We start from the raw sequence: 144,179 nt of genomic DNA, 5'->3' as shown, positions 1-144,179 counted from the left end.
GTGATTGGCTTGCAATCATGTACTTGACAACTAGAGTATCAAGCGCGACCTCGCACCGTAAACCAATCTCTTCCTTTGCATACCATCCTTTGTCAAGAAGTTTGTCACAGGATGACTGCTGAAATGACTTGCACATGAACATAGTTTTTGTAACTCTGATGTTGTAGCTATGAAACAGCTCTATGAAGAGTGCAACAGGACAAAAGTTTGCAATTCGAACCAGTTTGGTAGGAACAGAGCTACGCAGAGACCTTTGTATATCCTTGTAGAGCTTACTTCGCATTGCCTCCACCATTGTTTCCTCGGGAACTGGCCAGTCCACAGTGTTCCAATCGGCCGGTAGAGGTAGTTTCACCAACATGCCATTCTTATTGCCTGAGCTGAGTTGGTAAAAGTGGTCATAAAAAAAGATTCCCTCATCAGCCAATCTTTTGCTGCTCCTCTCTGAATACTGTAGAGAACCAATATGGGCATGTACAACATGGAAGAGGCCTATTATGCACTCCACAGGCTCCCATTGCTCATAAGAAGAGGGATAAACATCTGCAATATATAAAAGAAGAGTTAAACTAAGAGTATCAATAAGTACAAATGACAAATCTAATGTAATTGAGTTGTGAAGAGTAGAGACATTACTCATAACAAGCGGGAGAAACATTGCAAAATATATAAGAAAAGTTATAATGAGAGTATCAGTAAGTTCACATGTCAAGAGTACTTACAATTGCAACGTGGTTGATGTATATTTGATACATTTCCACCGTTTGCTATCACCTTTGGATGGGTAAACACATGCTGAACAAGAACTTCCTTTACAGATCTTTTGCCGATCTCAACTTTGAAATCCAACACCCTGGCTTTCCATGCTGAGCGGTAAACGTTGATACCACTAAACCTCTTGGGTCTTCTTGGTTGCATGAGGACCCATGAACCTTTGTTTATCCTTTGTCCAACCCATTGGTTGTCTGCACTTATTGAAGCTGGTATTGTAATTGAGGATATGCTACTACTTGGCCTTCTAGGCAAAGTGCCGTTGTTGTTTGTTGGTGTGAGAGACAGTAAACACCTTGAGGCTCTTGGGCGAGAAGACGTGGATGCCATAACTCTCAGAGAAAAGCTTTAGTGGAGGGAGATTCACTTTGAAAGCATTCTAATGGAGGGAAAGTGTTTCAAAATTCCAATATCTTGTGCGGGCTTAATGGTCACCCTCCAGTACGTTAATGACCATGAGAGAATATCAGAAGTGGGACCACACGCAAGCACCTAAAAGCTCGGTAAAAGTAAGGAAATTACTATGCTACAATCCTAGTTTCGTGAAAGTTTTATGCTATTTTCCTATTTTTTGAGTTTTTCCAGGTACTTTTCTACGTAACGTAGCCTTCATGCTCATTGGACGCGCTCTATTTTTCTCTCTCTTCATATGGCCCTCCAAATGACCTCCAAAATTTCCTAATGCATCTCGTTTGGTTCTCTTCACTGTGTGTACACATTTACATGAAGGAAACATTGTTACCCAGTCATTCACACGAAAAGACATGGATTTCCAAAGACCGTCCTCTCTAATGTTATAAGAAGTTATGTTATGTGAAGGGTGACGTGTAGAAGACGCTATGGAATCTCAGAGATTAGAGAAGAAGAAAGAAAATAGAGAGACGGGAAGACCTAAACCTCTCACAAAGTAAAGGGAAAGTGAAAAAGGTGTACGTTTGAAAAAACTAGGTGATTTGTCATTAATGGCCTTGTTTCTAAAGCCTTCTCACATAGATTTTGTATCTTTTGACAACAATTTTGTGAAATATAACATAGAATAAAAGATGAGACTTTATTGCTTTGTGCCGCAAATTTTGAGCTTACTCGTCGAAAGCACCTAGATATAGCAGTTTCGGCCTTATGATCAAGACATTTAGCTGCTCTCCGCCAAAATAGGACCATCAAAAACCAAGATAGAGGAGAAAGAGTGCCATACTTTTGTATACGTTTCAAATTACTATTGGACAATTGCTTAATCCTTAAATTAACAAACAGCCCTTTTCTAGCCGTTTTTGGCCCTAATGGTAAGTGACTGATTTATGTGGCAACCATGCCAGCGTTATGCTTTGAGATATTTTTCATGAACGTGAAATGTTTGAGTGTGAGACTCAATGATCATGCTAGCGTCATGCTCAAAAACATCAGCATTACATGGTAGTCTTACTTGGTGGCTACAGTGTGCCACGCAAATAAGGTGTGACCCACCTTGGTGGCATACATGTAACTTGGAAATCTACATGTAAATCTCACGTGGCAAGACAAATGGCACATTGCAACAACTACAGTCAGACCACCACGTAACTCGCTGAGTTTTCTGGATGGTCCACGCTGGTGGAGACGTGGAATATGATACCTACCGTCGTGGATTGGCCACATAACTTGACAAGATACATGGCTATTCCATTGGATAACTTCACAAGTTTTTAACAATGGCACATGGAAAATGTTGCTCCATTGATATCTCGTTGAGTTAGCTGCATGGCGGATATCACGCTAGGGTGGGGACTATGAGAAGTGGGTACAATTGATCATGCATACATCCAACAATGTATTGTGTGCACTACAGTGTTTTGTATAAATCATGCAAGTTCCTTGCCACATGCAAAGTTCTTTAAACTCCGACACACAGACTCAAATATCGATTAAGTGAAATCTGACACATTTATCCAAACTAAGTATTAGGAGATCCCTTTTCCCCTCTCTACCAGGCGTATCATTGTGCCATGGCATGTAAACAATGTGACATTACGATTTTCACCTCCATTTTTTGTGCTTTTTGAAATGTGGAAACAAATACTTTACTACCCTTTGGTGATTCAAAGAGGAGGAGATGGCATTTAGAGTTGATTTTTGCAATTTGTCATCATCAATTAGCTTTGCATTTAGTGTGGTCTTTGTATAATTACCGTCTTCAATTAATCTTTCCATTATCATGTTTTCCTAGCACCAATTGTGAGTGGAAGAAGGCATTGAAAGGAGCATTCCATTAAGTCTCTAACTTCTACATTTCAAAGTCAACACCCTTCTCAAAACCATAGCGAACTCTTTGTGCTATTTATAGGTGTGTGTGTGTGAGAGAGAGAGAGAAATCGTGTGTGTCTTCTCAACCCCTTGTCGTACCTGATTCCAAAATTATATTCTTCAAGGCCCCAAAAATATATTTCCTATTGAGACCTCTTAAGCTTAGCTCCTAGCTCTTTTGAGGTTTTCTTGGCCCTTGGATCATTGCTTCACAAAGGTCAATAAATGCAGAGGCTACATCTCTGACAAGGGACAGGAGTTGGTGGCGTGGTATATGATAAGACCCTAATGTTGGTGTACCTTGAGGTTCTTGGTTCCGTCAACCTAGTTTTAGATAAAGAATTGTGGGTGGATCAAAAATCGTTTCCTATTGCAATTTGAAGATCAAGTGGGCCCCTAGTAGACGGCGACTATCGAGTGCACATGCATTCTAATTTTTTGAGGCAATGCCAAATACCATCCACACCCCTTAAATAGGGTCTTTCAATTGCCATCGGTCTGCAAGAGGTCCATCTCATGTCGAGGCCCTTACCCAAAAGACCCAAGAGCCTCTTGCCATTAGCTCCCCTTCTTAGGGGCTGCCTCAATACCAAGCACCATTTGCATTTACAAAGAGATTTTGTTCCCATGCTGTAACCTCTTCCCTAGGCCTTACTTCCCTAGGCCTTAAGCCTCTTCCAATCCATAAGCATACCCCAATGGACTTGAATGCCATGTAGAAATACATGAGATCTATGTGTATGAAGGAACAACACACACACACACACACACACACACACACACACACACAGGATGTGCATCACTATTGAAATGTATCGCGACACATTTATCCATGAGGATATGATGGTGCTAATTTATGTAAGACAAATATATATAGCCATTATAAATGGTAATACCTTCTTCAAGAAGAGGCAAACACTCAAATAAGATTATACTACATGACATGTACTAGTGCTTTTCATCTAAGCACAAACACACACATGAGCACACAAATTGATATGTATGTGTACTTTACAACATTGGCCATGAAGACCGCACCCTTGACAAATGAGACCAACGATACCAATGAAGATCAAGCAACTCAACATCTAATGAAGACAAAGATAACAACCATCAATGAAGATGACAACATCAACAATGAAAAAGACATGAACAAAATTTTAAAGAGGACACACATGACAACCTCTTCACACATGAATGAATGGAATTTCTACTACCTAGGACTACTATTGAACCTATTTGCCTTATCAACATCTTGCATAATTCTACATGCTAAATCATGTAAGCACATGCGATCACTTTTTGAGACAGCCGACACTTTGAAATAATTACTTTCCACCAATAGCCCTAGACTATTACTCTCACATGAATTTATTTGCACATGCGAACGTCTTGTACTATGCCACATGCATTAAACCCTAGCTGTAGATTCTGTAAAAATAAGTAATACCTTTAGATGTCTTGTTATGCTAGACATACCCACAATAAGTGCACTTCAAGTGACATCCTAGATGTCAGGAAGCGTGTCAAGAACTTGTTATACTTTTAAAATTACACCACACATGGCATGCATGTCAACCAATTTCCAGCACAACACTTATACCTAAGTAGCCCACGACAAACAATCCTCATGTTTATTTACTTTTCCATATCAATATCTTCCAAATGCCACACACATTCAAGATCTAACCACATGTGATTGCATTCAGAGAGTGTCCCCCACTTTGCATGCATGGCCACCAAAGCTTTGCCAAACATGACATGTTGTTCTCCAATAACCATTAACTATTAATTGCATGTCCAATAATGGAATTATACCACATTCCCTTTTTGATGATGTTTGCAAGTCTTAAGCAATTCCTTTTTGTCCTGCTCTGCTTGCACAACCAACATCATTTCTCATGGAAGCAATGAAGGGTATGAAATTGTATAGGCCCGAGATAACTTCAAGAGTGGTGTGTGCTCACACCTCCCTTCTTTGTGTAGCTTTTGTCGGCGCATAAAAATAGAAAATTCTTGAAACATTTGCAGTGTACCTTTTATTAAAGCATATCCCCCGTTTTTTTCTTGGTGATCCATACCTTTCAAGATTTTTACTAAAACCTTGAACAAGATTTGGACCCTCACCCCAGCTATTTTATGTCGTCTACTTGGGAAGGTGTGAAACCTCTAGTTGTGAGAGTTTATGATGAAAGTCACAAACACTTTGTGAGAAAGTTTTTATGTGCATCACCAACCCTCTTGCTAATGATGTTTCAAAGTCTTAGTGTCGTTGTGGCATGGAAAATAGAAACCTTTTTTCTATGTCTGTGTGGAATTGGCTTGTAATTGTGAGGGATTTCATGATGAAAAGATCGCAAACTCACAACTAAATTTAGTTGAAAAAAGCAATTAAAAACTCTTAAAGCTCATCCATCAAATTTCAACTCACGTGAAATGATGAATTCTTGTAGCCTCACCTCCAATCACACAATTATCCTACCAAATTGTTGATACGAAAACTCGAGCTTCCTCCTTGAAATTGCTCACAGTATTATTTTATAGATATTTGAGAGCTCTTGTATTGAATCCCACAAACTATCTAAATGATGAAGACCCTAGATTTACATCCTGACAAGGTGAGATACAAGATAGTAGAGAGATGAGATTGCAATACACATCTGCAAGGAAACCATTAATTGATTACATGACAAACGAGAAAGGAAAAAATCAGAGGTTTTTCAAGTATAGGCAAACACCCCCATTGCTTCTCCATAGGCAAAGAAATCACTAACGGGTACTTAACAGGTATAGGCAAACACCCCCATTGCTTCTCCATAGGGAAAAAAGGCAAAGAAATCACTAACAGGTACTTAAGGCAACCTAGTATAAAGTCATGCTAGTTAAGTGACTTGAACTGCATATACATGTGCTCACTAAACCATGCTAAAAATCCCACAAAACAAAATCTCATGCACCCTCTTAATACACATCATCGTGCCCATTTGTAAAAAATCATGAAAAATAAGGTTTCGAAAATGTGTGCAACAATGTCTTTGACTTACCCTCTAACATATACACCAAATTATACATTTTTTAGTATTAGTAATCTTCTCTAGCTAGCTCACGTAATATGATATATGCTTTGAAATTTAGAGGTATGAAACCTTGGAGTAATGCACAAAAGAAGTATGTGGCCAATTATAGTGTTTATGGTAGACACTACAACTATGGTAAACAACGAGAAGTTGTAGTGAATGGATACTATAGCTATATCCAATAATATCATACAAAGGATAGAATGAATGATAGATTGCAAGAACATATAAACCCCCTAAAGTGAGCATGTGTTGCTCCGGCACCTTCACGCAGTGCCCTGTGCGAATTGAGAGAGAGAGAGAGAGAGTCACTGAACCCCGGACTTGACTGTTGCAATGAAGTTTAGAGAGAGAGAGAGAGAGAGAGAGAGAGAGAGAGAGAGAAGCGATCAAATCAGAACATCGGGAACGGGGGGATCACTTGACTGTAGAAGATCTCTAGCACGCAAAACCCAGGGTAGGGCAGCGCAGTGTAGGCCGAAGGAGGAGGGACGGGCCGGGAAAAGAGCACTACGGGTGAAGAGAGTTTATTTCGCGCACGAGAGAGAGAGAGAGAGAGAGAGAGAGAGAGAGAGAACTTCTGCAAGAAGCAAGAAGCTGAGAGAGGAAGAGAGAGACGAAGTCATGCAGCTCTTCTGCGAGTGCCATTGCTCTGCAAATGTTTGCTCCGACCTCATGTTGCTGCTCCATGCTGATGTTGTCTGCACGTGTATGTGTGAGAGCATGTTGAGCCTGCGCTACCATTTTTTTTGGTAATGGCTCACAGTAACTCCATGTGAGACTCAACAAGAAGTTGCTCAGGGAGTTGGCTACCTGTTTTTAGGTAGGGAGCTCCATGCCGTGTTCTATAAGGGTTTGGGCAAAGGTTTTCTGCTCGCTTATGCTGTGCTGCGCAAGGTAAATTACCAACTGAGAAGCCCATGTTTGCTTTCAGCTTTGTAAATTGTCTTTTCGTATGATTTAATTTAATAAAGAAGAAGCTCTGAACTGCTGTTTCTTTTATAAAATAAAGGTTTAATTATTAATTGCCATCCCCTCAACGTGATTGTTTTTGTTTTGAAATGATCATTCGAGCTTGATTGCTTATTAAAAAAATTTATGAGGTGGCTTATCTTTAGTTGTGCAAAACGGGCTGTCTGTTTTTGGATACCCGTTTGTAAATGAAGCTATCTGTTTTTTTGCCTTAAAAATTTCAATTTGTAAACCTTTTCAAAGATTTATCTTGGTATTGTCTTTAAAAAAAGAAAGAGAGAGTTGCGGACTCAACAACTCAACAGCCCCAGTTGTCATAGGAGCAGTAGCAGTTGTCTTTTGCCTCCACACACACACACACACACACACACAATTGCCACTACATTGGCCGTTAAACACCATGAAGCTAATTCGATGGTAGCAGTCTTGCTTGCACCTTTGGCCATGGCTCTTGCTCCCCCCTCAACGCAGCGAGGCGACCCTTTGTTGCTCTATGCTTTGGCCGCAGCTTTGATTGTCCACAGCTATCGGAAATGCCAATTTTCATTGTTGCAAGTGTAGTAGATACCTTTGTTGCATTGGCCCAATCCCAAACATGCTTCACCTCGTGGAGCCTTCTCGATGCATGTCGTCTATAGCGGCCTTCCCCCATCTACCCATAACAAGCCCCCAACCGTCTACGATGGGTAACAAATGAAGAGTAACCGTAGAAGAGGTCACGATGGTGAGCTCCTTCTACCACTAGCCCCAACATTGACACTTCGCTCTTGCTATGGCACTATTTGTAACGGCATCACACCTTGGGTAGCATTGCATGCGTTACCTTCCATAGAGCACAGAGACAGGAGTGGCAAGCATAGGATTGCCCACATTCCTTGGAGACGCAACCACCTGCGCTTGCATGCTAACGGCATGGCAGACTATCCAAAACATTGACATTGACAAAGACGCATGTCAAGAGTTGCCACAATCTTTACTCACCATCAGGCCCATTGCTAGGGTGTTCAACCCGATGAGTGGTATCCACACGTGTGAATGCATCAGAAAAAAATTGAGCCCGATTCCTCTAGAAACCACCAAAAGCAACAGCGTGATGTGGGGATCGGCATCAAGACAATTATTTTCCACAGCTCCTTCCTATGCAATGAGCACATGCAACACACACCCACACACACGCACGCGCACACAGATCCAAAAAGGAAAATACCTTATCATGTAAATGAGTATGTCAAAGGTCCACTTGCTGCCAAAGCAAGCTTAAATTTCTCTAGGGGAAACCAAGGAAGGTAATGGAGCCTCAAGATTTGGCTCAACAACCACCCTTAGGGCCTCTGTAATTTGTGCCTCATGTATGAGAGAGAGAGAGAGAGAGAGAGAGAGAGCACTCCAAAGTTGTTTGAGAAACCAAAGAAAATTCCTTTTTATCAAATTTTCAAGAGGAAAATGTCAAAACTTAACCAATTGTGAAAATTATGAGAAGAGAGAGAGAGAGAGAGAGAGAGAGAGAGAGAGGTTCGAGAAATTCATTTTTGCAACTAGACACGATTTTTTTAATCAATTTTTCAAGAGAAAATTATGAAAATTTAATCACAATTTCTTTCAAAATCTAGGTGAGACAAAGAGAGACTTCACTGGCCTTGAGAGAGAGAGAGAGAGAGAGAGAGAGAGAGAGAGAGAGAGAGAGAGAGAGTACTTGATTTGTTTTTATGAAATTTGTCAAGAGCAAGAGTCTTGAGGGTAAGAGGGGCCCAAGCTACGTGGCAATGTCAGAGGGAAGCGCAAGGGCGAGGCTGCTGCAAAGTAGGTGATTGTGGGTATACACAAAAGACAAGGCAGTCAAGGAATGAAGGCAGCAAACCTGCTATAAACGGAGACAACACAACAGAGCATTGGCGGCTATGGCACCATTGAGCTCAAAAAGAGAGAGAGAGAGAGAGAGAGAGAGAGAGAGAGAGAGAGAGAGAGAGAGAGAGAGAATCCTTCCAGTGTGTGTGTTTGTGTCTAGCCTTCAAACTTGCTACAAATGGAGACAACGCAGCAGTGCATTGGTAGCTATGGCAACATTGAGCCAACACCTTTGACCAACATCCAGACATCGACATCCAATGCACCTCAAAGGTGACATATTGTTGCAAGGGCTAGCACGGTTACATCTAGCTTGGATGAGAGGAGGATGTAGCTTTCCGCCGTGATTAGACACCATACCTCTGTCTCCTATACCACTGCATATCTACGACACATACACGACCTAAGCCATTGTATTGCTGCTTTGCCAACCACCTTGCATGTTTCCTCTCTCACATGCTTTGATGTGGGACGGGATTTTGGAAGGCGGGGAGGGGGGTGAGGTGGGGGCAAGTGAGGGAAAGAGGGGCCATGTTGCGGCCGGTTTACTAGTGGGTATGATGTTGATCAGTCAGACTCTGGGTTTGAGCAAGGTTGTAAATTTTTGGTCTATTTATGCTTATTACATTCACTCACATATTGTGAGTTTTGCAAAAGAAAAAAAAAACAATCGTGTCGTTCAAGGGTCAAAACAACTTTAAAATATAACTATAACTTGTTTCTACAGGACATTACACTATTCACACACACACAAAGGGGAAGACATACATAACCTTAATTTACTTTTCGTTCTCTCAGCCTTTACCATGATGCTAATGTCTCTTTGTTTGTGGCCGATAAAAAAAATTTAGTCTCACAAAGTCTGGACTAACCCAATAAATTATCTAATCAATGGACTCCAACAAAGTTATTCTAAGTCGATTCATGGTGTTGTACATTGTACAATAGGGATCAAGCATCTTTATGCTATTTTAACCCCCTAGATAATAAGCACACACGAGGTCATGGAGGACTTCAGGTTCTTGATACTTTAAAGAAGTGCAATCATGCTACAAAATTCTTCAAGGCAATTCTTGTGGGGGCAAAGCAAATAAACATTGATAGTGTTGTGTATCCCTTGTACAAGAAACATAAAGAACCACTAACAGTCAAAAGGTTTGATTATATGTCTTCGTATTAAAAGCCTACTTTTGATTACATGTTTTGGTGTTGAAAACTTCCACGCCATTGCATGAACTACCAAGAGATTTCGGTTTTACACACAATATATTACAATGGTCACCATGCTTAAAAAATCATGTGGGTTTGCTCCATGAAGGTAGTCATGCAATTGTGAGATGTATAACTTGTCAACCTTTCAAATGTCTTGCATACTATAAAGAACATGGCAATATATCTTCAATGAAGAGGTGTTATGGGGGCCTCTGCCGTCGACAAGAGTGAAGGTCATGGCCAAAGATATTGGTTCTAATAGATGTTCGGGGTGTAAAAAGGCAAGTGAGGACCTCTCTCACTTATTGAGGGAATGCCTTGCAATTTGTGGCCTAGCAGGAAAGCTATGCAAAAGGGTCCAAACGACCTGGAAAATATGGTTCTACAAGAACGATCTGTTCTTTGAGGGATGGTGGTGAAAAGTCAAGCAAAACTAATCTGCACACAAACAATTAGGTTTTGCTATTTTCATCATGTTTGGAAGGCGAAGAAATGTCGAGTATTCAAAATTGAGTGCTGGATTGCAAGCTTCACAGAGATTATCAAGGAGATCAGGGAATTGATATCTGCCCTTAGAAAAAGGAGGAACCTGGACGAGTGGAACCAAGCCATTCCCCTCGCCTTGATAGATAGGTGATCTTGGATATTGGCTTGCCTAAGGTAGCCCTTCTTAACTTGGTATGGCCGGTAGATACCTCAAGGCTCGGTATGAGCTTGAGGATGCTTTGTACAATTTTTAAATTCTAATACATACACCTACGCACCATTGCAATTTGCCCCCCCCCCCCCCCCCCCCCCAAAAAAAAAAGAAAAAAAAAATGACAAAACAAGAATTTTTTAGATATAGCAAGATAAATAACATGCATTACTAGCAAATTAAGGCGATATTGGAACAAGGAAAACAAATCCACATTCTGGCAAACTACCAAGCAATTGAAACATAGCAAAAAATGTACATGTAGCGCTAGCAACCGGGCCATGGGATGTTGGAATTATGGAACAATAATTTTTTGCAATTTTTTAGAAAGTGCAGAGAGAGATTAGATGATGAAAGTTACGAGCTAACACTAAGTGGAGGCCACATGGTCACTTGCATTTTGCCCAAATAGAGTATAGCATTGCTCCTCCTTTTGTGTTTCCATGCCAAAGCTTTTAAAACAATCTCAGCATAAGCCTTTTTTTTCCCACTCTTCTAAACTTTATCAAAGGTGACTTAAGCTTTTATAAGCATTTTTCTTGAACCACCAAATAAAAAGGCTCTCCTATACTCCATTCACTTTCCAACGATTGTTTTCTTTAAATTTAGCATAGAATTCAACCAAAATAGGTCTAAAATGGCATTTAAAAACGTCAATTAACGTAATTACTCACTATTAGAGCACCAAATGTAGATAAAAGTTATTGAAATAGAGAATGCTCAAACAGTAAAAGTTCCACATAACAAGATTAACATTTCATTCTTGCAGAACTTCTTTAAATTCTCACTCTCCGTCGAAGTGGTCAAAAGCTACCTCCAAAATATCCGCTCCATAAGGTGAAACATTTTTTAAAAAAATTTTAATTGAAACTAAACTTTTTCTATGGACTTTAATTTCAATATTCTAATACATGACTTCAACACTAATTCCATAAAGATATCAAAAAAATGAATTATCATACTGGGTTTATTATGGGTCCAGGCGTGCATTAAACCGAATCAACGTAGATGCTCCTGCTTAGTCAGCGCTCACGCAAGCCGTCCAGGTCAGCGCCCACAAACCCCCTCCTCCTCTGAGATACTGAGCAGCGCTCACAAACTTGCTCCTCCATCGCAGTGCCCACAAGCTTGCGCATGCCATCTCTTCCACCCCCTCCGCACCGTTGTACCGACAGAGACAGAGAGAAAGAAAGAGAGAGTTCATCGTGCCCTCATATGACTTGCGCCTCGTCCCCTACTGCACCCAACGTCCCCCGACTTGCATCCGTTGTACCGAGAGACAGAGAGAATGACATCTCAATGTACACGCGCAAATGATATCTCAATGTACACGGGCGATGATTTTTCTGTCTCTATCTCCTTCCTCTTTCCACGTGCCGCATGCCATTTCTCTCTCTCTCTCTCTCTCTCTCTCTCCGCCACGTGCCGCCCCCGACCCTCTTTTCGTTCAAATCTCAAGAGGATCTCCCCAGATACCCTTTAATTAACCTGCTTCAAAATTGGGGATGCATATTGGTTAATTACAGTGCACCCGCCTCTTGGGAATACATCTAGAATAAAGCGACATAAATATCCATATTTCTTCCATCCACCCCTTTGAAAACTGCTTTAGACTTTTAGGAAATCCAAGCGCGCGCGCGCACACACACACACACACACACACGCACGGACACACATAATAGTACATAGGCAAGTATGCACACACACACACACATACACACACACAACTCCATGCGTGCAGTCATGTTGCTAAGGAAATTTCTATGAATGGTATAAGTTTTTTAAGGTCTTGGATATGGTAGTAGTGAAATTGTGCTTATAACGTGGCAAAATGGCCTACAAGATTAAGGGGTTTCATGAAATAACAAAGGAGGACATGTACCACTAGCAAGTCATGGGATATTGGAACTTGGAACTTGGGAATGACTCTAAGAATTTGGGGATTTCAAAAAATGTGGAGGTAGGGAAACGAGTTCGGGTGGCACACACTTCTTCAAACGTGCTCCAACAACATACAAACATGGCACGTGAGAGTCAAAGGCCAACAAGGGATTTGAGTTTTGCACATACGGTCAAGGTCAAGCACATTTACAAATAAGGGCAACCATCCATGTGATCTTAAAATAATGAGAATACTTGTGGATAGTCCATGTGGCAATGTGAGAGGGATGAAGGGAGGAACATTTGAATGTATGAGAGACGGAGAGAGAGAGAGAGAGAGAGAGAGAGAGCCTGAGAGAGACTTGTGGATTGCCCATGTGGCACTCTTAGAGACAAATATTTGTGTGAATGAGAGAGAGAGAGAGAGAGAGAGAGAGAGCTAGCTATTCCAATGTGTAGGTAGGAAAGTAGGTGGTGGAAGAAGAGCTCCTCCAAACCCCACCCCCCCCCCCCCCCCCCCCCCCCCCCCTTCCATAGAGACCTTTCCTAATTTTAATGTATTTGAATGTGTGTGTGTGTGTGTGTAGGAAATTTTAATTTTATAGGAACCCTCCCAAGAGACCTCAAAGATGTATCCATAGAGTCTTGAACTCGTGACCTGTTATAATCCCAAAAGAAGAAGAGCACGATAAGTTTTAGTACTGTAACTAGACCAATCAAACTAACGACTAGAGATCGATTACTCTCAAGAGAGATTGGTATAGAGCTCCACATGGTAAAGGGTATGGTGCTTACTATTAGAAAATCTTCCTTATTGTACACAAGAAGTTTTTGGAGGGGGCAAATGCGTTGCGCCACACCACACCACATGTACATCGGGGGGGGGGGGGGGGGGGGGGGGGGGGGGGGAGCAAAAATAGAAGCAAAAAGATAAAGTAGAAGCAAAAATCTCTGCAAACTTAAAATTTTAATAAATGATAGGCACCTTGTGATATATAAAGGCAGTGAGAAATTTATAAGGTGTACATGTGGCTTTGAGGGAGGGAGAAAGCTAGGAGTCGTGCCTTCCATATTGACAACAGAGAGAAGAAAGAGGGCTAATTGGGGGATTTGGGCCTAGCGAATATTATAGATATGGGCAAGGAAGGGGTTGGGGGGGGGAAGGGAGGGAGAGAGGGAGAGAGAGAGAGAGGGGCAGTGGGGGTTTGGTTATTAGAAAGTGGGCTTCAACTGAAGGTGGTCGTGGAGGTGTTTGCTAGCTCACAATCCCATGCACCAACCCCCACATCCTTCACAACGTGAGCGGCTTATATTAACGCGCGCGCGGGCGCACACACACACACACAATCTCTCTCTCTCTCTCTCTCTCTCTCTCACACACACACACACACACGTTATAAATAGTGCCAACGATGTTCCCGTATCTTCTACTTGAACCCAATATTACAACACAATCGGAAGCTACTTTTGTTTGCAGCACTAATCAGAGCGCCTTAATCAATAGCACCGCCTTCGTCTCTAGCTGTTAATCATCCAAACCTAATTACGAGATCGCCACAACTATCTTTCATTACAGCAGCAGTAGAGATAATCAATGGAGACCGAATACAGTTATAATATTAGGAGCCTAACCAATTATGTCGATAGTAGCAATATTAATCTGCATACGATCACTAATTTCCATGCAAGGCGTGATTCTGAGAATGCCCATAACGTCGTCTATGCAGAAAATCAGAATATGCCTACCTCTCCCTCTGCTCACGTACGTCCAAATTAATCCAATTGCATTCTTTTAATTTAACCTTAATCTGATTTTGTATTTAGAGTTTAGCTAGATCGAGTTTTTTGCTTGGACTTGCTAATTAGTCTTTATATGTATATTGATTAGGTCGTCGACATCGACCCTCTCGACTTGAGATTCCGCATCCTTCGCCAGCTCCTTCCACATGCAGGCTCAGAGGTAAATCCCATTGCGTTGATCATGCCACCACAATCTTGTTCTTTTTATACTGTAGCGGGAGGAATTATAATTCTGTGTTGTCTTTCTGCCATTGCCTTTAAAGCCTTTAAATCCCATTGTCTTTATGCCACCACAATCACTGTTGTGAGAATTAATCCAGACGTCATCGCTTGCAATCACACAAATTAGAGGAAATTAGGGAATGTTGAAGTGGAGACATTGCCCAAGGCATTCATTGAGGGTTATCATATGGTAACACATGAGTGTAGGCGAGGGCTGTACAAGGCATGATAAGGAATGGAACCATATACACGAGTAAAAAAGGGTGTGTAATTCAATGCAGGCAATTGACGTCCACTTTTTAATACATATCCCTCAGGATAGGTTGCAACAAAGAAAGCTAGAGTTGAGGTATATAAGGAGATAGCGCGGAGGGGTGAGCTAGGAAGGTTGCTCACCATAGATTATCTATACAAGACATGCACAAGAAGTTTTGGACAAATTCTCACAATAATTCCCACATTGTGACTTACCTCGACATCATGAGCTTTTGTGAGGGAGGCATCGCATACCTAGCTAGGTATGCGGTGCCTCTCGAGCAGAAGCTCATGATGTTATGCATTGTATGAAAAACACTGACAAAGACTCAGTTTTCCTACATGAGAAAATTTCTATATCTTCTTGTGACATAAGAGTGCACAAGGAGATAGAATGGTTTCATTATGGTTGCAAACTTGGTAGTTTCCTTTTGGCACAAGAAGTGTACTCTGCCACCTCTGATAGTGTCCTTATGCAGGCAAAGAGTGCTTGAAGATCTTACAAATAGTGCCTCACAATAGGGTATTATACATACGACCCCGTAGGGAGCTCCAATGCTAAGACCTACAAAGTAGTACCCCACTCAGTGTTTAAGTTGCTAGAATCTACATTGAAGTCGCATTGTATTGATGTTTGGTTGATTTGCTATGCTAGATAGATACAAATTCATGCAACATCAAATAAAGTATGTTGTGATTCTATAAGCACATGTTCTCTCTCTCTCTCTCTCTCTCTCTCTCTCTCTCTCTCTCTCTCTCTCTCTCTCTCCATACACACATACATACACACACACACATATATAGATATATATCAAATGAGCATTGCACCAAAGATGTGAGAGGTGCTCAAGCTCTTTCATCACAAGCATACATTTGAATACTTTCAATCATAAAATGGGTGAAAAATGTCCTAATCAGCAATTTTGCATACAGCTGCAAGAGAAGGACGATATTCTCAAGTTTGTTTTACAATATGTCAAGGACCTCGAGCAACAAATTCAGGTACTACCCTTTCAAGTTGGAAAATTTCTAGTAATATCTTAATTTTGTTGCATTCTAAATTACATATCTTCATTTTCCTCTCGAGGTTTTCAAATCCTAAAAGATATATGTTGCCCATGTACATGCACACACACACACATATATTCATATACTTACATGCACACACGTATATATTTATACATTTACTAATAGTGAGAGTTAAAGGTGCACGTCCTCACTACTTGAAGCACTCACGCGAAGTTATATTGAACGTCGCCCCACAAATTCTCTCTCTCTCTCTCTCTCTCTCTCTCTCTCTCTCTCTCTCTCTCTCTCTCTCTCTCTCTCTCTCTCTCTCAAAATTTGCCTGGTTGACGTTGCCCACAAATTGTCAAAATTCACCTAAAAGCGCCACGTGGCAAAGGGAGCCGGAATTCCTCCCCCTTTTATACTAGTATAGATAGACTAGTATAGATATACATGTGTACGTGTCTGTGTGTGTGTGTGTGTGTGTGTGGTCTCATCTTGTGAATGTATGCTATATTAGTATTGGAGTACATAGAGTTTCAACCCTTTGATTGGTTTTGTGACAGAATTTCAATGTTGGCACCGATATGGCAACAGAAGGCATGGGAGCATTACAAAAGAAGGGATTGTGCATTGTGGACCTCTCCCAATTCACCAAAGCATTTTGACAGCTAGCAAAGTTTTGTGATTCTTGTAATCAGAAACCCTTACTAAGATGAATCTTGTAAGGCTTCGGAGACATCCCTAAGTCACAAAGTACCATTCTAAGCGCCATCTTTGGATGGTTCCTTCAGCAAAACCATGCAGTTGAACAAAAGGAAAACTCGACCATACTGCACTACAATTTAGAGAGATCCTTCTCTTTGGATGCCAAGACTAGAACATCAAATATAAATGTATTACCCATGTCAGGGTAGAACAAATTGCAATTTTACTCTTACATGCCTATAAATGCTTAAAACAAGAGCATCCTGTGCTTCAATTTTAGAAAACTACATAGCTTTTTTGGTGTGTTTAATTTAGAAAACAACCTACTTAGTAACATGAGAAATATTTATCGATCAAGTCGTCTTTTATTTCTATTTTTGGGTTTGAAAAAGATGTGCTAAAGAAGTTACTACAGCAGAAAAAAAACATAAGGGGAAGATGCTCTCTCTATATAGTGTATTGACACTTCTCAATAACCACAAGAAGATTTAGAACTTTTCTCGTGTAGGGAAACGGAGTCTTTCTCAGTGTTTTTCATACAATGCATAACATCATGAGCTTCGACCACTCGAGAGGTACCAGATACCTAGCTAGGTACGATTGGGGGTGGGGCGGCTGTCGGCCCCCCCACCAGGCTAGCGGTCTCCTGCCCCCAATTGTTACCTAGCTAAAGGTAAGCAGTGCCTCCCTCACACAAGTTCATAGTGTGGGAATTATTGTGAGAATTTGTCCAAAAAAATTTGTGAATGGCTATCCTACAGTTCTTCCTCCCCCTAATACATTTGGTTTTCAAGACAAAAATTCTCTTTTAATGTCATATTATGTACCGCAGAAGTAGGGGACCTTCACATTTGAGCACACCCTTGCTTCACTTTTCTCCACTAGACAACACACTCACAATTAATGACATCTTTCATAGAATTGGAGGCCCCTATGTCCTCTTGAAAAGTTAAGGGAGAAGTCCTCTTTGGATCATGATTGAGATGGAGCTATACAAGCCAGGAGGTGATGAACAGCACCCACCTGCCAGTGCTTGTTGGAGCCGAAGAGGCAGAGGCAGAGAGAGAGAGAGAGAGAGAGAGAGAGAGAGAGAGAAGAAACTGCCACAAGAAGATTTAGAAATTTTCTCATGTAGGAAAAGGGAGCCTTTTTCAGTGTTTTTCATACTATACATAACATCATGAGCTTCTGTTCGGGAGGCACCGCATACCTGCGGGGGCCGGCGGTCCCCTGCCCCCAATCGTACCTAGCTAGGTATGTGGTGCCTCCTGAACAGAAGCTCATATGCCGAGGTAAGTCATACTGTGGGAATTATTGTGAGAATCTGTCCAAAACTTCTTTGCAGGCACGGTCAAGGTGTGTCTAGTTCGGTTGTGTAGAAGTGACTTGGGAGTAGTCGTACTTGCAGAGAGTGCAATAGGAGAGAGAGAGAGAGAGAGAGAGAGAGAGAGAGAGAGAGTGTATTGACCCGAATCAGCTGCTATTGGCGCAAACTGCAGCTACAGCAGCGCTTCAGCAGCTGTCTCTATCGAAACTACATCAGGTGCCATTCTGGTCTTATAAGCTATTATAAATAGAGGTGGTCGATTAACAGCGCGCCAGGTCCGACACGAGCAACAGAGACAGCAGCCGGGGTACTTCAGCCATATTTAAAAGGGCTTCACGTCTAGATAGCGGGTCACGCAGATGGTCTTTAAAGGCGATGCATTCTCATGCTGTGCATGACATGGCAAGCTGCTCTTCCATATTGCATCTTCTTTGACTTCAACCTGAATTATAAGGGACCCTGTTTCTTTGCCTTTGGCCGGGTGGCCACTGGCCAAATTAAGGGACCTAGACGACGTGCCTGAGCCTCCCATGTTCCAACTCTCTCTCTCTCTCTCTCTCTCTCTCTCTCTCTCTCTCTCTGCATCAACCCGCCTATGGCAAACTGCAATGGCGGCCCAGAATTCCTGCATTTCTGCATGAGCAGCACAAGACAAAATTGACTAGCTTGAAGCTGGAACTCGATCAGTGCTACTCGCACTAGTGGACAACTTTCGACGTCCAGGAGTAGTACTGTACGTGTGCAGAGTCGAGGAAGGTTCTACGTAGCATACTCAGGTGGCAAGAGCACCTTCAACACATAATAACTGGTGGCCCTCCCTCAGCACTAAAGGGCACGGGGCTAATGAAGCCCCGGAGGTGGGATCTATGGTTGAGAAGCTCGGGCACAAAAGCAGAGGCGCGCAGGGTTGTAGGATGCACCAGAAGTAAACTAGGACGCCGAAAAGTAAACTTGGACATGGGCACACCTGTCCACGTTGATTTTTCATGCGTTTGTTGCCCACCATGGTCAACATATGCACATGGGGGGTTGGATAAGCCATGCGCCTTGCCTAGCGCCCACCCGGGTTCGAATCGTGCGAGCAGCACCCCACGCCCCATTTTTTTGAGCCCTCAAATCTCCTTGAGATTCATGCGCGCACCCTTAGCCGTAGATCCCATCTCTTTGCTCCCGTGCCCTTTAGTGCTGAGGGTGGCCCTCTCTCGGCCTCATGATAGTGTCCCTAGTAGGTGGTAGTAAAGGGCCAATCATTTTTAATCTCTTATTAGCGAGAATCGAGGAATATGCTCTTGCTGAGTGAACGAGGAAGGAAATGAGCATTCAAAATGAAGTAGGCTAGTGATGCGTGAGCGAGGGCAGCAGGTATCCAAGGCAGAGGTGGGCGACGTGCAAGGAAAAACAAGGAAGGGCCCCCGGGGGGAGGGTGTGTGGTTATATGTGAGCGAACATTAACAACGACCGTACTATAATCTAGAAGAGGCTTGCAAGGGTCTGCACGCAGCTGCTGTTTGTTCAACCTGCGAGAAGCCAAAGCAAGGAGGCTCGGAGGGCTTTCTGTGGCAAGAAGTGATCAACATCCACACGCAGTAGCGGATCTGGTGGCAGATCGAGAAGATTGCGAAGATGTTGGAGGGACAGGTGCTTGCTCCAGCAGGGGGCACCTGGTTATGCCTCACTCGTACATGCCATACCTTCTTCTCCCCTCCCCCTCATTTTTTTCATGTGGGTGCTACCGCCGCTCCTCCATCTCTTTGCAACGGAAAAGGGTGGCTTTGTTCTGCAGCTTGGTGTCCTGGGTGGGGGTCGCCTTGTGGCAGGAGGCGCCTCCCATGGTGGCAACATGACACACAGTACGAAGGGACGCGGCCCCCCTAAGGCTTGTTCCGGATCTTGCTCCTTCAATGGCGTTAGGGTCGTTGCGACGATTCTCGAAGGCATGGTGGTTGGTGGATTACTTCGTCGGTGGCTCCAAGGGTCAACAACTTGGTGGATCTTTTTTGCTACAGAGTACTGTGTCATGAGGAAGGGAATGGAGTCTAAGGGGGCTTCTTTATTTGCCATGGGATTAAAAGGAGATTATGGAAGGGGCAAATGGGTGGATGCCATGTGGACTGAAATGGTGGGTATGACAGGGCCTAAAAGTAAGTGGTCAAACTTGTACTCTTTTATAACATACAAAGAGAAAATCTCTTATAAATTCAAAAAAATGAACTTTTCTCTAAATAGTTGAGTAAAAACCAATCCTTTCTCTCTCTACTGGCTGCCAGTTTCTCCGCCCCTCTCTCCTAAAAGGGGTCCCCTCTAAAAACATGTTGATCATTCCCTCCCTCTCTTTTTACTGTACCATCTCTCACTTCTCTTCACTTCACCTTGTTTCTCTTTCCTTCTTTTCAGTTTTCCCTCCCAAAAGCTTTGCAACAAAATTTTGAACCTCCTTTCCCTCCTCAAGCTTGATGCATTCTTGAGGGCTGCATTCTCCTCAGACTGAAGTTCTCCATTACTCCATGGGCTTCACTAGACACCTCTTGCTAAAGCTGAAGTCTACATCATATCCTTCTGCTACATCATCCCTCTTTCTTTCCTCAACAGGTTTCTTGCATTAAGCTCTCTAGAGAGGATCTACTTCCCTCTCAAGCTTTGCAACATTTCTTCTACATTAAGACAACAAGCAGATGGAACAGTATAGAAGTAAGTGGAATCCTTCACCTTTGTGTACCATCAAGATTCTTGCTCTTTATACAACTGAGAACATGGATGTGCAATGTCTAATCATAAGTGTTTGTGTGCAAATTGTGCCACTATTTCCCATGGCATCATCAGGTACTCAACTACCTAGGAGTGTCATTGACTCCATTTCATGCAGCAATGTACAAGACGACAATGGATATTGGGTGACGATGGAGTTAAAACGAATGATGTGGGTGACAATGCAGCCCAGCTCAAGAGGTGCACACAAGGTCTCAAGGAGACACATGGCTTCTCGAGCACACCATTGGAAGGGAAGAATCATGGAGTTCAAGCAAACACAAGACGGCAAGAGGCTTGCGAAGGTGCAGCATGTGTATGTTGCTTCACAACTAAAGCTAGAGACAGCAGTGGCTCCATCGAGGTTTCCTACAAATTGTAATTTTTACTCCTCTTGCAAGTTTTTCGGTTATCTATTTAGTATTTCTGCCTTGTGTGTTGCTTTTGATGACTGTAAGATTTCCATTGCTTTTTGTTCATGTTTACAGATGTTTTTCCATCCGATTTTGTAGAGTGGGAGCCAATAGAGTCCTTCACCGGAACTTTTGAGGCCATCTACTATGAGCTTGGCAAATTGCTCTATGTTGGTTGTCAGTCCTCTCAGCTTGCCTCACGTGATATTTTTTTTTATGATCATACTTATGTCACACCTAGGCCAAATGGATATGGTACTCTATCTCTGGTTCACTCGCCAACCTTGGAGAGTTTGGAATGGCCTAAGCCAGACAGTGCCTTGATCGCAACAACCAAAAGCAAAATCGAGGTGCATGGATGTGCAAGCAGCAATAAAGTGCACCTATGGTTCCCATAAAGGGCGGTAACATGGTTTATGTCTCTTCATGTGTTTGTGCTTATATTTGGACTTCAGAGTGTTCACAGGACACCAACAATGTGGACTTGCAAAGGGGAAGTGCGATCAACGGGTTTCTTGCACCAGCTGGATGGGAAACTAAGGTGGCCAACCACCAAGGAGATAGAATCAAGTGCTCTGTAGTTGCTGACAAGGTGGTGTTCAGATACCATATTGCAAAGCAAAGCTTGTCGATGGTCTTTACCTATAGAAGATGGAAGCTGACGATGGGAGAATGGGAGGCACTAGACTCTGAGGTTGCTGCTAGAGAATCAATTGACCTGCAAATACATCTCCATGACGATGCAGTGCACCACATTACAGTGAACAATGACTGGCATCTTAGTCACCTTCGTGAGTATCTTAATCTCAGATATACCTTGCCCAAACAATATCTCTTTGTAATCAATGAAAAGATTGTTCGTTCCAGGAAAGAGAAGAGTGTTTTGTGTGAGAACATTCTTTTTTCGCGATGTATTTTTGTAAAAGCTTGTAACTGACATGGATTTTGTCCACATTAATACATATGGTGTTTTGAATCTCGTTTCTGCGCATACTTGTTTATTCTCAACTTGTTCAATTTTTTGATTGAAACGTGCAATTGATTTGTTGTGGAGCACAAATGTTTTCAATGTTGGTGTCTTTCAATGCTTTGTCACGTGATTTTGTTTAAAATAAAAGTTTTAAGTTATTTTGACATTAATTTAAGTGCTTTTAAAAAAGTGACTTTGGGTATATAAGTGGCTTTCTAGTTTTTAGACTTCATTTCTCACATTCACAAAACTCTAGCTCTAGTTCTTAAACTTCATTTCTCACATTCACAAAACTCTAGCTCTAACCTCTCTTCGCATCTTCTTCGCGAACGAACCCATGGCAACGTCTACTGATGCACTTCTCACACAAGTAGAAAGGGTAGGACTTGCATATCGAGCACATGAACTACTCAGTGTGTTCGAGGGGACAATTGACATGCAGGCCACTGCCAACCTTCATGCAGAGGTATTCAGAAGATTTCTTGACTACATGGCGCAGCACATGGAGGAATATGCCATAATCTTTGAGGGATCCGACACGGTGTGGTTGCCGGTGGATTTCTTGAAGCATCTCTATGCGGCGGACAAAAACTTCCGATTTCGCTTGTTGAGGTTTATTAAAGGCCTCACGGAACGGGACTTCAAGACAGAGGATGAGGATGATCTCATGGATTTGGGCAAGGGGTGCACAGACACCCAATTTATTTCATGGGACATGGTTCTAACATTACTTGTGCTTGAGGGCATGGACAAGGGAAAATCAGAGGAAAAGGTCAACCAAAGACCTCCTGTGACCATTGCGGAGGAATCAAAGTATCGAAGAGATAGATAAGCAGGCCGAAGCATCTATGGCACTCGTACTCATGCAAGATCCCAGCACCACTGAGGAGGAAGATCGAATGATAGAGGGAGATGAGGTGTTGAAAGAGATCCTGGACCTCCAAATTCTCACTTTGCATCCAGTGGTGGTGGATGATCGTCAGTTTCTGTTCCTTGACGGCATTGCCAAAACGTTAGGACTCAGAGAAGATGAGTCACTTGCAGTGCTTGCTATCTATGCGGGCATGAAGGATCCCAGTGGGAAGGAAGAGAAAGTCAATTTTCAAATTGATTTGGAAGACCAAGACCTCTCAGCAAGCCTCTCCTTCCTCCCTAGTGAAAACGAACAACAGTTGGTGCAAGCAGTAGCAAGTACACTAGTAGAAATAAAATCATGTGTCTCTTTCTATGAAAGCGTACCAGAGAGCGCATTTCATCCACACCAACCACTGATTGCAATTGGTAGAGATGATCGATCTAGCATCGATCTTACAAAGAAAAATCTTGAAGAGAGGGATGAAGAAATTGAGGTAAATAAATCTAAACCTGGTAGAATTTCTAGTATTCCTTACTACAATTGTTAATATCAATTAAAATGCTTTGCAGATGGATTATCATGTTGATAAGTTCGCAATGCGTACTGGAGGCTCGCGCAACGTCTCCATGGGTAGAGATAGTTCTCTTTGGAACTACCTGAGCCATCTGGGGCCATCGATTCTTAGAGTTGCTCACACAGAGTTCTCCAAGAATGATTCTGCAGAGCTGCTAAAGTGTAAAGCATTAAGTGGCATACTCGCTGAAGATTCTCTCCTCTTAAACGCTCATAAATGTATATTGGTGGAATGAGAGGCAGCATTATATGCCTTTACATGCAAACACCCAGGCTCGGTCCTCTCCCACTGCGCCTTGAGCCTAGGTCAAGGGTTGACAAACCCAGAGAAAATTGTAAAATCCCTTGGTGTCAAGTCAGCCATTCGCCCATTACCCAAAGATGTAATTCGTAGAAACACCAATCGACCATGATGTAATATTCGAATCAATAAAGAATAAATGTTTTTGTCAATGATTTTTGTCACCATTCAGTACTTGTTTTTTAATTCATATTGTCCAATAATTCGCCCGCCGAGGCACACACGTGCACAGAACCTCGAACATGCAGGCACCGGGCGGCCACGAGGAGAGTCTCGGAGATAATTTTGCAAAACGGGGCGATCGGGGGGGCGTACGGGCTCAAGAAGGGCATGTGACGCATCGGCAGCGCCGGGCGGGGTCGGAGGGTGCAGAAAAAGCGCCTGTGCGCCACAGCGTGCAAGGAGCAATTCTGCTAGTGTTGGAATTGCTTGGCGCGCAAGGGCTTTTTTTGCACCCTCTGACCCCGGCCGGCGCTACCGATGCATCACATGCCCTTCTTGAGCCCGTACGCCCCCCCCCCCCCCCCCCCCCCCCCCGGTCGCCTCGTTTCGTAAAATTATCTCCGAGACGCTCCTCCCGGCCGCCCGGTGCATGCATGTTCGAGGTTCTGTGCACGTGTGTGCCTCGACGGGCGAAAATGGAGCCATGGTGGTTAACTTTAATTAAACATATCCAACAATTCAAATACATATAAAAAACAATGTACAAATTAAAATTGAACAATTGCTCGGAATGGTAGAAATTCGCTAGTTGATATTATACAGAAAGATTACAAATCTCATGAAGAAAGAGTACATGGGATAAACTAAATCTTATGAAGGCATCCTTCATTTCTTAAATTTAGTGCTAAGGCTAAATCCGTATTTTTTAAAGTTACACGCTTTGCATGCGCCATACAGGAGACGCCACCTTGAAAAAGCTGCACCAAAATGTCTTCAACGGCATCCTGTAAGGCCAGTAAAGCTCCGCGTTGTATTCTTGTAACGGAATCACTGTATTCATCTATCATCTCTCTCACCACCAGAGAGAAGGCCGCTTTGGGTATGATTGGCTCAATGCTCTTTTGGTACTTCCTGATCTCACGCAGAGCCATTGTGCCTGGCCTCCATCTCCGCTTTTTCTGTGTTGTTGGTGGTGGTGGAGGAGCTGCCTGCCTAGCCCATTGAGAAGGATCATCTTTGTATTTTTTCCTCCTCTCCTCTTGGGTTTGCTGCTCTTCTGGTGTCACCTTGTCCCTTTTTCTTTTTGCACATTGCTTGGCTCTCTGAGGGATTTTTGAAGGCTTTGAGCTCCCAACCTTTGCTTGTTGGGTGGCTTGAGCTCTATCTTCTGCCGCCTTCTTCTCTGCCTCTGCTCGTGCTTGTAAGTTGGCCAAATGAGCTCTCTCGGCCTCAGCTCTCTGCCTTTCCTCCTGCTCTCTCTGTCTTCTCTGCTCTTCTTGTGCTGCCAGGGCTTTCTTTTCAATTGCCTCTTTCTTTTCCCTCTCCCTTTGTCTTTTCCTCCTCTTGGCCTCTTTTTCTTTAGATACCGGATTGCCTGGTTGTTGGAATTAGGGTTGCAGAGAAACACACACAACTTGGAGAAGACGAAGGAAGCTCAAGGCACACAATAGAGAGTGTGGTACTTAGTGTGCAATGGAAAGATAGATTGCCCTAGAGTGAAGGGCGTATATACAATGCACGGGGGAAAAAAACTCCTAAAGAGGGAAAAAATGCCCCTGCAGTCCTAGTGTGTTCACACACATCACTACCACATGTATATGGTAACAAATCCCCCCTGGAGTGATGCGGTGAATGAGAGTTGGCACATGAGTAAAGGGAAGTGCCATGCCCTGAGGACAGGATCAGTCCACAAAGGAGAGTAAGCCCAAAGCTTTGCGGAAAGCTTCAAGCTTCTCACGAGACAATGCCTTTGTGAAAAGATCTACAAGGTTGTCCTGTGTTGGCACATAAGCCAAGCTGATCTCTCCTGATGAGAGCCTCTCCCTGACATAGTGGTAATGCACCTCAATGTGCTTTGTGCAAGCATGAAAAACTGGGTTCCTCGCAACTGCCAATGCCCTCTGACTGTCAGTGTAGATAGTGTTGGTAGTGTCCTGTCCAACACCCAAATCAGCCATAAGGCGTCTGAGCCATACACACTCAACCGTAGCTGTGAAGACTGCCCTGTACTCATCCTCACAACTCAAAGTGGCCACAATAGGTTGCTTCTTGCTCAACCATGATATACATGAACTGCCAAGCATGAGACAAAAACCACTTGTGGACACTCGTGTGTCAAAACAACCAGCCCAATCTGAGTCCGAAAAAGCATGTAAGTCTGGCGGCAATGATCCACCCTTGGGATAAAACAAGCCAAGATGTAAAGTGCCACTAAGGTAGCGGAAAATCCTCTTGATAGCCTGCCAATGCTTAGACCCTGGGCTATGCATAAATCTGCTGACCTGTGAGACTGCAAACTGAATATCCGGCCTCGTGTTGCATGCATAAATGAGGCAGCCAACAGCTGTTTGGTAAAGAGTGACATCAGCAGGATCACCAACATCATGTAGACTCAACTTCAAACTTGTTTCCATGGGAGTGGCAATAGGTTTGCAATCCTCAAGTCCAAACTTACATAGCAATGTCTCTATGTAACTTTTCTGACACAAGGCAATACCACCATCACACTGCTTAAACTGTATACCAAAATAATGATGCAACAGCCCCAAATCTTTCATCTTGAAAGTAGCATTCAAATCAGCCTTAAATTTAGCAATGTGTCTCTCATTTGGTCCAGTGATCAGCAAATCATCAACATAAAGAACCACAATGAGAAGTACATCATCCTCATGCTTTACATACAATGTACTTTCTGTTGGACTGTTACGAAAGCCTCGTTTAACCAAATGAGTGTCAGCTTTCTCATACCAAGAACGAGGAGATTGCTTCAACCCATACAAAGCCTTCTTACATCTGCACACTTTGTCCTCTTGTCCTTTTATGACAAAACCGCGAGGCTGCGTTACATAACTTCCTCAAATATGTCACCATTCAAGAAAGCAGTAACAATGTCTGATTGATGTACATCCTAACCAAAATGAGCTGCCAATGTACATAGAAAACGCACAGTAGTCATATGACAAGTGGGAGCAAAAGTCTCTTCATAATCTATGCCTTTTTTCTGTGCATAACCTTTTGCAACAAGTCGAGCCTTATGGCGATCAATCTCACCATCCGGCTTGCGTTTCAACTTGTAAACCCACTTCGTACCAATGGCCTTTTTTCCAGGAGGCAAATCACATAAATTCCATGTGCCATTTTCTATAAGTGCATCATATTCTGATTGCATGGCAGCCATCCAATTTTCTGAATTTTGTGCTTCATCAAAAGTCAGAGGCTCCTCAACATCATGTAAGCTAGACACATCCAAAGCATAACAATCTGATGCATAAGATGCATGGCGAGAGCCTGAATGAGTACGACTAGACAAAGGTGCATCCAATTTACTGTCACGCAAAGTGTGCACCAGCCATTTTGGCATATCTCTAGCCTGCTCATTTTCAGCCCTTTCCTCATCAAGTACATCATGTACATCTGCATCAGTAATAGGCTGATCTAGAACATTTTCAGAAACCCCCATAGGCTGTACATTTGCCTCATTGGAACTTACATTCGTATTTCCACCAATGAAAGAGGCAACAAAGTGTCATAAATGTCCTGTGAGCTTACATTACTGTCTCTAGTACATGACAGCAAGGGATGAACAGAATCTTCCACAAACAATACATCCTGAAAAACCAGAATACGTTTTGTTTGCGGATGATACAACCTGTAACCTTTGCTTTCAGTACTATAACCAACAAAAATACATTTGACAGCCTTATCATCCAATTTTCTGTGTTGCACTTGTGGCACCAAAGCATATGCCAAACAGCCAAAAACACGCATGTGCTCAATAGAAGGTTTTCTATCATGCCATGCTTCATATGGAGTAATAGACTGCAAAGCTTTCGTAGGACACCTGTTAAGTACATAAGTGGCACACATAATGGCCTCAAGCCAAAAAGAATGCGGCAAAGCTTGACTTTTGACCATACATCGTGCCATTTCCGTCAATGACCTGTTTTTCCTCTCAGCAACACCATTTTGTTGAGGTGTATAAGGCACTGTACATTGGTGTTTTATCCCACGAGTAGCCAGTAATGCATTAAATTCATGAGACATATACTCCCCCCCTCGATCAGAACGGAGGGTGCCCATAGTACATTTCGAGACATTTTCAGCCATAGCCAGAAATTGTTTGAAGCACATAAAAACTTTGGACTTCGCTTTAAGCGGAAATGCCCATGCATGCCTGGAGTAATCATCAATGAAAGTCACGAAGTACAGGTAATTGCCCAAGGACGGAGTTTGCATGGGCCCACAAACATCACTATGCACAAGCTGCAACCTGCATGTGGCCCGAACTGAACCATCCTTTGAAACTTAGAACGCTGCATCTTACCCAAAATACAGCCTTCACAAACATGTTTGACGGGTGCTTCAAGAGGTAGCAAAGAAGCAACCATATCAGATTTCTGCAAACGCAGCAAACTAGCAAAATTCAGATGACCAAAACGTGCATGCCAAAGTTTTGCATCTGAAATAGCCCTTGAATCTGCAACAACATTTGAAAAATTTTGTCCACACTTGTCATACAAAGTGATCTTATACAGCCCACGGCACAAAAGCACAGATGCAACAATTTGATCACCAAAACTGAGATCATGAACTGTACATATGTCATCCACAAATTTGACTACAAGTCCAAGTCTAGCAAGTGCGGATACAGACAAGAGATTCTTCTTGATCCTAGGTACATAAAGTGCATCAACAAGTGTGAAGGAACTACCATTAGCAGCAGTGAGCACAATCTTTCCAACTCCCTGAACTGGATAAGAGGCGTTGTTGGCACAAGTGACTGAATTCCCATGAGGGACAGACTCAAGAGAGGTAAACAATTCACGATGTGAGGTAATGTGCTTTGTAGCACCAGTGTCAAAATACCACACATGTGAATCTACAGCAATTGACAAGCATGCATCACAGCAGGATTGTAAGTGCACTCTGCACTAAAATCCCATTCTGCATCAAGATCAGCATTACAGTCTCCTTTCACAGAAGACTCAACAATGGCTGCATTTGCAGTGGAACCACCCTCTTTCTTCTTAGCCTCTTTGGCCTTCAACTTAGGACACGACTTGATCAAGTGATCGTTGGCTTTACAATAATGGCAACGCATCTTCTTTTTTCCCTTATCACCAGAATTGCCAGACGAAGTGCTGCCAACAGAAGCATTAGGAACAAAATTTTTGCCACTCGCAGCAGAACCATAAGAAGTGGCTGCATTACTGTTACCACCCTTTCTTTGAGAAGCAATAAAAGCATGTTCAACTGCACGCTATCTAGTCCTGTTTTTTCTGGAAAGTGACTCTTGCAACAGCAATGTGCATAATGCATCAAACTTGACAACTTCAGGATTTCCTTGGGTCATAAGTTTCCAAGTACTAGCAAAAGTCTGGTAAGAATCTGGTAAGGCATCAAGAACAGTCTGCACAAGGGAACTGTCTGAAATGACTTCACCTGCAGAAATAAGTTGTTCATTGATATCCTTGACACTAGCAAGGAAAGTGTCCATATCATCTTCCTCATGCATAATCTTCGACTCCAGCTCTTTACGCAACAAAGCAATTTTAGCCTCATTGCGGCTTGTATAAAGACCTGCTAGAATATCCCAAGTCTGTTTTGCAGATTTTGTTGAACGGATGTGAGGAACAATGGTGCGCTTCCAAGACAACGCAATCAATGCATGAGCCTGCGCATCCTTAACATCCCAACGAGCTTGTTCTGCCGTAGGCAAAACAACTCTAACAGCTGCAATCCTTGCAACAAGACCTGCAACATCCTCAACATCGCCTACATCCTCAGAATCAGGACGTACATCAATGCCCTGCACAATGTTCCAGACACCCTTTGACACAAGAACATGTTGCATCATATAAGCCCACATAGGGTATTTGTCCCCATCCAACCTGTCCTCAGCAGCAAACATCTTGAACACATCTGTGTTGTTGTTGTCAGCCATGGTAAATGCTGCACCTGATGTGGAAACTGCCCGAAAATAGGAGAAACGGAGCGGGAACAACCTGTGCTATATAGCACAAACCGTAGAAGACTATAAGGCACCTATTATGCAGAAAACGGCACTGACAAAAATTCTGCACAAAATGATGAAATAGCCTCTGCAGTACTGTCTGTAGTGGAAACGGAGGCCGAAATGAGACCAAATCAAAATTCTGAGCAGACCAAGCTCTTCGAGTTCTCCCAAAATATTTGTCGACCTGCGAACGCTCGCCAAAGCTCACTGAAATCGGAGAAAGTGAGCAGGCGTTTGCTGGAGCAGCTGGAGACTAAGCCCGGGAGGACGTGACCTGCTCTGATACCAATTGTTGGAATTAGGGTTGCAGAGAAACACACACAGCTTGGAGAAGACGAAGGAAGCTCAAGGCACACAATAGAGAGTGTGGTACTTAGTGTGCAATGGAAAGATAGATAGCCCTAGAGTGATGGGCGTATATACAATGCACGGGGGAAAAAACCTCCTAAAGAGGGAAAAAATGCCCCGGCGGTCCTAGTGTGTTCACACACATCACTACCACATGTATATGGTAACACCGGTATTACCTTGATTACTCTCTCTTTGTTTCGCGGTGGAAACTTTCGCGGCGTAGTATGTGGGGTGGCCTGAGCACCAATGGTTGTGGCAGGAGGCGATGGCGGTGGATTTTGAAGCAGACCTAGATATACCTGTTCTGTTTCTTGTGTTGCTCTGCGAATAGGTGAAATTGGTGGGGGATCTGGAAGAGGTGTGCGAGTGGCATGGGTTAAATCATCAAGATCTCCAAATATGTGTCGCATGTTGCTTTGATCATCTGGATTTGATGGTTGGTGAGGCTCTTGGGTGTTTGGAGCAGGCTCGGACACTGGGTTATCCACTTGTGGTCGAGGATGTGGATTTGAAGCCGTGGATTTTGCATGGATTTCCGGCTGCAGATTTTCTGCTGTGTGAGTGGTTGTGGTGGTATTGTGCGTAGTGCCAGCCTACTCGTGTGAATCGTCCATGTGGTGCAAGATGTGAGTGCGTGTGCGTTTTTGCTCGAGTGGATCTTCTAGAATGTGCAAACAAGAAATGAACTTCAAGTTGTGAATTTTGACTTATATAGTACCAATTTAAAAAAAAAAAACTTAAAAACTCAATAATACCTTAAAAAATCCAAAATAACTCCAAAATTTGTTACATAAAACCATTGATTGGGCATCAACAAATCACGTGGCATTACAATGGAAGCTTAATATGGGAATGGTTAGTGTCAAAAATTTATTGATTTTCCACCCAACGTCTGTCATCTCGTTGCCTTGTCGCCAACCACCGTCGAAATCAATCTTTTGCACTAGAAGCATGATATGATTGCGATCGCCTCACGCTAACCACTTTCTCTATTTTGCATTTCAAGCTTCTTTGCACTCTAGTCTTCTTCCTTTCTCTTCCCGCTAAAACTCTGTAGAACCAATTGAACATTTCGTGCAGGGCATTGCTCTTTTTCCTCCCACCTCCATGCCTTGTATTTTTAAAATACACTGCTTTTGCTTGATAGTGTGAGCGCTCCATTCCTTGGCTACTCTAGATGCCCAATGAGCCGAATGTGTCAAGAAAAAATGAGCTATGAGAAAAAAGAATATGCTGCAAAAATATAAACCTTTAGTTCAAACACTGATGTTTTTTTTAATCCAAAGACAAAGTGTTCAACCCACCATGTAATGTGTTATGTGTGTCTCCCCCCAGGCATCCATCATTTGCGTTGTGAAACTATTAATTACAAACTTTAAAGTGGATATCTCAGCAAAAGTTAGACTTGACTTTTCAAGCAAACAAAAAATATCATCTACAGATTGCCACACACGAGCACGCTTATTTTCTAGGACTGCTTCGTTACCTCTGTAGGTGGTAATGTCACACACCTTTTTCCACAATTGAAACTCATTGGGACTTTGAGAGTTAGAATAGTCTGAAAGCATATGCCTAGCTTTACTACCACCCATACATATTTTATTAGGACGATCCTGTGTACTTCCAAATTCCTTTCTATCCTTTGATAGCTCTACTGCACCGCCATAAAGGCCAACGCTTGATGGAATAGATTCAAGTTCTCTGATACACTCTTCCCTTCTTTCTCGAGGCTCCATATTCCAAGCATAATTAATATGGAGCATCAACAACTTGTCAAGAATTCGTAGACGGGCATGAAGAGTGCACACATGCACATTTATCAGAGGAATCGGTAGAATAGGATCCCAATTTGGATCATCCATGTCTTGATTAGGGGGTACACCCTGGTTATAACTGAGGATACCTTGAAACCATTGTTGGAGTGCTTTACCCACTGTTTGTGTAGTGGTCACACCTTTCACACAATTGACTGCAGATTTGCCACCCTTACTCTTACCCTTACCTTTCGCAAAGTTGATTGTAGCTTTGCCACCCTTACCCTTACCCTTACCCTTGCCCTCAGTTCCTAATGAGACTTTACTATGGCAACAATAAATGCATGGAAAGAGGGTCATTGCACCTTGCATTGCATCCTAACATACACTTGAGAGTTTTTAAGTCTCCTGTCAAATGCCACTCCACTTGGAACGTACCCAGACCTAAAACCTGCAATCGTTGTCCTTCTTGTTGTTGCCGAATGACGTCAACGATTGGGGTGTGATTAAAATACCATTTGAGAGACTCATGTGTCTCATGTGGGAGATGAAAAGCTGCCAACCACCAAATATTCTTCTCAGATTGAACACCTAAACAGGTGTTTCCCTTCTCGCTGGCATTTAGCTCAACATCAACGCCCACCAAGGCTCTGTTCATAAGCGTAACGCTTACCCTTTCGAGCCGTTGACCTTTGACAATCTGGCACTCATCAAGTTTCATGACAGATATAACTTTGCCATCACACTCTTCCTGTGTCGACCCATAAAATCTGATCATTGACTCCTGGAGCTTCAACAAGTCAACATAGACATTATTGAACTCGTTGTAACAAAAAGATTTGTTCTCTTCTAGTGGCAGGACATCCTCCACATATTGAAATCCACCCAACAAGCTTGCAACATCATTATTGGCGCACCTTTTTGCGACGCTAACACTGTAAGGCGTTGGCAGCAACCTAAACAAACCTTTTTCTCTGTGATCTAGTGTGACAAGCCTATACAAAGCTTTGTAGGCCTTGAAACTTATTCTTGCGCTGTCACACACCTCCATCATCTCCTTAGGTGAAACAATGTTCTTCAACTCACTGAAATACTTCTAGCACAAAACTTTAGCAATGCCAGCATTGGATGGCTCATCTAATAGCTCCACCAACTCCTTTAGTTTGATGATATGCTGCAACAGAGTATGTCCGATCATTTCAGCATTGGACTCGATTCCCATCATCGTCCGAGCCAAGTTCCTACAGATTGAAATAATATTACAGCAACCTACAAAAAATGTACAAAATTAGAAGCTTGCATTTGTATTCCTACCGAGTTTGACGGATACGTTTCTTTTGAGCTCCACCGCTTGAAGATAGCATAGACATCGCATGTCTCTGGCGCTTGCGAATGTGATAGCCCAATGCAATGTGTATGAGATGATCGATTCACCGGCGCACATTACGTGCAGTGTGTTGTAGCTGAACATAATTGTCTAGACGACGCTCTTGCTCCATTTTTTGATGCTCTGCATTTGTAATAAGCTTTGACATCTCGTCATTAAGCTGCTTCGTCTTCTCATTGGATTCCTCTCTGACTTGCTGAATGTCTTTCACGTACTTCTCTTACAATGAAGAATAGGCAGCACAGAGATGTTTTTTTGCTTCTCTTTCACTGAAAAAAGCTGAATGTAATCTCCAACAGTAGCCAAACAGTCTGTCTCTGCTATCTCCAATAAATAGGAGTAGCTGAGTGACATTACGGAAAGGCGGTGATACATTGGTCATTGGATCACAAGGGTAAATATGGCCATCAAACCATAAGTTGATTGCCTTGCATCCATGGTTCCGTAGCTGGTCTCCAGCATTGGGATTAGATATACCAAGTCGCATAGTTGCATACTCTTGCTCTAAATCAGTGTTTAATCGATATCGTTTTGATTTGTTAGTAATGTCTTGCAGTGGTGGGGGATTGAAGGACATTGTGTTAGTTAATCAAGCAAATTAGTGAGAATGTGTAATGGTGACTGCTACAAGCAGGTGAAGGTGGCTATGGAAAGAGAGAGTGGGAGAGAGGACAGATCTACAACCTTCACTACAACAAAAGAAGGTGTTATCAACGCCTATATCGACGCTTCCTGTCGCTATGAGCGTCGCTGTGAATCCAGTCGCTATTAGCGACGCGTATAGCAACGACCAGAGTGACGAATATAGCGACGACCATAGCAGAAAAAAATTTCTTGGGCAGAGGGCAGGGTAGCCTTGGCCTGTGCTTGTTTAAAAAGATGGCAACAGCCACAGGCCAGAAGACTTACTGCCCTCGGCCCATAGGAAGAATGGAAAGCGAGCAAAAAAAAAGCAGAGCAGAGCCTGGTGTACCAAAAAATCAACCATGTGCTTCCTCGGGCGCGGTTAAAAATCAATTTATTTAGGCAGAGTTCCCTTTGTTTTTACATAAACTTTTAAAAAAAAACCATATCATGTATACGCCTCTACATGCTATCCATGTAGGTCTCACATGAGATTTAAGGCCAATGAAAGACATCCGTACCAACTGAAAAGCATAGCCATAACTTTAAAAAGCATAACCATAACGAACCATAACCATAACTTAAAAGCATAACCATAACTTAAAACCATAACCGGCTATAATCACTTTGATCAAAACCATAATGCAGATAACCATAACCATAACAAAATTAACAATAACCATAAGCATAACCAGAAAGAGAAACAATAACTGTCTATACAATGACAATGACAATAATCATAACCATATGGGAAACAATAACTGTCTGAAACACTAACTTTTTGTACAAAAAAGAGGACACAGAAGCGTGTCTGTGTCTCACAAAGCATATAGATGAAATCTGGTCCACTAATGACTAGGCGTCGCAACTTGCACATAGGACAACTCACAAAATTAGTATTGATATTACTTCACATATACTGACTTAATTAAATCAACTCACACATATTAACGTCTCACCTCAAGCGATCAGCGAGGAGACTGTAAGGCCTCCCAGTCTACAGGCTCTCCTGAAGCTTCAAGATCATTCAGTACTTCATAGAACCTCTGCGATATCCATCTGACTCCTCCTCGCGTGATGGAGCTCGATGCATCGCAAGATTCTGCGTTTATACAAAAATCAAAGTAATAAGAATACATGATTCATCGGTTTTTAAAAAACACCATAGTTAAGATTGGATTAGAAACTCACAAACTCATAGCAAAAGGTGTCGAAGCCTCCGCTGCCAAGATGAGATGTCCCCCTAGTCATCTGTCGTACCTGCGCGGCCTCACGCTGCTGCCTGAACCGCGTGGCCGCTGTCCGCTCATCCTCCCTGATCTGCAGCCACGTCTCGTGTGGGATGCCCAAAGGCTTCCGCGAGCCGGTCCTGAAAGCCTTCCGAGCTGCATCTCGTCGATGTTTGATGGTGTCCCGTGCAACACCTTTGATCCATCGCGCCGAAACAACGGAAGAACCCGGAGCAGGCTGGTACTCTCTCAGGATGGTCTCCACTATGTAAGTGACTTTTTCCTTTTCTTGCTGATCCCAAGATGTCAGAATGATGGTCGAAAACTACAGCTCCACGAGCTGGCGAATCCGCTGTCGCATCTCAGTCCCTACTCTATCCATGTCAACAGAACCATCTCCCCGTACAGTATAGAGCTTGGAGGCACTAGGATCGTGTGTCCCCCAAGGTGTCCGAGGTGTGCCAAGACGTGTGTCGAGAGGTGTGCCTGGGTAAGACGGGGGTCGTGAGTGAGGAGGGGTCGAAGCATCTGTGGACCCTCCTCCACAGTAACCACCACCTCCACCTGACGATCGCCGAGATCGGCGAGTGCACCTGTGCTACTCCATCCATTGCCATGCCCAAACGCAAATTGCGTGGTTCACTCTTAAAAATGTGGCCAGGTATCTTCAATGTGCCTCCAAGCCTTCGAATCAGCGGGCACCCTAAATGTTGCGTCGGTGGATCTATTCGTAGAATACCACCGTATCAACTTTGCAATGGAGCCACAACAAAACATGCTTTTTATCCTAGGAATAATAGGGAAATGCAGCAACACTTTAGTTGGCACTGTCTCGCCAACTGCATCTTGTTTGTAGCGCATTGCTCCGCACTTAGGACACGACAGACAATCTGCGAATTCATTGCGAAAAAGAATGCAATCATTTGGACATGCATGAATCTTGTTGTAGTCCAAGCCAACTGAGGTCAGAAGTTGCTTTGCGTCTGGCCTCGAGGGGGCATTTCATTGCCAGCCGGGAGAAGTTGCTCCCGCAATAACCTATTTAAGCCACATTAAATTAAAAATCTCTCCGAGCACATCACCATTGCAATCGGAAAATCTCTTTTGTAAATTACGTACCTAAACAAAGCAGTGACGCTTGCATCTGACCACCCGTACACTGACTGAAGATTCAAAAACGCCAGACAAGTACGAAGCACAGATATTTTGGCGCCTTCATAGATTGGTTGACGTGCCAACTTCCTCAACATGTCTTCAAGAGATAGGTGCACGGCTTCTGGTTCTGCTTCGTTCGCGTTCTCCTCGCTTGTCTGGAAGAAGGCATCCAGCATCTCCTCCATGCTGTCGTCTTCTGTTTGTAAGCCCTTTTCTGCTTCCATCTGTGGCTCTATATTGGTCGGATCTTCACACATAATATTTTTTCTCTCTCTCTCTCTCTCAGATGTAGGTGTTATGTCACGGAAATCAATGCCCGTTCCGTAGGAGTCGTATCGCAGATTCTGTAGGGTTTCTCTAGCAAACTCTCCGTACTTGTGCACATGCTCACTACATATCCTACGCTTGTGCAGGATTTGATACTTGCAGAGCGTGCACGAGCATGCAATCTTTTCCTCCATGTTAGTTGATGACGTTGCCATCTACAATGATTATGAGTGTTGTTTTAATATATATATATATATATATATACTCCTCACAATGTAAACTACCTCGCATTCTCTAGTCTTGCCCAATCTCCGTACACCTCGGTCCAGAGGTGTACGGAGATCAGGACCACCGGGTCAAAATCTCGTCTTTATTTGTCAAATCCTATATGGGTAGACACATACGTGCACTCCCAGGTGTACATGGCAATGCATGTAGCAGAAAAAACCCCTTTGCCTCTTTTAGTTCCATAGTTTCTTCTCTGTCTACGAACCCACCTGCCTCCATTCCGAGGTAGCCTGTCAGAGAAAGCTTTCCAATGCCGCACTTGATGAATCATATATTAAAGCATGACCATTTTTGTAATGTTCCGTCTGTTTGCAATTTTTTTCACAGGTTTTTCCAAGGATATTATGCCCATCCTGGTGTTTTTTTCACCACATGCACAAGCCATGGAAGTTCTCAGCCCAATGAAAGTTTTCTACCTGATTGTAAACCGGACGGGGCCTCCATGTCCAAGCCAGAAGATAATGTGGAGATGGATGAGCAACTTGAGAAAGATTCAGAAGCCTTGCATGGTTCTTGCTCAAAAAAGCAATCTCGATCTCTCTTTCTCTCTCGATCTCACTCTCGCTATCTCTCTTTCTCTCTCTCTCTCTCTCGATCTCGCTCTCGCTATCTCTCTATTTTCTTATTTTCCTATCTCTCTCTGTGTCTCACTCTTCACTTCCCTACCTCTCTCTCTCTCTCTCTCTCTCTCTCTCTCTCTCTCTATATATATATATATATATATATATATATTAACTCTGTTTCTCTATCTCTCTATTTCCTCTCTCTCTCTCTCTCTCTCTCTCTCTCTCTCTCTCTCTCTCTCTCTCTCTACTTCCCTATCTCTCTACTGATCGAACGAGCGACTGAGCTAGGAAGATCTAAACGTCCATGACTGCGGAGGACTCCACAACATTGACAGAGGCTGCATCAGAGGATCTAGCTAGGTCACTTTGGCTCGACATGCATAACTCCCGGTCAGACTACTGACCATGGAGGAGATTGATGAGATCCGCCAGCGACAGCTACTGGATCTCCTATGATCTACCTATCCCAGCTAGCTGGTTTAGCCATTTAGTCCATACCCAGCAGTTTAGGATTCCATAATATTTTATTTTTTCATCTTCTTACTCTAAATTTGTATCAGATCCATCACATTGTAACTTTCTTGTCTCATGTCTCATAGGTCACTTTGGCCTTTCAAAGACGTTAATATAACATTTCATTTCATTTCTCTCTTTAATTTTAATTTCCTAAGCATACATTAATTCTCTCTCTCTCTCTCTCTCTCTCTCTCTCTCTCTCTCTCTCTCTCTTTCCTACACACACACACACCGCTCTCTCTCTCTCTCTCTCTCTCTTCTCTCTCTCTTCCTCTTCCTACACACACACACACCGCTCTCTCTCTCTCTCTCTCTCTCTCTCTCTCTCTCTCTCCTACACACACACACACCGCTCTCTCTCTCTCTCTCTCTCTCTCTCTCTCTCTCTCTCTCTCTCTCTCTCTCTCTCTCTTTCCTACACACACACACACACACACGATGAGAGAGAGAGAGAGAGGGGTTGGGGGGGGGCATAATACCTGCGCAGCAGGTGGAGGCCAAGATTTGAGTAGAGCGCAGGCGAAAATGGCCCCTGCTGCTCGCGGGTTTCGCTTTTTTCTCCCAAGTTTTTTTGCGTCGCTATACGCGTGAGAAATAAAGCCTTTCTACGTGTATATCAACGCACATTGCGACGCGTATATCGATGCGTATATCGACGCCCACTAATTTCGTCGATATACGCGTGTCGATATCTCCATGTTGTGTTGTAGTGCTTGGAGGATCTGCACTTTTTCAGGAAGAGACAGCCAAGAATGTTCCTTAATGATTGGAAGAGGAAGTGACATGAGAGAAAAGAGGGGGGAGAGAGAGAGAGAGAGAGAGAGAGAGAGAGAGAGAGAGTGTTGGCTCACGTTTTAGAGAGAGAATGTAGTGAGAGAATGTAAAAAATTTACTTTTTCTGGCAGCGGGGGCTAAAAAGTGCCTCCTTTAATGAGTTCTAAGTGAGAGAGAGTGTTTTATATGTTAGAGAGAGAAGAGGGGTGGAAAAAAGACATTTGAAAATTCATTTACCCCCCTCTCTTTTGGGTTACTAAATAAACTATTTTCAAATTCAAAATATGGAAATGGCTTTTTTTTAAATCTCAGGATAGGCCTTTTTGCCCTCTCTTTTAGGCTTGGTCAAACCTGGCTTAAGATTTAAGCATTCCCTTAAACTGCCAAATAAAGAGGCCCTCCTATACCCCATTCACTTCCTGTTGACCGCTGGGTCAACAACACAACATAAGTCAAGTTTCGTACCAAAGTCTTATCTTTTGCGAGTTATGAAATGCTGCGGATTATGGCTATAAACGTCATTTGTAATGAGTAGTTATTCTAGTTTCAGAAGCCGGGGTGCAATGGCACTTCCAGATTGTAAATACAAATCCATTTGACCCTTTCAACCCCATTTTTTGTTAAACCTAAGGTAGCCTTAGTACATAAGGTACCTAGGTCATTTTGTAAAGGGGGGAACTTTAATCATAATCAAAAACTTAGCGTTGCCATCTGCTGTGTGTGAAAGAGAAAGAGAGTGAGCGTGAGCTTTATCCTCTAGCTACACCCGGCTCGCTCAACACATTGGAGATCTGACTGCACCATTGTTGTAGGCTCGAGGAGAGCTACGCGACAACGCCAAGCATTCTACGCGAGACGAAGCGCACACATCGACTCATCTACGAGATATTTGTGGCCGTAAGTGTATCAAACGATGTCTGTTTTCTGCGTGCTAGTAGTCTATTGAATTGTGGCGACATAAGCTATGCATAGGTACTCATAAATTTCAGTTTCAGGCACTTTCAAAATTCTGCTCTGTCATCCTACGCGTTTTCCGCAGATGAGTTTAGAGTGAGGGTTTTGAGTGTAGAAGCTTAGAGACAGGTGTATCCTAGTGAGGAGATGGTGTTCCTTTAGATTCGTACGAATCTGGCATGATTAGGTGAGTTACCTTTCGTATGTGTGTATGTGGCTAGGTGGTGTAGTTGAGAGCAGTGAGGTTCTTGATTGTGGTATAGTTGGCCTTCCAAAGTGTTGTATGTGTAGGATGGTCTCAGCCTGACAAGCTAAAGAGATTTCCTCTGTGTGCCTATCATGTCATCTTTGTCCTCGATTGACATTATGTTGATCTAGGTAGTGTTTACATGCACTTCATGGGTGTGTCAGTCGCTCCCGCAACACTTTCTAATGTGGTGACATGGTTAGTGGTATGTACAGTGTGCAGGGGATCTTGGACACTATGGTGAATGTGGTAGAGCCCTCATTGGTGGTGTGGTCTGTTGGGGGGGGGGGGGGGGGGGGGGGGGGGGGGGGGGTGATGGAGACTGCAGGCCCTGTGGGAGCGGATACAAAGTGTGCATGAGAGGGAAGGAGAAGGAGCAGACACAGACCTTTGGGTGGAGCTTTAGAGAGTGACCACTCTCTACTCCTTATTTCCATTATGAACAAAAGAATAGGAGTAAGTGGACAGGCGCCCGGCCATAACCGACCACGGGGCCTGAAACCTAACAATCTCCCGCTTGAAGTCCAACGTGGCCCAAATGGCTAACGATATAGGGGCTATTATGTATAATTGTACAAACATTTAGCATGGCTGTAGCTACACCCTATGCCTATCATCTCTATGCAATGTGCAAACTGCTCTGAGGCTAAGCGTTTCGTTAGAGCATCCGCTAGGTTTTCAACCGTGTGAACTTTGACTAACTCAATGTGTTTGCTAGCCAAAATATCCCGTACCACATGATACATGACCTCTATTTGTTTCGACTTGGAGTGAAACACGGGGTTCTTTGCTAACACAATCGCACTCTGGCTGTCACAATGTAACATTGGAATCTAGTGTATACCAATGTCTTCCACTAGACGAGATAGCCACAAAGCTTTCTTACTGGAACTGGAAACTACAACATACGCTGCCTCAGTGGTGTAAGACAAAGTGCAATTCTGGAGACATGATCTCCAAGAAAATGCCGCTCCAACAAACAAGAAAACGTAGCCAGATGTGGATCGCTTAGTGTCCACACAAGCCGTATAATCCAAATCAGTGTATCCAACTATGGATGCATCACTGTTCCCAAAGCGTAAGCACTTGTTAGGTGAGCCCTTGATGTATCTCAAGATGTGCTTCACTGCTTTCCAATGCTTTCTGCCAGGATTTGCCATAAACTTGTTAACCACTCCCACTGGCGACATATACAATGTATGACCGTGTGGTAACCATGGCGAACATGAGACTGCCCACTGTTGAAGAATACGGCATCTTTACCATCTCTGCTTTTTCAGCATCCAATTTGGGACATTCATGCTTGCTAAGTTTTTTGTATGCATCCATTGGGGTACATAGTGCTTTCCCCCCTTACATATTAAAATGTTACAAGACTTTGTGAATATACTCTTCCTATGAGAGTTCAAGTATACCACATGTGCGATCTCTCTTGATACTCATACCAAGAAAGTGATGTGCATCGCCCAAATATTTCATAACAAGCTGCTTGCTTAAGGCATCTTTGAGAAGTGCATCTCATCTTTTGACTTCTCGGCGATGAGCATATCATCCACGTAAAAAATCACAATAATTAGGGAACCATTGTTCAACCTCCTTGTGTACAAGTAGTGATCCGCTTGGCTCCGTACGTAACCCTAGGAGTGAATGTACTTATCGAACTTGATGTACCATTTCCTTGAGCATTGCTTTAATCTGTACAAAGATTTCTTGAGTCTACACACTAGTTCTCTCTAAGTTGGCTTTTCATGATTTATTGCAAAACCTTCTGGTTGTTTCATGTAGATATCCTCTTAAAGATCCACATGAAGAAACAATGTCTTCACATCCATTTGGACCAATTCCATGTCCTCGATGGCTAATTTACCAAGCACAAGATGCATTGTAGTCATCTTGACTACGGGAGAGAAGATTTCATTGAAATCCACGCCTTTTGTTTTCTTGAATCCTTTAGCAAACAATAGACTTATACTTAGGCTCGGGATCATCTGTTATGTACTTCTTCTTGTATACCCATTTGCATGGCAACGTTTATTTACTAGTAATTCTAGCAATTCCCAAGTTTCATTTGCTAAGATCGAGTTATACTCATACTGCATAGCCTTTTCCCACTTCATGCTATCATCCATTTGAATGGCCTCTTTGTAGCAAGTGGGTTCACCGCAGTCAATGACTAGCAAATAGTCCAATCCTGGCTCAAAACACTCAGGTACACGAGATGTACAAGTAGATTTTCAAAGTGCCTGATTGGCTAGATTCCACTCTCTCTAGAGCAACATGTGTGTGTGTGTGTGTACACTAGTGGAAGGTGCATCACTAGCACGTCCAACATTCTGTGTAACTGGTGGTGAGGCAACATCCTCAAACCGTACTCTGTGATACTCAATGTCTTTCACTAGCTGTCTATGCATATTAGACTCGTTGAATATTACATGTGAGTTGTGTATAACCTTCTTAGATTCCGGGTGCCAGAGATGATATCCCATCTCTCCGTGCACACCATATCCGATGAAGATGCACTTGTGTGATTTGGGGTCCAGCTTTTGTCTAAGCTCTTTTGGCACATGTAAGAATGCCTCACACCTAAATACATGTATCCTTTCATAATTGGGCTATTTGCTTGTCCACATCTCATGTGGAACCTTGTACTTTAGCGGTGTACTAGGTGATCGATTGATCAAATAAGCAGTCGACGTAATAGCTTCTCCCCAAAATTATTGAGGCAAGTTGTCCGTAGACAACATAGAAGTGACAAGTTCCTCAATGTTTCTATTCATCCTCTCAGCCATACCATTTTGGGTGGGTGTGTAGCACTACAAGAGGTTATGTGCACTTTTGACGCTTTTAACGACAGAAATACATTGGGTTTTTTTACTCCCCGACATCGCTTCCACCGTCGCTAAAAGCGTCGCTACGAGAACGTCACTATAATTGTCGCTCTAGACGTCGCTATATGCGTTGCTAAATAGCGATATATATAGCAACGCCCAGAGCGATGATTGTAGTCCTTCTATAGCAACGCTTATAGCAACGTTGCAGAACCTTATATAGAGATGCTTATAGCGACATCCGAGAGTAAAAAATTTTGGGTGACAGGGCATCTATTGAATGTTTCCAGAATAAAGTATACCTAAATGAATCTATTGGCATCCTCCGTCTTTTCTCTCTCTCTCTCTCTCTCTCTCTCTCTCTCTCTCTCTCTCTCTCTCTCTCTCTCTCTCTCTCTCTCTCTCTTTGATCACATTGTAAACTACCTCACATTCTCTAATCATGTCCGATCCCCACACACCTCGGTCTAGAGGTGCACAAAGATCAGAACCACCGGGTTATAATCTTTTCTTTATTGGTCAATGCCTATATTTGTGGGTATGAGAAATCTACACACCCACGTCTACATGACAGTGCATGTAGCGGACAAAACCCCTTTGCCTCTTCTTTAGCTGTAGCAATTCACAGCATCTTAACATCTTTCACAGCAGATCCTTGTTCGAGGGATTACTTAGCACATTACATATTGGCCTCCAATCTGAGTATCATGCCGTTGAAATCTTTCCAACTTAAGGCCGCATCCCGTAGAGAGGAAGAGAGGGATCACCGCTGGCCTAACTTTAATTTTTTTTCGAAATCCCGAAGGTAGACTTTAACATAAAAACTAAATCCAAAATCTAATCTTGAATATAACCTAATTGAACATATGGTGATTTTGAGCTTATTGAACATGGTTAGTGGGTGAGTTAATAGGTGTCAGATTCTGATGGGAATATACATATTTTTGTGTACCTAGTGTTTTCGCTTTGGGCAAAGCCTTGAGCTTAGCTGGAACTCCCCCTTCATTGACATGTCCCAAAATCTAACCTAAATATAAATCTAATATAATCTTAAATCTAATCTAATCTTAAATCTAATCTAATTTTAAATTTAACCTAGCTAATCATGTATCTTGCCGTGATTTTAAATCTAGCATAAATCTAAATCTAATCTAATCTTAAACTCAACACAAACCTAAATCTAATCTAATCTTAAATCTAACTTAAACCTAAATGTAATCTAACCTAATCTTAAGTTTAATTTAAATCTTAACCTAATCTTAAGTCTAACCTAATTTTAAATTTAGCATTAGTTTTAAATATAAGTTAAATGTAATCTAATTTAATCTTAGATCTTAATCTAACCTAATCTTAAATGTAAGTTAAATGTAATCTAATTTAATCTTAGATCTTAATCTAACCTAAATCTAGCCTCACCCTAAATCTTAATATAACATTTCATTTCATATTTTCTCTACTTTCTATCTCTCTCTCTCTCTCTCTCTCTCTCTCTCTCTCTCTCTCTCTCTCTCTTTTCTCCCCTTACCTCTCTCTTTTCGTCTTCTCCCCCCCCTCTCTCTCTCTTTGTTCTCTCTCTCTCTCTCTCTCTCTCTCTCTCTCTCTCTCTCTCTCTCTCTCTCTCTCTTCTTCTCTCAATGTGTGTGTATGCATTCTTTGTTTATGCACGTGTGTGTAATTTTTTGTACATTCAATGTGTATGTGTGCTCCAATAACAATATACAATATACACCAAAGAATCCTTTCATATCACAAAAGACACTAGAAACTATGTCAATGGACAGGTGGTATAATTTCCATTCATAGTACAGAACGGTCTTTATACATAGTACTGAAATCAAGAGCCAGAAGATATAATAGTCTGCTATCTTCAAACCAATGAACCTTGAAAACCATAGTTGACAAGGTAACCCTCACAAGGGTTTTCAATCTCTTATAAAAATAACCAAACAATGGATGATCTTCTATTATTGCTACAGCTGTCGTTGTAATCCCAAGGAAAGAATCTCTTACCTGTCACCATCCAAGAAACACAAGCCTGTCAGAACTGGCATTACTTGGGAAGACAGGTGTCAACGACTCCCTCCCCTTGTTATTGGTGTCAAAAATTACAACAGAAACTAACAACATAACCTAGATCAAATATGACGTTTAAAGAATGAGCCATTTATTTTCGGTAATGTTTTCATCATTTATTTCCAAAAAAAATCGGACACCATCTCCTCTGTAAATTGGATCAAATCTCAAAAATCCAGTCTAATGCCATCTCCTACGAGGCCCCCACTTGAGGATTAAGGCTTTTGTAACAACCTTTGGATAGTTTTCAAAGTACATTACAGCATCAATAAGCACTATACAATTGTGAATTCTCCAATATATACTTACCTTCATCAAATTTGAGCTCTTGCATAAAAAGATAGAATAAAACAACTTTGTGCCAAGGACCAAGTTCTTGTAAATTTATGGTACTATGTTGCGGCATTTATTTACTATGTTATTGCTAACATACATTCCTGGTGGCCATGAACACTAGTTAAAGTAGTGCCTAGCTTATAAAGTTGGGTATGGTAGCCCTGAACTAATGCTATAATACCCTCAAGTCACACGGATTGTATTTTTAAAATATTCATTCATTACCACTTCTTGTACGATCATTACCAAATGCATAAGCATATCAATATAACTAATTGAACTCAAACAATCATTAATACCTCAAGCTAGAAAATGAAAAATCAAACAATCCAATCTATGTAGACTAGGTCTGAGTGTCATGATATAATCCATGGGGGTAACCCAATGGAAGTTATAAGCCTACCATGTGTGTGCTTAAAGGATCCCAAATCTAGTCTACCCGAGCCACGTTGATAGGTAGATGTTGAAGTCGCTTTTTTTCTAGTCAGTATGTAAAAGTTTAAGAGAATACCAAAGCTAAAACCATGTTTATGCTCAGTCCAAAGCCCAGACAATGTTTATTCTCAACATAAATTAAAAATCCACCAAGAATACCCATCTTTACAATCTAGAGCAATTTCATCATAGAATAATAGTAAGTTAAAAGGCCAAACTACCAGCCGCTAGAACTCCATCAAATCAAAGGATAAGCTTAGGTGCTAGCAAACTTCAGATTGTTTGTGTTTGTGATCATTTTTTCAAAGGAAAAACCTTACCTCATCATCAAATCGCATTATAGGACCCAAAATGTGCATCAAAATTTGCATTACAATAAGCGCATCAAAAACTGTATCAAAAATGTAAAACATTTTCATTATCCAGTATAATTTTTGGTCTAGAGGGAATATACATCAAATCTTGCAAACACTACAAATCTGCACCGTTTCTAAAGCATGTTATTCATCCTGAGTAGGTGCATGGGCACCGACCTGTTATGTTGAAATCAAGGTTGAAGCCTCGTGTTATTTTCCAATTTTTCTTCCGTTGTAGCATAGTGAATGTGAACTACATATACAATTAGGAAGATCCTCTTGGCTCCACTTTCCATGGAAGATCCTCAGTAGTAGCCGAACATCCAAACCGTGATCTTGGTTGTGTGTGAGTGTGTGTAGAAAGGTGAAAGGCATGAGCAAGCATATCAGAGAAAATGAATCTCTGATTTGAGCCATAGCCTGTTGATCATGAGCAGCAAACCCCATCATACTAGTAAGAAAGCACACGCGCACGTGCGTGTGTGTGTGTGTGTGTGTGTGTGTGAGAGAGAGAGAGAGAGAGAGAGAGAGAGAGAGAGAGAGAGAGAGAGAGAGAGAGAGAGAGAAGAAGAAGAAGAAGTGTGTATGTGTATATTCTCTCACATGCGTTCGCTCGCAGGAAAGAGCCAAACCAAAAGGAAACGTGGGTATGTAGAGAACACCAACCACTCTTTTAATAAAATAATGACCATTCCAAAATTAGAAGGGCCATTTATGCATCCACGCCTACCTTTGTTGACTACATTTTGATCACCCATATTATGTGAATTATCTCACCGATCACTAGTTCAAGTTTGACCACCTGTTCACATCCCCAACTAATCCAAAAGACACACCATCAATAAGCAAAATTTGCGTAGGGGAATTTTTTGAATATCTCCACACACTGGAAAAGACAAGCATAAGGAGTAAGTTAAGCATTCAGTAAACCAAGCTATACTAAGTTGTTGACCACGACAAGGACAATCGAGCTATATTTAGTAAGCAATAAACATAAAATGCTATATTAGGTTGGAGATCACTACAAATAGTAAACCAATGCATTCAAGTCTTTATCTATAGCCAGTCAAGGTATAACAAAGTCATTGCCATCCAGATAGCAAGAGCGAGATCACCAAAGAGGGAAGCAGTCAGCCAAGAGTTAGCCAAGGAAGTAAATGAACATTTGTTTTTATCTGCCAAGTGCCAAACAAGGCCTTAGACAACTAGGACCACAAGGAAGGTAGGTGCGGTAGTTACATGGAAATCATTTTGTAGAGAGTTCCAACATTTTTTGTTGAGTGGGACAAGGATCATAGGTAGTGTTTGCCATAGATTTCCTTCAAAAGGAAGGCGTGAAAAGCTTAGCTATAGTCAGCTAAGGGTAAGTGGAGTGATTGTCTAGTCTGTAAGCTATGTGTGTGTGTGTGTGTGTGTGTGAGATTGAGAGGGAGAGAGAGAAAGAGGGGAAGGGAACATGAGAGGGAAGGATCATACCTAGCTCTCCTTCCTCTCCTCGTGTGTGTGTGTGGGAGGGGGGGGGGGGGGGGGGGGGGGGGGGGGGGGGGGGGGAGGGGAGAAGGGAGAGAGAGAGAGAGAGAGAGAGAGAGAGAGAGAGAGGCGCAGGTTTACCTGTTTCACTAGAGCACCAAAACGCAGATTTGAGATCTGAGTTTTTAGCACTCTTGGTTTATTTTTTACCCCTATCGACGTCGCTATGACCGTCGCTATGCAACAAATAGTATAGCAGCGCTTATAGAGACGCTTATAGCAACGATCATAGCGACGTCGTGGATTTTAACATTTGAGTGTCGCATTGCTAGCATCGCTAATATAAAGAGCCTCTTGTAGTGTAAGGCGTGGTAAGTTGTCGTCTAATGCCTTATACACTGCAGAAATCCTTGAACTTGGAGGAGATGTACTCGCCTCCATTGTCTTCGCAAAGCTTTAAGCTTTCTACCTGATTGGTTCTTGACAAGAGCTAAGAACTTTTGAAAGACACTTAACACTAGGTTGGTAACCTAACAGGACATAAAAGTGTCCTTTCAGGGTTTTGAAAAAAACCTCCAAAACCATAGTAGATCCACTCATTTTGTAAAATCCTTTCATGAGGTTATAGTTCAAAGACTACTAGACATGGAAAAAATAAGAAACTTGTAAAATTTCTCATCTTTTGGTCACACCAAGCCTCCAAAGTTGATGGACCGGTACATTTTCATCAAAACAGTCATTCTTACGTTTTGTTGCATAAAAAAAAGATTAGGGATTTTTGCAGGACTTGAGATAAATTCCCTAGGTAACTTCAATGGGTTGGTGATCAGAACATATGATTGCTTCTCACTCACTATTTTTTGTTTTTCCAAAAGAAATAGGTACAAAAAAGTTAATTTTTTACCATTCTGCAAACCTATCATCAAAGTTTCTATAGCCACGCTCAATACAAATAATATATGCATGTTTTCTTAGTTCCCTATTGTCCTTTAGGTTCATAAGGAGCCATGGAGCATGTCAAAATAATAATACATCTCTTACCAAGGGGAATCTTGGGGACAAAGATGAAGTGCTAAATACAGCAAACATGAAAAAACTGGGTTCAACATTATGAGTTGTAGAATCCCATAGAAACTATTCAATATCTAGCCAAATTTGATCCTTATGACTAGATATGGTTACTACCTACAAAATGCATGCAGTTATCACAAGAAACTAACAATATTGAAAAAACTATACTTGATATACTAGAATGTTTTCTTTTCTTCTATAATTGAAAAAATCAACCATCGTTCTCTACTATGCAAAATAGGGTATTAGGTGCGCCAAAACTCAAGGAATATTAGCTTTATGTTACAATATGCAACATGGAAAATCAAAACTGCATTTGGATATCATGAAAGCCACCAAAAAAATCATAGAAGAGCTAAAATTGGCTAAAAAACAGGATTTGACAATTTTTGTAATTTGGTCATAACTTGCAACTTTAACATATATTTCTCCCTAGAAGCATCAGGACATGTTGAGGACTATTAAAGATAGTTCTCTAGCATTATAGACCTCACAAACATGAATTCTAGAGTGGTATAGCTGCAAAAAGTTGGAAAAAGCCAAAAACAGGACCGGTTTTTTCACACAGTTTAGGTTGTGAAATGTTGTGCAAGGACAAGGTTAAAGATGGAATTGATATTCCAAAAAAATGTCAAGCTTTTTTCAGCTCATGAGACAACTTTCTAGACAGATAGCACCTCAAATTCCATTTTGAAACTCTTGACATAATTCAAGGAAAATGGTCACTTAACAGGACATAAAACTGTCCCAGGACATAAAAGTGTCCCATTACCAACCTAGTGTTAAGACGTGGTTCTTCTGCTTCAAGAGATAAACCCACACCTTTCTAGGAGAGTCATCTATGAATGTCAGGAAGTACAATGCTCCCCCTAGAGACTTGATTGGCATAGGTCCCCAAACGTCGCTATGAACGAGATCTAGTGTACTCCCTAAATCCTTGTCCAAAGGCTCTGATGTCAACCTACTTTATTTTCCATAGATACAATGCTCACATAAAGAGAAGTTAGAGTAATCTAGCACAGAGATATAACCAAAACGCTCCAAGACTTTCATTCCCTTCTGACTCATATGACCAACTTTGTAGACGGCAGCTCGCCTACACAAATAGAATTCTCTTTTACAGAAGAGACATAAAGTGAGTACTATGAGCTAGACTTCTGGCCTTTAAGCATGGCCATATTTCCATTTTTGATAATCCAAGAACCATAAGCAAATATGGTAGTGTAACCTAAATCATCCAGCTGTCCACCAACAGACACCAAACTCTTTATCACTTTCGGTACATGTTTGACATTGTGCAGCATAAATTGAGTGCCATTATTCATTGAAAACTTGATGCTGCCCACACTGCATATATCAAGCTCATGAGAGTTACCTACATTCTTTGTGCCATGTGTGGCAGTGTACGTAGAAAACCACTCCTTGTGAGGAGTCACGTGAAAGCTAGCACCTAAGTTCACAACTCCAATTTTATGCATAACACTTGATGAGAGCTAACAACGCATCAAGACTCAAATCCGATGTGAAAATTGATACATCATTTGGTACGTCAAAAACTATCTCAATGGATGGAGAATCAACCACATTAATCTCTTCAATTTCATGTTGCTTTTAGTTTTTTTAGACTTCGCTTTCTCTTTGCCCTTATCACGTTGCAAGGTGTGGCAATTTTTCTTCAAGTGTCCCTTTTTATGGCAGTAGTAACACTCTTAACATTTCTCATGTCTTTGCCGCGATTCTTGCTAGGACCTTGCCTGCGATCCTGAGAATGCCCGCCGCTATGACCACGTTGCCTTTGCTTGTCACAATTTCCACTAGCCACATACGCATCACCATGCCCACTCGCATCAAGAGATTGACGTTGAATCTCCTCAGTGAGAAACATACTAGAAACATCGTTGACAACTAGCTTGCCATCAGGTGTAGAGTTGCTTATGATTGTGTTGAAGGTGTCCCATGAAGATGCTAGCAAACACAACAAGAAAATGGCCTTCATTTCATCACGAAAATTGAGACCTTTTGAAGTAATCTATGGAAAGGTGTTGTTGAACTCGTTCAAGTGAGAACTAACATTAGTGCCCTCTTTCATATTCATGGACATAAGCTTCTTCATCAAGAAAACCTTATTCAAGGCATTGTTGTCATCCCATATTGCACATAGAGAATCCCATAAATCTTTGACATTGGTCTTGTCCATTATGGTAAAGTGAATGGATTCACCAAAGTGCATGCAAATGGTTGCCATGGCACGCTCATTCATGTCTTCCCACTATTCATTAGTGTACACATTCTCTCTTCTTTCATGTAAGCGTGCTATTAAGCCTTTGTTGATCAAAAAATCTTGCATACGTTGTTGCCAAATAGCAAAGTTTGTGCCATCAAACTTTTTGATGTAGTACTCTTCCCTTTTGGAAGCACTACTCGTAGCCATGACTCAAGAGAATGTGACCAAAAACTTTATGGCAAATTTCCTAGGAGAATTTCAATAGAGTTTCCCCTATAACAGGAGCAGAAACTCAAATCGAAAGTAGTAAAATCACTATGTACGAACAGTCGAATGTGCCAAGAACGCATAAAATGGACTCGTGGGAAAAATCTGATATAGTCTCCTATGTATGGGGAGCAAACTCTCAAACCCGATAGGACAAAAGTAAGTGCATATACTGCTCCAAAAAACCATGGGCATATACTGCTTAAAACCAATTGTTGTGTGACCAATCAAAAGCAAAAGAAATCGTCGAGATACATATCCTATGGGAAGGATAGCATAAGAGGGAAACTCCAGCTATCTGTATCACTGAAGGTATCTCAGCAGTTGAGAATACCCTAGCTCAAAGAAAAAATCACGCAATGACCCTCCAAAGACTAAGCAGATTCAAAAGGACAAGCCACAAACTCAAAAAGGGCTCTTCCGGTCTGAGTCTCAGAAATGACCAAGAAAACTGTCAAATAGCAAAAAAATGGCTCATATAAGTGTCCAGAAACCTGGAGAAATTGGTGTAGGTGGACTTGAAAAATCCCCTATAAACCTATCATCAGTGTTGATATGGAAGTCAGTGCCGATTTTCACCACCATACGGAAATGCATTAGTTGAATAGCCGTCAAAGGTGTCAAATCTAAAAACTATGTTGTAGAGCATAATTGGTGCGCTCGGTGCCAATTTTGGGTGTCACTCCTCTATGGTAGAGGTACCTCACCCGTGCATGTCACAAGCACAGTCATCTGTGGGAAAAACACTCATCCGCAAAAACATTTGTGTCGGGGTCAGATGTCGAAAATCTTCCGCATAATGTAAGCAATGTTGAGAAGAACACTGGGGTAGATCTACAATGTCAAAAATCCCTCAAATCAGTGTCGAAACCTCTCTAATATTGAGATACGATGTCAGAGTCGAGTCAAAAGCAAATTGCTCTCATTGATGCCGGTGGCGAATAGCCAATGCCGAGGCTGCCTCCCACCACCAGACCAAAGTCTCCAAATCCGATAACGAAGCCCTGCTCTCTCTCTCTCTCTCTCTCTCTCTCTCTCTCTCTATCACAAAGAGGAAGTCTCTCTCTCCCTCTATGTGTCAAGCTCTCTTATGCTCACTCTCTCATTCTCTGAGAAAATCTCTCTCTCTCTCTCTCTCTCTCTCTCTCTCTCTCTCTCTCTCTCTCTCTCTCTCTCTCTCTCTCTCTCTCTCTCTCTCTCTCTCTCTAACTCGGGTTGTCGATTACTCGAGACGACACCTCTTGTGGGAGCGGCCTCTTGAATACATTGAAATATGTAATTCAAAGATTTTTAAAAAAAGACCAAATTTTTGCAGATTTGTCAAAATCTTCTTCACTGTAAGGCTCTGTTGATTGGCGGATTTGATGAGCGACGAGGGGGAGTACGAGCGAGGTGGGAGTGTGTGTGATGTATCTGTGGGGGGGGGGGGGGGGGGGGGGGATGCAAGGCCTACCCCGACTCACTCACCTTTGTCTCCAATTTCCTTTCTCGCAGTTCCTTTGTTGTTTCACCCGATTAGCTCCCGAATCGCTCGATTCTGCTACTGTAGTAGTGCTACGCGAGTTGTACCTTTGATTGTGTGTGTGTGTGTGTGTGTGTGTGTGTGTGTGTGTGTGTGTGTGTGTTTGTGACGTTGCAACCCAAATACTCTACCCAAGTTCATGATTCAAGCCTTGTTTTCTTCCCATCACTCCTCGATGCCGCCTCTTCGATTGTCTTGTGCTTGCATAGTGCTACCTGTTGAGAGGATTCTAAGTGTGTGTGTGTGTGGGAGGGGGGGGGGGGTATGGGGCTGCTTTAACTTATATAATAAGACAAAAATGAACTTTCATATTCAAAAGACAGTTGGCTTTAGGCAATAATTAGTACAAAAACAACTCAGTCTTAGAATTATCTTTATACATGGCTTATGAGAATGAAGCCTCGTTCTAGTATACAATGAAAGTGACCCAATAAAGAAGTACTTCCCAAGCAGTAGGAGCAAGTGTAATCACGGACAGACAATAGCTTTAAGCCAAAAAGATTCCAAGAAAGGATAGAGTCCTCATTTGCATCCATCCAAACAAGACAACAAATGTGTTAGCCTTGGATGTGTTTTATAGGTGTCATGGACTATATCGGTTTTTATCCAAAACGATTCCAAGAAAGGATAGAGTCCTCATTTGCATCCATCCAAACAAGACAACAAATGTGTTAGCGTTGGATGTATTTTATAGATGTCATGGACTATATCAGTTTTTATCCATGTCCATCCTACAACTTTTTTGAACTTAAACCCACTATCCAAAGTGTTTATGTATTCCATATTTTTTGTAAAAAAGTTTTATTGTCTAGATATATTTATAAGTAAGGTTTCTAGCTGACCCTAATTCTTATTAGACCTTAAATAGATAGTAACATTTATTTTGATAAGAAAGCACCCACCCCTTCTGAATCAAGTGTCTTAATCGTTATAACATCTCATCATTCATTACGATACTACTTTGCATGACTTGTCAAGCTTCAATCCCTCTAGCTTTTCTTAAGTACCATGAAGCCATAAAGTAACCTAAATAAAAAAGGCTTTAGATACCACTTAAAAAATTCCAATAGACCGTTTAAGGGTACCAAAATTGGCTAAGTCATTAAGCAAAACTAAGTTATACATGCCCCCTTGGGCTTACTGAATCTATCATTCCTCAGCTTGCATATCAAATGAAAAGAAAACTACATCCAATTATCTTGGATTTAACAAAGTTTAAATACTTGATGTGCCTCAATGCTCAACCTAAAAAGTGGCACCCTTCATTTATGTCGGTACCTGTCAGAATGAAGGTTACTCCAAGGTAGTAATCAGTCCATAATGTATAACGACCAGTTGCCCCTTGGCGTTAATCTTACACAATAAACCATTTTCTTAATTGTGAGTGCCAGGGGTGTAATGTATCACCCCTCAATTTTCAGAAAACCATATACAAGCAGTTTTATTGCTTCCAGCTGAGTTTTATCAAACACATGGAAATAACCAGTGAGAAAAAAACGCCAGAGTTGCCGTCAAAGCACTGGTCTCTAATACATCAACCCAAGGGGCAATACATTTTTACCAAAAAAACCCATATCTTACTAACCAAAATATAGACTACCTAAAAGGGTAATCAAATCTGAGAGAGCAGTTTACAGTACCTTTGTGCTACCTATATCAAGTCAAAGGAAAACACCCACCATGCACACATTTTTTGTTCATAGTAGCACCATTAATCCAAACCATGATTATCAATCACCCTTATGCACATTATGAAATTGAGGCAGGATACCTACCTTTTTTTGTTTGGTCAAGCCAGGTGGTAGTTGCTTTATATGTGAGGTTTTTTTGTTTAAGTAATCCAATAACTTACCAAATGCAATGAAATGCTTATACAGCAGAGAAAAAACTTAAGCAGTCACAGTAACAAGATGATTTCTCTCATGTGCTATGTGCAAAACCTTCACAGTATGTCATCAGATTCCATAAAAAAGGAGAACACCAACCTGAGATGGTAGTTCAACCACCTGCATGACTGCACAGTGTCTAAGCCCTCACACCTCACTTTCAAAAACACACGCAAAGAGAAATACACCACAAACTAAGTGAGGGGCCAATGCACCCTCACCTTTTATAGGGTTCAGTTCATCCAGCTTACCCAATGTGGAAAAAGCCCCACAATCATAGGACTCAGTAGAACAGGTTTCCAAGAAGTAGCTACGACCGTTGATGCTCGCATAGCAGGGGTTGAGCGGGAGAGAAATTAAATATAGGCCAGTCATTTTGAGAAAGAGACTGTGTGATTTTGTTAATTATGTCCCTTCTTTTGAATCCATCAAGGAAAAATTTGTATATAAGTATCTTAATATCTTCCCATTCTAAGAAGCAGTTTGGAAGAGGAGTATACTAGGCTGATACAAGTACTAAGAGCAATGTAGTGGTTTACTATTCTCTTTTAAGAATTTAATAGGTGGGATATCTAATAGGTCTCTCTTCCAAGTAAACTTCTGGTCATAGTCTCCTACACAAGGGTTATGCACTCTAATTGTAAAGTTAAGGAATTAGATTGTAGTGGAAAAGAAGCATGTTGATGTAGTAAACCCTTGTCTATAGATTGGTTTAATTTTTAGGCAGTGAGGATATATATGATTAATTTCTTTTGAGAATTTCTATTTTTGAGGCTTAATAAGTCATCCATATATCTATATGTATGTTTGAAAAGTGAAACTTTATGATAGTTACTTTTGTCACTCGTGATTCTAAGAAACCAATTGTATTCAAAGAAGGCTAAGTATAAATTACACATAAGAGGAGATCAGGAAAAACCCATGGGAATGCCCAAGCTTTTATTAAAGCATTGTTCTTCAAAGAGAATAGTGTAGTTATCAAGTACCCAAGATATGTTTTTAAATAGTTTTTCATCGCATTGAAGTGTAAAGGATCAAAAGTTTTTTTTGATCCATTTAGGTTTTTTGGAGAGCGAAATGTAGAAGAAACCATTCTTCCTAGCATCTTTAAAGGGAGGAAAATCCCAAACTTCGAGCGAACTTTTTTGGGCAATGATAAAATTGAGCAAGTTAACACACACAATCAAGAGTTTCTGAAAGTCACTCATTTCTTCACTATTAGTATCCTCATTGAATTTTATTTAGCTTTTATGAGAAAAATCTACTAAGATCCCAAAAGACAAAATCGAAGGTCGATTGTAGGCAAGAAGTTAGTGTTGCATCAACTGCTGCATGCTTGTCTCCTCGCATTTCTTGGAAGGGAGAATCTTAATAAAATCCATTAAGATTTTGTTCCCCACTTTTATTAATCCCCCCCCCCCCCCCTCTGTCATTGTGCAATCAATAAACAAAAACTCCAGAGTCCAGACCCTCTGTTTGCATACAAAAAGTCTCTCTCTCTCTCTCTCTCTCTCTCTCTCTCTCTCACACACACACACACACACACACACACACACACACACACACACAGAATGTGCAATACGTCTATGATGACTCTATGGAAATTCATGTGATGTAGCCTCCACACAAAAAGACCATGCTTATTTTAGCAAGGTTGTGTGTCCACCACCACATCCACATCTAGTAGTGCCACCTCCATCCTCAAGTTAAGATCCAACACCAACCAACCTGTCCTCAAGCACAGCCTCATATGCCTCAATAGATTGCACAAGCCATAGGAAATCTCCAAAGCCGAACCAAAAGACACACTACAAGAGGCTATTCATATTAGCAACGCTCACACAGCGACGCTCAAAAAAAAAATCCCGGCGTCGCGATGCTCATAGCGACGCCGGCTGGGCTAAAAAAATAACAGAGAGCGCCCAAAAACTCAGATCTCAGATCTGAGTTTTTCGGCGCCCTCAAGCAAGAGCAGGTAACGCTCTCCCTCTCTCTCTCTCTCTCTCTCTCTCTCTTTCTTCACCACACACACACACACACACACGAGGAGAGGAAGGAGAGCCAGGAGAGCCAGGTATGCTCCTTCCCTCTCCTCACTGTCATGTTCCCTTCCCCTCTTTCTCTCTCCTTCTCTCTCTCTCTCTCTCACACACACACACACACACATAGTGTTTTTGAGAGAGAGAGAGAGAGAGAGAGAGAGAGAGAGAGAGAGAGAGAGAAAGAGTACAAATATAAACAAAAACGCACACACACATACATAAACAAAGAATGCACACACACATTGAGAGAGGAAAAGAGAGAGAGAGAGAGAGCATGCATAAACAAAAAACGCACACATTGAGAGAGGAAAAGAGAGAGAGAACATGCATAAACAAAAAACGCACACAGTGAGAGAGGAAAAGAGAGAGAAAACATGCATAAACAAAAAAATGCACACACATTGAGAGAGAAAGAGAGAGAAACTAATTTAACGTCGTAGGAAACTAATTAAAATTAAAAGACCTAAAGATCTAGCCGACGAGGAGTTGAACTCAAGACCTATTATTCAAGAGGGAAATGGCATAACCAATCTATCATACTTGGCATGGGTGATAGAAAGGTTATACCATTTATCTCTTTTTATTGGCACACACATCCACACACGCGCACACACACAAGAAGAAGAGAGTTATAACGTCGTAGGAAACTATCCTAAAAGACGTTAAAGATTAGGTTAGATGTAGAATTACGTTAAATTAGATTTAGGTTTATTTAAGTTAAATTAGATTAGATTTAGGTTTATTTTTAGTTAGATTTACGTTTATTTACGCTAAATTTAGATTTACGTTATATTAGATTAGATTTAGGTCTCCATAGACTGCGATGCCTGCATGAAGCGGGTGAAGAAAGCCCTCAATGGAATATAGGGTATTGCTGCCTTCACTCATGGTGGGCTCCGTCGATCCAAAAGTACTGGTAAAATGTCTTCAAAAGAGGGAAGAAGGTGGATCTTCAGGGCGGCAAGAGTCACTACATCCCCGACAATGACCATCTAGACAACCTCTAGTCATTCAACAGTAACTTCAAAGTTAGTAACAAGAGCAAGAACGGTCCAAAGGGCCAATTGCTGTCGTCAGATGTGGATGGATATGAGGCAGCGTCACCGCCGGAAGTTAACTCTCACATCTTTAGGGATGAGAATGCCAACTCTTGCCGAGTTATGTGAAAAATAAGTTTTAAGGTTCTTATAATCCCTGTTAGTTTAGTTCTTTGTTTTTAATATAACATAATTTACGTTAGATTTAGATTTATGTTATATTAGATTAGACTTAGGTTTATTTAGGTTTACCCACACACACACACACACACACACACACACACAAGAAGAAGAGAGTTTTAACATCGTAAGAAACTATCCCAAAAGACGTTAAAGATTAGGTTAGATGTAGACTTACGTTAAATTAGATTTAGGTTTTTTTTAAGCTAGATTTACGCTTATTTACGTTAGATCGAGTCCACACAAGAATTACTTACGGTTTAGGGTTTAGAGTTAGACGAACAATGAAAAGATCTACTGTGAAAAGATGTTAAGATGCTGTGAAGTGCTACAGCTAGAGAAGAGGCAAAGGGGTTTTGTCCACTACATGCAGTATCATGTAGACGTGGGTCTGTAGATTTCTTGTACCCACAAATATAGGTATTGACCAATAAAGACGAGATTATAACCCGGTGGTTCTGATCTCCGTGCACCTCTAGACCGAGGTGTGGGGGGATTGGACATGACTAGAGAATGTGAGGTAGGGAGAGAGAGAGAGAGAGAGAGAGAGAGAGAGAGAGAGAGAGAGAGATAAGAGGAAGAATGCCAATAGAATATTAAATTTTTTGTCCAGGTTATAAGATTTTTATCCTCATTATGAGTAGTGACGAGGATGTGGGACCGTCCAACCGAAACACCTATCTCTCAACGAGGGTCTTATGTCCTTGTAATCAATGCAAGCATGCTGTGCGACGGACAAGACGTGTTTCTTTGCAGCACGTTCGCGAATTTGGCGAGTTCGATCCATCTATTATAGATCGAGTTGTTGCAAATTATAACTCGTCGGACTCTGACGCTGGCCAACAAGCAGCAATCTTGCAACCCAATAGACGTGTTCGCAGGCGCTTTGGTCAAGCAGCATATGTGAGGCCACAAGATGTAGCCTCTGACAGCTCGGGGGATGATCATGTAGAGCACATTCCCAACGAGGCAATGTTTGAGCCCGAGATTGATGAAATGATCGAGACGATCATGGATTCAGAAAGGCTTATCTATGATGATATGAAAAGTGAAGCCGATACGCCATTGTATAATGGAGCACGTATGTCTAGATTGAAAGCACTCCTGGTTCTTCTCAACATGCAGGCAAAGTTTGGATGGAGTGACACTAGTGTCACAGCGCTTTTCAGGTGATCTATTACAATTAGTTTACTTTAATAAAACTCTAAATGTATAATGATCTGATAGATTTTCACACGACTGTATCGTATTTTTATGTTGTGTAGATTGCTTAAAGAGCACATACTACCAGCTGACAATGTGATGACAGATTCCCGAGATGAAGCAAGAAAGATTTTGCGAAACTTGGGGATGGATTACAATTCTATCCACACTTGTCCTAATGACTGCATTCTTTTCAGAGGGGAATACATAGACATGGAGAAGTGTCCGAAATGTGATTCCGAAAGATATCGAGTAGATCTCTACGGGACAAAAATTCCACAAAAGGTTTTGCGACATTTTCCTCTGCTTCCTCGCATCAAGCATTTCTTCGAATGTAAGTCCATGGCCGCCCTAGCATCATGGCACGAGGAGAATAAATCTTCGGATGGTGTGCTACGAATTCCTGCAGCTTGCGCAGCCTGGAAACATATAGATGGAACATGGTCGGATTTTGCCAGGGAAGCTCGAAATTTGCGCGTAGGCCTGGCTATGGATGGCGTAAATCCATTTGGTCAAAGATCAACATCTTACAGTGTATGGCCCGTTGTCATCGTCAACTACAACATTCCCCCGTGGTTGACTACGAAGAAGGGCACCTATGGCTAAGCTTGATTGTGCCAGGGCGATATAAAGTGGAGAATATGGATGTGTATCTTCGTCCACTATTGGAAGAGCTACAACAATTGTGGATTGGCATAGAGGTGGTGGATATGAGCCGACACACAGGACGACGGAATTCTTTGATCAGAGGCATTCTAATGTGGACCATGCATGACTATCCCGGGCTAACAGAATGCTCAGGTGATCTATTGACACTCCTCACTCAGACACTGTAAATCTTGTTTTTTCCCATAGTTGATCTATTATCATGTGTATACATGCAGGGCTTCAAACAAGAGGATACAGAGCATGTGTCACATGTGGACCTAGACTGAATGCACGTAGGGCACCCTCACTGAAGAAGCAAATCTACGAAGGTCATCAAGCGTATCTTCCAGAGAATCATGTGTTACGCGACGGCTTTTTGGGAAGAGAGCCACCAAGGATGTCTGCACAAGCATGGTTAGAGCAGAAGGAGATGTGCGATGACGGATTGCCTCCAGGGATAAACAGACTATCTCTATGGTACGAGTTACCATACTGGCCCCGACTCATGATCAATCACTTGCTCGATCCAATGCACATATTCAAGAATGTGGGTAATCTACTATGGGACCATCTGACCGGCAAGAAAGATACTTTGGGAGCCAGAGTTGACCTTAGAAATGTGGATCGTATGGAGCAATATTGGCCGCAAACAGCGTCTGATGGATCGATAAAACTCCCTAAAGCACCATGGATTTTCACAGGAGCCCAAGAACGCAAAGTAAAAGAGACCATTCGATCTTTGCGGACCCCCACTGGTGTAATGCACTCGCTCCGAACGTGTTTTACTAAATAAGGAAAGCTTACCGGTTTGAAGTCACACGATTGGCATAAAATGTGTCAGGTACATTCATAGTGGACTTTAATATCATTGCATAAAATGTGGACTTTAATATCATTGCTGCACATACTTTACAGTTTATTTTACCGGTTTCCATTGAGGGATGTTTGTCTCTCGACATCCGTAACACAATCTACAAACTTGTAAAGCTGGTGCAATGGATCTCATAAAAGGAGATCAACGTAGACTCCATACCATTCTCCAAACTAAATGTTGCGAAGCTTGTGTGCATGTTTGAGAAACATTTTCCTACTACCATGCTAACCATTCAGGTGCATCTTCCTATTCACATAGTTGATGAGGTGGAAATAGCTGGCACAGTTCATTCCAGATGGATGTTCTTCTTAGAACGTTTCATGAAAACGCTTAAGGGATATGTGCGTCAAAAGGCAAGTCCGGAGGGTAGCATGGCAGAAGGTTGGTTGGTATCAGAGTCCCTAGTGTACATTGGAGAGTGGCTAGACGGATTTGATAAAGCTCAAGACACGCTATGGCGAACCATAGATGATGAGCGCATATCTGGGATTGTCATGTGCAATCTCAGTGTTGAGAAGAAGATGACGGAAGATCTAGAGGCTAAAATCAACCCATTTTGCAAGCTTCACAATCCAGTGATGCAAAAGTAGATTTCACAATATGAGGATGCAAAGTAAGAGCGACAAAGGGCACGAATCGAGTGGAGACGGGGAATACGACCACCAATGCAAAGTCTACATCAAAGTCTACATCAAACTGGTGGTACGTCATAGAGGTAGCCCCTCGTAGTGCAAGGACGTATGAAGGCTACCATGTGCCAATCACAACGGCATCAATGGAGGAGATCAGAGAAGATGCTCAATCAGAAGCCGCTGCGGTGGTGCCAGACGAGCATCAAGATGCTACTACTCTATATGGGGTGCATGCAGAGGAGCTACAAAATGAAACAGAGGATATGTGTTTAAACGGAGAGCTCTATATAGATATAGGAAGTTATGCTGAGTTATGCGAGGATGAGAGAGAGATCTCTTAAAGCCACAAATATTGTATTTGAACAATTTTGCTCCGTGTTGTAAAAGCTCTAGCTCTCTAAGTACCTTCCATGGTGTATAACGCTCTTTTCTACTCGCGCTCACATCTTTTGATTGAAAATTATGAGTTTTCGACTTGCCTCTTCTATCACTCAATTCATTGCGTCATTGTATTTATATGCGTCATTACGTCATTGTATTTAATGGTCTTTGCGTCATTGTCTACTCTATTCATTCAATATTAAGTTTAAATATTCGTGTGTTTAATGCAGGTTTGGATGATGAGGAGTTTCTTTCTTCTTTGTCACCGCAGCAGAGACAGTGGTACGTGGAGCGTCATTGCTCTGGCGCATCATCGCGCGTTCCTACTCCATCCGCATCTCCCTCTCTTTCGGAGCATTCGACGCGCTCCGAAGCTTCGACGTCGACGAGACGAGCTTCACACTCGTCTAGACACCGGCGCTCTAGTGGTGGCAGTGGCGGTTGTTGTGGGGATTCTGGCGCCGATGCCTCCACACCGCCTCGTGTTCAACGAGGCTCTTTACCCTCCCCTTCTTTGCTCACCCCCACACCAGCCACAACATCACCATCTACGCCAGGTTTTGCGCGGCTGACTGTTCCTAGCAGCTACACACCTCTACCTACTCCGCCAGGAGCCACCCCACTCGACACTCCTCGCTTCGGGGCCCAGACGCCGGTGGAGACACCTGACGTCCGTACCCCCATCGACACGCCGCTAGAGACCCCTGCCGGGACACCCAGGTTCACGCGTCACCGGCCAGAGGGCTTGCCTTACTCCGTCGACTTCAGCGGCGGCATCATCATGGATGATGACGGCAAGAAGGTGATCTCGTGCATGCGTGGTCTTTGCTCTCAGCTGTTTAGACACTACATACTAAACAAATGGAGTGAAGTACCAAGTGATTTAAAAAACAGAGTCATCAGCATACTTCATGATGAGTTTCCCGTTCCAACACGGGATCAACGCTTCAATGAAGACCTGATGAAGATTCGAATGCGCGAATACTGCAAACACAAGCGTTTCGAAGTGCAAAAAGCAATCAAGCATGGGTGGAACAGGCCAGATTGGCTGGCCAAAGAAGATTGGAAGAATGCGAAGAAAGCAGTGCGCGAGAATCCCGACAAGTGGAAGCAACAAAAGGATGCAGCCAGAGCGCGAGTAGAGGCAAGGAGCTCGCACCACTTGGGGAGCGGTGGATGGGCATCATTTGAGGCCAATTTTGTAAGTGTTTTCGCATTGCTCTTTATGTTCGATAGTTTAGGGTTTATGAGTTTTTTAATTCTAACATAATGAAATCTTTGTATGTTTTGACAGTGGTCGATGACAGGACGTGATCCCACACCGTACGAGCGCGAGTACGCAGGCAGGAAGGGCTTAAACGCCCTGATGGACATTCTCAGTTCTCGCGGCGGCATGGTTAGTATTAGGGTTTACTCTTTTCTATTTTTTGTATTGTTTTATAAATGTCGTTATATGTTTATACTTATTGAAAGCTGTCTTATTGTCTTTTTTTGCAGAATCCGACAGATACGTCGCTTGGACGCGATGAGACGTCTGACTAGACGACGTCAGTTTAGCCGTAGCTAGATAGCATTAGTTTAGGGTTTCTCATAGCTTATGTATCATGAGACGGATTTTATATGTCTTTTTGAACCATGTATATTATTACATTTGTCATCGCAATTCATTTTGCCAATCAATTCTTTATGCCTATGATGTTGTACAATTGTCATTATTACATTTGCCAATCAATTCATTTTGCCTATGATGTGTACAATTGTCAATTTTACGCTTGTCAATTTTGCAAACAATGCGTCTTTTGGGTGACTATTTTGGGTCTATTATCTACCCTTGCACTTTTTTAAAAAAGTGAATCAAGTACAATATGGTTGATGGGTGGCAGGGCATTCAATGCCTTGCCACCAAAAAAAAATTCTCTCGGGCGTCACTATAACCGTCGCTATTGATGGCTCTGTAGCGTCGCTATGAGCGTCGCTATAGACTTCTGTGTAAACGTCGCTATAACCGTCGCTATAGGCGTCACTATATGCGTCGCTATACGCGTCGCTATGTAGCGACGCATATAGCGACGCCTATAGCGACGGTTATAGCGACGCTCTCGTAGCGACGCTATTAGCGACGGTTTTAGCGACGCCGGGGGTTATAAAAACCCAGTGTATTTCCGTCGCTAACAGCGTCACAAGAGCACACAACCTCTTGTAGTGACAACACAACATCAAGCCATTGAGGGGCCTCTCCCCTTTGAAATCCCCTTTGAATTTGGCTCTTGATTTCAACAATGGGGGCCGCCCCTGTCATGAGCCAACTCCCACCTGAGGAGCATTGCAAAGAGTTTGGGCCACCAATTTCCTCTCCAAAAAGAGTGGGGTAGGACGACCGCTCCATGGGAAAAAATTGAGTGGAGGGGTGCAAAAAATGTGCAATCGAGGGAGGAGCAGTTGGTCGTCCCCCTCTGGGCTGATCTCCTCATCCTCTGACTGAGCCATCTCCACAAAGTTGCCATTACCAAAGCTACTACGCAATGTGGGGTCCACTCCCTGCCGCAGAGCCTCCCTGCTCTAAGCACTCTCGCAAGCAAAGAAAACATCAACCCTTTGTAGTTCTCGCAAACCCTCTTGAGACTCTACTCATGTTTTATTCACTACACAAACATTGAGGGGTTTTTTTTTTATGGTACTCACAATAGTGAGCTATATTTATATTAGATATCCAAAAAGAATTACATGGCCATGCTCAACAAGAGCCATGGCATCAGAGAGGCAAAACCATACCAACACATTGGTCAGTACAACAATACAATCATAGACGGTCGAACAGGAGCGGTTATCCTTGACAGACATAGATCGAACCTAAAAATGTCAGGGGCCATAGTCACCATCACGGAGATGCTTTGTGAGGTTCCACCAACGAGCACCCACTGCCACCAGTCATTTGTTGCCTTGACTAGCATTCCAAAAGCATAGAAGGAAGCATAACAACTCCTTGAGCCATAGATCCACTGAAGAACCGACCATCAAACAACATGCAAGCTATTCTTGGTGAGCCAAACATTAACCCAAGAGACAAGCATTGTTGTGCCGATTGGTTCCACCGAAAGAAATGCGTCTGCCACTCGCCCCGCTCTTACGACTGAAGAAACTGAACCATCACCTGAAACTGGTTGCCAATCTTCCCCCAAGGAAGCAAAAAATAAGGGGGAGGCTTAAGGCGTGCAAAAAGGATGAGGGTGGGACTGCAAGAAACACCCACCTCTTCCGCAACCCCTCAGGATCTCACCCTTTTCCCTCGGCTCCGAGACACCCAGCTTGACATGACCCACAACCACCCTACCACAGAATCATCTTGGGGGCCCCTACTCACGCTCATCTCGTAGGCCATAGCTACAAAGCACATCGGCTCCTCACAACCCTACCTTAGAATTAAAAAAAAAAACCTTGGAGTTTTTAAAAAAAGGTCATAGCCTTTTCACCTTATCAAAGATACCTTCAAAGCCTTTCACCTATCCAACTCAAATTGATCCGAAAGAAATTTTTTCACCACATACTCACATTTTATTAACACTACAAAAACATTGAGTTTTGAAAAAAAAGGGAGCTAGGAGGCTCCCTTTTTTTCAAAACTCAATGTTTTTGTAGTGTTAATACTCACATGTTATTAACACTACAAAAACATTGAGTTTTGAAAAAAAAGGGAGCCTCCTAAAGGATCTGCACAGACACCCCTTTTTTTCAAAACTTAATGTTTTTGTAGTGTTAATAAAATGTGAGTATGTGATGAAAAAATTTCTTTTGGATCAGTCTGAGCTGGATAAGGTGAAAAGACTTTTAAGATTTCTATACTATCTATAATGGGAGGAGAGATTCCGGCCACCCCTTCTTGCCATGCATCAGAAGCACCTTCATCTGGCAGGTGTGGCTTGCAAGTTCGAGTGCACAGTGATGAGAGAGAGAGAGAGAGAGAGAGAGAGAGAGGAGGGGGAGGGGGGGGGGGGGGGCAAGTTCCCTGTGCAAAAATTGAGAGAGAGGCAGGCGGAGCTCATCAGCCACACTAGTCTCTGATAAGGTGAAAATACTTTGAATTGGATAAGGTGAAAAGATACCTCAACAAATGAAAGGGCATGGCTACTTGTTGGATGCATACCAAGGCAAGGAGATGCACGTGTATATGGGGGGAACTCAAAGCTAGAATTCAAAAATAAAAAAGGATGTGAGAAGAAGAAAGACTAGCTGGCAGTGCATTCACTGCAAAGGTGGCAGGTGAAGGAGCAAGGAAAAGGTCCTCTAGGAAAATGGAATAGGGGCTCGTAGGTGATGCGCAAGGGAGCAAGGTAAGTTTAGGAAGTGTTGTGTGGCACAAGGTGATTCTTTTTTTTATATTGTAGAGGAGTCACAACTCCGTAAACGAAGCAAACATGGAGGACTTGTTAGTACACAACTCCAATAACAAATATGGGTTTCCATTTGAGTACAAACCCAAGATTTCATGGTGGTTTTATCATTATGTATGTAAGTTGAGAGAGAGCAATTTGAAAGAATCTAGGAAAGATTCTAGATAATAGAAGTGGATGGACCGAAACTTATTAGGGAGAATTAATAGAGATTCCCACTTGATTATTATGAATGAGAAATGGAAAATAATTTTTTTCTTTGAGATGCATTTAAAGGGAAAGTGAATACTTAGGTTGGTTTTATGAGTTTGAGGGATATACAGGCAAGTGCCGCATGAAGGAGATAGAGAGAGGGAGGGAGCAATGCCATGCGTTGAGATCTCCCTACAAAGAGAGGGAGATTTTTGTTGTGCCAAAATGAACAACATGATGCAGAAGAGATGTTTTTTGTTTGCCTCACCCTCATCAAGGTGTGTTGCACCCTCTCTGTAGAATGGCATTGCATGTCACGCAATGTAAGAAGTAGAAAATACACATTTTTTAATCTTTCCCATGTGAGGGTGTATAGCAAGGCTCACTCTTGAACCTTGTGTTTGTTTCTTGACTTAGGTTACGATGTGGGCCCAGCATGCACAAGCCACAAGTGAGTTGAGAATAGTATGAGGGAGCTGCGAGATTCGGACATGCAAGACACAAATGGTGGAGAGTGAGGAAGAAGCACGGGGGCGTAAAGGCGATGTGGGAATCAGTTGCGAGTGCTTTTCCTTCCACTAGAAAGATTCCTTTTGGAATTGAATATGACAAATAGATAGCTTTGTTTGAAAATAGACCATAGTGTGGATATAGTCTTATTTTTCCTCTCTGTGTGCGCGGGCATGTGCTCAATGTAAAAGTGAATACACTCTTCTTCAAAAGAAGGTCTACGTACACACACATCGACACACACACCCTTTGAAGAAGATTCTTTTTTTACTAAAGAAGAAGAAGAAAAGACAGAGAGAGAGAGAGAGAGAGCAGGACGAGAAAAATACATTTTCCCTAACCGGTGAAAATAAGGACAAACTTGAATTTCTATCAATTTTTAGGTTAACATTTGAAGATTTTGCCAGTAATTACACTAAAACTTGTGTAAGTTTTTTGATTTTAATAAAGGAAACCTCCTCCCCATTTTTTCATTGGGAGCAATTGCCTACACCACACCACATAGGACAAGATAGGCCCATGCCGTATAAATATTCGCTCAAATTTTGGTTCGCTCGAAAATGTATAGTAAGACTCGTTTGAGATAGAACATCTTTCAGTCCTAATTCTCCTTCCAAAGGTATATTCTCATAGCATTGAGTAATATCTGTTGTGAAGAGATGGATAATTTGTTTAGGAAGGTTAAGAGTAACCTCGGTGGAGTTTTTATTAGCCAAAAAGGGTTATAGTGTATTTGGAGAAAGTTAAAGCATATGTTTTATTTAGAGGCACAGATACATTCAAATTCTGAAAGAACAAGGTCAAGACAGAGGGTGATATCTTTGGTAATGTTAAAAAAAGTACCATTCGAGGTATCAAATTTCCATTTAAACTTATGCTTATGTAGTTTATAGGTGGGAAAATGTACTGGAAGTTTGGTATTTTGAAGAAAATACCCCATATTTTCTAGATGTTTTGAAATACTATTGGTGACCTCATAAAGAGATGTGTTTATAAGTGGTATGAATTTCTTCCCAAAAACCCGAGAGTGAGCTGCATTCCATGCCAAGTTTTTGCATATAAGAGTGGGACAATTGGAGATTTTATCAATTTCTACTACAAACCAGTCATGTGAAAGTTTTTGAAATGCAATAGCTAGTTGTGGTGTGATCCAAGAGCTTTCAGTAGACAACCATTCAAATGGTATGAGTGAGATTTCTTAAAAGAAACATTGTTCAACCAATTTAACTAAGTCCAGTAGGAATGTCTTCTCCAGTCGGAGAGTACTGACAAGGTCAGTTAAATAGCTAAGTAAAGCTGCTAAAGCTAGATATTGGTTTTTAGGAAAAGTGGGTATTTAATTAAGTCCCTTAGCAAGGATTTATTAATTAAGTCCCTTAGCAAGGATTTCTTGGACTGTGGTATTTTTAATTAGATCCAGATTAGAAGTGCACACAAGCAAGCCATAAGAGTCAAAATCTTTACAGTATGGGATAAATTTATCACAAGCACAATTAGGAACAGTGTTGTGCCATAAAAAATCATTATGTAGACCAAATTTTTAATAGGTTGTCGATACCTCCAACCAATAAGAACATTATCAAGTGATTCATGGTTTCCAAATAGTAAGTCGAAACATTCACAAAAAAGTGTCTTAGGGTGTACCCAATCTAGAGGTACATTTTGAAAAAGACAATGTTCGTAAAAATAATATTTGCAAGATGTCTTTTTGGTGAGATGCAATCTCCACATGGGCCAGGAGCAACTTGCACAATCATAAGTGATCATAAGTCAAGAAGGTGCCGGATAGGGGTGTTTCTTCCTCTTCCCCTCGTGAAGCTACGAGATTTTTCTCAAGTAAAATTAGAGGAGGAGCTAGGTGTTAGAAATGAGGTGAATGAATTGGGGGTGACAAGAGAGTTAGGTATTTTTAGCAAGGGAGAGTCATCATCATCAATACATGGCTTGAGTAAATTGGTGATAATCTTAACACCTTTGTAGTTTTCATAAGTAGTTGAATATGTACCCGGTTTATCAGCTTTCAATTCTTTGAGGATATCTAGCATAAGCCCAAAAATGTTGAAATCAATTTGAGCAATAACTAATTATTTAGCTTGGCCACCTATCCAAGAGCAGATGAGGGATAGATGAAATTCCACCGGCTTTTCAGGAAAGAGCTGGTCCAAATGATTGAGGATAAACCAGATAGCATGGTCAAACCACATAATGTTGGATTTGCATGATGCTTTAGGGTCAAGAAATTTACAAGCACGCTAAAAATATATAGTCGAAAAACATTCCAAATGGATTCTGTGTAGAAATCAGGATTACCTTTAGCAAACTTCATGTTCCCTTTTGTTCGTATGTATAGACCTATATTGGAAGAGCACTTAGATTAGTCAATACGGTTAAAGTTGAAGGGACTTTAATGAGTTCTCCTTTGTCTAAGAATTGTCCACCTTTCAAAATTCTGAGTCTACAATCCCCAATTGTGGCGACACGAAGATTAGCCAGATGCACCCATGTTTCACTAACAATTGGTGTCAGAAAGGCTTTGTTAGGTAGAACCCAAAGCTGATGGTCCACACCAAAAGATTCAATTTCAATTTTTCTAACTGCTGGTAAGAAAGAAAAAACCTTGGATACTTTGGGTACCATTTCTAAGAGGTTAGAGTCACTTAGGGAGCAAAGATTGTTTTGGAATTCCTTGACAGCCTCAAGTGCTGCACTATCTCTATAAAATATTTCACATGTTTGAAGAATAGTTGGAGCAGGAGGCGTACTGATAAAAGATGGATTGAATCCACATAATTTTTTCAAAAAGTTAGATAATTCAGTCCCAAAAGAAGAAAATAAGGCTAGCTCTTGTTGATATTGTACAGAAACTATAGGCAATTGGGCTATGTAATGGGAAATCATATTCACCCCATCTTTGGAGTCCTTGTCCAAGGTAGACAAAATATCGACCCAATCATTAAAGGACAGCATGTGTAAGATAGATAGATTTTTATCCAAGGTAAGAGCTGAATCATAAATTAATTGAGAAGCATCCAAACTACATATACATTTGAAGGAAAGAGAGGTAGCCATAGAGAGGGGCTCAGAAGATAGTTCCAGGACTTGCGAGAGAGCAAGGGTCTGCAATAGACAAAACTGTTAGTAAATCATGGATTACTTATGGTAATATGTAACACCAAATTTGGCCTGTCTAGCCAAAAAAGGTCTACTTCTAACAGCTAGGGATTTTTTTGGAGATTGGCCCTTTAGGTAAAATCTAATTTGCTCTACAATCCTTGTATGTTTCTCTGGCGGGTCGTGGTTTACCCTCATGTGAGCTATCAACTTAAGATGTTTGTGATTCTAAAATAAAGAATATATATAATTAGTCCTGTAGGTTGGGCCTGCAATCCTTAAACTGTCAAAGTCAGAGACTATAATAGCCGTGAGCAGGTATCTAGAAACTTAGCCTATGAAGGATTACCTAACACCAGCCAACCAATCAAGAATTTATAGGCAGTGGGTCCAACATAGAACAAGGATTCAAGTTAGTTTTTGAAGCCAATGTCCTGGTTTTTCCAAAAAGCATGAAAAAACCTTATGTATAGGACGTATGTATTGTTGTTTTAACTTATATAATAAGACATAAATTAACTTTCACATTCAAAAGATGTTGGATTTAGAGAAAAGGTAATAATTAGTACGAAAACAACTCAGTCTTAGAATTATCTTTGTACATGGCTTATGAGAATAAAGCCTCATTCTAGTATACAATGATAGTGACCCAATAAAGAAGTACTTTCCAAGTGGTAGGAGCAAGTGTCATCACGAACACACAATAGCTTTGAGACAAAAAAGAATCCAAGAAAGGATAGAATCCTCACATGCATCCATCTAAACAAGACAACAAATACGTTAGCTTTGGATGTGTTTTACAAGTGTCAATGGACTACATCAATTGTTATCCATGTCCGTCTTACAATTTTTTGAACTTAAACCCACTTTCCGAAGTGTTTATGTATTTTATATCTTTTTAAAAAACAATTTATTGTCCAGATAGATTTATAAGTAAGGTTTCTAACTAACCCTAATTCTTATTAGACCTTAGATAATAACATTTATTTTGATAAGAAGGCACCCACCCCTTCTAATCAAGTGTCTTAATCCTTATACCATCTCATCATTCATTACAATACTACTTTGGCTAATTTGTCAAGCTTCAATTCCTCTAGCTTTTGTTAAGTATCATGAAGTCATAAAGTAACCTAAATCAAAAAGGCTTTAGATACCACTTAAAAAATTCCAATAGACCGTTTAAGGGTACCAAAATTGGATAAGTTAATTAAGAAAAACTAAGTTATACATGCCTCCATTGGGCTAAGCTTTCATATCAAATTAGAAGAAAAGTACATCCAATTATCTTGGATTTAACAAAGTTTAAATACTTGATGTGCCTCAATGCTCAACCTAAAGAGTGGCACCCTTTACTTATGTCGATACATATCAAAATGAAGGTTACCCCAAGGTAGTAATCAGTCCATAATGCATAACGATCGGTCACCCCTTGGGGCTAATCTTACACAATAAACCATTTTCTTAATTGTGAGTGCCAAGGGTGTAATAAATCACCCGATCAATTCTCAAAAAACCATATACAGGCAATTTTATTGCTTCTGATTGAGTTTTATCAAACATGTGGATGTAACCAATAAGGAAAAACGCCACAGTTGTCGTCAAAGCACTGCTTTTTATCGTATAGTGACTACGCAAAGGTCTCTAATACATCAACCCAAGGGGCAATACATTTTTACCAAAAAAACCCATATCTTACTAACCAAAATATAGATTTCCTAAAGGGTAATCAAATCCGAGAGAGCTAGTTTACAATACCTCTACACTACCTGTATCAAATCAGAGGAAAACACCCACCATGTAGACATTTTTTGTTATAGTAGCACCATTAACCCAAACATTGATTATCAATCAATCTTATGCACATTATGCAATCGAGGTAGGATACCCACCTTTTTATGTTCTACCCAGGTGAAGCCAGGCAGTAGTTGCTTTATATGTGAGGTTTTTTTGTTTAAGTAATCCAATAACTTACCAAATGCAATGAAATGCTTATACAGCAAAAAAAAAACTTAACCAGTCACAGTACCAAGATGATTTCTCTCATGCGCTATGTACAAAACCTTCACAATATGTCATCAAGATTCCATCAAAAAGGAGAACACAAACCTGAGATGGTAGTTCAACCACCTTTATGATTGCACGGTGTGTGTGTGTGTGTGTGTGTGTGTGTGTGTGTGTGTGTGTGAGAGAGAGAGAGAGAGAGAGAGAGAGAGAGAGAGAGAGAGAGAGAGAGAGAGAGAGAGAGAGAGGGATCACCACCACACACAACTCGCTTCTTGTGTGATTATCCCGAGCAGACAGCGCTCACTTGAATGCTTTGTTTTGCAAACCTCTCTCTGTCCCCTTTTTCTATTGTGTGTGTGTGTGTGTGTGTGTGTGTTTGATTGTAAAATCCCATCATTTAGAATCATATACTGAGAGAACTTAAATACTGTTTGCAATTACCATATTGTGTAAAGAACAAAGAAAAGTAGAATTTTTGGATATAAAACTTATTACAAGATACTTCGATACATGAAAAAGTAGGAGCTTTAAGCCGGAACTCCTATCAGATGAAAGCAGGGATCTTTACCTGCCAACCAACCACAAGTACAATTAATTAGAATTAATTTTCACTAAATGGGTGACAGGTATATCAAGCAATCCCCTTTGCTTGTTATCATTGTCACACCCTGGACCCCAACCTTACTCCTAATCATATGTTATGTTTTCTTTTGCTCATCTATACAAGTAGGGTCAGTTATGGTCTGTGAAAGTTTTTATGGGTCTAGAAGGCTTGGAGATGGGGTCTTTAATTGCTATTGGCTTGGTTCTCTTTTTCCCTTTATGTGCTACCATGAGCTTGTCCCGAATTTGTTGTAGCTTAAATACATCTCGAGTGATGCTCATCCTAGCTGTCTGCATGTATCCCTGTTTGTCATCAATGGTTACGCATATGAGTTTAGCATTCTTACATACTATACTAGATGTTTCCATAGAGGTAGCCTTATCTCTATGGTTTATAAGTAGGCAATCCAATTTATAATATATCTAATTTGTGAAAATTTTGGCAGCATTTTGTTTGTAAAACCTTTGTTTTTTCAAAAAAAACCAGTCTTACACAATGACATCTGTCCTCACAAGAGGTTGTCATATACCCTCATTCAAATCTTTGATACATTTTTATGCTAGATAGTAATCATAAAGAAAAATAGATAGGGAGAAAAACTTTTCTTTTTAACATCATTGCTTAAAAACAATTGTACTCGAGGCTTTCTGTACCAATTCACGTGGTTATTGCTTGTAGTAGACATCTGTAGCGCTCCTCTTTCCCACTTAGTGCTCAAGGTAATGCACCACTTGAAACTGTTACCTTCAAATGTCACATAATTTTGTGCAGAGATATTAGTCCGATGATACAGCTTTTAAATTATGCATATTATACAACCGGTTTATATGCCAATATGATGCTTAAATGTGCTTATGCTTTTGTACATGAATGCCAAACCGTATGTATAAGTATGCCAATATCCATGCTTGTTCTTTTCAATGTATTAATCTTGTGTTGGCTATTCAGAACCTATTGCGTACACCACTTATACGCATGTGGAGCTTCCGTTTTTTGTAACTATATGTGAGATTCTCTACTGCTAGTCTAATGTATATGTAAGCATAACTCGACTATGTGCATCCGTTACTTTACGGACTTTGTGAATGTAGATGCATCTTATTTTTATGGCATAAAGCACAATAGCTAACTTATGATAACTTAGTGTCTTTTTTTTTCTTTTTTTACGTGTGTACATATATCTGAGCACACCCTTCATGTGCTACTACAAGTAAGTGGTATTTTGAGATAGTGTAATGACATATGCTATGAGAACAAATTGATTTGTATATAACTTAAAAGACCATCACAAAAAAACGTTTTTACCTTCTTTTGTAATGTATTTTACTGCAATCCATTGGCCTGAGAGTTGCATCTTTGTGTGTGTGATGAGGACACCTCTTGTGGCTTGATGGCTTATCGGTTTCGTATGGAAGCGGCGTTCACCTTCCTTGCTCCACTGTGTGGGTGTGTGTATCATGATTTACTGCCCAATTGCCTATGGCAATTGCACCACAGTGTGGGTGTATGTGTCAAGTGTGTGTTGCAAAGCTCCTACGCTCTCTATGTGTGTGCAGCATATACTTCAACGTAGTGTATGTGGTGGCAAGCCATGCGCTGCCCTCGTTTTATAAGAGGTTTTGAGCTATGCAGTGCCTTAAAGGCCTAACCTTAAAACCGTCTGCAGCCTAACATGCCAACGCTGGCAATCGGTGCCTCCAGTAAGGCAATTCGCTTTTCTTAGAAGGTATACAGAGTGCTTACTTTAGAGGGTATGCAAAGTGCTTTATTTTAGGCCTTTTCTAATTATTAAAATCTTATCTTCCATGTAGATATTGGCAAGTTTATTATTTGATATAGGAAAACGTAAAACTATTGTTTGTACGTAAGCAAATTCTCGTATAAATGAACCTTTTAAACAATATCTTATTACTGCGTAGGTACTACCCTTGTGAATAAAAACCTATTACTTGGGCTTTATAAGACTTTTTTTTATACCCAATGCCAGTGAAACCCTGATAAATTCAAGGTATACGTGCTTTTGGAAAATTATAAAACAAGTAACAAAATAAATTACAAAATAAAGGGCTTGTCTATGCCAAAAATTACAAATAAAAGATCAAAAAGGAAGGGGTTCTCTGGCCTTGCAATCCATCATCACGTCCTACTTAGGAGGTATCCATCCTTCTATCACTCTTCTACCAGTGATGTTGTTGCCTGTGTCATGTTTCATAAAAGCTTGTGAAAAAAACTGTGGCTTTTTTCCAATGGTACTATGTAAGCATATGTTTTTTGTGTGGTTGTGTGTCCATAATATCATGGAATGTTGTCAACATGCATCCTGTGTTCCATATATTGTGTGTGTGTGTGTGTGTGGCCCTCCCCCAACCCTGAGGAAAGGTGCACTTGGTGGAGGATAGGCCACCAAGTGGACCTATCCTCTACCAATTCTTTGTTTTAAGTTATTGATGGTAAATTGAATGCCAGGAAATTGATTTCCCTCAATGAAATTGGTAATACATGTAATTATCTTCTGTTTTTTGAACCCATTCTCTACAAACATAGAGACTAGTTTATTTAAATCTATTACCGCATACGATTCTTGGGATGCATTATACAATATGGGAAGAACTTGTGATATCGATACATTATATGCCATCCTTTTTGGTCGATTACTGGCTGCATGAATAAACAAAACATTAGGGCATGGTAATTTGTCTTTTTTCCATGCGGTGTATGTTACATACTCTCCTTCTATTGACTTGCACAATTGGACATGTGTATTTAAATATGTGGTTTGGTTCTTGTTGTGTGTGGCTTTAATCCCAATAATGTCTAAAGGGTAAATTGTAAAGGGGTCCTCTTGAGACAAAGGTTTTTTGTGGTTTAGACATTGTGAAATAAATGGATTATTAACAAAATAGCAAATCATCCATATAACTCCATGAATGTAGGAACGCTTTCATTATATCAAATCGTGTAAGTCGAGATAGCTTTTTTATGTATTCTATTTCATACCATGACAAATACAAATTTCACCATAATGGTGAACAATTATATCCCATTGGTATACCTTTTTCTTGGCGGTAAATATGTTGGCCTAATTTTGTAAAGCAGTTATCAAGAACAAACTCATTGATGTTATTTAAGTATGTAAATGTCCATACCACTTCACTTTTCTTTTTTGTAAACACAATCTGTTTGCGGTATTTCTTATATCCACGATATTTCATAGTTTTTATGAGTTTAATAATGTTGTCCAGTACATCAAGTAGTCCATGCATGCCTTTATGAGGGATAGCCTCATAACATGATGTTATATCAAAGGAATGAATGTTTGTAATACGTTTTGGTAGATTAATCAAAAAATCGTACTGATTATTAATCATCCAATACCCGTTGGTTTGTGTTCTAGAGACCAAATGTAGCTTTTTATGTATGATTTTGGTGTATTTTGTAAACCCTTGTATTAGTCCTTTGAGTAATTTGGTGATTATAGTTGTAGCAGGAGTAAATACACATTAGTGATCCATCTGAAATCCATTTTATGGATTTTAAAATTTCCCATAAGATATGGGAGAGAGAACATAGATGGTGTTTCTAACCCAATCTCTTGGGTATAAGATCCTATGGCCTGGAAAATTTCTTCCTCTAATGAAGAAAGAAGACAGAATTCGGGGCTTTCTAGTCTTCTCCTTGTTGCTAATTGAATGAGTTTCTTACATATGAATACTGGAGTTTGTGCAGATTTATCAAGTCCACATATAAATAAATATTGTAAAATATATTTTATTTCATCCATCAAGTCTGTGTTCTTGTAGCAGGGAGTTTGGTTCTGCCTATAAAAGGGAAATCTTTGGGCAAACATCTCATTAACTGACCCTTGGATATAATTGTAATGAGCTTTACTATCCTCACACCCTAAAAGGATACATAAGGTCTTCCATACATTGCTAAGTTCTTTTATTATTGACTTAGGGTTTACTGGTATTAATGGTATGTGATTTAATCCTTTCTTGATAAACTCTTGGAAAGTTTTATGTCTAGCTATGCTAGGGTTAGTGGTGATCACATGTCTTCCGAAAAGTTCTATGTCAACTAAAAAGTTGGAAAACCTTTTATGAGTTAAACAACCACATGGTTGTGTTTCATCAATTTCTTTGGCAAACATAGAAGACGGTATGTATAGAGTATGGTTCAAGTTTTTGGTATATTTCCAACCAAAGCAAATCCTCATTTTAGACAGTTCTTTATTGATGTGAAGCAAATCATTTATCAATGTTTGAAAAAACTTATGAGGATTAATAAAGTCCATAAATTTGTTACAAAACAATATGTGAATAAATCTTCCATGCATCCTAGCATTGCGTTCAAAATGTAATAATCCATTATTTCTTGTAATAAGTGAGTGTACCTGGTCTTCAGAATTTGGGTACTCAAGTGCTTTGGGAGTATCTCCATAGTCATCAGATCCTTTGAACTGCCTTGGCTTCTTGCTTGTTGACGCCATGCTGCTTGGTGTGTGTGTGATCTTCTTTAATTGCTCCTTGCTTTTAGGTGGTTTGAGTAGGGTTTCGATTGTGTTGGAAACTGGTGTGTTGTGTAGCTTTTGAAGAAGTGGAGTCCCTGGTGTGTATAGGACTAGTCCCTTAGCTGCTTCTAGCATGTGTTCATGAAGCTGATAATAGATGATTACTGCATGCCTTAAGTCAATTGGAAACGAGGCCACCCATGCAATAAAGGCATAAACCTGGGCTGGTCTGGATGAGAATTGAAAAAACCTTGGTAAATTCTAGAATAAGTACCATAAAAACTGATCAAACCAAATGATTGAAGAAGAGAAACTCGAGTTTGGATCCACCCTCCAATAGTCTCTCAGAAACTGTTTTTGATCCTTTGCCCTGTCCATAAGAGAGAGTCCTTTGGTGCGAGCAATGATTGAAGAGCTTGGACATTTTTTACCATCAAGATAATTTGACATGTTTAAGCTCGAAGAGAACATATTGTGCCAAAAGATGTTTGGAATGTAAGGATAAGGTTTTACATTGCTCACAACAATGTCCGTGGGAATACTACACAGCAACCCTAGAGAGGAAATTGTAAAAGGTGTCCAATGGTTCAAAATTTCATAATCCGAGAGCTAATGTTCAAGTCGAATAGCATCCAACTCAACTTGATTGGGTGGTAGTAAAGGAATTACCTCTGAAAAGAGTTTAGAAACTGCTCTTTCTAGGGATAAACAGTTTGCATCTGCTAAAAAGTTGAGGGCTTCCTTCTCCTCTTCCTCCAAAAGTTCTAGATCAAGAAGGGGATTAATAACCTTTTTTGAGTGCTTAATTTCTATAAGTACCGCTGGGGAAGGTTATTGATAAAATATAACTTGTTCACAATAGTGGGTAGAGAAGTAAAATAAAAATCAAGATCTAAACTATCTTGTGCGTCAATAATGGGTAACTTAGCTAGGAAGGTATTAAAGGCTTTTAGAAGCTTATCCTTCTCTTTTCTAGAAAGAATCAATAAGGAGAGCCAGTGATATATAGAAGTAGTATTTAATACCAATATAGAGTGGGTGCTTATAGCTTGTTTCTCAAAGTCAAGAATTTTTTTGTGAAATTCTATACCTTTGAAACAAGAAATTATACATTGGGTACCAACAGGTGGAACAGGAATGCCTTCTTCTATTCCATATCCCATATGGGTGAGAGATGGAATCAAAAAGCCTGAATAAATCACCATATAAGTATTAAACTAACATTTATTTTTGCATCAGTATTAAGTTTCCTCAGGATATAATGGATACCCGACCAAAGGTATACCGAGAAAATTGTGTGTGTGTTTAATTGTAAAATCCCATCATTTAGGATCATATACTGATCGAACTTAAATACTGTTTGCAATTACCATATTGTTTGAAGAACAAAGCAAAGTAGAATTTTTTGATATAAAACTTATTACAAGATACTTCGATACATGAAAAAGTAGGAGCTTTAAGCCGAAACTCCTATCATATGAAAGCAGGGATCTTACCTGCCAACCAACCACAAGTACAATTAATTAGAATTAATTTGCACTAAATGGGTGACATGTATATCAAGCAATCCCCACTGCTGGTTATCGTTGTCACACCCTGGACCCCAACCTTACTCCTAATCATATGTTATGTTTTTTTTTGCTAGTCTTTGCAAGTAGGATCAATTATGGTCTGTGAAAGTTTTTATGGGTTTACAAGGCTTGGAGATGGGGTCTCTAATTGGTATTTTCTTGGTTCTCTTTTTCCCTTTATGTGCTGCCATTAGCTTGTCCCAAATCTGTTGTAGCTTAAATACATCTCGAGTGATGCTCATTCTAGCTGTCTGCCTGTACCCATGTTTGTCATCAATGGTTACACATATGAGTTTAGCATTCTTAGATACTATACTAGATGTTGCCATAGGGGCAGCCTTATCTCTATGGTTTATAAGTAGGCATTCCAATTTATAAGTATATCTAATTTGTGAAAATTTTGGCAACATTTTTTTGTAAAACCTTTCTTTTTTTAAAAAAAATAACCAGTCTTACACAATGACATATGTCCTCACAAGAGGTTGTCATATACCCTCATTCAAATCTTTGATACATTTTTATGCTAGATAGTAATCATAAACAAAAGCAGTTAAGGAGAAAAACTTTTCTTTTTAATATCATTGCTTAAAAACAATTGTACTCGAGGCTTTCTGTACCAATTCACCTAGTTATTGCTTGCAGTAGACATCTGTAGCGCTCCTCTTTCCCACTTAGTGCTCAAGGTGACGTTGGGTTATCTGCACCGCTCTCTAGCCCGTCTAGAGAACTGAGGTCCAAGGAAACAATGGCGGACGCCGTTTTTTTTCCTTCAAAATCTCTCTCTTTCCTTATGAACCGCTCTCTCTCTCTCTCTCTCTCTCTCTCTCTCTCTCTCTCTCTCTCTCTCTCTCTCTCTCTCTCTCTTATCCCCCCCCTTTCTTTGCCTGGCACACGCCTCTCTCCCCTCCCCCTTGTTTTCTTCCCACCGGCAGGCCACGGCCTCCCCCTCCCCCCCCCTAATCTCTTCCCCCCTTTCTTTGCCTGGCACACACCTCTCTCCCCTCCCCCTTGTTTTCTTCCCACCGGCAGGCCACGGCCTCCCCCCTAATCTCTTCCCCTCTCTCACTACCTCCGTCCCCTTCCTTCTCTCTCTTCTATCTCTCGTTGCGCGTGAACAACCCATAAGGGGATGATAATAATGCAACACTTCCTTTCCCTCATATCCCATCCTTGACTCCATTAAACTCCAACCCCCCCCCCCCCCCCCCCCCCCCCTTCCTCGCTCAGTGTCGGCCGAAAGCAACCCTAGCACCCCCCTATCTCTCTTCCCCTTGCACGTCCCTAGACCAGCCCGCGAGGGTGCATGAGACCGTCCCTCTCTCTCTCCCACAACCCACACACCCACTCCCTCCCTCACCACCTCACCCCCGCTCTCTCACTCTCTTGCTCTCTGCGTTCGTAGCCCGTAGGCGCAGTTTGCAGAATCGAAGCCATCTCTCTCTCTCTCACACACACACACCCTACACACACACACACACTACACACACACACACACACACACACACACGCATTCTCCCCTCTATCTTTCCCAGCGCCTTCTCCTCTCACTTGTCCGTTTCCTTGCACGCAGTAAACGCACAATATATATTATGTATATATATACATATTTGATTAAAAAAACCACACCCCCTCCTTCTCTTGTTCCCACACACGGCACTACACACATACTTACCATATATGATACACACAACACATATACTCATACATGCACACACACATCGCACGCACGGATATACACACTCACAATAAAAAAAAGGACAATAGGACATCAACACCAAAGGAAAGAATGCGGCTAACTTGCACGTCACCAACACCAAAACAAGAAGTGGTGCCGAAGGCACACCCCGGCCAGCACCAAAAGGAGGTAACACAAAACATCTCGGCTTCTCACGACAAAAACCGACTCCAACAGCACTAAAACCTCACACCGACCACCCGAACCATCGACAAAACCCTTGTAAATGCCCTAAACCCCCACTCTTCCCTAATAACCTAGCCATGGCTAGTGGATTGTAAAAAAAATCTCCCCACCCCACTCTTTCCTCTCTCTCTCTATCTCTCTTACTAGAGAGGCATCTAGACCTTCTACAGCGACCAATGGATACTTGCAATGACCATTAGGTAAGGAACACCTCTCAAGCCTATATAAAGAGGCCTCCGCTTAGCACAAAGGAGACAACACACAAGTGAAGGAGGAACACACTAGCTCCATGCACTCTACATTTTAAGCACCACTAATGCACGTAGTGCACCCCAAGCTTGAGAGCTAATGACATCATGTTTGGTTGAAAGCTTGGGCATTTTAGCATTGGCAGCATCACCATCTTCCCCATGATCCACCACATCATGGTTGAGTTACTGATCACGACCACTCTATGCACATGAAGTAGTCACTACTCTCCCGCCAAGCAACATGAACACGCTTGGATTGAAGGCATCAATGCCATGCTACCTTGGGCCGCTCTCAATATTGGTGATTGATGTCATCGGTGGCTATATCGTCTCGATGTTTTCCCTCAACTAACCTTCCCGCTAACTCCAACCTCAACATGCACCATATGGCGCCCACTTTCCATGATGCATCCCTAATGCCAAGATCCAGGTTTGTAGTCATCAAGACCACCACTTGTAAGTATCATCATCACCAATAAAGGGTGCAATGTTGTTTTGATCTTTGGGGTCCATTCTCTATTTTGATTTCCCATAGTTACGGGATGTTTCGTCTCTTGTATATCATCCTACTTGTGCTCCATCACGTGCGATCTCTCCAATCAGTCAGTGTGCCCTATTCCGACCTTGTCACATACCTCCCTCGTGCACACATTAATGACTAGTGATTAGGCAGTTTCTTTACATATGGATGTCTGCTATACCACCATTTCATGTTGATTACCTAGAGGGCATTTCACTTTTGCTACCCTAGGTCATGTATGTTTGAATCCTAGCCGCACTTATGCTAGGTGGTGCCCCCTCTCTACCTATAGGATTACTCCTACCTTGAGATGATGCTTGGGGATGTTCAGGCTATGTGTGGTGTAGAGGCCAGCCCATATGGATAGTCATTTTCGGCCATCATTTTCTTAGCGCCCCCACCAAGGATCCTTTCATGAAACCCTCCAATTTACAAAATTGAAACCCCTAAACTTTTGTGGATGGATGAATGGCCAGCAGGGTTCGCTAACTGGACAACAGAAGAAGAAGACCTCCAAGCACAACTAGACGAACTCCGCATCTCCATCGAAGCTCAAGTGCCAGGCATAACGGTAATCCATTTGCAGTGGGAGAGTCAACCAACACACCAAACTCAGTGGATATAAATAGGCCGGGTGCCAAGAAGAAGAAGGAGAAGGTCGAAACCATGTCTACAACCTACAACTAATCCGCAACAACAAGATGAAGGGAGCTCTGCACAATAGAGAATCAACACTATTCTACTTCGAGAATCGGGTAACTCAAGTCACCGAGGTAATTATCACAGTCACTTTCGAAGTCGCACCTGATGCTGCAGCACAGATAATGGAAGCACATGCTCATGCTCTCACTAGAGAGACTAGGGATCTACTGAATTTGTTCCAAGAAATAACACCAGCCTCTCCCACAAGCTTGGACAGTGACTAAGCACCTATAAGCTTCACATGAATCAGTAAAACCTACCTCAAAACAGATCACACATACCAACAAGAGTAGCTCAATCAAGGTAATACTGGACTTGAAGGCTCACTACCAGCACGTGATCAACACCATGCTGGGTGGGGAGCGGATTTTTGAGGTTTTGGCATTAGATCAGCCATAAGTCTTACTTTTGGTACAAGGCAATGTACCGTTTAAGATTTTAATCTATGTCCTAGTATAAAAGGGTATACACGCCTCCTTGTAAAGAAAAAAAGAACTTTTTGTGCAAGTTAAGCAGTGTGTCTTTCTAGCTCTCTCTCAGTAATCATGGCAAGTGTAGCATTTCCAACATTTAAAGGAAAGAAGGGGGAGGATTTGGTAACAGATTTCCTAGATGTCTTTGAAGTAGCATGTGTAGTGAGAAACAAAGATACAGATGAATCCCGAATTAGAATCTTTAAGCATCTCATGAAGCTAGAAGCTAGGTCATGGTACAATGCACTTCCACAAGCAACTAAGGATGACTGGGAGCCCTTAAAAATCTCTTTAAAGAGGCGCTTTGGGAGAGGTACCACTTCAGAGAAGTTGTGGGACAAGTTGAGAGAATTGAAGCAGGAGGGTCTTTTAGAATATGCCACCTATGAGTCTAAATTTGTGGATTTGTGGGAATGGTGGGTTGAGTCACTGGCAAGGGGGGAAGCTGCACCCGATTTCCTAAAGAAGGACCGGTTCACGCATGGCTTATGGCCGCTTCTCAAGGAGAAGATGAAGGGTAGATTCTCGGCTATGTACGAGTTAGCCGTTGAGATTGCTTGCCTTAAGGACAAGAAGCTGCGAATGAAAGCCAAAGAAACCGAGTCAACAAAAGCAAGAACATCGCACCGGCGACCAACAACCACGACAACCACCATTCCTCCACCACCACCGGCTCATGGGGTAAGAGATGACCAACAAGATATGTTGGCCCATTATTGACCAACTGCAGAATTTGTTTGTCCACTTGATACCGCAAGGAAAGAATCAAGAAAGAGATCAAGACCCGGGGAGATCACGACGACAAAACAGGGAGTATCACTGCTACAACTGTGGAGAAGATGGTCACGATATGTACTACTGTCCCAAACCACGACAAAACTATAATAGAGGAGGAAGGGGGAACCAACTGTCACCCCCTAGAGAAAGAACACCACCACCTCGAGCACTAGCCCCACCAACACAAGTTCTATGTCCACCCCAGGCACCACCACAAGCATCCATTCCACCTCTTCCATCAGCACCACCACCTGATCACCCTGTAAACATCATAAGGCTAGAAGAGAAAGGAAAGGCCGTAGTAATGGATCCACCCAGAGCAAAGGAGAGGGATAAGGGTAAGGAGAAGGTAACCTTTGTAGAACCATTGGAAGCCATGACTGTGAAAAGAGCTAGGAGGGAGAAAGCTACACAATTAGATGATGAGACAAGCATGAAAGGAGAGACTAGCAAGAGGCCATCCAAGCCACGACGGAAATTAGGCATCACCAACTTCCAGTTAGGAGAAAGTTCTAAACCCTATGATCTAACATTGGATGTGGCAGAGCAAGGACCAAAGATTACATGGCCACAGCTACTACATCTTGCACCAAAGGTACGGCGGCAATGGTCCAAAATGGTAAGTACAAGACGCTCCAAAGCAAAGGTAGCCGGAGCAATTTTGGGTTGCAACATGGATGACATCCTTCCAATTGTCGGCATCAACATAAAAGGAAAGAGGGTTGGAAACACCTACATTGATGGAGGTGCACAAATCTGTGTATGAGCGAAGCTATGATGCTTCAGTTGGGGCTTGAGGTCGACAAGCCTTCTCCATGCAAGGCAAAGATGGCAAACAACGCAAAAGTAAAGTGTGTAGGTGTGGTAAGTGCTGTGAAGATAAAATCTTTCAACTCTGAGGTAGAAGTAGATGTTTTTGTAATTCCTACTAAGGGGGAGGGCTATCCATTAATCTTGGGAAGGCCATGGTTGATGGCCATGAAGGCAAAACAGGATTGGGGCACTGGCCTTCTACGCATGACTGGCAAGAAAGGGGAGACAATCTACTATGACATGAAGACTGGCAAGCAGAAGCAAATGGATCTAGAAACATCAGCAGATGAAACCACTGTGAGTCTTCCACTTATAAGGAGGAGACCACATCCACCAACAAAAGTGACAATTCCATTGATGTGATGGGTATCATCATAAAGGATCCTCAAAGGGTAAGCACAATTGGTGATCCATCACCAGAAGGGCAACGCAATAAAAAGGGGAGCAAATCACTTGGCCTAGGAGAAAGTAGGTTGAAGGGTATGTTGTCCATGGAATTAACATTTGAGGAGAAAGATAGTTTTTTGCAAATGTTGATGGGATTTTCTGACCTTTTCATTGACAACTATGAAAGAATCACAGGTATTACAGTAGTGGAACACCATATTAAGCTAAAGAAAGGGGTAAAACCAGCTGTGCAAAAGCTATGATGAATGGGGGTCATACAAGAAAAGGCACTCCTGGCCGAGGTAAGGAAGATGCTAAAAGCAGGGTTCATCTATCCTGTAGAAAACTCAAAGTGGGTGTCACCCGTAGTAGTGAAGCCTAAAAAGAATGGTAAGTGGAGGGTTTGCGTTGACTACAAACCACTAAATGCAGCTACAAAGAGAGACCACTTTCCTCTCCCCTTCTTGGATGAAATTTTGAATGAAGTGGCGGGTTTTGAATGCTACACCGTGTGTGATGGTTACTCTGGATATTTTCAAATACGCATAGCCTTGGAAGATCAGCTAAAAACCACTTTCATCACGCCATGGGGTTGTTTTTCATATAGAGTTATGCCATTTGGTCTCACAAATGCACCTGCCACATTCCAAAGATATGTCACATATGTCTTTCAACCGTTCTTTGGAACATCCATAAGAGTATTCATTGATGATTTTTGTATATATAGCTCTCGCATTTCACACTTAGAAGGTAATTGAGGGTTTGGCAAGGTTGCAAAGCTTAGGTGGGCAATTAAATGTGGACAAATGCCACATTGGGGAAAGTAAAGTCATTCTATTAGGCCATGAAATTTCAGCAAAAGGTATCAATGCCAATCCAAGTAAGGTGTCCGCACTCATAGCCCTACCTTCACCAACAACCGCACGTCAACTGGTCTCTTTTTTACAAAAGGTGAGGTACTTGAGTAGATTCATACATCTACTATCAGAACTAGTTCTACCACTACAACAGCTCACTCAAAAATCAACTTTCACCTGGGACGAGGAAAGCGAACATCACTACAACAAGGTAAAAATCTTAGCCACCCTGCCAACTATCTCACCACCTAAGTGGGATGAAAAATTCTATGTCACCTCAAGTGTGGGTGATGACTCATTAGGGGCTAGGCTACTCCAAAAGGATACAACAACATCTTTCGTGAGGCCAATTTACTTCTCTAGTCGAATGATGACAACAGCAGAGAAAGGTTTCACCCATGTGGAACACCTAGTCCTAGCTCTTAGATTTGCAACTACAAAGTTTAGGTCATATTTGTTGCTTAAGAAATTCATGGTTCTAACCATGGATGAGATGTTTCCCTATGTTGTACAACACATGGATGTTTCTACTAGGATTACTAAATGGCTAGTTCGTCTGCAAGAATTTGACTACACGGTACAGGTGGAAAGCACGACAAGGGCAAGCTTGGGGGGACTCATGACCTACCAAGGCTTTGAGAGGAAGGTGAAGAAATCTAAAGGGGAAGAAATCCAATTACTTCCAGTACAACCGATGGTAGAAGGAGCACACTCTCTCTACTTTGATGGAGCCTACAAGCGAGCATCCGACAAAGCAGCTGCAGGCATAGTGGTCTTTGATGACAAAGGTATCAAGGTATTTTCACTTGTCCATTTTTTAGATTCACATTCTAACAATGAAACTGAGTATGAAGCACTAACCAAGGGTTTACATGGTGCGTCTCACAAGGGGTAAAGTGCCTTAATGTATTTGGGGATGCTCTACTTTTGATAAGGCAAGTAAATGGAGTATGGACATGCAAGAATCCTAGCTTGAGGAATCACTTAAGCTGTGTAAAAACCTTGTTGGGTAAGTTTGAAGAAGTTCAAATACACCATATCCCAAGGGCTCAAAACCATGAAGCAGATACTCTAGCAAGTGAAAGACTACAGGAAGTGGTGGTTGGGGCTATAAAGCTAAAGCTCCCTCTCTTTCAAGGTAGTGATGCCTTACCTGACATCATGCATTTTTTGGAAATAGGGGAATTCCCATTGGATTTAACAAAGGGACAGAAGCAATGGCTAACACAGAAAGCCCAAGGTATCAGCTCATCAATGACGGTTTGTATTGTAAGGGTAAGGACCAAATACTTAGGAAGGTCCCTCTCTCTAATGAAATCACGGGAGTAATTACTAGTTGTCATGACGGGGTTTGTGTTGGTCACTTTTCCCTAGACATAACAGGTAGGAAAATCTTGTAGGCTGGCTTTGTATGGCCTAGCCTCAACCGCAATGTACACCACTGGTGCAAGACGTGTAAGTTGTGTCAAAAGGCCTGCACCCGGTTACTCATTCTTGAACCACAGACACCTATCCTTTCATATGGACCATTTGAAAAATGGGGTATCAATACCATAGGACCATTGCCTAGAGCCAACTCAGGGAAATTCTACATCGTCATGGGAGTCGACTATATGACTAGATGGGCAGAAGCTACAACCACTACTAGAATCACAGTGGTAGAGGTAGCTAAGTTTATCTATGAGCGCATATGTTGTAGGTTTGGCACACCATTAGAGATCATCTCTGATAGAGGGCCAGGTTTCAGAGCAGACTTGGTAGGAGAATTAATGCAAAAACTTGGCATTACAAGGAGGCACTCGTCACCATAGCCTAGTTGAAAAGGTGAATGGGATGGTTTGTAAAATTATCACCAAGCAGGTAAACAATCATCCTGGAGACTGGGATAGGTACCTCCTACCAGATTTGTGGGCCTACAAAACCTCATTCCGTACATCCTTGGGATTCACACAGTATCATTTGGTATTTGGTAAGAAAGCAATCTTGCCCATTGAAGTGCAACTACAAAGTCTCAGAGTAATGGCAAGCCAACTTCAACGGCCCAACATGCATTTGAGAGATCACATCATTGACTTGGAAAGACTACAGCTAGATAGAGAAGAAGCAATAAATTATTATGCGGCACAAGCCGAGCACAGATGGCTTAGCTTTAACCAGCATCTTCAGCAAAAAGAATTAAAGAAAGGAATGTTGGTGCTCCGCTACGACAATCGCTTCGACACACGCTGTGAGCAGGATGAAAACACACACAGCGCCTCTATAACGACCCGACACACACTCTTGGAAAGATACACACACACACTATGGGGCACCACTCGGCTTACACAACACACCTGGCCGAGACAGGGAACACACCTATGGAGTCAGAGGAGAGAGACTATCCACTTACCCACTCCACACAGAGACACACACACACGCACGCACGCACGCACACACAAACACTCAACTCAAAAGAGGAGAACTTTTGATATTTAGATACAAATGAGCTTGGGCCAACACCAATGGGGAAAATAGCTCACACACTATAGGTAAAACTTGCTAGATACAATCACAAATTGGAGCAAAAGCTTCGCTCACAGGAGAAACTTACACAGCCAAAAAAGAAAAAAACAGTGAGAAATTTGGAAAAATGGACAGCGCCATCGCATCCGGAAGGGCCCAAAACCCCAGTCTACAATGTCAAAGTGCTCAAATCCGACCTCGGATGAGTAGTTTACGGCCAAAACAGGCTCCAAAAATCCTAAAAACACACCTACGGCTGTTCCTCCTCTTCTCTCCACATTTTTTCTGGTCTTCTCTCTGTTTCTTCAGTTCCCACACTTGGATTTATTACTTGGGCACCCTTGGCCTTTTAGATGACCTCAAACGGACCCCGAACATGCCAAAATTTGACCTCGTAGTGCATAGTTGTCACCTTTTTGCATCATTTGCACACCTGGCACTCAACTTTTTCCAATAATACATCCCACCACCACTTGAAGTGGCCCCAAAAGATGGTCTTCATGATGACCTTTCTGCATAATTATCACAAGAAAACATCCACGTTGTGTCCGTGCTCATCCACGTGCAAGTATTGACCCCATTCGACCTCCCGACGCCACTTGATGGCATCTGACGCACCTGCTTACCTCATGCCGTCAGCCTGCGGATAGCTTCCTCGAGAAGTTTTATGCGCTAGCAACTCCTCATTATTGTAGAAAAAACACATTGGTACTGGTAATAGTGAAAATCGATGCACTATGTATACCCTGTCCTACCTGTACACATGTGGGCCCCACGTAACCACCTGGCTTTGGAAAAGGACAATCCTTTATTCGATGCACCATGCATGTGTATGTACATATGCGCAATCCCCTGCTCCAAAAAACTCCTGACATAATTTTCCCATCCCCTAGCCTGCTAGATCATTCATGATCAGCAGCAACAAAAAGCGATATGAGACTTGCCGCATCACAGATCCACAGACAGCTCATCTTGCTTGACCATCATTAACCTGGCATGATACAATTTAAGATGCAATCCATTTACCCTTGACTTATGTAGAACCCCATCAAGGTTAGCCAACTGATAAGTACCATTCGGAAAACACTCCACTACCTTGAAAGGACCTTCCCACTTAATCTGAAACTTCTTTTGGAAGGTGTTGCCCAGCTTACTGTTGTAGCGCAAAACAATTCATGCTTCTTGATACCCTTACTTTTGACCTTTTCATTTAACTTTGCCAAAGCCTTATCCTATATCTGTCCATAATGCTCCAATGCACTCATCCTATCCAGCTGAACCTCTTGTAATTGTAAGAGCCTCTCTTTGAATGCATCACTAGACGGCCCAAGTAGCTTCTCTAGCATCTTTACTGCAGGAAACTCTACTTCCACAAGCAATAGTGCTTCCTTTCCATATACCAAATGAAATGGAGTAAACCCTGTACCCATCTTCACCGAAGTACGGTAAGCCCATAATGCACTAGGCAATTCCAAATCCCAATTCTTTCCTAGGTGCTCTGTCACTTTTGAAATAATTTGTACCAACTCACCATTGAACCTTTCATTTAAGCCATTACACTGCGGATAATAAGGAGTGGTATGCTGGTGCCTAATCTTCATCTTTGCGCATAAAAAATCTAGCAGTTTGAGGCGGTCCGGGGCGGGCAACAAGAAGAGTGGCCTCTAGACACCCTTCAAGGCTCCCGTGCTGCTCAATGGGGCTGGGGCACAACACAACACAAACCAAAACAACAAACCCACCGCCAAATCCCAACTACACAAGGGGCACCACCTAGTTTAAGAGCGAACTAGGACGCAAAAGAGGAGAATCGTTAGAGCAACCCACAAACAAGCAAGGAATTTACACTAACCCTAACACCAATGGAATACTCTCACACACTAAAACACGAGAGAGAGAGAGAGAGATAGAGAGAGAGAGAGAGAGAGAGAGAGAGAGAGAGAGAGAGAGAGAGAGAGAGAGAGAGATAGTGCTCGGGCTGCTTTGAAACGTATCGGCAATGATCAAGCAAACACAACTATATATTTAAGAAAGAGAGAGAAAGGGGGAGGGGGTGCTTGTTGCATTAATACCTTCTTACAAATCTGTCATGACAAATCAAAGTGAGATTAGTACTTGTTCAACATAGCTTGCGTAAATTTCACCACAACACATCACAAGAAAAGCCACCCCAATCACTGTCTTAAGGCCAGGGGAGTCCTCTCCACCCTGTCGCCCTCTTACAGTATGTGGGATTTATGGCTAGATTGATGACAACACCAGAGACAAGCTATCAAGAACTTAACAAAAAAAAACACCAAGACACTTACACATCATTGTTGTCCATTACTTCACGTTGGAAGGGAGACAAAGTATCCAAGTTTAGTCCAAATCCACCCTCCTTGATTCAGCGAATGTTGGGCTTACACTAGTAGGAGAAATGATAGATTTCCTACTCTCAATTGAATGATCACTCTCTCTCTTACAATGGCATAGATTTCCCTTGCTAATCCCCTATTACAACACATGCACATGCATAAGACAATGAGCTTCCACTCAAGAGCTCCTTCTAGAGAGGTTGAGCTTGGCTTCTCAAGCTATAGCATAGTGCTCTTGCTTATGGCTCCCCCCTTGAATTATTTTGGGTGAAAGAGGAAAATGTATGCAAGTAAATAATATAATAAAAGTAACCAATGAGTAGAAATCAATTTTTTGTTTTCACGAGGGTGAGGGTGAAAATGTGGGAGTGATTTGTATAAAGGAAAAATATGAGGTTAGAGTATGTACATATTGGCAAAAAAATAAAATTATGGTGTAAGAGGATGAAAGAAGGTGTACATAGGTTTAATAAAACACACACCTAAGTAGAAATATTTAAATAAAATACCAAAATAATTATAAAAAATCCCTATATTTAGGCCATATATACAATGAAATATTTACACACAAAGAGGCCATAATATACTTTTATTTTTTTATTTTTTTTATTTTTTTTGGCTCACCTAGCCCAGTGACTAGCTAGCTGAGGGTTTTTAAGAAGATATGGGAAAAGTCCTGTGACTCACGCACGCCTATGTACAGTGAAATGGTAGGGATAGCCACAGTGTTTGGGTGATTTTGGTAGGGTGAGGTAACTCACTGTGGCAATTACAAAGAGCCAAAAAAACGGCTATCATTAGCCTCCCCCTGGATGATGGTATATTCATGTACCATCATAGAGCATCTTTTCCAAAGAGAGTGCTTCAGAGTCCTTGACGAGATCTTCATTGTTTAGCCCCTCAGAATTTTGGCTGGAGTTACACTCATTCTTCATGTAACAATACTTACATAAGACAGCGGCCTTTGGACAGATCTTTGGTAGATCCTTTGGTAGAAGGCGACTCAAATAGGGCTTCAAGCGATACCCGTTTACTTTCCTGGAGTGCTCTTTACCATTCAAGTCCATAAGCTGATAGTAACTTGAATTGAAAGCCTTCTTGACTATGTATGGCCCTTGCCATCTTGTTTCAAACTTGGCATCAAAACGATTATCAAGTCGATTGTCATACCTTAGCACAAGCTCTCCTTCCTTGATGCCTTTGTCCTTCAGTTTCTTGTCGTGTGTTTCTTTCGCTTGTGTGGATTTCCTGTTGTATCACTCATATGCTGCTTCTCTTTTCCACTCAAGCTCCACTAACGTAAGAAGTCGATCCACCCATACCTCTTGATCATCTTGTGCTCCTTTGCCATGAAGTCGCATTGTTGGAATGTTGAGCTCGATAGGCTGCAAAGCCTCTTGACCATAGACCAAGTGAAATGGTGTGAACTCCGTGGCTTCCCTATATGTGGTTCGATATGCCCACAAGGCACCATCCAAGAAGTCATCCCATAATTTTGTCTTGTTTTGCACCATCTTTCTAATGATTCCTGCAATGACACCATTAGCCTTCTCCACCAAACCATTTGACTGTGGGTAGTAGGGTGTGCTATGACGATGTAGAATGTGAAGCTCTTCACAAACTTCTGTGAGAAATCCTTTTCTAAACCCTGGACCATTATCAGAAACAATCTCCAAAGGTGTGCCAAATCTACAACAAATGTGAGTGTAGACGAATTTGCTCACTGTATTCTCATTTACCTTTGCCACACTTTGTGCTTCCACCCACCTAGTCATATAGTCTACAGCCACTAGAATGTAGAGTTTACCATTTTTTGTCCTAGGCAGAGGACCCATAGCATCAATGCCCCACTTTTCAAAGGGTCCATTTGCAAGCACTATTTGCCTCGGGCCATGCACCAACCTTCTATTTCCATTTATCTGACAAGTGTGACAGCTTTTACACCAATGTTGAACATCCACATGCAAACTTGGCCAAACATACCCCGAAAACAAAATCTTCTTCACAGTTAATTCTTGGGCAAAATGACCACCACATGCCTCTTCATGCAAACCTTTTAGAATGGCTGGAATTTCCTTGATAGTTGGTACTCGTCTGCACACTTGATCCTTCCCTCTTTGATAGAGGGAGCCTTCTAGGAAGAGATATACGCTTGCCTTCTTCATGAGTCTCCTCTTCTGAGCTTTTGTGAAGTCTGGTGGAAACTCACCCTCCAAAATGTAGCCAATGATGGGAGCCAATGACTCCAATCCCTGGTACCTCGGTTGCTTCACAGCAGCCGCCACCATGATGACCTGCACTTCTTTCTTTACACATGCAACGGCTTGTTGTGCAAGTAAATCAGCATCTTCATTCTGTTTCCTAGGAATATGATATAGTTGCACTTCTTCAAATTGATTAAACAATCTACGAATGGCATGAACTTTTGTCCGTAAGCTCTCATTCTTGCATGCCCAAATGCCTAAAATCTGTTTAACAATGAGAAGTGCATATCCCTTTACCATGAGGCGTTGTATCCCTTGGCCAATGCACATCTTCAAACCTTGAAGTAGAGTGTCATATTCTGCTTCATTGTTGCTAGCTGAACTTGGTAGATTGAACTTCTCTTTCATGACCACCTCTCCACTTGGGTTGAGCAACACTAGCCCTCCCCCTGCTTTTCCTGTGGCTCGACGAAAAGCTCCATCAAAGAACAAAGTAAAAGCATTAGGAATACTTTTTGGTGGTGGCAATGGTAGGGTCTTTACTTCAGGCACCTTAATCTCCTTTTCGTGCACCCTATAAGTGAGAATCCCTGCCAATTGTGCACGCACACTATCTTCTACCTTGAAAGAGTATTGAAACTCTTGCAACTCCATAATCCACTTTGAGATCCTAGTACTAAGATTCATTTGAGATGACACCCAAGGGAACAAATTTTCTGCAGTGAGAATTACAAAAGGTTTTGGTAGCAGGTAGGATCTAAACTTTCTCACCGCAAACATGAGAGAAAGCATCATGAGTTCTGCTTCTGTGTAGTCTCTCTCCAAAGCATTCATGACCCTACTAGCAAAGTAGATGGGTCGCATCCTTGTACTGTGGGGATCTTGTTGTAGCAACACAGCACCAATTGTTTCTTTCCCAGCACTATAGCTAACAAAGAATGTGTACTCCCAACAAGGAGGCATGAGTGTTGGTAGCTCTGACAAAATGACTTTAATGTTACAAAAGTACTCTTCAAGCTCATCAGACCATGAAAATTCTACTTGTTGTGTCAACTTTTGCAAAGGGTGAAGTAACTCCGAGGCTAAGTGAATGAAGCGTGACATATACTTCACCTTTTGAATGAATGAGATGACCTCCTTAAGACTCTTGGGTGATGGTAGCTCAATAAGAGCCTTTGCCTTCGAAGGATCCACTTCAATGCCTTTGTAAGAAACTTTATGACCAAGCAAGATTACTTCATCCTCACCTATATGGCACTTGTCGGGGTTGAGTTGACCTCCCATGTCGTAGAGCTTCTTTAAACCTTCTTCTACCCTTTGTAGATGCAATGATTTTGAGCTATAAATACAGAAATCATCAATGAACACCCTAATTGACTTTCCAAAGAATGCTTGAAACACCATATTCATGAAACGTTGGAATGTTGCAGGAGCATTTGTCAGACCAAATGGCATGACTCTAAAAGCATAACAACCCCAAGGAGTGATAAAGGTTGTTTTCAATTGATCCTCCAGTGCAATCCCTATTTGAAAGTAACCTGAGTAACCATCGCACACAGTGTACTTCTCATGACCAGCTACCTCATTTAGTATCTCATCCTGGAATGGGAGGGGAAAGTGATCTCTCTTTGTTGCCTCATTGAGGGGACGGTAATCCACACACACCCTCCACTTGCCGTTCTTCTTAGGAGTGACAACAACAGGAGAGACCCACTCTGAATTCTCCACTGGATAAATGAACCCTGCTGCTAGAAGCTTTCTTACCTCCTTGAGTAGAGCCTGCTCTTTAATGACTCCTAGCCTTCGTAGCTTTTGAGCCTTAGGTGTGGCCTCTGGCTTCAACTCAATTTTGTGTTGAACAGCATCTACTCCACGCACATCGGTGTAGTCTTTAGCAAAAAGCCTAGGAAACTTCCTTAGCACACATTTGAACTCCTCTCTTTCATCCTTTGTAAGTGTTGTTGATAGCATACCTTCCAGCATCCCTTCATCTTGATATTCACCTTCGTTCTCTTGAGGACCTACCTCCTCCAAGCCTTGACAAGAGGTCTCTTGGTTGCTTGGCTTAAACCTTACCCCCATGACTTCGATGGAAGACTCCTCTTCAGTAATGCTGCCGCTACTTTCTTCTTCTGAAGTGCTATCGGTTCAACCTTCTTCTGTCTCACTTTGAGATGATTCTTCATGGAGCTCCTCTTGGCGTTGCTCCTTCATGTCAAAGACAACCTTCTTGTGACTGTCATTCCTGCAAATTAGCTTTCCACTCTCCCAATCCTGCAAAGCTCGCATTTTCATTAGCCATGGTCTTCCTAGGATAAATGGGTAACCATTTCCCTTGGTAGACATGACATAGAAATCCACTGCCTTCTTAATGCCAAAGGCCTCCACAAAAACATTTTTACAAATGCCTACGCACCTAGCCTTGCTATTGTTTGCCATCTTGACCCTAATTTCAGGTGTCTCATGGATGTGCATGCCTAGTTTTTGCATGAGTCCCTCTATCATGATGCAAATTTGTGCACCCCCATCCACTAGACCTTTCCTAACCAATCTCCCTTTGATGTAACAGTCTAGCACCGGTGTAATGTCCTCATTCATTTCAGCTTGTGCAATTTTTACAACAGGCACACTCTCTTTTACCTTTCTCCTAGTGCTAACTGCCCTTGTTAAATCCCTCCTAACTTGTGGACATAATGCAAGAAATTGAGGCCATGAAATATCAGGACCCTTACCTCTCATGTCTTCCAACAAGTTGTACGGAGCCATACCATGTCCAAGAGGGAAGTCTTGGAGGTTGATACGACGTCGAGTCCTCTTGGTTTCCTTGGTTCCCTTTGCCTTCTTGCCTTGTCCATGGTCACTCTGTGATGTGACTCCTTCTTTCTCTTTACCTTTTCCTCGGCCACGCTTAATTCCATTGGCTTCCATGTCAACCTCATTTGAATTTGTCACCTCTACCACATGCACATTTGGATCTGGCAAAGGTGGAACTCCTTCTACCCCGTGTGGAGGTGGTCTTGGTCCATTTGGCCTTTGTAGAAGCCTTGGTTGTTGACCAGTTCCTTCACCTGCATTCATCACTGGGTAGTTCAAGTTAGGCCTCCCTGGCTCCCCACTGGGCCAAGGACAATTATACATCCCATGTCCAGACTCTCCGCAATTCCAACATTGCAAGACTCTCCTAGGTCGTGGATCTCGCTCTTCAGACTTCTTTGCTTGTCCCTTTGGACCTACAGCTTGTGCAAGGTGAATTGACAGGCTGCTTAAAGATTCGTTTAACTTCTCAATTACTTTCGCCGTTACCTCAGGAAGCTCCCTCGATGTTGATGCTTGTGACTTACCTTTGGGTCTAAGACCTTCTATTGGAACCTCTCCCCTTAAGCACTTGAGTTTCCTATACTTCTCAGCAGCCCTAGTTTCAGCTGCATCAAAAGTAGCAGGTGCACCCGCCTCAACTTTTACCTTAAGGTCAGGAAAGAGTCTCTCCTTCTTTAAAAATTCTGCACCATCACCAGGGTTAGCAACATTTCGTATCCATAGAGCCCAAAGACGTAGAAACTCTTGCTTGTACAAGTAGTAGTCATCTAAGTCTTTTTGCTTATGAGAAACAATGTCTTGCCATAGTTTTTGAGTGTTTTGGGGATCAAAGAAGTATCTCTTAAAACGATTCAAAACTTCTGTGTAATTCCCCTTAACTTCCTCAGGCAAAGAGTCAAACCAAGTACTAGCATCTTTCCTAAGGACCACCTCAAACATTTCTACACGTTCTTGATCGATTACTATCCTCTTGATACGGCAAGACATCTTGAAATTTGCTAAAAATAATTCTGCATCCTCTCCAGGCTCTCCAAAGAAAAGAGGATATCCAGACATTTGGCGTTGGCTCTCCATTATTATGAAAGATTACAACACGAGTTACAATAAGGGATACAATAGAGATCTAGAACCACTCGCCTGCAAATGAAGAAGTGAGAAAATACCACTCTAGGTTTTCTTCTTCAGCTATCCAAGCTTCAATAAGGTCTCGATTTGTTTGATCAAAACAAAAGGGTAGACTATTGATGAGCTCTAAGAAGGGTTGAACTTCTTCAAAGCTAAGGCGATAAACAGAAATCTCTAGAACTTCATTTTCTGGATCCAAAAGAGCAACCACGTCCCAAGTGATAAATTGCACTTGCTCTACAATTCCCAATGCACAAGCGGTTTGTATAAAAACTAGATCTTCATGCTCGTCGAAGGCCGTGAGAAAGTAGCAATTGACTAGGAGCTCCTTTCCTTCGAGTTCCACACAGTCGGAGTGAGGCAACCTTCTCACAATTTCATAAAGAACATCCTCATCAAGTCCAATCAAGTTTGCGAGATTTAAAGACTCCACTTGTGCTACAAAATTCCTGGACAAAAACTCCTTAGGATTATGGTTAAATCATTCAAAAGCATAAAGAGATTTACAATGTCTCTATGAACAAAGTGTCATAGAAAGTAGAGAAGGATGAGAATTTATACAAATTTGCAATCTTCTCTATGCTCTCTTTATTAAGACAAGCTCTGAATAGCTCCCTATCTCCTTTGTTGAAAGCGAAAGGAAGACTATTAATAAGATGCAAATGAGGGAAAAATCCACCAAATGTGAGTCTATGAAGCATGAACTCTGGCCGCAAGTTTCCTGAAGAGTCTTCCTCAATGGTGAAATGCACTCGCCAAACGCCAAATTTCACTCTATTTACCAATCTTAGGGCACACACTAGTTGGATGAATGCGCGGTCTTCCTTAGTGCCCAACAACAAGAGGAAAATGGAATCAACGCGTAGGACCTTCCGTCTTAACTTCACCACCCTCTTGTTATGAGGGAGACGCCTTACTACTTGCTCCTGCAACTCAATTGGTAATAGAGCTAGATCTCTAAGGATTGAACTTTCACTGCACACACATTCCCAGTTAGAACAAATGATCGTTTTTTTGTTTCTTGTAACAACTTGGACAAAGAAAAAACAAACATACACACTACTTTGCCGGGCTGCACTTCATTTTAAAATAAAATGAACACATGTACATCAAAAGAAGTGTGGTAGTTGATGAGAGGTAGAATGACAGGGTTTGGTGATGCAAGAATTTCTCCTGCTCTTTGGGCACCAAACATGAACACCATTCGTTGTTAAAAATGGATCTTTCTACTAATTGCAACGTTTATTCTAATGTGTGGAGTAAAATGAAAGGGAAAAACCTCTATTCCTGGGCCATTATCCATGGCCTATGCATGTCCTAATGCTTAAAACAAAACAAAAATATAGACGTCCAAACTAAGGTCGTACCTAATGAGAGGCAAAATAAAAGGATTTACTGAAGCGTTTATCTCGGCCAACCTAAGAGGACCTAAAATTCTACGAATGACACATTGAAATTGCAACTTAGTACTAACAATTATGTGTACCTTTTGCCTTGCAATGGGAATGAAGGGATCATACAAAGCTTCGTGATTCATGCAAACTACTTGACTATGCTAAAGGTTGATTCTACACAATAATACACAAGCCGTTCCTCAGTGGGGGCACCAATTTGAGGCGGTCCGGGGCGGGCAACAAGAAGAGTGGCCTCTAGACACCCTTCAAGGCTCCCGTGCTGCTCAATGGGGCTGGGGCACAACACAACACAAACCAAAACAACAAACCCATCGCCAAATCCCAACTACACAAGGGGCACCACCTAGTTTAAGAGCGAACTAGGACGCAAAAGAGGAGAATCGTTAGAGCAACCCACAAACAAGCAAGGAATTTACACTAACCCTAACACCAATGGAATACTCTCACACACTAAAACACGAGAGAGAGAGATAGAGAGAGAGAGAGAGAGAGAGAGAGGGAGAGAGAGAGAGAGAGAGAGAGAGAGAGAGAGAGAGAGAGATAGTGCTCGGGCTGCTTTGAAACGTATCGGCAATGATCAAGCAAACACAACTATATATTTAAGAAAGAGAGAGAAAGGGGGAGGGGGTGCTTGTTGCATTAATACCTTCTTACAAATCTGTCATGACAAATCAAAGTGAGATTAGTACTTGTTGAACATAGCTTGCATAAATTTCACCACAACACATCACAAGAAAAGCCACCCCAATCACTGTCTTAAGGCCAGGGGAGTCCTCTCCACCCTGTCGCCCTCTTACAGTATGTGGGATTTATGGCTAGATTGATGACAACACCAGAGACAAGCTATCAAGAACTTAACAAAAAAAAACACCAAGACACTTACACATCATTGTTGTCCATTACTTCACGTTGGAAGGGAGACAAAGTATCCAAGCTTAGTCCAAATCCACCCTCCTTGATTCAGCGAATGTTGGGCTTACACTAGTAGGAGAAATGATAGATTTCCTACTCTCAATTGAATGATCACTCTCTCTCTTACAATGGCATAGATTTCCCTTGCTAATCCCCTATTACAACACATGCACATGCATAAGACAATGAGCTTCCACTCAAGAGCTCCTTCTAAAGAGGTTGAGCTTGGCTTCTCAAGCTATAGCATAGTGCTCTTGCTTATGGCTCCCCCCTTGAATTATTTTGGGTGAAAGAGGAAAATGTATGCAAGTAAATAATATAATAAAAGTAACCAATGAGTAGAAATCAATTTTTTGTTTTCACGAGGGTGAGGGTGAAAATGTGGGAGTGATTTGTATAAAGGAAAAATATGAGGTTAGAGTATGTACATATTGGCAAAAAAATAAAATTATGGTGTAAGAGGATGAAAGAAGGTGTACATAGGTTTAATAAAACACACACCTAAGTAGAAATATTTAAATAAAATACCAAAATAATTATAAAAAATCCCTATATTTAGGCCATATATACAATGAAATATTTACACACAAAGAGGCCATAATATACTTTTATTTTTTTATTTTTTTATTTTTTTTATTTTTTTTGGCTCACCTAGCCCAGTGACTAGCTAGCTGAGGGTTTTTAAGAAGATATGGGAAAAGTCCCGTGACTCACGCACGCCTATGTACAGTGAAATGGTAGGGATAGCCATAGTGTTTGGGTGATTTTGGTAGGGTGAGGTAACTCACTGTGGCAATTACAAAGAGCCGAAAAAACGGCTATCAGCAGTTTAGCTCTAAAGCCAAGCCCCTTATCTGAAAGTAGCTCCAATGGCACCCCAAACTTGCAACATATTTCATCGTACACAAATTTTGCCACATCCTTTGCAGTGATCTATTTTACTGTGATAGCCTCTGCCCATCTAGAGAGATAGTCCACCGCAGTCAAAATATAGCTTTTGCCCCTGCTTGTGATAGGTAATGGGCCTATTGCATCAATTCCCCACTTTTCAAACACATCAAATGCCATAATGGTTTTTCGTAGCTCTGGCTTCAACACTCTCTTCCCAAATGCTTGACACCTATTGCAAGACCTACACCAATGGTGAACATCCTTGTGCAAACTAGGCCATACATACCCCTCTTGCAAGATCTAATGCAAGGTGATCTTTAGAGCAAAATGGCCGCCACATGCGCCTTCATGATTCTCCTCCAGCACTCTATAAAGCTCCTCCCGCCAAGGTACACGTCTCAACACGAGATCAGCCCCTTTCATGTATAAGACATCACCAATCAATTTGTACCTGTATGCTCTACACACAAAACCATACTTCTTAGACTTATGAATCTCCTTTGGAATGATTCCTGTTAGCAAAAACTCCTCTTCTTGAGCCAAACTTTCTCGACCATGATAAAGAGGTGAAGTGGTCCTCAACACAAATAACTCCCCAATCATGCTTTGAGCTGCTTCATGTGCTTCTCCATTTAGAGAATGTTCAATGTGTCTGATGCTCCATGCTTCAAACTTTTTTAACAGGCCTTTAACTCTGAAACACATTTCCTTCAATGAGCTGTTCTTGCTCTTCCACACACCCAGCACTTGCTTCACAACTAACAAGGCATCACCTTTTATGCTCAACCTTCTAACCCCATGCTTCAAACAAATGTGTAATCCAACTTCCAATGTAGCATATTCAGCCTCATTGTTACTATGCGCATCCAACTTGAACCCTCTCTTGCATACTAGCTTCCCCTCTGGATCATAAAGTGCTATACCCCCTGAAGCCGCATCATGGCTCTTTCTGTATGAGCCATCAAAGAACAACACATGTGCATTGCTAATCTGTGGCACTTCTTTAACTACCTTTCTCACCACCTCTTCCTTAACAAGAAGGGGATTCTCCTTATAAGTCAGCAAATCAGCTAGGGTAGCCCTTGTACTGTCTTCCACTAGAAAAGAGAACTCAAACTCTTGCAGCTCAATTACCCATTTCTTCACCACATTTGACATGTTAGTACTATTAATTAACTGTGGCAAAAAGGCATAACTCGTCAAGAAAACAAAAGGTCGTGGTAGCAAGTAATGACGAAATCGTCGACAAGCAAATATTACACTGGCCATCACTAGCTCTACTTCCGAGAACTTTCTCTCCGCTACCAACTTCACTCGGCTTGCACAATACACTGGCCTCATATAATGGTTGCCCTTCCCCTTTTGCAATAGCATGGCTCCAATGGCATCATCCCCTACTGATGGATTTACATAAAACACTTTCTCCCAATCAGGAGCCTGCATAGCTAACAACCCCCCTAACACCTCTTTCACCTCTTGAAACACTTCTTCACACTTGTCATCCCATTGTAATGGTTCATGCTTTGCCACCTGCTGTAATGGATAAAGGAGCTTTGAAGACAATGGAATAAACCGTGCCATGTACTTAACTTTGTGTATAAAGGTTTCCAATTGCTTAGTACTCGTAGGTGATGGGAGAAGAATAATAGACTTCACCTCGTCTGGATCAGCCTCAATGCCATTTTCTGACACCATATGGCCCAATAACTTCACCCTTGGCTATGCTAGATGACATTTCTGGGGATTTAGTTGTCCTCCACATTCATCATATCGAGCCAATACCATCTGCAACTTCTCATGGTGTTCAACCCTACTGCTGTAGACACAGAAGTCATCCATGAAAGCTTTAACACAACTACCAATGAATGGTTCCAATACCCAATTTGCTCTCTCTTGATAGAAATATGGTCCATTTGACAACCCAAACGGAAATACTGTGTAGCAATAGCAGCCCCATGGCATAATAAAAGTTGTCTTTGTACGGTCTTTAAGAGCAATCTTCAATTGAAAATAGCATGAAAACCATCACACACACTGTACCTCTCATAACCTGCCCCACTGAATCCAAGATCTGATCAATGAATGAAAGAGGATATGGGTTCTTCTTAGTGGCTGCATTTAAGGGTTTGAAATCTACACAAATCCTCCACTTCCCATCCTTCTTTGGACTGACTACTACTGGACTCACCCATTCTGTAGTCTCCACAGGGACTATAAACCCTGCCTTCAATAACTTGTCCACCTCTTCTTGCAAGGCTTCCATTTGCTCTTGACCCATCCTTCTTAGCCTTTGCCGCACTGGCTTAGCACCTTCTTTCAGCTCTATATGCATCTCTTCACCCTTGAACCCTCTGATCTCTTCGTACGAAGTAATGAACAAATCAGGAAAACTAGCTAGCATGTGCAAATATATCTCCTTCTCCATAGTTGAGAGGTCTCCACTGATCATTTGTGTCATCAATTCCTGCTTCTTTGACAATTCAACCTTCGTTTGCATTAGTCCTTCAATCACTTCATACGGCCCTTCACTCTCATCTTCAACTTCATTCACAAATGCAACTAAACCAGACTCCTGGATTCCTTTGTCCATCAAAAGAAATGCAACATCAGCATCCTCATCACTGCTGGTAGTGCTATCACTGTCCTCATGTGTCACTGTGGAATAGTCTTCATCACTAGACTCATCCTCATCTTCATAAAGCTCCTCTAATCGTTTCCTTGTGTCCATATTATAAAGCTTCTTGGTATTTGTCTTTCCATATAGGCTAATCATACCATGTCGCCAATCTTGAATAGCTCCCACTGCACGTAACCATGGTCTACCCAGTATAATAGGATATGCTCCCAACCCTGCTGGCATCACATGAAAATCAAACACTGCCTTTGCATCATACGCCTCCACTTCTAAGCTCTTTACAACACCCAAACATTTTACTTTTTGATGGTTTGCCAATATGATTCGGAAGCCTGACACCCCAGTCACTGTAAGACCCATCTTCTCAATGCATGAGTGTGTTATGACACATATTTGGGCTCCACCATCCACATAACCTTGTCCCAGATTTTTCCTTTTATGCCACACATCTACTATTGGACAAATTTCTGGTAGCTCATCCATCGCCAACACCTTCACTGAACCTCTCTCTGGCTCTTTCTCCATTGGGTTAACCATCCTCTTCCACTGTCGCTTTAGCTTAGGCACCATCTCGATGAGCTACCCAAAAGAAACATCTGCCTTCCTGCTTGTCAGATCCTCCTTCAAGTCATAGCTTAATTGCCCATCCCCTAGTGGAAAATCTGAAACATGAAACTTGCGACGAGCCCTTCTTTTCCTCTTGGCCTTGACATCCTCGCCTTCATGGCTCTTTCCTTTCTTCTTACTAGGACCTGGGGCACTTCTTCCTTCCTTTTCCTCTGTGGTCCTCTTCCCAATAGGCATCACTAATGTATCCTCTAGCTTTGATGCCTTCTCCAAGGTAACCACACTTAACACTTTTGTCTTTCCCTTTTCCTCCCTGGTTCCTTCATCTCCCTTGATTTCAATGCCATAATCATTTGACCTAGTTAGCACCTGTCTTGGCAATGGATACATGTCTCCCCCCATCCTTGGTGGCTTATCACATTGCGGGCTGATGTGGCCCAACTCTCCACAATTATAACATGTGGGCGTCTGCCTCCATAACCTACCATTACTTTGTCCAGCACCATTCCTAGGTCTTTCTTCACCTTCTTCCATGAAACTCCGGATAAGAGAAAGCCATGGCTACCCAAGCTTAATGCTTTGAGAACCTCTTCGAACACACGTGCAAGAACCCAAAACTTTTGACTGACTCAATTCCCAGAAACTTCAATGGAGCTCAACTTCAGATAAGGACAAACACGTGCACATCAAATGAGTTTTCATAGTTAATCATCGGAATTACAACAGGCAAAGGACATTACAAGATCTCTCTTAATCTTCTTGGCCCGAACATAAAGACTATACGCTGCTGGAAAAAAATCTTCCTGGACACATGAACATTTATCTGGATTCTCTAAGTTAAATGAAAAGGAGTGAATTGAGGGCCATATGATCATCCATTAAAGCCAACCATGCAGCTCCCAAGAAGGCACACCTGACTTATCCTCTGTTTTTGTAAAAATTTCAGCAGCATAACAGCATAAATGGCTCAAAAACCAAAAAACCATCCATCACAACTTGGAAAACTTTTGGCAGAGTTTCCCCAGAAGTAGAGTTGTGTGAACCCAAAATATAGACTGTATATGTATGCATAAACTGCCAACAATAGAACCCGAGCATCAAGTAGGAATCACTAGTACATAGCCTATGGCGAGGTCACAAAAAGGGTGCTCCAGCTACCTGTATCACTGAAAGGATCTCCACATTTGAGAATCCCCCAGCTCAATAAAACCTCACGCTATCGACCCTCACACGAAGGCTAATGCAAATCGCGTATAGTCAAGTCTCAGAAATGACTATCTTCCAGACCAAGTCTCAGAAATGGCTGGGACTTCCAAATAAAACCAAGTATGGCTCCACAAAGGTGTACAATGGCAGTTTTCACAAGCAACGTACAATACCAATAGACAATGCGCTCAAACAAGCGCCAACTGATGCATACCCACGGCAACTGCAAGTGAATCCCACTTGCCAATGTATCACTGTACTCCAGTTACCTGTACCTGTGTGAATCACCTGTACCTATACCTGTCCCTGTAACCTGTAACCTGTAGTCTGCAACCTGTAATCCCGAATCTCGAAGCTTGAAGCTCGAAACAAAAGGTACTCGAAGAAGATCCTCAGTGGGGGCACCAAAAGAATGTGAGCGAGATGAAAACACACACAGCACCTCTATAACAACCCGACACACACTCTTGGAAAGATACACACACACACTATGGGGCACCACTCGGCTTACACAACACACCTAGCCGAGACAGGGAACACACCTATGGAGTGAGAGGAGAGAGACTATCCACCTACCCACTCCACACAGAGACACACACACACACACAAAAACTCAACTCAAAAGAGGAGAACTTCTGATATTTAGATACAAATGAGCTTGCACCAACACCAATGGGGAAAATAGCTCACACACTATAGGTAAAACTTGCCAGAAACAATCACAAATTGGAGCAAAAGCTTCGCTCACACGAGAAACTTACACAACCAAAACAGCAGAAAAACAGTGAGTAATTTGGCAAATTGGACAGCACCATCGCGTCCGGAACGGCCCAAAACCCCAGTCTACAATGCCAAAGTACTCAAATCCGACCTCGGATGAGTAGTTTACAGCCAAAACAGGCTCCAAAAACCCCAAAAACACACCTGCGGCTGTTCCTCCTCTTCTCTCCACGTTTTTTCTGGTCTTCTCTCTGTTTTTTCAGTTCCCACACTTGTCTTTATTACTTGGGCACCCTTGGCCTTTTAGATGACCTCAAACAGACCCGAACAGGCCAAAAACTGACGTCGCAATGCATAGTTGTCACCTTTTTGCATCATCTGCACACCTGGCACTCAACTTTTTCCAATAATGCATCCCACCACCACGTGAAGTGGCCCCAAAATATGGTCCTCATGATGACCTTTCTGCATAATTATCACAAGAAAACATCCATGTTGTGTCCGTACTCATCTACGTGCAAGTATTGACCCCATTCGACCTCTTGACGCCACTTGATGGCATCTTACGTACCTGCTTACCTCATGTCGTCGGCCCGCGGATAGCTTCCTTGAGAAGTTTTACGCGCTAGAAACTCCTCACTATTGTATAAACAACACACTGGTACTGGTAATAGTGAAAATCGATGCACTATGTACACCCTGTCCTATTTGTACACATGTGGGCCCCACGTAACCACCTGGCTTTGGAGAATGGGCAATCCTTTATTCAATGCACCATGCATGTGTATGTACATATGCGCAATCCCTTGCTCCAAAAAACTCCTGACAACGCAAAGATAAGAAGCTCCTACTCCGATGGGAAGGCCCTTTCATCATCAGGAAAAAGTATGCCAATGGAAGTTACCAGCTTATGGAAGCTGATGGCAAACTTCATAAAACTAGGATAAATGGTTGGCGGCTCAAACCTTATTTGCTTCGATTTGATCAGGCTCCACCTATCGACATTCCTGATGATGATACACCATCAACCGCACCTCTGACAACAATGATCAAACAGATGAGTTAGAGGCATGAATGCCCCTAACCTTAGGGAGAAGGCTAATGATGCCAGGCTATCCGCACCGCTCTCTAGCCCCCAGCCAGAGAACTGAGGTCCAAGGAAATAATGGCGGACGCCGTTTTTTTTCCTTCAAAATCTCTCTCTTTCATTATGATCCACACTCCCCCCCCCCCCCTTTTCTTTGCCTCACACACGCCTCTCTCTCCTCCCCCTTGTTTTCTTCCCACCGGTAGGCCACGCCCCCCCCCCCCCCCCCCCCCAATCTCTTCCCCTCTCTCACTACCTCCATCCCCTTCCTTGTTTCTCTTCTATCTCTCACTACGTGTGAACAACCCATAAGGGGATGATAATAATGCAACTCTTCCTTTCCCTCATATCCCATCCTTGACTCCATTAAACTCCTCCCCCCCTTCCTCGCTCAGTGTCGGCCAAAAGCAACCCTACCACCCCCCCTATCCCTCTTCCCCTTGCACGTCCCCTGGACCAGCTCGTGAGGGCACATGAGACCGTCCCTCTCTCTCTCCCACAACCCACACACCCACTCCCTCCCTCCCAACCTCACCCCCACTCTCTCACTCTCTTGCTCTCTGCGTTCGTAGCCCGTAGGCGTAGTTTGCAGAACCGAAGCCATCTCTCTCTCTCTCTCACACACACACACACACACACTCTCCCCTCCGTCTTCCCCAGCGCCTTCTCCTCTCACTCGTTCGTTTCCCTGCACGCATCTGCACGCAGTAAATGCACAATATATATTATGTATATAGATACATAATTCATTTAAAAGACCACCCCCCCTCCTTCTCTTGTTCCCACACACGGCACTACACACATACTTACCATATATGATACACACTACACACAACACATATACTCATACATGCACACATGCATCGCACGCATGCATATATGCACTCACAATATAAAAAAAAGGAGAATACGACATCAACACCAAAGGAAAGAAGGCGGCTAACTCGCGCGTCACCAACACCAAAACAAGAAGTGGCACCGAAGGCACGCCCCAGCTAGCACTGAAAGGAGGTAACACAAAACATCTCGGCTTCTCATGACAAAAACCGACTCCAGCAACACTAAAACCTCACACCGACCACCCGAACCATTGACAAAACCCTTGTAAATGCCCTAAACCCCCACTCTTCCCTAATAACATAGCCATGGTTAGTGGATTGTAAAAAAAACTCTCCCCACCCCACTCTTTCCTCTCTGTCTATCTCTACCTTCTCTCTCTCTATCTCTATCTCTCTTACTAGAGAAGCATCTAGGCCTTCTACAACAACCAATGGATACTTGCAATGACCATTTGGTAAGGACCACCTCTCAAGCCTATATAAAGAGGCCTCCGCTTAGCACAAACGAGACAACACACAAGTGAAGGAGCAACACACTAGTTCCATGCACTCTACATTTTAAGCACCACTAATGCACGTAGTGCACCCCATGCTTGAGAGCTAATGGCATCATGTTTGGTTGGAAGCTTGGGCATTTTAGCATTGGCAACATCACCATCTTCCCCATGATTTGTAAGTGCACTCTGCACTAAAAGCCGATTCTACATCAACATCAGCATTACAGTCTCCTTTCACAGAAGACTCAACAATGGATGCATTTGTAGTGGAACCAACATTTGCAGTGGAACCACCCTCTTTCTTCTTAGCCTCTGTGGCCTTCAACTTAGGACACTGCTTGATCAAGTGATCATTAGCTTTACAATAATGGCAACGTGTTAGCGGGTACACCGCGACGGACGATGGAGCACAGCGAGAACACAGACCAACAAATTGTCAATCCGAGGACGTAGCTGACCCGACTAGGGCATGGAGGCAATCTCTGGGTTGTCAACCCTGAGCTAGACACGAACAACACTCTACAGTCACTAATCCTACCACAACACTACCATAAAGCAAAGAAACAGACAACGCATCCTACGAAACACTACAAGCTCGAAACAGTCTCAAATCATATCGGAATGATTCGAAATCGGAGGGTAAGTCTCACAAGGACATATCCTATATGGCCAAACACCTAAACCCTGAAAATTATAACTGTAAGATCTCTAATCGCTGTCGCGATAGACTCAAAACAGTAATTTCCAAAGTGTCCGGAACTGATCTACAAAGACATCAACACGAAGAGCTTCTCGCCCTGATTCTAACGACTACTTGATCATTCAGATCGGATGTCGTTTGAGGTACTTACGACCAAATATAGCTCGTAGCAGGTGGGCTCGCGATGTGGTCCTCGGCTTGCATTGCTTGCGTCGACTTGGAGAGCTCCTCGATGCTAACACGCTCCTACTCTCATATCTGCAATGTGATTAGTGTGCGCGACGGTGTGTGTGCGTGAAGCTCACTACCTTGTGCTGCAAGACCCACGACCGTATGTTAATTGAGATAACGTAATGTGTCTTTTTTACAAAGCCTTAGGTTTCAGCTTATATACAAAGCCTTCAAACCTAATGTCCGGCCAAATGATCTGAATTGTCCCTACGCTTCTACAGAGCTTAATTACAAGAAACTGAGTTGGTTGTACTCATTATACAAGCATCTACGGCCAAAATACAAGTGCCGATTTAAAATATGAGGTTCCCGTAAACATTACAAAAGTGGCCGTAATGGCTCAAAATAATAATAACAGGATATTTGATGACGTCCATGAACTCGTATCTTCATGTTGCAGCATCCATCTTCATCTTCATTACTTCATCACCATCTTCATGTGGAATCTTTACAAAATCTTTGAGGAATCTTGTCATAATAATCAATATCTAATTCTCCTAAATGATTTTCTCATATTAAACTGATCATTTAATGTGGGGAAGTGCCAAGGGAGAAAAAGCTAGAATATTGGTTAAGCTAGCAGACCGGCCACAGTAGGGATCCAAAGGAGGGAAAATAGGGATCCAAAGGGGGGGCCATCTGCAAAAGAGCCATGTGAAACAATGGGCCAAAAAGACCCTAAGGTTCAGCCCATTAAGACTTCCAAAATGCTAAGGTTCCATCTTCAAAGGTTGTGTCCAAAGGTCAACCCTAGGGAAAATTGGATGCTTAGTGTGTGCCCTAAAAAGTCTTTGCACATCCCTACATGGGAGGGGGCGAGCCCCAAAGCTAGGGGATGAGAGAGAAAGCCACACACACACACACACACACAGGCTCCCTTTACACAAAGGGAATGAGGGACACATGTCAGCTCCCTAGGCCAGATGCCCACAAGGTGTGCCCAATTCCTATTGGAAGACCCTTGAAGTGGACCAATGAGAATTAAGCTAGAGTAAATCTAGTTTAATTAATTTAAAAACATTTAATAAAAGAAACCAATGAGAATTAAGTCTCCTAGAAGACTATTGGGCAGTCTCCCAAGGGGTCCAATGAGCATTCAGGAGCCCCATGGCTTGCCTGATTCCTATTGGCCAGGAGGCAAAGGGGTCCAATGAGAGTTTAGTTTAATTATTTAATTACCTAAAGCTCTCACAAAAGGGGAAAGGGGGACACATGTCAGAAGGCTATCACTTATGCTGCTTAATTCCTATTGGCTTGACCTGGGGAGGTCCAATGAGGCAAAAGCCAGACCTAATTAGCAGCTAGGGCTCGCCCAAGAGAGAGGGGGGGCTGATTTTTGCTTGGCATTGACACACACACACTCACACTTGACCATGTGTGAAGGAAGAATACTCTATCTCCTCCCAAGCTTTAATGGAGAGCTCATCACCTACTCCAAGCTTGTGAGATAGAAGCCTACATCAACACTCTCTTGGCATATGGATGCAAATCCAACCAAGAGCCAAGCTTCAATGCATGCTCATCTTCTCTACCAAGCTAATTACTAAGCTAAGCTATGCTAATATGAGTGATTATGTGAGGAGATGTACATCTTTCTCGTAAGATACTTCTTTTTCTTCTCAATCTACTCTCATACCCTGCTAGCTCTCACCATCTTCGAAGGTGTGTGAGGTCTTGGGTCTGAGAACGGGGATAATTCAAGTTGTGTTTGATTAAGTGTTTTGCTTGGTGTATGAAGCTTCCATCTTCATTGCACTAACTAGTCTTGAAGGAACACAAAGAATTGCCTTTTGGAGGGGGGACCGGCTCCATGCAAATCCGGTCCTCAACTATTGTCAATAGCTTAATTGCTCTCTCTTTTGAAAGTATTGTCGATGCTATCTAACTAGGTGTTATGCTTTTTGTTGCTCTCTCCACCCAAGCACTCTTGTAATTCTCATTAGGAATCTATTCTAATGAAATGCCCACTATATTCATGCTAATTTCCGCTACACATAAGATTTTAGGCCATTAAATGTTACATTGGTATCAGAGCTCAAGGTTTCTCTTTTCTTGCTCAAGAAGGGAGGTCCTCAAGCTAGCTACAAATGGTTGGTATTATTAATTGCCTGTGAGTAAGTAGAATAGGGATTTTTCAGCCTTGCAGTGCGCCTGCCTTTGTGCAGTTAACGGGGCATCACCGTCAAGAGCTATGGTCTTAATAGTGGAGTCCTACGGGGCTTGCCTACGGCTTAACCACTATTGAGCTATTAGAAGCTTGACAGGAGCCGGTGCTGTTTTGGTGTCGAAAGACCCTCTCTTCTATTCCTTGCAATTAATGGTATTCGAGGCGCGGGTACAGTAGCTTGAGTGCTTTTTCTAAAGGGGTAAAGAGGAGTAGCAACTAGGGCTTGAAGTGCCAAAGTACACCTAAAAAGTTTACACCTAAAAGTTGTTAGAATGGCTGACAATAGTAAAGAGAGTGAAATTAATGTTGATAACTTTGATTTTGCTCATGAGCAAGCTACTAATGATGCTTCAATGCTTGTTAACTATCTTGTTTCTAGGCTTCAACAAGCCATGGGCAATCCATCTCTCCAAAGTGAAGTGCAACGGCAGCTCCGTGCTCACGGGATTCTCCAAGCTCATCACCATGACGAGAGAACACCTAGGAAGCCTCCTTGTGAGACTACCAAAAGAGGTCTCTCTCCGATTCGGGAAGAAGAAGAGAATCCATATGAAGGGCTCAAGAACTTACTTCTTGATGATGCATCTCCTTCCCAAAGGAGAACTCAAGAGCCTCCACCGAAGGAACGAGAAAGAAGCGAGTCTCCCGCCACCTCGGCGGAGATGGCTCCACGAAGACGGCGGGCTAAACGCTCTCCATCACCACCAAAGCGGAGAAGACCATCACACTCTTCTCCACGCCATAATTCAAAGAGGGATGATAAAAAGCAAGAGAAGAAAAAGGCGAGAAAGAGGACACCCTCTTCTCCATCTTCTTCATTCTCTTCCTCTTATGAAAGCTATCGTGAAGACGACAAAGATCAAGACAAGAAAAAGGCGAGAAAGAGGTCACCCTCTTCTCCACCTTCTTCAAATTCTTCATCTTCTGAAGAAAGTGATGGTGCAACTTTTGAACCATCAAAAAGAAGAGGCCATAGGAAATCCTATGCCGCATGGAAGAGGTCGTCCAAGCTGAAGAAATTCAAAGAGGGAGGGAAGACCATCTCTTTCCTTACCTATGATGGCACCTTCGGTGCTACAGACAAAGTTTTGGCCTTTATCCAGCAATTCGATGCGGCGTTTGGAGATGAGGGCTTCACGGAGTCCTCTAAGCTACGCCATGTAGCTATGCACTTTCAAAAGTCCGCCAGACAATGGTGGTCTAGCCTACGAGCCAACGATGAAGCTCCACGAACATGGAAGGCTTTAAGAGCTTCCATTATGAAGCAGTTTTTGGCCACCGATGCCAAAGATAAAGTACTCACCGAATGGCGAAGCTTAAAGCTCTCTCCCAATGAATCCATCCACAAATATGTAGACAAGTTTTGGGACCTACAACTCAAAGCCACTGTCTTCAAAAAGTTGGATTTTGGAGAGCAAAAGCAACAATTTTGTGTGGGCTTAACCGAAGAAATGGCGGAGTATGTCAACTCCCAAAGGCCACGTACCATATCGGCGGTAATACACCATACTATGGTGGCCTCGCGAATCAATTTCCAAACGGGGGGTAAAAGAAATAATAAGCCCCCGGAAAACAAGGGTTCCAATGAGCCTAAGGGGAAGGACAATGTCCAAAAGTCTCCTAAGGGCACTTCCAACAAAGCTAAAGAGAAGGGAGTTTACAAAGGAAAGAATAAACTCTCTCCTGAAGAGCTTGAGCGTTATCGTAAAGATAACCGGTGTTTCAAGTGCGGCGAACAAGGGCATGCGTACCGCGCTTGTCCCCAAAAGAACAACCGCCAAGATCCTCCTAGAGCTTCTTTGGTTGAAATCCAAGAGGAGGAGATTCACCAAACTCACCACAAAGGATCTCCTCTATGCCATGCTTGGGGAAAGGTAAGAGAACATGATGCTTTTATTCTCTTTGACCCTGGTTCTACTCACAATTTCATATCTATGGAGTTAGCCACCAAGCTAGGCATACAATCCTACGAGATGGGAGATATCCTACCCGCAGACAGTGCCTTCAAGGGGCAAGAAGCTTCAGTCACTCCCTTAATCGGGAAATTGAGGCTTCATGTCCAAGGCTATGTGGACAAAGAGGACTTCTTTATCTCTCCTCTCAAGCATGAGGATGTAATCCTAGGGGCACCATGGTTTGACCGCCTGGCTGCCCATGTTAAATTTCCTGAAAGGAGAATCTCCTTTAAGTTCAGGGAAAAGGACATGTATATAGATGCTAAGGAGATGGGTAACACCATCCCCATTGTACATACACCAGCTTTCAACAAGTCAATAAAGAGCTCTATTTCCGTGTACATGATTTTTGTTAAAGATTCTCAAAATGAACCTAATACTTTAGCAAAAGAAAATAAAAGCAACCAAAAGGAATTAGAGTTATCCAATTTTCTCAAGGGGTTTCAAGATGTCTTTATTGACGACATCCCTTGTGAGCTACCTCCTAAACGAGGTAATGACGACCATGCAATTGAACTTCTTCCAGGAAGTTCACCGCCTAACAAACCTCCTTATAGAGTTTCTCAAGCTCAACAAGAGGAGATTATGCGGCAAGTGCATGAGTTAGTTGAGAAGGGCATGGTTAGGCCTAGCTCATCTCCATTTTGCTCACCTGTGCTATTAGTGCAAAAGAAAGACGGCACATATCGTATGTGTGTCGACTATAGAGCACTAAATAGGATCACTATCAAGAATAGGTTTCCCGTTCCACGGGTAGAAGACCTATTTGATAAGCTACAAGGATCGACCTACTTCAGTAGGATTGACCTAAAAAGTGGCTATCATCAAATAAGGATAGTTGATCAAGACATTGTAAAGACCGCATTTCGTACTACATTTGGTCTTTACGAATACATTGTCATGCCTTTTGGCTTGACTAATGCACCAGCCACATTTAACCGCTTGATGGAGAAGCTGTTCAGGCCTCATCGAACCTTCACTGGAGTGTTCTTTGATGATATTATCATCTACTCTAATTCATTGGAGGAACACAAGCAACACCTCCAGGTAATATTTCAAGTTTTAAGAGAGAATAAACTTTATGTTAATCGAAAGAAAAGTGAATTTTTCTTGCAAGAGATTCAATATTTAGGTCACATTATCTCTCAAGATGGAATCCAAATGGATCCATCCAAGTTAGAGGTAATAAAAGGATGGCCTAAACCAAGGAATCTTCATGAACTAAGAAGCTTTATAGGTATGTGTGCATACTATAGACGCTTCATAGAAAAGTTCTCACAAATTGCGGGACCATTACATGACCTAACAAAGAAAAATGTTAGGTATACGTGGTCTGCTAAAGAGAACAATGCTTTCGAAAAGCTTAAAGAAAATCTTATCTCTCAACCTGTGCTTACACTACCGGATCTCTCAAAACCATTTGAGGTCCAATGTGATGCTTGTGGTGATTGCCTTGGGGCTGTTCTGCTCCAAGAAGGGCACGCCATAGGCTATGAGAGTCGAAGGCTCGACCCTGTTGAGCAAGCTCTAGGCATATACAAAAAAGAACTCCTTGCAGTTCTACATGACTTAGACTCATGGAAGCACTATTTATTGGGGACTCCTTTCATTCTGCGAACGGATCACCAAAGTCTTAAGTACTTCATGACGTAGACCAAGCTTTCCGACAAACAAATGAGGTGGGCAAATTTCCTTTCGCAATTTCATTTTCATATTGCTCACATTGCTGGCAAGCATAATCAAGTAGCCGATGCACTCTCAAGACGACCGAGAGTGAATGCGGTTTCCATAGCAACTCACAATGATCTATCTTCAATGATAGATGAGTATGCTATTGATCCCGATTTTAGAGATGTGATTTCAGCCCTTGCATTAGGGAAGAAAGAAGAACCATTTACTTTACAAGATGGTTATCTTCTCTATGGCAATAGACTATGCGTTACTAACTCACTACGTGAGAAAGTAATGTATGAATCTCATGCTCCCCCATATGCGGGGCATAGAGGGATTCAGTCTACCCTAAAGGGAATTGAAACATATTTCTATTGGCCTACCATGAAAGTGAACATACACGAGTATGTTTCCAAATGTGTGGTATGTCAAAAGACAAAATTTGATAGAGGGAAGCAACTTGGATTGCTTCAACCCTTGCCAATCCCTAATTCACCGTGGGAGAGCATATCCATGGATTTTATCTTTGGATTGCCTAAGTCTATCCATGGGAATACGGGAATATGGACGATAGTAGACAGGTTCAGTAAACAAGCTCATTTTATACCTGTCAAAAAGACTATCAAAGCCCATCAAATGGCAACCCTCTTCATTTCACAAATTTTCAAGTACCATGGCTTGCCAATGTCCATAGTGTCGGATAGAGATCCTAGAATGACCAGTAATTTCTGGAAGGGTCTCTTTGAGAATTTAGGAACAAGGCTAAACTTCTCTTCGGCCTATCATCCACAAACTGATGGCCAAAGTGAAATAGCTAACCTAACCATTCTTGATCTACTAAAAGCCTATGTAACGGAAGTAGATCAAAGATCCCAATGGGAGAAGTACTTACCCTTAGTAGAGTATGCTTACAATAACACTGTACATACTTCCACAGGAAAAGCACCTTTCGAGGTAATTGAGGGAAGATCAAAAAGTCCCTTGCTACTTAAGGTACATGGGAAGATCTTCGCTGCAGATGAGTATAGCCGAGACCTACAAGAATCTTTCCAAAAGATTAAGGATGCTATCTCTATCTCGCAGCAAAGGCAAAAGGCTGCTGCTGACAAGCACAGAAGAGCCCAAGCCTTTAAAGAAAACTATTGGGTCTTGTTAAAGTTTCCCAAGGCTCGATTAAGGCACACGACGGGCAAGAATCCTACGGGCCACCAAAAGTACTATGCTAAACTAGCAAAAAGGTATTATGGTCCCTTCCAGATTCTTAGGCCAATCAATGAGATGGCCTATCAACTTAAGTTGCCCAATCATTGGCTCATACACAATGCTTTTCATGTGAGCCTATTAAAGCCTTACAAAGGAGAGCCACCTCAAGAACCAACTATTGAAGATCCACCGGAGATCGAGGACCACGAGGAGGTGCTGCAGCCCGAGTCCATTCTCCGACATGAAGACAAGGTATTAAGAGGCGGTAAGACTATCCGACGATATCTTATTAAGTTTAAGAATTATCCTTTTGAAGATGCTAGATGGATGCAAGGCATACAATTAAAGGATAACCTAAACCTTGTCAATGCTTACAATGCTTCCCAAGAGTAAGCAAATGTACAAAATGTTAAAAATGAACAAAAATTTTTGTCTTATAAGACTCTCTTTTTCTTTATTTGTGCACAAAAATGAAGTAGTATGCATGCTTAGATCAAGTTTGCGGAGACGACGTCTCCCGAACACCAAGTAGAGCTTGTCACTCTACTATGGAAGACTGATAGGACTAATATGCAGACATGCTTGCGGCAGCCTCAGGCTCTCAAGCGCCAAATGGACTAGTCATCCATTATGGAATGATGTCGTAGGGTAACATAGGGATCCTCTACCCGCTAAAGAAAAGGACTCATGCATATGCTTTATCTTCTCTACACCATAGTCGAGGACGACTATGATTTCAAGAGAGAGGTAATGTCATAATAATCAATATCTAATTCTCCTAAATGATTTTCTCATATTAAACTGATCATTTAATGTGGGGAAGTGCTAAGGGAGAAAAAGCTAGAATATTGGTTAAGCTAGCAGACCGGCCACAGTAGGGATCCAAAGGAGGGAAAATAGGGATCCAAAGGGGGGGCCATCTGCAAAAGAACCATGTGAAACAATGGGCCAAAAAGACCCTAAGGTTCAGCCCATTAAGACTTCCAAAATGCTAAGGTTCCATCTTCAAAGGTTGTGTCCAAAGGTCAACCCTAGGGAAAATTGGATGCTTAGTGTGTGCCCTAAAAAGTCTTTGCACATCCCTACATGGGAGGGGGCGAGCCCCAAAGCTAGGGGATGAGAGAGAAAGCCACACACACACACACACACACACAGGCTCCCTTTACACAAAGGGAATGAGGGACACATGTCAGCTCCCTAGGCCAGATGCCCACAAGGTGTGCCCAATTCCTATTGGAAGACCCTTGAAGTGGACCAATGAGAATTAAGCTAGAGTAAATCTAGTTTAATTAATTTAAAAACATTTAATAAAAGAAACCAATGAGAATTAAGTCTCCTAGAAGACTATTGGGCAGTCTCCCAAGGGGTCCAATGAGCATTCAGGAGCCCCATGGCTTGCCTGATTCCTATTGGCCAGGAGGCAAAGGGGTCCAATGAGAGTTTAGTTTAATTATTTAATTACCTAAAGCTCTCACAAAAGGGGAAAGGGGGACACATGTCAGAAGGCTATCACTTATGCTGCTTAATTCCTATTGGCTTGACCTGGGGAGGTCCAATGAGGCAAAAGCCAGACCTAATTAGCAGCTAGGGCTCGCCCAAGAGAGAGGGGGGGCTGATTTTTGCTTGGCATTGACACACACACACTCACACTTGACCATGTGTGAAGGAAGAATACTCTATCTCCTCCCAAGCTTTAATGGAGAGCTCATCACCTACTCCAAGCTTGTGAGATAGAAGCCTACATCAACACTCTCTTGGCATATGGATGCAAATCCAACCAAGAGCCAAGCTTCAATGCATGCTCATCTTCTCTACCAAGCTAATTACTAAGCTAAGCTAGGCTAATATGAGTGATTATGTGAGGAGATGTACATCTTTCTCATAAGATACTTCTTTTTCTTCTCAATCTACTCTCATACCCTGCTAGCTCTCACCATCTTCGAAGGTGTGTGAGGTCTTGGGTCTGAGAACGGGGATAATTCAAGTTGTGTTTGATTAAGTGTTTTGCTTGGTGTATGAAGCTTCCATCTTCATTGCACTAGCTAGTCTTGAAGGAACACAAAGAATTGTATTGTACAATGTCTCTCTTGATGGGAGAAACCATAATACAAAGCCTTTTGGAGGGGGGACCGGCTCCATGCAAATCCGGTCCTCAACTGTTGTCAATAGCTTAATTGCTCTCTCTTTTGAAAGTATTGTCGATGCTATCTAACTAGGTGTTATGCTTTTTGTTGCTCTCTCCACCCAAGCACTCTTGTAATTCTCATTAGGAATCTATTCTAATGAAATGCCCACTATATTCATGCTAATTTCCGCTACACATAAGATTTTAGGCCATTAAATGTTACAAATCTTTAATGGAATCTTTATGGAAACGTTGTTGAAAGGGCGTCCTTTCAACACTCTCCCCCTCCGAATTCATGTCGTCCCCGACAAGACCCTATGTCTTTGCTGGCCTTGACGAGTTCTTGATGTCTTGGTGTTGGTTGAAGTTGTTGTGGAAGCCTCTTCTGCAATTGGTTGCTTTGCGTGATATTAAAGCTGCCTTGAAGTTGTACCTGTAGTGTATCTAAAGCCTGGAACTCTCCCACTCCGATTGGTTGTTGTATCTTGAATTGCATGAGGTTGTATCGACTTGTTGGTGCAGCAGTTCGTTGTCATTGTAGCTCTAGTTTGCTTTTCCTGTGGTTGTTATCTGGCAGTTGTACCTGTAAGTTGACTTGAAGCTTTTTCAAGCTGTTTTTTGGCCTCTCCCTTTTGACTTGTCAGTAGATTTGCAATTAGTAGTGTGGGGATATCGTGGTTCTTCTTGTTTTTGTTGTTATAAAAAATAAAAGAGTAAAAGTAAAATGTAGCGTATATACAAAATGAAGGTCTTGGATACCTAGATAAGACTAAAGGGAAAAACCCAGTGGGAAAAAATGTCTTTAGTCATAATTAAATGCGAGGCTATATGTACTTAGGTTTTGATGTTATAGAGTTATGCTGAGTTAAAGTACATATGGCCATATGGCTACTAGTATGGGCTTGATATACATGGATAAGTGTTAGTAGCTTGAAGTCAGAGTCATTATTGTTGAGCAAAGGCTCATAAAAGCTGTTTTCGCTTGGTCATCGTCATTTGTTTGTGTAAGTGCATGGGTGGAATAAAAAAGAGTGCCTAATGCATATGTCCAATGATGGGACATCTATATGCTTGCACAAAGTTATGCATGTTAAACAAGATGCGGTGTGAGAGAAGAGTATTGATGGGTTCTTCATGGAGTTAGTGTAGCGAGCAAAACATATAGCATGAGTGCTTCAAAAGCTTTCACTACTCACAGAAGGGTTTTTGTTGTCGAGGTTTCTCCACTCTTCCTCACTGTGTCAAGTTCGTGAGTTTTTTTTTCCTTTTCTTTTTTTTTTTGGACTACTCCGCCTTCTCCACCTTATATATTATATGGACTTTGACTCTTATGCTCACCTCTTCCAGCATGAGCGACATGACTTTATGTATGCTCAACTCTCCAACTTGAGCTTATACCTATTAGCTAGACTCATAGACCACAGAAAAATATTAACTTGAAGCTTGGGTCTGACACTTCACTCATTTAGTGGCTTAGCTGCCCGACTCTAGACTCTTATGCCATGTAAGTTTAATGGCGACTTGGACTTACCTAATCGCAGCCTGAAATCCAATTCCATATGCTTTTGATGTTTAGGCCTTTCTCATTAGTTTCTGTTTGAGATGCCATGTTGTCCAATACATTGGCATATATCTGCTCTTCATTCCTTGGTAGCAAATTGTGGTCGCTTGATGAGACAGGTATTGATGTTGAAGCAATGGTTGATGAAGTCTTCTTCTTCCAGATAGTGTTCTTCAAAACTGTGACCTCCGCATTTACGGTTGCTTTCTTTTTGTTGTTAAGAGGCTGTAAATGAGTTGTGTATCTTTCTTCTTTCTTGTTGTTGAGCCTCAATCACGGATTTTTGTATCTTTCTTGTTGTTGAGCCTCAATCACGGATTTTGAAACCCACATTGTTCTTGGGCCTGGTGTGATCTCCTTTGCCGCTTGCCTTGTTTCTTCTTTGACTTGATGGTACCTTGTCTTTAATTTCCAAATATGGCTATTACTTTTGTAAAGGCCTTGCTCTTGTAGTAATTGACGAGGGATCCATCTATAGGTTGTAGTACTCTTGGGTCTAGCGGGTGGCTGCTCTTCATTTCTTGATGTTTCTTGCTTTTCCTGGGTGATTCATTGATAAGCTACTACCTTAGGTAACCAGATTTGAAAGTTACCCTCATAGAATCCTTGTGCTTCGAGTAACTCGACTGGAATGAATCTTTGGACTTTCTTGGAGGTGATCTTCACTTGACTTTGTTGGGTAGTCTGGTAGAATTTTGATTTCATTACCCAGACTTGTCGTATGGTTTGTCTAGTGGAAGACCTTCTCTTTTGCTTTTTGTACCTGTCCTTTCTCTTGGTTGAGTTATGTGATGGACGTTGACGGCTTTGTTGATTCCTGACTGAGTGGTTGTCATGGGATGGATATCGCCATGCTATTATCTTGGGCTTATTGACCCAAACATCTGAATTTCCTTTCTTGTAGCCTTGTGCAATAATTGACTCGCTTGATGTGATCCATCCTGTTACCTTTGCTTGTTGAGGTTGTTCCTGTGATTGTATCCAAATTGGATCATTAACTTTAATTTGTGCCTTGGATACTAGCACTTGGTTGACCTATTTTGACTTCCTTTGGAGACTTTCGGGTGATGGAAACTTCGGTTGATAGACTTTTTGCTTGGGTTTCCATTGTTTTGTTGATGGTTTGGCTTTTGATGTAGAGGCTTTGTCTTGCACTTGCATTGGCTGGGCTAGAGAGTGTGGACTTACTTTAGCTTTGCCTTTTTCAATAGCCAAGAATCTTTGAACTGTTGTAGGCTTGACCTCTGTTGCCACTTGATAGCTTGTCGTGATGACCATTGTTGAAGATTCAGGCTCGTCTTCAAAGACTTGTGCCCATGGCTTGGACAAAATCAAGTGTATTCCCATTTGTCGGGAATCTACCACCAAGAATTTTTCTTTGACATTCTGTGAGTGTAGTTGGAGAGTAGCTTCTGCAATCCCCATACTTATAACATCTACTTCAGGTGAGAGATTTACCATTATCTGAATATCATAAAGCTTTGGCTTACCTAGAAGTAACAACATTCCATATGACATGACATTAGTCATGGAATTTGTATCAATTTCTGCCATAAAATTCATCTTGACTCCGTCTTGTGCACTTAGCAAAAAGTTGATCTTCTTTGGTACCAGATTGCCTGTGTTCTCTTGAATGACTTGAGCAATCTTTGGCCTGGACTCCTTGTCATCTTCTTCTTCATTGTTCACACTTCTGAGTTCATCTGTGTGTTCTACCTCCTGCTTGACCACCACCATTTCCTCTGATATGTCTTTTGGAGAGACAAAATCAGCATTTGGTTCCTGTAGAGTCATAGGCTCTTCTTCCTCGACTTCAGTTGTTGAAATGTCACCAATAGTGTTTGAACTTCTTGTCACTTGCTGCACCTCTTCTTTGATTGATTCCAAGTCTTCATATTGCTCGTTTGTAGGCGTTGGACTTGAAGCATCTTCTTTGGATCTTAGCCCTTCTTTCTGAAACTTTGCTTCATTGACTTGCGGCTCCTCCTTTGTACTATGCATTCGAGTTGAACAAATTGTAATCAAGTGTGTTATCGCACACTGATCGCAAAGAGCACCTATTTCTATATGACTAGTATTCGGGCTAGGTATCTGGTTTTGTGCTATCCCCATAGCTGATAACCCTGTTTTGAACTCATACTCAGATTCTTCATTTGTCTCACACATAACCCTTAGCACGTAGTAGGGGACTATGTCATACCCATTCTCATCGCAAAATTTTGTTGGTGTGGTCTCATTAACACAGACATCCAAAGTAGCCAATATCTAAGTCCACTCTAGCGGTTCTAACGCCTCTTCCGGAAAAGGTTCTCTTATGTAAGCATCATCTTCTAAGACCCTCTATAAGGCATTCTCATTTCTCCCAAAGTCACTACACTCCGATGCTCCGCACATCCAGATTTCTTTCTTTTTGCCCATCCACGGATGGTCTGTTGATCCACTTTGTGTTGCAGAATCAAAATCTTCCACGGGCGTTCTAGTTACATCTTGGTAACTATGATTTCTCATATTTACACGTGTTGTGGTTTCAGCATGTCTCAAGTATAGATAATCATAACCCCAATCTTGTACCATCTTGAGTTGTCTCATGAATGGTCTTCCAAGGATGATTTCATAGTTATTTTTCTTGCCAAAGTCAACTATGGCAAAAGTATGTGCATACTCTATACCACAAGAAGACACCACTATCGCTTCTAGCAATCCCATAGGTCTTTCCACATGCCCATCCGCTAACTTTAATTTTATTCTTGTTGTTCTAAAGGCGGGCCTACCCCATTTCTCCCATATTCGTTTTGTTGCTATGGAAATTCCTGCTCCGCTGTCAAGTATAGATTTTGTTTCAATCCCATTGTACTCGACAGGCAAAGTGGCATTACCATCTTCTCCTTCACAGTACTCTCCTACTTTGTTCAGAGGTACCGGTCTTACATTTGATCTAGGCTTCTCAATCTCATCTAGTTCTTTTTCCAGGAACCTTCATGGGGTTTTGATCCCAATTTTTTCCAAGCATTTTCCTATATCCGTCCACATACTTGGCCTGATTTTCAAAAGTTCTGCCAACGTAATTGTGCACTTCACTGCCGTGGATAGCAAGTCAGTCAAAATTTTTGTGTCCAATTCTTTTGTCCCTCCTAGCCTCTGTGATGGAACTCTCACAATCTCAGACTTTACCTCAAAATTTCCCATGTACTGTGGCAAAGTTCTTAATGATGCAGGTCTACTGTCTTCGGAGGCTATCGATCCTACATCACCATAATATGACCTCGCATCAACACTCATTTGTGGTCTATCTAATGTGATTTCAGGAAATGGTGCTGGTCCAGCATCCTCTTCTCTTTTTTGGGCATCTCGGACAGCCTTCCATAACTCCTCTGGCCACTGCTCCTCAACTATAGGAACATAGGGTGGGAAATCCCTCATTGATTCATCTATTGTATTTTGGACTACCCTCGAGTCTTGCGACCTTGGCAGTGGTTCTTCCCTATGATCTACCTCTTCTCTAGGCAATTCGTCTACTTGAATGCTCTGATCTTTGTGCACTGGGGTGACTATCCTATCCTTCACTTCTGGTGGAGGTGGTTCTAGCAATGCTTGAGCAGCTTTAATAGGCTACTTACACATTTCTAGCCTCTGCTTCTCTAGTTCAAGATAAGGATGAGTCATCCATCTTTGTTCTAAGGTCTGTCTATTTGCCAATCTAGCCTCATAAGCCTGTAAAATTGCATCTAAAGGATCATTCACTTTGTCCACTAGGACAGATCCTCCTGAACTAGCACTCTTGGGTGCTTCATCTGGTTTAAGGGTTTCAACTTCCCTTTGCTGTGTCTATTGCTCTTGAGTTGTTTCCAACTCAGCTGTAACAGCCTTTTATTCTCATTTCTCCCTTTCTAGTCTCGCTTTCATTCTAGTCCTTCTTGCTCGTCTAGAGTTTCTACGGCTTTTGGAACTCTTACTAATCTCTCCATCTGTAGGCTTCTGCTCTTGCACTTTTGCTTGTGCTCTTGTGACAACGTTTACTAGAGCAACTTGCTTACTTTCATCTTCTTGTTGTTTAAGCACCTGTTCTTTTGCAATTGTTTCTTGCTCTGTTGTTGTTGTCATCTCTCCTTTTGTTGCGGCTCGTTCTTTCTCTGATTTGCTGGTAGAAGGAAAGGTAACATGTGGTTGCATTTTACCTTTCTTTCTTGGATTCCTAGGACAATCCAAAATCATATGTGTGACTGCACACTCATTACAATATACATTTATCATGATATCATGGTGTGGACAATCCTTAATCAAGTGATCACTACTACCACATCTGTCACATGGAAGTATTGGTTGTTGTGGCAATACTTGATATTGCCCTTGAAGTGGCCTTTGATCTACCACATATCTTTCTATTTGAAGCTCATGACTCTCATATGCATTTCTAGCAGCTATGGGTCTTTCACTTAAGAACACTTGTTCCGCTACAGGATGATATCTAGGCGGTTGAGACATAACATGCTCAAACCCTGGTGGAGTCTTAGGTCTATAGTCAGGACAATGTTGCGTCGGATGGTCCCCTCCACATGTCATGCACCTTCGTCATTGAGGAATGCTATAGGCTGGTACTCTGTCAGAGTGGTTGATGCGTTGCATCATATTCTCTATGATTTGCTCCTCAACATTTACTTGGTTTTGTCCTAGATTCCCTCTTTGATCCTCAAGATCAGCGGTGTTCTTTTTCTCACTCGCATCATTCAGCTTCTTCTGACCATCTTCATAGAATTCGAAATTGTCAACTAGGTCAACTGCCGCTTTGGTCACCTCCTCTAAGGTTTGGTATCTTTTCACGTATAGGTACTTTTGGAGATTCTCATTCCCAAGCCCTCTGATGAAGCATAGGATCTGACGTTCTGGCGTGGGTAACTCTTGGGTAGGACATCTAGCAACATATTGCTTGAAACGCAGTATTGCATGTCGCAATGTTTCTATTTCGCCTTGTTTAAATTCTTGAATCTTAGGAAGGGTGTTATGTTTTATGCCTCTCTTGGTGAATTCTTGAACAAATTCATCCAACATTTGCTCAATGGTTGTGAACTCTCTCCTGTTCAATAGTTCAAACCATGCTTGTGCATTGTCCTTCAATGTAAGTCCAAAACCCTCATACTGCGTGTGGAAGTCCTCTACTCATTCTGCTCGTAGGACTTGCTTGAAAGCCGAGACATGGGCGTATGGGTCTCCTATGCCATTGTACTTTCTATTTACCCATTTTCTTAGCTGAGATGGTCTTATACTTTGGGGTGCAAAGTATGGAGCCATACTCCTCTCTGGTATCGTTTCATCTCTCGTTATCGCTCTAGGAGGAAATCCAGGTGGAAGTCCCCTCTTTGGAATTCTCATAGAGGTTCCTGTGTTTTGTGGATGTATCTGAAGTCCTTCATTGACCAAATATCCACTCGTCTCTAATTTGGTTTGCGGATTTGTGCTTTCTACAGCTCTATATTCTCGTCCATACCTGTCAACAAATAAAGATGTCCATTGTCAGTCGACCTCGTATGTATAGACATATAAGAGCTTGTACTCTATCAGCTCATCTGGGTAAGGCTCTAAGCAACTGTAAAGGTTGAATTGATTTCCATTAATATACCTATATATTCCTTCACTTTCATGGTTATATGTCCAGACTCTCTCCACAAAATTGGTTTTTATGTACTGTAGGTTTGGAAGATCTATTCTGGGCGGGTGCTCATCTATCCTTGCAATCCATGTGCTTGTATAAGCTGAGTCTGAGTCTGATGTAGACATGACTTCTAGGCTTAACAGATCTAGCTTGCTGTCGGAATACCTCTCTCAGTTTGTTCAAGTGTTTTGGTCAGGGAAAATCCAAAACTATGTCCAAAACCGTGAGTGTTTTCTCACAATTCTCTCAAATTGTCGGTTTTAGACACCCCTGACTTCCGGATGCATTTTGAGGCCTTAAACAACGTTTTTTTCAAAACTGACCAAAATGTATGCTATTGGCAATCATTTTGGTTAATTTACTCTAAGATCCGTAGTGCTGCTCTCAAGCTATGTTTTGATAAAAAAAGTTTTGGAATCGGAGTTCGTATGTGAAAGTTATGACCAAAACAGTGAGATGTAATTTGGAAAGTTGCTCTATCTGATGTTTTTCCAAGTGGTCAGTTTGAGCCCAAAATTGGTGTGTGCACTCCTTAGGCAATGATAAACCCAGTGGTATACTTGGTTTCAAAAAATTTCTCAAAATTTTTTCCTGACTTGTCTACCGCGATAGGCTCACTTAGTACCCCTTGCAGATGTCCAAATGCACTCAAACTTTGTGTACAGGGTATAATGGACCTTCTGAACCCAAATATGAAGTCAAATTTGAATTTTGAATTTTCTACAGTGAATTTCTGAGTCTATCGCGATAGACTCACCAGAGTGTTACTGGGATACAGTTGTTCAACTGTTTTTACAGATTTGAGTTCCCCCTTCTCCTGAGATACTACTCACCAAGTTTCAACCAATTTGGAATACTTTCCCTTTGTAACTTGCATCAAACAACAGTCTCTTTTCTGATCTTATGAAGTAATCCTCTTAGATGCACTTACAATACTCCAAATTTACTCAAATTTTAACCATAGGCTCACAACAACATGTAGAACAAGGCCCTAAGGTCAGTTTTCAAAAATTTTAATTTTTGTGAAAAAGCCCCAGTCTATCGCGATAGACTCAGCAGATTCTTCAGTTTTGAAAATTTTTCAGATTTCTCTTCACCACTGTGTTCCCTATGCCCTGTACACCTTGCTCACCAATTTCCACTTGTTTTGGACTTTTTCTTAGGTCTCTAACTCCAACTCTAGAATTCTGAGTCTATCTGATCACTAGAAAATAGACTTAGAATGACTTCCCAATGTCCAAAATCCACCAAATTTTGTGTGTAACCTCCTAAGAGACTAAACAAGCTATGCTCCAGAGGGTTTTGAAAATTTCAATTTCTTTGGCCCTGCTTTGAGTGTATTGCGATAGACTCAGCAAGTATCCCTTCTATAGGTCAAACTTGAACTTTGACTATACCACTGTGTTCCAACACCTCTCCTTAGTCCTCCTACCAATTTTCAAGTGGTTTGGACTTTTACTTTGTCAGTTAGACCAGATCTGGTGTGTCCTACAAGTTGAATCCTCTCAAATGGTCTTAGACCCACTTTCTGATGTCCAAATGACTTCAAAATTTTTATGTGTCCTTGATAGCACCTTTCCAAGCTATGCCACACAGGTTTTTGAAAAATTCAGTTTTTATCACTAGGTTCTTAGTCTATCGCGATAGACTCACCAAGTATGCTAAAATGACACTTTTTTCAAATTTTCTCTTCACAGATGTGTTCCCTACCCTCTATAGATCATGTATACCAAGTTTCACAAGGTTTGGAAATTTGGTCAAGTCCCTTTACCCAATTTGTCTCTGAAGTCTAACTCAAAACACCAGACTTGAGGTTTGGTGGTCAAGCAGGTGTCCAAGTACACTCAATTTTTGGGAGCAGCCTTGTATTGATGTGTTTTACCTGTGGCATGAGGGGTTTTGCCTGATTGTGAGTCTATCTCCAATTCACCAGTCTATCGCGATAGACAGAGTAGAGAGCCACTGGGAAGTGATTTTTTTCTCTGTTTTTGGACAGTTTGGTTCCCAATGCCCTTAGAAGCCTATCCCCAAAGTTTCATTCAATTTGGACTTCTTTTCCTTTGGATTCAAGCATTTCACAGTTCACTTCCTTACACTCAGAAAAAGAAAATTCCCACTTAGATGCACAAGCACTGATGCAAATGCTTTGAAATTTCACATACAAGCTCTAGAGCATATGCAAAACAAGATCTTGAGGTCAAACTTTTTTTTGAAAATTGCAAATTTGGTTTCAGATTTTTGTTTTTTGGGTTTTTTTTTAGGGTTTTTTTTTTTGGGATTGGACCAAATTTGTGTTTTCCCCCTACCTTAAGGTCTCCAATGCAAAAACAAGCACTCAAATCGGCTTTCAAACGACCATTTTAGAGCACGTTTACCATAATCAGCACAATTCCGCCTTTTGTGTTTTCAAGCACATTTTCATGTCAAAATTTCTCTAGATCAACATTAGATGTCCTACACTACCTAAAGTCATACTTTGGATGGTTGAATGGTTGTTTTTGCTTTCTGGCAAGCAAACAGCCTCCTGCTTACCTTTTGCGTTTTTCTTTGCGTTTTTTCTCTTTCAAGTTCTTCACAACCATAAGTCACAACCAAACACACAAACCATAAAACCTAATCTAAACACACAACAAAATAATATAACCATACCTCAACCTCATGGTGGACCACCTCGGTGAGACGCAGGCTCCCTGGCTATCCCTCAGTCAAGAGATCCGCTCTCTGACTTCCCACTAAGAAGGCAAATGGTGACAACACTCTAGAAAACTCTAGAGAAATGCTATACTATCAAACACGAGTGATGCGGTCTACGCTAGTTTAGGCGCTTCGTCCCCGGCAACGGTGCCAATGTTAGCGGGTACGCCGTGATGGACGATGGAGCACAGCGAGAACACAGACCAACAAATTGTCAATCCAAGGACGTAACTGACCCGACTAGGGCATGGAGGCAATCTCTGGGTTGTCAACCCTGAGCTAGACACGAACAACACTCTACAGTCACTAATCCTACCACAACACTACCATAAAGCAAAGAAACAGACAACGCATCCTACGAAACACTACAAGCTCGAAACAGTCTCAAATCATATCAGAATGACTCGAAATCGGAGGGCAAGACTCACAAGGATATATCCTATATGGCCAAACACCTAAACCCTGAAAATCATAACTGTAAGATCTCTAATCGTTGTCGCGATAGACTGAAAACAGCAATTTCCAAAGTGTCTGGAACTAATCTACAAAGACATCAACACGAAGAGCTTCTTGCCTTGATTCTAACGACTACTCAATCATTCAGAACGGATGTCATTTGAGGTACTTACGACCAAATATAGCTCGTAGCAGGCGGGCTCGCGATGTGGTCCTTGGCTTGCATTGCTTGCGTCGATGCGGAGAGCTCCTCGATGGTAACACGCTCCTACTCTCATATCTGCAATGTGATTAGTGTGCGCAACAGTGTGTGTGCGTGAATCTCACTACCTTGTGCTGCAGAACCCACGACTGTATGTTAATTGAGATAACGTAATGTGTCTTTTTTACAAAGCCTTAGGTTTCAGCTTATATACAAAGCCTTCAAACCTAATGTCCGGCCAAATGATCTGAATTGTCCCTAGGCTTCTACAGAGCTTAATTACAAGAAACTGAGTTGGCTGTACTCATTATATAAGCATCTGCGGCCAAAATACAAGTGCCGATTTAAAATATGAGGTTCCCGTAAACATTACAAAAGTGGCCGTAATGGCTCAAAATAATAATAACGGGATATTCGATGACGTCCATGAACTCGTATCTTCATGTTGCAGCATCCATCTTCATCTTCATCACTTCATCACCATCTTCATGTGGAATCTTTACAAAATCTTTGAGGAATCTTTAATGGAATCTTTATGGAAACGTTGTTGAAAGGGCGTCCTTTCAACACAACGCATCTTCTTTTTGCTCTTATCACCAAAATTGCCAGAGTAGTGGAACCAACATTTGCAGTGGAACCACCCTCTTTCTTCTTAGCCTTTGTGGCCTTCAACTTAGGACACTGCTTGATCAAGTGATCATTAGCTTTACAATAATGGCAACGCATCTTCTTTTTGCCCTTATCACCAAAATTGCCAGACGAGGTGCTGCCAGCAGAAGGATTGGGAACAAAAGTTTTTCCACTCGCAGCAAAACCATAGGAAGTGGTTGCATTGTTGTTACCACCTTTTCTTTGAGAAGCAATAAAAGTCTGTTCAACTGCGCATTGTCTAGTGTTGTTTTTTCTGGAAAGTGATTCTTACAACAGCAATGTGCATAATGCATCAAACTTGACAACTTCAGGATTTCCTTGGGTCATAAGTCTCCAAGTACTAGCAAAAGTGTGGTAAGGCATCAAGAACAGTCTGCACAAGGGAGCTGTCTAAGATGACTTCACCTACAGAAATAAGTTGCTCATTGATATCCTTGACACCAGCAAGGAAAGTGTCCATATCATCTTCCTCATGCATATTCTTCGATTCCAGCTCTTTACGCAGCAAAGCAATTTTAGCCTCATTGCGGCTTGCATAAAGACCTGCTAGAATATCCCAAGCGTGTTTTGCAGATTTCATTGAATGAATGTGAGGAGTAAGGGTGCACTTCACAGACAACACAATCAATGCATGAACATGTGCATCCTTTACATCCCAACGAGCTTGTTCTACTGTAGGAAAAACAACTTTAATAGCAGCAATTCTTGCAGCAAGACCTGCAACACCCTCAACATCGCCTACATCCTCAAAACCAGGACGTACATCAATGCCCTGCACAATATTCTAGACACCCTTTGACACAAGAACATGTTGCGTCATGTAAGCCCACATAGGGTAATTGTCCCCATCCAACCTAGTGTCCTCAACAGCAAACATCTTGAACACACCTGTGTTGTTGTCAGCCATGGAAATGTATGCACCTGATGTGAAAACTACCCAAAATGAGGAGAAACTGAGTGAGACTAGCACGTGCTATATAGAACAACCCACATTAGATTGTATAGGACCTGTTATGCAGAAAATGGCACTGCCAAAAATTCTACACAAAATGACGAAATAGCCTGTGCAGTACTGCCTATAGTGGAAACGGAGGCCAAAATGAGCCCAATTCAGAAATCTGAGCGGACTAAGCTCTACCAGTTCCTCTAAAATTTTCGTCGACCTACGAACGCTTGCCAAGCTCACTGAAATTGGAGAAAATGAGCAGGCGTGTGTTAGAGCTGCTGGCGACTAAGCCCGGAAGGATGCAACCTGCTCTGATACCAATTATTGGAATTAGAGCTGCAGAGAAATGCACACATCTTGGAGAAGACAAAGGAAGCTCCAGGCACACAATAGAGAGTGTATTACTTAGTGTGCAATGGAAAGATAGATAGTCCTAGAGTGATGGGCGTATATACAATGCACGGGAGAAAAAACCTCATAAAGAGGAAAAAAATGCCATGGCAGTCCTAGTGTGTTCACACACATCACTACCACATGTATATGGTAAGATTTTGCAGAACCTGGCCGAAGCTCAAAATTCCTAGATGACGCAGCACTGACCGAGGCGACCAAGTTGGTACGAAACTGGCCCTTGGTGAAACTTAAACTGGCAATATCTTGACAATCGAAACTCCGATTAACAATCTGAAAAGACCAACAGGCTCCTTAAAATGAGCACTTCATGCCCATGCATTCATATCAACTTTAACCCTTCATTAGCAACTACCCAATCTGGTACAGATCTGCTATCGACTCAAACTTCAAACTGGCATTAACTTCCTATTTGTAGCTTCATTTGATGAGCCACAAAGACAAGCATGTAGAACACTTTAAATACTGCAATTCTAATCAATAAATTTCCAGCTATGACCATTTTGATAATACTCTCTTTTAGCATCAAAAAGGCAACTTTTGGCCCTTTAAAGCCACATCTGGCATTCTTTTAACTTAAAGTTGGCTTGTTATCAAGCCTTGACCACTGATCACTAAATACATAGCCTTCAATGAATCTTAATCTGCATCTTTCTACTCACTTTCTCTCCATGGAAGCGGAGCTGCACGACACCGTCTAGGGATTGGGACAATAGGTTGGGTCGATCTTGAGGTGTTGCGGTGCACTTCTATAAGTGGTCTCATCCTCGGGTCTTTTCTTGAACCACTTCTTTCTCCATAGGACTGACTTTCTAGGATGAGAAGCACTTGATCTGTTGTGATTTATACATCTTAAAAGTCTCCCTTTGCATTTGGTTCTAATTTTGGCAAGATCTTCTTTTTCCACAATATAGATTCTTGTTTCATCAATGGAACGGCTATCATTTTGTGGCCAAATTTCTTTACCACTTCATCTGGTTCAATCATCAATAGTGCCCTCAATTCTAGTACCTTGAGCTCATAGAGCCTATACTGTTTGTGTGAGCCTACTAGCACGTCATCTATCCATTTCTCTAGCTTGTCGCGTGCATATGTGTTCTCTGTTGCCTCTTCAAACTTGTACACACCGCCCCCCATTGATGTGCTTGATAAGTCCATTGGGGGTAGATCTATGCTTTCAAATAGCTCAACCAATTGTTGTGTTTGTGGGGTAGCCTTTGATGATTGTAGAGCATTGATTGCAAAGTCTTTAGCTTGCAATTGTCTAGTGTGCCTCTCTGTTTGGTTGGTCAAATTTGTCCTTGCTTTGGCTAGATGTCCTTGGAGCTCCTTGATTTCCTGCTCCCTTTGAGTGTTGGGTGCTATTTACCCAGCCATAAGCATTTGCCTTTGTAGCTTCTCTCGGGCCAACTCTACCTTTAGTGCTTTGACTTCCTTTGCAGTGGTCGTTGGAGCTTGAGATGTGGATCCAGGTATGGGTACTTTTTTGAGTGCCAAGAGGGTTGAGATTGTGTGATTGACCACATCATATGACTCACATAATTGAGAACAATTCATTTGCTCTCCCTCCAATGCTTCTTCCAATGCTTGATGTTGCATTTGTATCTCCGAATTAGCTTCAATTTGTTTCTCTAGATCACTAAAAATACTAGCCAAATCCTATTTTTCCCTTTCCAAAGCAGCTTCGAGTTGCTCTTTGTCTTTTTCCAAGAAATTAATTTGTTGACAAAGATGCTCAATCTCTCTAATGGCTGCATTGGTCTCTGCTCTGGTATCTCTTGCATCCAGGTCTCACAAATCTAAAACAGCTCTTTTGCATTTGAACTGCAATCTGACCATTTCTAGATAATCTTCTACATTAAACTCATTCATGAGTTTATTTGATGCCTTGGCCTCTGCTCTTCAGAGAGGTGGTACCTCTCTTTGCACTTGGGTTGTTTGTTTTTGTGAGCTCTTGGGCGCTTGTTCTCTTTTTTTCCTCATCCTTCTCATGCTGGTCTTTGAGTCGGCTCCTTTCTTCTTCGTGATTAATTTGATATTGTTTGGCTATTTCAAAATATTTCACCTTGGTTTGAGCTTTATTTTTCTTCTCGATTCCTTCTTGTCTCTTTGATCTTTACTCTACTCTTGATCTTGGTCAGTAGGAGGATGAGTTGGCGGTTTGGGTGAGACTTGTTGTTTCTTTGTCTTTGATCTCCTCTCCTCTTGCTGAGTTGTGGTAGTTGTGTCTTTAAGATAATCTCTCTGCATAGACTCTTGACTTCTAGGTAAGTCTAGTGGAGAATCTAAATTGACTATCTTTTGTGGTAGTTGTGTTTTTAAGAGAATCTCTCTGCATAGACTCTTTACTTCTAGGTAAGTCTAGTGGAGATTCTAAATCGACTATCTTTTGTCTCTTGGAATCTTCGTTTTCCCTTTGATCAACTTTTCTTTTAGTACTTCATGGATCTTTTGCTTGTAGGATCCAGCCAACTGAGCTTCCCCTATTGCTTTTTGGTGTTTTATTGTTTGATCTTCTCAAGTATTTTCTCTCTAATTTTCTCAAGTTTTCTATCAAGCTCCACGCCATCTTCTTCATCTTCCATGGGAGATTTGTCCAGCCTGCCGCTAGCTTGCCCAATCGTTCCTCTCGGAGTCGTTGCACTTCCTCTATGGATCTCTAAAATTCAATCTTTGGATATATTTTTTTGTAGGTTGCATTTTTTTCTAGAATAATGGAATGGTGATGTCTTCTTCTTTTTTAGTAGATTGATACACTGAAGGGATGTCATGCTTTTTACCTCTAGTTTCTTTGTTGAGCTCAAAATTTGACCACGTGGCCTTATTGTCCAGTGTCTTGGCCCTAGAGCTATGTCCTCTAGTTCTTCTTTTTATGGGCGTGGTGGATGAGCTACCCACACATCCTACCACATGCTTTGCTTTGTGTAATAAATTCAATTGTGACTCTACCTCTAGTAGCTCATCTATCATGCCCAGTGCTTGATATGTGATTTGGGTTAGCAGCAGACCTGCATTCATGTATGTTTTATTGCAGTCACTGCCCTTCAAATTTGCCTTGACCAAGTTCTCTAGGAATATATTCACAGGTCACATCTGATGACTCTTGTTTTTGCCAACTCCATTGCCATTACCACAATAATATAGAGATTTGGGTCGGTATCCCTCAACGGCTTTTGAACTTTGACATGCTGGGAAATAAGTCACAGGGGAAACTCAGTCTTCGACTAGATAAGATCTTTGTAGGTCAATTTATGCCTATGTTGCTTCACAAAGGCTTTGTAATTGTCTATTGCATTTGTATTCTTAGGAGATTGTTGCTCCGTGAAGGTAAGTGGAGGGAATGGTTGATCATCTATGATTTTGACTTCCAAAATTTCTCTATTCTTATTTGTGAGGGTAGCTTCACCATTATACTTTATTGAGCTCATCTCAGCTCATGGGCTCTCTAGTAGTTGGTGCCCCAAGATGGTTGTTGGAAAAAATTGAGCCAATTGTTGTAATGCCAAGGGCAACCCAGGGGGTCACAGTGTTGTGATGTGGCATGTTCACAATGTGAAATAAAAACATTCACCTCACTTCTGACACCTTTTGATTGTAAGGTTTCCAGTTTCTGAAACCTTAGAAATTGTACAAAGCCTGTTAATTTAACTTGGTTATTGAGAAAACACTGTAGAATGATCCAACTATGGTTGATATTGGTATTTTTGGAACCGTAACCAAAGCTCTACTATGGTTAGAATTTTTCAGAATCAAATTCCGATAAAATCTGGAAAAGTTACGGGCTCTGAAATATTACACTAGGAATTTAATTAGTTAAGTAAAATTGGATGGTTTCAGTAATTATCATTGCTAAATACTTTTTTATCCTAAAGTTCTAGAAATTGCAGATATTTCCAATTTTCATCATTAAAAATCAAAGAAATTAGCAGAAATCGATTTTGGAAGCTGGGGGGGCTGTGTGGAGCTATGTGAAACCTGCCCGGGACAAAATTAGCAGCAGGTGGTGCTAGTTGAAAGCTGGGGGCTTGCTTGAGGTGCCAGAACCTGCCACAAGTAGCCCAGGGGCCCTGAAAAGCTATAAAAAGACCCCCTTCCTTCACAGAAAATTAGACTCGAAGTCCTGGAAAATTCTCTCTCATCTAGAGGGATCTCTATGCAAAAATCACTAGAGAGCAACGCTCTAGTTGGTTAATCAACGATAATTAGCACTAACCTTTTTTAATTAGTAAAACTATGTTAACCTATTTACATTTTTCTTAATTGATTGAAGATTAAACCTATGTATACTCTAAAATTCTCTCCTAATTCAAAATTCTCTGCTGATTATTGAGATTAAGCTTAGGAACACTAAGCTAATTAATTCTTATAATATATTAGGACTAAAATTACTCATTTTAACCATAAATTAATGATATTTATACTAATTAAATTTAGATTAAGATGAGATAATTATTAGAGCTATGTAAACTATCATTATGCTAGGAAAATTATCTTTCAATTTTCTAAATAATTTTAATAATTTTTTAAGCAGAATTACACTGTTTTTAAGAGAAAAAGTAAAGGGGGAAATGATCAAATTTATCCAAAAAGCTTTGAGATAACTATCATAGGTAAAATACATCTTAATAAACCTGTGATAATTATCTTAACCTTAGATAATTAGTTTAACTAATTATCTAAGCAGAATTACATTGTTTTTAAGGAAAAATAAAAGGGGGAAAATAGAAAACTAATCAAAATGCTTTGAGATAATTAATAGAGGACCAAAAGCCTTAATAAACCCGTGATAATTATCTTAACCTCGGATAACTAGTCTAACTAATTGTCTCTGCAGCATTACACTATTTTTAAGAGAAAATAAAAAGGAGAAAATAGCAAATAAATCCAAAATGCTTTGAGATAATTATCAAATAAAAAACACATCCTAATAAACCCGTGATAATTATCTTAAATTTAAATAATTAGTTTAACTAATTATCTCGGTAAAATTACATTGTTTTAAAGAGAAATTAAAGGGGGGAAATAGCAAACTAATCTAAAATACTTTGAGATAATTATCAGAGGAAAAACACATCCTAAAAAAACTGTGATAATTATCTTAACTTCAGATAATTAGTTTAACTAATTATCCTAGTAAAACTACAATGTTTTTAAGAGAAAATTAAATTGGAAAATAGCAAACCAATCTACAATGCTTTGAGATAATTATTAGAAAAAAAACACATCCTAATAAATCCATGATAATTATCCTAATCTCAAATAATTAGTTTAACTAATTATCTAAATAAAATTATACTGTTTTTAAGAAAAACTAAAAGGGAAAAAATAGTAAACTAATCTAAAATGCTTTGAGATAATTATCAGAAGAAAAAAATATCCTAATAAACCCATAATAATTATCTTAACCTCAAATAATTAGTTTAACTAATTATCTCAGTAGAATTACACTGTTTTTAAGGGAAAATAAAAGGGGGAAATAGCAAACTAATTTAAAATTCTTTGAGAGAATTATCAAAGAAAAAATGCATTTTAATAAATCCATGATAATTATCTTAGCCACAAATAATTAGTTTAACTAATTATCAATAGAACTACACTGTTTTTAAGGGAAAATAAAAGAGGAAAAATAGCAAACTAATTTAAAATTATTTGAGGTAATTATCTGAGGAAAAATACATCTTATGAAACCCATAATAATTATCTTAACCTCAGATAATTAGTTTAACTAATTATCTTAACAAAAAAATAGTGTTTTCAAGAAAAAACACTGTTTTCAAGAAAAAACACTGTTTTCAAGAGAAAATAAAAAGGGGAAAATAGTAAACTAATCCAAAATGCTTTGAGGTAATTATCAAAGATAAAATGCACCTTATGAAACCCGTGATAAATATCTTAACCTCAAATAATTAGTTTAACTAATTATCTCAATAGAAAAACACTATTTTTAAAGGAAACTAAAATGGAGAAAATGGCAAATTAATCCAAGAACCTTTGAGATAATTATCAGAGGTAAAATACAACTTGAGAAACCGATGATAAATATCTTAACCTCAGATAATTAGTTTAGATACTATTTTCACTAAAAGTAACCGATTTTGTGTATAAATCGGAGAAAGAAAATTAGTAAATGAATTTATATAACTACCCAATAATCTAGAGGTCTGAAATCACTCTTGAAGATTGGGAAAATTACCTTAGCCTAAATAATTAGTATGACAAATTACAGTCGGCTAATTTTGCCTAAATTAGACAATAAATATAGGAGGAAAAAGTTATAAATCAATTTTCTGAGTTAACCAGAAACTTCTTAGAAATAGAACATATCAAATTCCATCTAGGGTAAATAATCCACTAGCAGATAGGTAACTCATAATTTACTAAGGCCAAAAATAGGATATTCTTGTAATATAAACTAAGGAGAAATCCAGTAAAATAGCTCCAATGATTATACGATAATTATGGGAGAGTACTAATACTACAAGAAAATTACATGAGAAATATATCATCCAATAACTAACAAGGATACCTATTTATTCCAAAAATCATTATTTTTGAGTAAAAAGGAAGAAAAAAGATTATTCTTAATTCTCTAATCGATTAAGTCATTTTATAAAGGTTGCCAATATGGCTCCAAAGAGAACCAGAGGAAACCCCCTTACCGATGAAGAGGATACTATCAACAAAAGAAATAAACCCATGCATGACCATGAGGCTAGGCCTAGTCATAGGCCTACGGAGGAAAGTCTGCAGGTACCACCGCAGTAGCACATGGCTGATCAATCTTCACAGGTGGATTTCTATTTTGTTCACTTAAGTCTTAATTAGGTTAAAGTTCATTTTTAAATTAACATTGCATACGTAAGGGTTAGGAAGGATTAACTGGCTGTAAATGGAAGGTAACTTCCAACAAACCAACGAGCAATGGTTGTAAAAAAAAAAGAAATGATTGGGTTACGACTGATTGACTTAGGAAAGAAATGTTTGATCATCCTTAAGACAGCTTGTCTCAAGACACCTCTAATTCCTTGGAATATTTTACTCTAGGTAATGAGTAATGATGGAGATTCCTCCATGAATGAGTCGGTTTTCTCAATGCACGTGGAGTCTTTACCCCGTGCTTGTTTGTGCTTGTGGATATTACTTAGGATATCGAGTTTATCCTAGAGGAACCGCCCGGTTGTATGGGCAACCGGTTGGCGTATGGGCGCCTGGACTATGGGTGATGGCTTTTTCCACCCCGGTTTTTATAAATAAGGAATGGGTGTTGTTTTTTCACCCCTATATAGGTGGTCTTGAAACAAGCAAGTACTGGTCATAGATACTCTTGAATGACAATACCTTGTCTTAAGTCTAAAGATGTTTGTTTGCTAAAAAAATGTTTTCAATACTATTTTCAAGGGCTTTCTTAATGAAATTCAGTTGTGGAAGTTAAAAGAAATCATTGTTTTAATTGTGACAAGAATGTGGTAGTAATTAAACAACAAAGCAACATGTGTGAGTGCGGGGTGGTAAGTGGGGATTGAATAAGGTTGTCAATCATGGACGGGCGGACCTGATTAGTCAGGTAACTATCCATTCCCGCGCACTAAAAACGTCCAAAAACTTCTCCACTTGGAAGAGGAATCCACCAGTGGGGTTGTGCCCTCACATATGTTAGGGGGGGAAAAGCATTGGCTAAGGAAACCTTAATCCGAATGATGGAAGTTATAGGACCGGAATAGTTTTTTTAAATTCAACAAGTTGTCCCGTTTCCACCGCGAGACAGGACTAGGTCTCCTTTTAGGGTTATAAACCTAAACCATTATCAATGGTAAGGGTGAATTCCCTGGAATTCTTCTTGTTTAGAGACTGAGATTTTATTAGGCCTAGAGACCTGTCAAGAGTCCCATCCCGCTTTTGGTGTCGGTAGGTTTGAAGACCTTACATTGATGCATGTAAATAAAAGCAATCATGTACATATTGTGATATATGTCGAAGCGGCTACTACAGTCGCTATCATGTACATACCTATCCGAGGAGTAGTGGCCCTGGATGTGGCGCCTTTGTGTGCTTTTCCAGTTGATAAGATGTATATTTTGGTTTTCTAATGTATATATTTCAAGTGTTTCATGGTGGCACACTCATCTCACATACAAAGATCAATGCAGGCACAAAATGCCAAAATTAGCAGGAGAGCTGATGGACAAGGTCGTAAAACAGCATGGAAAGTGACCCAAAATAGAATATTGATGAAACTGATGCACATCTATGATTTTTTTTCTAAAGCAAGTGATCCCACAAATTTTAGGATTTTTTAGCTCCGTTTGGATTTCTCACATATATATATGGCCTTTTTTGGGTCAAAAATGAGGTGAAAATGACGTAGTTTTGGTCCAAAGTGGAAAATGGCCCAAAATTGACACATCAACTGAAAATTACATGATGAAGAGAGAGAAGGTGGATTTTTAGTTTTAAAAACCTGCAATTTTCTTCTACTAGGCAATTGCTTTCATGGTTTCTCAATCTATATGTATTGCAGTCCCGCCTCTTTGCAATCTTGCCTCTGTGAGGGAGTGAATTAGGGTTTCCCCTTATCAAAATGGTGTGTGGACTTCAATATAGAAGCTCTTAAATTTTTGTAGAATCAAAAAATGGTCTCGATGAAGGTGGAAGCTCGTGTATTCCTTTCAACTATTTGAAGTTACGACTATGTAATTGGGGGCGATGCTACATGTTCCCATGAAAGAGGTTTGTACTTCTATGAGAGTTGAAGTTTCATGGCTGAAAGCTAACTGTTTTTAATTGTTATTTTGAAGTAAAGTTGGACGTGAATTGTTGATCCTTTCATCACAAACTCGCCTATGAAAACAAGCAAATTGCAAGCATAACAGGGGAGAGAGTTGTGACTGACTTGTCTCAAACGCTCTTCAATTTTCAGTCCTCTTTAGAAAGAGAGTTGGTGATTTTCCATAAACACTTTTTCTTATAGTGTTTGTGACTCTCATCACAAACTCTCACAGCCAGAGGTTTACACCTTCCCAGCTAGATTGCACACATCCCGACATTTCTGGTGAACCCGACACAAAGCAACTCGGGTGGGGGCTCAAAAACTTGTTTTCAAAGGTTTACATACAAATAATTAAAGATATGGATCATCAAGAGAAACAAGGCATGTGTTTTGATCAAGGCACAATGCAAATGTTTCAAGCATTCACTATGTTTATGCACAACAACAGGGTGCAGAAAGAAGAGAGGTGTTGGCAACCAAATCCCTTCAAGATATTGTGAACAAAATGGACCAATTTGAAGGGAATTATTTCATAAAGTTTCTTCGTGGTTATGTAAAGGAGATAAAGCTACAGCGGGTTCCAGAGGTGGACATGCTTTGTAGTTTTGAGCTTGTTGTGGTCCCCAAGATTAGAGACCATGTAAGGGGAATCAGGGAGTAGCATGGAGGAGGTTGGAAGCAATTCAAATTAGCCCTAAAGTAGGAATACTTCATGGAGTAATTTGAAAGGGTTACAAAAAGGACCTTGTTTAAATGGGTTGCAAAGCCAAAAGAAGGACTTTCCAACACCGAACTGTTGAGAGTTTGAGTGGCACTATGCTCAACTGTTAGGAATAGAGAGAGTTACTTTGGATAGTGAAAAGGTTGAATTGTTCCTTCAAGCTACAGGTCCTAAGATCCAAGAAAGTTAGATCTACTCCTTGAAGACAAGAATATCGAAGAGGGTCTAAAGGCTGAGTGGAAAGAGGTTGAAGATGTCGTCTCATTACTTGCTAAGAAGCAATACCATAAAGATAAGATGGTGGTGAATGGTGCTACTTCTATCTCCAATATGTCTGAGATTCCTTCAAAGTGTGTTACTGTCAGTCCAAAAGGTGATAACTCTATGCTTGATGAGCTTGTTAAGGGCATGCGATAAATGAAGTTAAAATTGATGAGGCTTTGAAGAGAAAGGGAAACCTATTGGATAGAAATCTCAAATCAAAGAAGGAGATGTGCACATATGCATATAGTGTGATAGCACAAACCATGGCAGAAGGGATTTTGATAACTTTAGTGATGCCTTGCAAAGAGATCTTGTGTTTTTTAAGGATGGCAAGATCCATTTGCGAGAGACAAGTGAACTAACTTTGGAAAAGGGGGTATGTGGAAGTTAGTGGAGGATATGGCGACCAGTCATGCTATTTCTGCAGTGGATCCATCTATGGGGCAAAGATAGAGCTAATTCCAAGGAAAGCGTTAAAGTCTACTCAAGATGCTTTTGAGGAGCTTAATAGCTTGTGTCCATATGCGGTAGAGTCAGTCGCGAGAAAGGGAAGGTAACTAAACAGGTATTACATGCAACTGTTGATTGCATACACCATACAGCAGGTTTGGTTGACCTTGTGGACTCTTTATCAGTGCATGCTTGTTCAAGAAAGGGAAGGTAACTAAACAGGTATTACATGCAACTGGAGATTGCATACAGCATACAACATGTTTGGTTAACCCTGTGGACTCTTTATCAGTGCATGCCTATCTCGCAAAATGCCATAACAATGAAGCAATTGTGGAAGAGAAGCGTATTTGTGAGAATGGATATGCAAGTCTTTTTACTTCAAAGAGGGTTACAAGAGCCGCAGGAAGAAAGGATCCAAGAATCTCTTATGAGGCTCCACCACAAGTGCCTCCTCCTCTTGAGATTCCTATGGAGCAATCTGACATTGAAGCTGGCACAAACTTAAAGCAGGTATTGGAGGAAAGGATCTCGAATAGCAAAGTTGAGTTTACCTTGGGTGAAGTTCCTTGCATAGCTAAACGTGAGTTTCATGAAGAAATTATAGATGTCATAAAAAGAAAGAGGCAAACTCTTACTGAGTCTATTCCTCCACAATCCCAGGGTGAAGGAGAATCATTGAAGCACAAGGGATACATGTACAAGAGAGTGAATGTGATGAGATTGTGGTAGGATGCTACCAGTCTTCTGGAAGATATATGCATGCTAGATTTGTGGATGATGATGATAAAGATGAAGCCTCCTATAAAAGACACTACTCCAAAAGTCATCGGGAAAGAGCTACAACAGAAACTTTAGTCAAGGTGGGTGACCTTGAGGAGCCATATTTTGCATTGATAGATCAATGGTCTGAAATCAGTGATTAGAGCTACAAATAACTCATCGGGATCTTTGCATGGGGCTTGTCCAAACGTGAAAGTGACAATTGGGCAAGAGCTACAATAGAAACTTTAGTCAAGATGGGTGACCTTGAGGAGCCATATTTTGCATTGATAGATCATGGCTCTGAAATCAATCTTATGTCCAAGAGTCTTTACACGTAGGGCAAGTGGCTGATAGACACAGACCATGGGTGGATGATTAGAGCTACAAATAACTCCTCAGCATATTTGTATGGGGCTTTTCCAAACGTGAAAGTGACGATTGGTAATGTCAAAGATGAGAAAAACTTCTTTGTGCAAGAGATATCTACCTGTCCTCTTATCCTTGGGCAACCATACATCACAGTCATTTGCATGGAAACAAAGGTTTTGGATTATGGATGTGCTTATGCCAGGGTAAAGAGCAGAGATGAGAAGCAAGCTGTGCAATTCTTGAATGTGTGCATGAATAATGACAAGAATTACGATAGTCTTTGTGAGAATCCTCTACCAAAAGCGAACAAAGAGTTCAAAGAGTATTGGGAGACAAAGGGGTTTTGGCCATGTACCATTGTAAGGTGAGATTGCAATGGTACAAGAATAAAAATATTCTCACCTGAACTAAAGAAAGAAGAATCTTTTTCTACAGGTTTCCAGGGATTAACAGAGCATGGTTCAGTATGTTTTATGAAGCTTGAGGATATGAAAAGAAGTGCACGACAGTATGTATATAATGTACACAAATACATGAAGGAAAATGGTTTCATAGAGAATAGTGAATGCATTTTAGGTTTCTTTGATCAGGAATGTGGATATAGAACCAATAGTGGATGAATTTACAGAGGTGTTTGCAGGGAGGTTAATTTACTCAATGGGGGATCTCTATCTAGGGTACGATCAATTTCAACTAGATATTGATAGTAGAGATCTCACAACTATGAAAACACATTTGGGGCTGGTAAGGATGTGTACCTTACCTCAAGGAGCAACAAATTCAGTTGCACATATGATGAATGGGATGAACAAGGTTCTACGTGACTTCATACCTCAAATCGCAATGCCATTTCTTGATGATGTGCCTATCAAAGGATGTGAAGACAAAGATAAAGATGAAGCTATGGATTCAAGGGAGTGCCGTAAGTTTGTTGAAAACCACACCCTAGTAATAATCACTACAAAACATTTACAAAATCATTCACCAAATGGTGAGATATATGATGAGAAAGGTTAGAGAAGGGATAAGCTTGTAAAGAGAGGTTGAAGCTTTGGAGAAGTTGACATTCACCTCTTTACAGCACCGGAAGAAGAAGCGGTCAACATGGCGAAGTTGCATGTGTCGATGAAGCTATGTTATCTCGAAACCTTGGATAATTCATTATAAAAGCCTTCATTTGAAGAGGTTAAGCTTGGATTTTTTCTGATTTGTTGGAGTTCTTTAGAAAGTTGAAGAGGATATGGTAATATGGACCTTTATGTAAAGAGAAAGGGGAGCACGTAGGGTGTAGAAATGGAGGATGAAGGCTATGGAGGAGTGAGAGAAATGGCAACGGTGAAGAGGGTGAATTAGGACATGGGAGTTGCAGGTTTGGGAGTGGGAAGGAGAGGGAGGAGTGTGTAAGAGTGAGTAGGTGTGTGGAAGGGTGAGAGAAATAGGAAGATTTTTTGGTGTATGAGGTGGCAGTTTTGAATTCGGCCATAAATGTCATGTAAAATCACCCTTGACTACAAAATTTCTGAAACAATTATGAAAAATACTTCAGATCATGAGCTACATTTTGTCTTTTGGAAGTATCCTCAAATTTGGATCATAAGAAGGTGCCAAAATTCGGAAAAAAATATGTCCCTGCAACACCTAATAAAGCTTGAAGTGGGCCACTATTTGATTCTTTTTCGTTTTTAGTCTTCCAAGTGAGCCCCCCATACATCAACCATGACCTAATATTTCCAAGGAACTTGCACACATGTATGGTATAGGATAAGTATCAAATATAATATAAACTTGTGGGGTAAGAAGATAGGCTAGCTAGTCATGAAAAATGGACACATGGGATGCATGGTGGCAAAAAATATATAAAATAAAAGGAGAAAAATCATGAGGGAAGGGACCCTCAATTATTCTCTACTTTGAGTGATTTATGGAATTTATTTGAAGATGAAATCTATTTACTTGTGAATATTTAACTGGGAGGGATGGAAAAAAATATGACGGAGGCGATAAGGTTATTGGTATATTTTTACGGTGAAGTCACATAAGGGTTTTTCAAGGCTTGTGTGAGTAGAGCTTAAGGGATAGAATGATAGTAAAATATGTATAAGGAATGACACGCGATGGAAGCTAGCATACTTAGGCCTGATAACGCACGCCTAGGAATATATATGTATACAAATACAAAAAATTTAAAAAAAAACCTTTTAGACTTAGGTCATTTATTTGATAGAAAATATTTACATGTAAAGAGGATCGTAATATTATAAATTATTTTTTTTGTCGCCTAGCCCAATGAATCGCTCAATGATTTGAAAAAAAAAATGATAAAAACCCTAAACGCACGCACACTTTTTTACAATGAAAAAGCGAGCCTAGTCATTGTGCTAGGGTGTTTTTGTGGGGTGAAGTGGCTTCTTAAAATATTTTATGAGAGCCGAAAAATGGCTATCATTTATCCCTCCCCTAGATGATGGTATATTCATGTACCATCAAAAGGCATATCTTCCAATGAGAGTGTTTTTCGATCCTTCGTGATATTTGGTGCCTTAGTCAAATCTTCATCTTGTAGTACCAAGCTCAAACATTTACATGGTATTGTAGCTGTTCCATGCTCTTCTAGATCCTCTGGTAGAACTCAACTCAAGTAAGGCTTTAATCGATACCAATTCACCTTCTTGGGGTGCTCCTTGCGATCCAAATCCATCAGTTGATAGTAGCATGAACTGTAGGCCTTCTTTACAATGTAGGGACCCTGCCATCTAGTATAGAACTTCACATCAAAGCAATTGTCGAGGTGATTATCGTACCTTAGCACCAAATCTCCTTCCTTGATCCCTTTGTCTTTCACCTTTTTGTCGAGCTTGTCCTTTATTTGCATAGCCTTTCTTTTATAGCACTCATAAGCCACCTCCCGTTTCCATTCTAGTTCTGCTAGGGTGAGAAGACGATCTTCCCATGTTGCTTCTTCGCCTTGTGCCACCTTTGCATGAAGTCGCATCATTGGGATGTTGAGCTCGATGCGTTGCAAAGCTTCTTGACCATAGACTAGGTGGAAGGGTGTGAACTCTGTCGCTTCCTTGTAGGTAGTTCAATAGGCCCACAATGCTCCATCCAAAAAGTCATCCCATAGCTTTGTCTTGTTCTTTACCATCTTTCGGATGATTCCTGCAATGATGCCATTAGCCTTCTCTACCAA

The 144,179-nt window shown here is 41.5% G+C and overlaps 1 protein-coding gene across 1 annotated transcript; it reads left to right on the top strand.

Moving 5' to 3' along the window:
- The first annotated feature begins 14,077 nt into the window (after window positions 1–14,077).
- Window positions 14,078–17,045, top strand: LOC147427882 (uncharacterized). The gene is made up of 4 exons (XM_086497354.1): window positions 14,078–14,497; window positions 14,624–14,695; window positions 15,946–16,014; window positions 16,587–17,045. The coding sequence occupies exons 1-4, from the start codon at window positions 14,330–14,332 to the stop codon at window positions 16,686–16,688; spliced, it is 411 nt and encodes a 136-aa protein (XP_086353480.1). The 5' UTR covers window positions 14,078–14,329; the 3' UTR covers window positions 16,689–17,045.
- The last annotated feature ends 127,134 nt before the right edge of the window (window positions 17,046–144,179 follow it).

This window comes from Adiantum capillus-veneris, chromosome 23, assembly GCF_014529385.1.
Source record: "Adiantum capillus-veneris isolate H3 chromosome 23, ASM1452938v2, whole genome shotgun sequence".
In the NCBI taxonomy this organism is placed as follows: Eukaryota; Viridiplantae; Streptophyta; class Polypodiopsida; order Polypodiales; family Pteridaceae; genus Adiantum; species Adiantum capillus-veneris.
The sequence above is the reverse complement of the archived record's forward strand: the minus strand, read 5'-3'. Positions and strand labels throughout refer to the sequence as shown.

What these genes read in the sequence shown, in the direction of transcription:
- LOC147427882 (XM_086497354.1), top strand. Translation starts at nt 14,330, where the DNA reads ATGGAGACCGAATACAGTTATAATATTAGGAGCCTAACCAATTATGTC. An exon ending in TTCCACATGCAGGCTCAGAG is followed by an intron (nt 14,696 to 15,945) that starts GTAAATCCCATT and finishes TTTTGCATACAG; the next exon opens with CTGCAAGAGAAGGACGATAT. An exon ending in ACCTCGAGCAACAAATTCAG is followed by an intron (nt 16,015 to 16,586) that starts GTACTACCCTTT and finishes GTTTTGTGACAG; the next exon opens with AATTTCAATGTTGGCACCGA.